General features: G+C 43.4%; 2 protein-coding genes across 3 annotated transcripts in view; both read right to left on the bottom strand.

Annotated features, from left to right (window-relative positions):
* Positions 1 to 11,602: 11,602 nt before the first annotated feature.
* On the bottom strand, positions 11,603 to 89,833 carry LOC120940816 (beta-Ala-His dipeptidase-like). Of its 2 annotated transcripts, XM_040353886.1 has the most exons (13): positions 89,713 to 89,833; positions 86,791 to 86,916; positions 65,574 to 65,681; positions 59,840 to 59,983; positions 51,547 to 51,709; positions 50,291 to 50,379; positions 46,504 to 46,698; positions 39,285 to 39,369; positions 36,441 to 36,601; positions 32,905 to 33,069; positions 23,692 to 23,833; positions 18,187 to 18,334; positions 11,603 to 11,920 (listed from the first exon to the last, which is right to left on the bottom strand). In XM_040353886.1, exons 2-13 carry the CDS (start codon positions 86,821 to 86,823, stop codon positions 11,794 to 11,796), a joined length of 1,560 nt encoding a protein of 519 aa, XP_040209820.1. In that variant the 5' UTR covers positions 86,824 to 86,916; positions 89,713 to 89,833; the 3' UTR covers positions 11,603 to 11,793. The 2 variants fall into 2 exon arrangements, with proteins under 2 accessions (XP_040209820.1, XP_040209821.1); XM_040353887.1 differs by lacking the exons at positions 86,791 to 86,916; positions 89,713 to 89,833 and adding an exon at positions 74,709 to 74,731.
* Positions 89,834 to 141,178: 51,345 nt separating this feature from the next.
* The window catches only part of LOC120940817 (cytosolic non-specific dipeptidase-like), a 32,140-nt gene continuing 29,139 nt past the window's right edge, over positions 141,179 to 144,179 (bottom strand). The window contains exons 10-11 of the mRNA XM_040353888.1: positions 144,136 to 144,179; positions 141,179 to 141,366 (exon numbers count right to left, since the gene is read on the bottom strand). The exon at positions 144,136 to 144,179 is cut by the window's right edge and continues 104 nt beyond it. Coding sequence (XP_040209822.1) covers positions 141,300 to 141,366; positions 144,136 to 144,179 — 111 coding nt within the window. The 3' untranslated portion in view covers positions 141,179 to 141,299. The remainder of the gene's footprint in view (positions 141,367 to 144,135) is intronic.

Raw genomic sequence — 144,179 nt, forward strand, 5'->3', positions numbered from 1 at the left:
AGACACTTGTTGCGGACATTCCTTTACTATTGCTTTGTGCACCATTCACCTCTAGGATATAGGAAGAGTCACGAGGTAAATGTGCCACCCAAAACAACCAGCAGCTCTTCCGGGGGTAGTGTTACACCACCTATCAGTGCCCAATGCCCATAAGTGCTGCCTATCAGTGCCCAATGCCCCTAAGTTCCTATCAGTGCCAGCCACCTGTCAGTGCCACCTATCAATGCTATCTATCAGGGCCAGCCACCTGTCAGTGCCAGCCATCAGTATCATCTGTCAGTGCCAGCCATCAGTGCCATCTGTCAGTGCCACCTGTCAATACTATCAGTGCCAGCCACTTGTCAGTGCCAGCCATCAGTGTCATCTGTCAGTGCCATCTGTTAGTGCCCACCATCTGTCAGTGCCTGCCATCTGCCAGTGCATGCCATCTATCAGTGCCAGCCTTCTATCAGTGCCCGCCATCAGTCAGTGCTCATCAGTGCTGCATATCAGTGCCACCTAATCTCTATTGTGCTTTGGAAACTGTCACATGACATTACAATTTTTTTTTTATCAGTAATCGGTATCAGCAAGTATCGGTACTTGTACTTGGTCTTAAAAAAAAGCGGTATCAGGACAACTATATTATAAAGCATGTTAAAAGTCAAGCAGTATTCTGTGAATACACTAGTTTAGATGTTTCAATTAATTGTATTGAAAAATAAGATCAGCCAGAGTGTGAACTCTTCACTCAAAAATAAGTGGCTAAACAGATTATCTTCATAAATAATACATTTATTGGGCAGGGAAAAGCTGCTTAAGAGATCAGATGTAAATTCCTGTTCTCTCTCGCTGGTAATATCCACTAAGGAATGTGTGATATTGTAGCCCTGCAGTGTCAGAATATTTGAAACAGCAACTTTCACAATGATGCCGCAAATGCATACGTGTTTAGTTGAAGTCATGAGTATCCAAATAATATGTTGACGCTATGCTGCACTTGAATAGATTACTAATAATAGATTATCTTTTATGTCTGAATGGAGTACCCAAGGTGATATCAATTATTTGAGTGTAAAGAACAATTAGTTGCGTGTAAAAGAAACTGTAGGCAAATATTTGATCTTGATTCGTATAGTACCTACAGATAAAAGTGATATACTTACAGATAAAGGTGATATACTATCGCAAATGATGATTAACGTTTACATTGTGTATTAATTTTCATGATCTAAATTGATAACATGCAGATTTGTCATATAGAAAAAGTAATACATCCTGACATTTACCACCACTTCAAATCTATTAGGTAGATTCAGTAAGAGTTAGGCCGGCTTATCAGTAGATAAGCCGACCTAACACAGAATCTACGCCGACTTATGTTTAAGCGTATGCTCAAACAGAGATACGCTTAAACATATCTAAGATACGACGGCTTGCGCCGTCCTATCTTAGATTGCAATATTTTGGATGGTCGCTAGGTGGCATTTCCATTGCGGTCGGCGTAGAATATGTAAGTGAGGAGATACGCCGATTCACGAACGTACGCCCGGCCGACGCAGTACTTTTACGCCATTTACGTAAGAGATAGGCCGCGTAAAGTTAGAGCTAGTCCCTATTGGAATAGTAATGTCAAGTATGGCCGCCATTCCCGCCGTTTGCGTAAGTCATCCATGAATCGGGATTTACGTAGTTTACGTCCACGTCAAAATCAATAGGCCCGTGCGGCGTACTTAGCCGCAATGCACACTGGGAAATGTAGGCGCCCGGCGCATGCGCAGTTCGCAAAAAACGTAAGGTCAAGCACCATTAACATAAAACACGCCCCCCTCAAACACATTTGAATTAGGCGCCCTTACGCCCACCGATTTAGGCTACGCTGCCGTAACTTAACAGGTAAGTACATTGTGAATCATGTACTTGCCTAGCTAACTTACGGAGGCGTAGCTTAAATGCCTTAAGCTACGCCGCCGCAAAGTTGCGGCCATGTACTTGAATCTAGCTATATGAAATTAGAATCCAGTGTTCGAGATTAGGTGGCAATGTTTAGAGCATCCTTATGTAGTACAGGCAGTCCCAGAGTACAACGCGCACTTACAAACAGAGGCAGCATGACGTCACTTCCGGCCACTTGTGCTCCACACTGGTTACGAAAATCGCAACGCGGCCATCTTGCCAGCTACTGGATCCCACGCTGCTGGACGGCTCTGAGGATCAGGGACCCACACCAAGCGGGCATATGCTGCTGATGAGCCTTATATCAGACTCTTGACTCTTTAATACCAGTCTCATCCTCTCCAACAAATCCATTACCAATTCTTTACCTAGATTGTTTAATGTTGTACTGTGCAGAATTTGAAAATGTTTAAGCATTTACATGCACAGTTAAAAAGAAATAATATTTTTAAGTGGTTGTAAACTCTAATTCAATACTTTTATAGTAACTCACATGTCTTTCATATTGCTCCAACGTGCACCCTTTCGAAAAAATTTACGATGTTTACTTCAATGACGTCACCGGCGCATTTTTGCCTTCATTTATGGCATGATTCATGGGCTGGCAGTCTATTCCTCTTGTGCCATGCCCGCATCAGCAGTAGGTATTTTCGCAAGATTACAGACCCATTGAGATTCTCCTGCTACACACCATGTGACTTGCACGTCACAGGGGGTGGAACATCGGCACTCAGCGTCAACGGAGTGAGCGGGCCCACTGCACATGCGCAAGACACAGAGGAAGGGCAGGAAGACAGGAGCTAAAATGGCACAGCCTACAGCTGGGAAACATAGAAACAAAACTACTCTGGTAAAGAAGCAATAAGCATGGTAGGTGGATAAATCGGATTACAATGTGTTTTAAAAAGTATAAATGGATGGCCTTATAGTTGCAAATGATCTGTGCACTGGAGTGTACTTCCTCTTTAAAAGAAACATATGTCCAATGTGCATTTAAATAAAAACTCCATGCAAATTTTATTTTTAAAAATTTTGGCTAGTAAGTGAGGTGAAATCTTCTGAACAGGGGCACAGACAGCAAAACAAACATTACAGGTGTGTTAACTTTTCCCTATGCTATCCAAAAGTTAAAAAATATTTTTGACTGGAGTTATGCCGCGTACACAAGACTGTTATTCATGTCATGGAAAAAAACGAAGTGACAACACGTACAACGGCACTATAAAGGGGAAGTTCCATTAGAATGGCGCCACCCTTTGGGCTGATTTTGCTGATTTCGTGTTACAGCATGTTAGTAAAAGTTTGATGAGAGACGATTCACGCTTTTCAGTCTTTGAGCTTTTAAGTCTGTTACAGCGTGACGAATGTGCTATCTCCATTACAAACGCTATTTTTACCAGAACGAGCGCTCCCATCTCATAACTTGCTTCTGAGCATGCACGTTTTTTTCCCCTTCGTTAAAGCGTACACACGATCGTTTTTCACGACGTGAAAAGTGCCGAGAAAAAATAGAGCAGGTTCTTTTAACGGCCATTTTTCTTGTCAAGAAAAATGCTCTGGAGCATACACACGGCCGTTTTTCATGACCAATTTAATTTTTTTTATTTTTCTCGTCATGAAAAACGGTCATGTGTAAGCGGCATAACACTTAAAAAATGTATCTGTTCCAACTTACATACAAATTCAACTGAAGAACAACCCTACAGAACTCCAGGACTTCTCCTAAGCCTCTCCATCCTTTGGAATTCCCTACCCCACTTTGTCCGACTATCTCCAACTCTATCCACTTTTAGGCGATCCCTGAAAATTTCCATTTTCTTCATAAGCTATTATCTTTTGTATGACTTGACCCTCCCTTTTAGATTGTAAGCTCTTTCTTTCTTTTCTTTCAAAAAACTTAAGAATTTTCATTCGAATTTTGCACCATTAGTGGGCTACAGCAACAGCCGTTTTTCGTGCAGCCATCAAATTTGAGTAATCTGACATTCTGGAAATTTTTTTGAAAGACAAATGATTTTCTAATCAATGATGAGAGAATCTTATGAGAAATGTAATCAAAAAATAAATGCGCATTTGCCAGCCACGAAAATTATTTTCTGTAGCAACAGGAAGTGAAAATGAAGGCTTGAGGGAATTTTGAAATCATTGGTGGCACTATCGCAGCCCTCAAAATTTCCACTCGCCTACTAGCATTTGGCGAGTGGATTTAAGCTTTGGGCGAGTGATAACAGTTCTGCATGACCAACAGTTCAATCTGTGCCTACACTTAGAGCCACACTGCGATTGGCGGCCGAAGAGGAAAGGTGCGTGCCCAGGAAAAGTAGTCGGGTGAGCCGCACACATGCAGAGCAGTACACAGGTGCTCTCCTTACAATTCTCGTTAAGCCATGGGACCTAACAGTATGACCTCTCTGAGCCTGGCTTCCCAACCTGACCAATGTAGCTGGAGAGCAGAGAGCAGGAAGGAACAAGTGAGCTGGAGGACTGCGATTATCACCACTCTGGGTGTCCCAGGTAGGCAGTGCAGCACAGCGCTCACCAAGAGTTGCCCTGACAAGAGAGCGGCAGTATGATGTGCGGTGTCAGTGTGCGCTGTGTTGTGGTGTCATTGGCAATGCAGGTGTGTGAATTTTGGTGCTGGATTGTACTCCCTCCCACTGTGCTGCAGCTCCTCTCCTCACTGCCCGACTGAATGAAAGGGAGAACAGGGGCTCCTGATTATGAGAGTGGGTAGAATAGGAGAGGGAGAGAGAGAGAGAGAGGAGGATGGATGGGGGTTGCAGAGGAGACAGCAAGAGAATGGGGGAAAATACCTGGTTCTAGAGAGAGAAGGCAGAGGAGGAGGAGGGAGTCTTGTACATAAGAAGAGGGAGAGCAATATTTGCAGAAGTAAAAAAGTCCATATCCCTCTGGTTTGCCCCAGTGCCATGTCCCTCTGGTTTGCCCCAGTGCCATATCCCTCTGGTTTGCCCCAGTGCCATATCCCTCTGGTTTGCCCCAGTGCCATATCCCTCTGGTTTGCCCCAGTGCCATATCCCTCTGGTTTGCCCCAGTGCCATATCCCTCTGGTTTGCCCCAGTGCCATATCCCTCTGGTTTGCCCCAGTGCCATGTCCCTATGGTTTGCCCAAGTGCCATGTCCCTCTGGTTTTCCCCCCCAGTGCCATATGCCTCTGGTTTGCCCCAGTGCCATATGCCTCTGGTTTGCCCCAGTGCCATGTCCCTATGGTTTGCCCAAGTGCCATGTCCCTCTGGTCTTCCCCCCCAGTGCCATATGCCTCTGGTTTGCCCCAGTGCCATAGGCAACAGGTGGCGAGTAACACTTGAGGCCTGGCTAGAAGCTCAGGGCTTGAAATTTTGAGCCCTGCACTATCGGATCACAAAACACACAAAATCTCAGATTTTCAAAAGAAAATTATTTAGAGATTCGACCATGTATGGCCAGCCTAACGTGCAGGGCCCTCTTATTCTTCCTTTATTGAATTGTATTGTAACTGTACTGTTTGCCCTAATGTTGTAAAGCGCTGCACAAACTAATGGCGCCATTTAAATTCTGTAAAATAATAATAATCTTGTTCATAACTCAAGGACTGCCTTTAAAACGGGTGTAACATGTAATCTTTTTTTCCACTCAGATATCTAGGGTCTCATGTACTATTTGCTGTTGATGTGTATGTTGGGTGTCATAATGCTTAAAGGGGTTGTAAAGGTAAATGTTTTTTCACCTTAATGCATCCTATGCATTAAGGTGAAAAAACATCCGACGGTACCGCCCCCCCCCCCCCCCCCCCCCGAACCTCCGTTTTACTTACCTCACCCCTTGAAAGTCCAGCGCGCGTCCTCGTGATCCTCTTCGGTTCCCAGCCTGGCCGTTGATTGGCTAGGCTGGACGGATTGATAGCATCGCAGCCATTGGCTGACGTTGCTGTCAATCACATCCGATGATGCGGCGCGCCCGGAGGCGAGTGATACAGTTGGTGCTACAGTCCGCCGCTGTATCACGGGAGCGCGCCCGCAAAAGCTTTCCACCATGCGAGCTTGCTCGCATGAAGGTGGAAAGCGTTTGCGAGAAGGTGCCGAGACAGCCGCCTTTAAAAGAACAATAGAGTAAAACTACAATTAGCCACTGAACATACTGGCAAAGAGCAGACCTTCTGGAACAATGTGCTGAGGATTGGTCAATGAAAGATAGAGTTGTTTGGTAACAGTAGACAATTCAGGGGAAGAACCTAATAACTGTGGAGTATTGTAGAGGAAAGTTTATAGTTCAGGATTGCTTTGCTGCTTCAGGATCTGGGTGGCTTGCAGTCATTGAGTAAACTATACATTCTGCATCATGCACATAGGTGTATGAAAAAGGCTCCTCCAATGGAAAAACCCCAGAATTGCTGGTAGGAAAACAAGGCATAAAAACCTGTTCAAAGCTGCATATCGAACACAAGCATTTAAGCACACCAATTTTTCATACACTCTCTGCTCATTTTTGCATTCCCAAATGGCCACAATGCATCACTTGTTGTAAAAGCATGTAAAATGTATTAATTTTCTTCAGAAGCCATAGGGGTTGTAATTGTGACAATGATACATTCTGCATAAAAAAGGTCTTTCAACACGATGATGGTCCAAAGCACACTAGCGAATCCACCAAAAATTGCTTAAAATTAAAAAATAAAATAAAATAGAGGCTAATGGGCTGCCATATTCTAAGTCCTGATTTGTTTCCCTTGGAATTTTGTAGGGATGTTGAACTGAGCAGTTTATGCAAGGAAACCCACAAACATTTTGTAAATTAAGGAACTTTACATGGAGGAGGGTTAACAATAAGTGAATGTCAGAGAGTGGTGAGCAGTTATACAAAATGCCTACAAGAAGTAATATCTACTGCAGGGGACAATACCTTCTTCTCATGCCAAGGGTGACGTCATTCCCAAATGGGAGCAGCAAATCACAAGGCATCACTGGATTTGCTTGGTGTGAGTATTTTTACTGAGCATAACCCAGCAAACTAAAAAGTGCCTTTAGGTGTTTAACCACTTCATCCTGGACCATTTAGCTGGCCAAAGACCAGAGCATTTTCTGCGATTTGGCACTGCGTTGCTTTAACGGACAATTGCACGGTCGTGCAACGTGGCTCCGAAACAAAATGTATGTTCTTTTTTCCCCACAAATAGAACTTTCTTTTGGTGGTATTTGATCACCTCTGCGGTTTTTATTTTTTGCGCTATAAAAAAAATAGGAGCGACAATTTAAAAAAAAAAAGCAATATTTTTACTTTTTGCTATAATAAATAACCCCCAAAAATATATATAAAAAAAGTTTTTGCTCAGTTTAGGCCGATACGTATCTTCTACATATTTTTGGTAAAAACAATTGCAATAAGCGTTTATTGATTGGTTTGCGGAAAAAATAGGGGATAGTTTTATGGAATTTTTTTTTACTAGTAATGACGGTGATCAGCGATTTTTATCGTGACTGCGACATTATGGTGGGCACATCGGAAACTTTTGACAAATTTTTGGGACCATTGTCCTTTTAACAGCGATCAGTGCTATTAATATGCACTGATTACTGTGAAAATGACACTGGCAGAGAAGGGATTAACCACTAGGTGGCACTGAAGGGGTTAAGTGTGCCATAGGGAGTGATTCTTTCTGTTAGGGGGCATGGCTACATGCGACACGTCACCGATCACAGGGAACAGACATTCAGTGACAGCCTCACTAGGCAGAACGGGGAGATGCATGTTTACACTTGCCTCTCCCCGTTCTGCAGCTCTGTGACCCGATCACGGGACACCGGTGAACATCGAGTACGCGGGTCCCGCGGACACGGTCACACGGTGCGCACCCGCACGCCGGGAATTTCAAACTGACATATATATACACACGCCACTTTGCCCAGCTGTGCCATTCTGCCGACGTAAATCTACAGGAGTCGGTCGGGGACCACTTAAAATCAGAAGATTGAGGTGTAGTGTGTTCACTTATTAAACAGCTAACATAGGGGGTGATTTACAAAGGCAAATCCACTTTGCACTACAAGTGCAAATTGCACTTGAAATTGCACTGAAAGTGAACTTGGAAGTGCAGGCGCTGTAGATCTGAAGGGGACATGCAAGGAAAATAAAAAACAGCATTTTAGCTGGCACATGATTGGATAATAAAATCAGCAGAGCTTCCCCTCATTTCAGATCTACCCCTTAGATTTACAGCGACTGCACTACCAAGTGCACTTTTAGTGCAATTTCAAGCTCAATTTTTACTTGTAGTTTGCATTTTTAGTGTAAAGTGGATTTGCCTTTTGTAAATAACCCCCATATTGTCCATTTGTGAAGCTGCTTCAGCATTAGTTAGCATTTATTATTTTGTTCTTGAATCAAAATGTTTTCTTCACCCAAACATACATTTCACATCAGTGTACAATGAAATCTTATTATAATTAAAATGAACATCTAATCATGGAAAGCCTTTATTTCCAATGAATCAGTATTTTATTTAGAATCGTTATGTTATCACCCCTTGGAATGGGTCCTTCTTCTCTCCCTAGTGGATACCATATAGAAACATATACAGCCAGAGTCTGAAAATATATTTTAGGTTCAGAAACCTCTGTGAAATCAGTAGATTTTTACATTCACAATGCAGAAAAAAATGATAATATAATAATACACTTGTGGTAATAATAAAACCTTTAGTAAATCTTAAAAAAAATAAAATTAGCAAAAAACACAGCGTGAAGGTGGCCATACACTGACAGTTAATTTACATTTGCGGCAGCTCTCTCAAGAGTGGTCCATGGTCGACTGCCTTTCAGAGGGCATTTTATAGATGATTAAGAGGTGTTAATTTGCCATTTCACTGACTATTTCAACCCCTAAAAGCCCACAGCAATAGGCCACAACTGTATGCATTGCATGTGGTTGCGATGCAGCCCCGTGCACATGAATGTAAGGACCGCAGTACCGAACGAAACAGGGGGAGGAAATTTTATCTGCAGCACAATGTAAAGAATCATGGCTATGGCTATGGCCTCTTAAAGGGGTAGTAAAGACAAAAATATTTTCCTCTTAAATTAAAGTCTGACAGTAGCTGATAAAGTAAAAAGTAATGTTTTGCATTATAACTAGTTTGATACCTATTGAAATCGAGCTGTTTTATTCACCTCCTGAATCGTTATTCTCACTGACTTCCTGGTTTGCGGTGCGCATTCATTCTTGCTACATCACGGCCTAATGGGAACTACAGTTCCCATTAGGCTTAGCCTCCATGCCTGTGAGGGATAAGAGAGCATATTCACCAAGGGCTGTAGTCATTGGGAGGGGGTGAGCAAATTCTGCTTTCCACCAAAACGGCTCAGATGCTGGTGGAAAGCAAGAAGAGGAGTGACAGGAAATGGCATTTTCAAACCTCAATTACGGTATTTTGGAGGTCAAAAGGAAAAACGAGGTAAGTGATAATTAAATGCTCTAGCTTACAGCAATCAATTGATCTAATACAAAACGAACCTTTAGTGTTCCTTTAACTACAAGTAAAAACTAGGCTCAATAGTTTATATTTTTTCATTCAGCCTGTGGGCAGAACTAAAAAACGAAAAGATTTATCCATCTATGCTACACAGCGCAGAAAAACAACCATTTTCCAGCAGGGTACTTTGACAAAAGTTGGTTGAATTATCAACTTTTGTTGAATGGAGCGGCCAACAGGGTCACCCACTATGAAAATTTTGTACAGTGTATGCCCAGAACAATGGGTGTCCCTGAAGGCCAGCCGCCTCTTGTGCGATGTCCCTCGATTGAAAAATCAAGCTGGTCAGAAAATTTTCAGACAAAAATCAGGTGCTGACAGTCAAAATACAATAGCTATAGCGGGAGATTTGTCCACTGTATATGGTGCATGGAGGAATCTGTTTTATTCTCATTCATGGCCCGCAGACAGAAAATAAAAAAATTCTATTTATGGCCTGCTTTAGGGCTTTTGTGTTTTGTATGCTACTTCATAGGGCTCAGCTTTTAATGATAGGGCTCGTAGAGCCGGTGTGGTATTTTCTTTGCAACCAAAGCAGAATGCAATTCTTTAAATTTGAATTTGAAATAATCAGGGCACCCCAAGAATTATGCAAATTCATCCAGGGTTCTAAACTAAATCATTTTTTAAGTAAATCGATTTTCATTAACCTGGTAAATTTAAATTGGGCATATAGTGAAGAAAATGCATCATCAAAAAAAATAAGTAAACCACCAAAGTTTGGCTGCACTTACAGTATAAAATAAATGAATTCCATAAATGAAAAATAATGCATTGTTTGTTTTCATACAAATAAACACAGAATGCATACATACAACTGCTTTGTCACAAATTCTAAGACAAATGTAAGAAAAAAGGCAGTTACAAGGTACGAATGTATGAAAGTAAATATTTAATTTTCAGTAAAAACAAATGTTAAAGCATATTTGGATATACAGAGTAAAAAATAGGCAGAGATTATTTTAAAACAGCAAAGAGCGATGTTAAAGTACAGGAATCCCTGCAATCAGCAATCTTTTCTCTTTTTTTGTGATATATCAAAAATGATAAAAGGCAAATTCTGACTTGTCAATCCTCTTTGTGCTGTCTTATTAAACAAGCTCAGTCAATAACAATAAATTAAATGAGACCAGTGATTTGAAGGCACTACACTCAAGCCTCGTACACACGACCGGATTACTCGGCAAAAACCAGCAAGAAAACTGCGTCTTGCTGAGAAAACAGTTCATGTGTACGAGGCTTTCAGGTTTCTCGTCAGGAAATCTGTCCAGAATCTCGATGAGATCTCTCTTTTTTCTCGTTGAGATTCTCTTCTGCCCATTTCCAGATGAGAAACCCGAGAGTGTGTATACTTACCTGTCGCCGTGAAAACCCGCGCATGCTCGAAATGACTTCGACACATGCGCAGTAGCTTCCTAGGCATAGGTAGGGTGAAGCAAGATGGCGACGGCATCGAATGTGACGAGCGCATGCTTGTTGTACGTGATGACGTCACCGCGTTCTTGCATTTTAAGAGAACCGCAGTTCTTTTGAAAGGTCAGTGTGTACACTCGGGCAGCAAGAAATTCTTGCCAAGAATCTCGTCAGGGAAAACAACGTTTTTTTCCTGACGAGGTTTTTGCCCGTGTGTACGAGGCTTTACTCTGTAACTTCTATAAAGCTAAGTTAACACTTGGTAAATCTCTGAAAAGCAATGCACAGTAGATTGCTTTTTAAAGAGGCTGTTAAGCAGCTACTATTATGCCCCAAACACACGATCGTAATTTCCATTGGGATAAACTCAGACGGATTTTTCTGTATCGACTTGATTCTGAGCATGCGTGTTTTTCTCTCCATCGGAGTTCCATACAGACGAACGGAATTTCCGTTCAATGGAACTAATGTGCCACAACTACGAGTCAATGGGGACATGGAGTTTTTACCTTGTTAAAGAGGTCTAATGGTTAACAATTTACACAAATCTTCAAGTTGGACTGCCAACTCTGCATATGTGATACAACTTAACTGAAAGCTCTATCTTGTGCTACATGTATAGTAGGTAAAAGCTGTCTATTAAAGCCACTATACATGCGCCATCAAGCATGTACACTTGTCTCAATGTGGCTGCACATACTTAGATTGTGCCTAGAACTGAAGGACCAACAGAAAAAAAAAAAGATACTTATTTGACCTAAGGCTGTCAATATGTAATATACAGTATACTTAAATTACATAAATCAAGGTTTGCAAAACCCAGAGACAATGTAAACAAAAGAACTAAAACAATAAAGTAAAGTAATGTTATAAGGAGCTAGCAGGGTTTATTAAATTCCTGAAAAATCTTAGTATTGCCGTTTTCAGGTTTCAATAAGCTGAGATATTTTTAATTTCTTTTGGTCTGATTTGGCCAGTGAATCTTCATGTAACTTTGACAATTCCAAGAAAAATACTGCAAAAACTTTGGTCCCTTGAATGTAATTAGATCTGAAAATAAATACACAAAACACATATTGTTAAGTAACTTTTCAAAGAAAGGGTCGTTGAACTATAAATTGTTGCTTGTAAATGCTGCAATTATACTAACACTGGCATGTCTAGAAAATTGCCCTGGTCATTATCTAGGTGCAAAGGATTGTGGAAAGTTTTATGATGCATGAATGCCACAAACTTTAAAGTCTCTACATCTTTTGTACACTATTCCCAACAAAGTTTTACTAAGGAATGCTTGAAGAAAACTTTTATTTTTATTTTTGCATAATGTATGGAGTAGGACACTGTTAGTCCTAGTGACCATTTTCCCCAGGACCGAACGTGTTAGGCTATTCAAAATTTGACAGTTGCCACTGGAACAGAAGGCCTGGACAGTTGTCTAAAGCCAATGGGCCACCTGTTCTAGTGATAACTATTCATGAGGGCATTTCATCTTAGCGAACGCCTCCTGTAGATTTTCTGCTACAGGGCGGCCCTTGTGCGCAGAATCACGTGTATATATATATATATACATCCCATCCCCAGCCACGGCTACAGGAGCAAAGAAAGGTCACAGTGCTGCACACACAAACATCCACACACCACACATACAGCAAAAAATATAACTATATACAGTAACAAGTTCAAAGCCTAAGTGGCAACAATTCCCCTGCCCAGCTCCGAAAAAGAGGAGAGGGCCTATACCCGAAACTGGTACCACGTAGTGGGCACATGACCTGCAATAGGAGGCAAAAAAAGAAAAGAAAAATCCACAAGAAACAAGAAAAACAGTCAGTGTTCAAAAAAAAAAGTGTTCCATAAGAGACAAAACATGTGGACCAGGGAACCACTCCAAGGCAGCTAGACTTCAGTCAGAGACTGAGGACAGGTACTCTCCCCCCAGGAGAGCAAGTAGATCACCCACCGTCAGTAGTATCAGAGCAACAAAATAATGAGTCCATAGCAAAAAAATCACGGAAAAAATAAGAGAAGGTGAAGTGAAAAGGGAGAAACGGTTCCAGCCATAGGCAATTGTAAAAAAAACTGTGAGGGACAGCATCAGACAGGAGGCTTAGGAGGACAAGGCAGTGACTCCCACCAGGCCAGGGCATCTTGCAGGGACTGAAAAAAATGAACCTTTCCCTGGTAAGCGAGCCGGAGAGTGGCAGGGAACAGCATGGGGTATTGGACATCTTGTTCCCGGAGCTTCTGCTTAACGCGTTGATAGCTGGCTCTGCGGTTGTGGACCGACACCGAGTAGTCAGGAAACAGGGACACAGCGGCATTATTGATTCGGAGACTACCCTTCTGTCTGGCGGCCCCTAGGATAGAGTCACAATCTCTATAGTTCAAGAGCCGGATCACCATGGTGCGAGGAGGGTGGCCTTCAGGGAGAGGGTGCCCAGGAACCTGGTGGGCCCTTTCAATCACAAAGCAAGGGGAGAGTTGTTCACGGCCAAATTCCTGTTCAAGCCAGCTTTCCAGAAAAGCAACAGGATCAGAGCCCTCCACCCTCTCAGGTAACTCAACCAGGCGCAGGTTATTGCGACGCAAACGGTTCTCGAGGTCATCGACCTTATCCTTCAACGTGGCAATCTTCCCCCCATAGGGGTTAAGCTTAGGAAGGATGGGGGTAACCGTGTCCTCCAGATCACTGATGCGCTGTTCAGCCTCAGTGACCCGGCCCTGCAGCTTGTGCATGTCTTGCCGCATGATGTTTAAGTCCACCTTTAGCCCATCCACCTTCCCCACCAGGTCGACATGGTTTACCTTAATGGTGGCCAGGACCTCCGCCAGGGTGGGCTCTTTCACGTCCGCTACGATCACCGAATTAGGTGCCGCTTGAGGGGGTACGGCAGCGGGGTCCTGGTAGTCCGGAGAGGGTGGAGGGGACCCGTCTTGACTATCTCCGAAGAGATCCGGAGTGGAGGCCGGGGATGCACTAGGCCCGAGAACGGTGCTGCGGCAGCCATCTTGGCAGGAGTGCGTGGTGATGCTCATCTTTGGCGGAGGTTGCTTCTTCCCATCCACCAAAACACCCTCCGGAGATGCAGGAGACACACCCGGAGGTAACAGGGTAAAAAAGAAGCGTTCGCCGGCGATGGGTGATCAGGATGGAGCAGGATAGTATGGGGAGAGAACGGAGCTGCTCAGGAACACGTCTGTTCACATCCCGCGCTAGGCCACGTCCCCATCTTAAAACAAGTCTAATTTGTTCTACATCAAAATATTATATTTTTTCCTTTTTGGGCCAGTAGACACTAAAATCATAATTGTATCTATGACCTGGAATATAATATATAATTTGAGTGACTTATAATCAAATCATAGGTATTTTAAAATATCACTGAGTAGACAGATTTCAAATGTCTTCCTAAAGTGTTTGAAATTAACTTTGGACAGACTCAATAAATATTTAGATAGAGTTTAGCTGTATAAACAATTCCTAGAGTCTAAACAATGGGTTCCGTTAGATATGGATGATTTCTCTGTGAGATCAATCCAGTTAAGTATCTGTGTAACCTTTTATGGCAGTGTTGGGTCTCTCCTTATCTACCTAACAAAGACAGGTAAATATATTTTGGTTTCTGCTTTGCACTTAGTTTGGTTGTATAATTTTAGGATAGTTGATCCATTGAAAGTTGGAAAATATATGAAGTCATGGTAACTTTTAGTTCACCTGTCTTGAGGGCCAACTGAAGTTTATGAAATGTATTATTTCTTCATCATAATTATAACAGTGCTTTCCTACACAATTTAAACCACTAAATTCCAGAAATAAATAGAGAAGGTTAGTTAATGAGATAAGGAGGACAGCTATGGAATGGTACACTCACAGAGGTGAGAATGTCAGAAAACAGTTTGATATTGATTTAAAAAACTGAGATCCACATTCAGCCCATTAGCTTGTCAAATGAAATTATCAATTGTAGTTTAAAGAGTTTCCTTCCTGAGTATTTTTAAACTCCTGCTTAAGAACCAATACATTCATGTTTTCCATAGAATGTTATGGTTTTGAGAAATAATATCCTACAAGTGTCCTTTTATGGTGTGTCGATGAAGATTCATATTTTTTTTGTAATTTCTGCTGCATTGAATTAGGTACACCACATTACTAGAGGTGCATCTGTATTATTCTGTAATACGAAAGGTTCCTTTTGTGTATGTAATATTCTTTAATCAATTGATGTGGCTGCACAATTTGTAGAATTTTGTGTTACAAGGTTCCGTTGCCTAGTTTGTATCCCTTTAAATTTCCCATTAATTAAAATAAATATTTGCATATTTTGTCATTTCAGGACTGATTGGACTTTAGAAGAAGGAGGTACAGTATACCCCAAAAGCTTATCCTGAACATTTATCTGTTAGTTCAAGTAATAATAAAAAAAAGGATCATAGACAGTACTCCGCTGTGTTATTGCAAGTGCGCTAATTTGGCTATTCAAGACATGACCCATGTTATTTTAATTCTTACATATGCCCTGTAAAAGGTATTATCTTAGTTATTTTTATTTTTATTGTCCTGTTTTACGGCAAAAATTAATCCCTGATTAGAAATGGATGTTTGATCCGCTCTCTGGCTGGCTCTCATTAGGTGATCTAAAGAAGGGGTTAATTCCCGAAACGTGTAATCTGCCTTCAGAGAGCTCCGGCGATTTGCTCAATTCATCCGCATCCACACATCGAAGCCCAGCCCTGCTGCTACTGGTGTCGGCCTTTGCCCTGTCTGATGTCTCCACACTAGCTTCAGAGTGTGGCTCCCAGCGCTCTGCATGCCCCTCGCACTGGCGATTCCTTCCCACGGTAGGGATTAGCCCAGCAGAGCCCCCACTCCATCTGGGGATGAAGCGCACAACCTTGGGGCCACCCGCCCTTTCCCAGGAAATCCAGCACATGGAGGCAGCCATCCATCTACCCAGGCTCAGCCGCAGTAATCAGTATTCAGAGTAGTAAGTTGCTGTGTATTTATTCCTTCAGTTTGCTGGACTATGGTGTTTGTTTGATGGGCCTATTAAAGTTCCCTACCATATTGTTTTAACGTTATGGCATGTTGGATTTTTATACCGGATCAGCGCTTCCTCCTTTGTTTTATTTAATTGTTTTGCTCATCTGGTTATATGAGCTTTGGAGCAGCGGCTGGTCAATAACCCTCCACAACCCTTTATATCCACCTCACTGGACACTTTTGCTGGTCATTAGTACATTGACAGTGCATATTAATAGCACTGATCACTGTAATAATGGAATTGGTGATGTCAGTGGCAGTTAGTTAGTTCCCCCCAGCGTGAGTTAGAGTTAGATTGCCCACCGCACTATTGCAGTCCTGTTATAAATAACTGACCGCTGCCATAACTAGTATAAAAGAAATAAAAATTCCAGTATATATTCCATAGTTTGTATAAACTATATCCCATAATACACACCATGTTTGGAGGTCAAGTAGCACTGCACATCACCCCAAAAACACCAACAGTGAAGTTTAGAGGTGGGAACATCATTGTGAGGGGCTGTTTTTCAGCATATCGTACTGCCAAACTTCACGTCATTGAAGGAAGGATGAATGAAAAAATGTACCAAGACATTCTTGATAAAAATCTGCAGCCATCTACCAGGATGATGAAGATGAAATGCGGGTGGACATTTCAGCAAGACAATGATCCTAAACACCAAAGCCAAGGAAACTCTCAATTGGTTTCAAAGAAAGAAAATAAAGCTGCTAGAATGGCCCAGCCAATCGCCTGACTTGAATCCAATAGAAACTCTATGGAAAGAACTAAAGATCAGAGTTCATAGAAGAGATTCACGAAACCTTCAAGATTTGAAGACTGTGGAAGAATGGGCCAAAATCAAACCTGAGCAATGCATGTGGCTAGTTTCTCCATACAGGAGGCGTCTTGTAACTGTCATTAACAACAAAGAATTTTATACAAAGTCGTTTTTCATACTTCATCCCTGTGTCATTCCATGTTATTACGCATTACTTAATCTCTGAATGTATTTGTTTTGGTTTCTTTGTATGTATGAATTGAATGGGTTGTTACCGATATGTGGTGAATATTTCATATCAACAGCACCTTTAAAAATATATTTACCTAGACAAATGGTGACGTGTTCAATACTTATTTTACCCTGTGTGTGTGTGTATATATATAACACACACATATACATACATACGCACATACGTACACATTAACCACTTCCCGACCCCCGCATGTACATATACGTCCACAATATGGCACGTACAGGCACATGGGCGTACACGTACGTCCTCGCCTATTAGCGGGTGGGGGGTCCGATCGGGACCCCCCCCGCTACATGCGGAGGTCGGGTCCGCTCGGGGAGCGATCCGGGACCACGGCGCGGCTATTTGTTTATAGCCGCTCCGTCGCGATCGCTCCCCGGAGCTGAAGAACGAGGAGAGCCGTGTGTAAACACGGCTTCCCCGTCCTTCACTATGGCGGCGCATCGATCGCGTCATTCCCTTTATAGGGAAGACACGATCGATGACGTCATTCCTACAGCCACACCCCCAAACAGTTGTAAACACATACTAGGTGCACCCTAACTCCTACAGCGCCACCTGTGGTTAACTCCCAAACTGCAACTGTCATTTTCACAATAAAGAATGCAATTTAAATGCATTTTTTGCTGTGAAAATGACAATGGTCCCAAAAATGTGTCAAAATTGTCCGAAGTATCCGCCATAATGTCGCAGTCACGAAAAAAATTGCTGATCGCCGCCATTAGTAGTAAAAAAAAAATAAAAAATAAAAATGCAATAAAACTATCCCCTATTTTGTAAACACTATAAATTTTGCGCAAACCAATCGATAAACGCTTATTGCGATTTTTTTTACTAAAAATAGGTAGAAGAATACGTATCGGCCTAAACTGAGGAAAAAAAATGTTTTTATATATGTTTTTGGGGGATATTTATTACAGCAAAAAGTAAAAAATATTGCTTTTTTTTCAAAATTGTCGCTCTATTTTTGTTTATAGCGCAAAAACTAAAAACCGCAGATGTGATCAAATACCACCAAAAGAAAGCTCTATTTGTGGGGAAAAAAGGACGCCAATTTTGTTTGGGAGCCACGTCGCACGACCGCGCAATTGTCTGTTAAAGCGACGCAGTCCCGAACTGTAAAAACACCTTGGGTCTTTAGGCTGCATATTGGTCCGGGGCTTAAGTGGTTAATATACTTTAAATCTTTTGACAAAATGGCTTTAATTGTCTTGGGTATGCCCAACACAACTACATTTTTATATAAAGTATGTCTCACCTGCTTATTTTCTCATTTTGTGAATGTTCCCCATCATCTGCTCCGCCAATTGGAAGCATCATTACTTTCTTTTTGGTTAGATCTTGGAAAATTCTGGCTAATGGTATAGTTGAACCATCCCTGATCATATCTGGTGTAACACCAAACACTGCAAAAGGCAAGCAGAACAATACATATACTGTAAATGTAATACATAATATTAACACAATACTCCTATGGTAACATTTTTGCACCTTAATATTTTGTTAATTATAATATTAAATATAAATGTCTCAGATTTATTTTGGATACATACTTATACATTTTATGTTAGCTAAGGCAACTAATGCACACAGATTCAGTTTCCTCCCAAAGCATCTCAAAAGCTTTGATAGGGACACACACTATTTTGCAAGTCTTGACTAGACATCACGACATTAAACTGTGGCATGCCCCCACCCATTTATTGTTTTTAGCTGCTTAATATGATGAATAACTAATAAAGATGTGCAGGAAACTTTATAGGAGCGTAGCCATCCGACCTTAGAACACCTTTAGTTTTGCAGTTTCCAAAGGGAACTAGAAGAAAACTGAAGCTGCATACTAACATATCAGCACCTGGGGCCAGTAACGCCTTAGTAAAAATAAATCTATAAAATAAACCTTTGAAATATTATTAATAATGCAAATTAAATCCGTCTAAAGCATGGTACACACTATAAGATTTATTTTGTTCAACTCGGTTGGGCAGAACAAAAAAAAAAAAACCTGCCAGATCACTGGACTAATACAAGCGTTGTTAGTACAGCGATCTCCCCCATTTTGCTATTGTGTTCTGCCAGAACACACTGGTCAATGGCTGCCAGCACTGATCGCATGCCAGTCTGATGCTGGTTTTCCACCATGCTCGTTCAAAAGAAGCTGGTCGTGATATCGCCTTCTGTTGGACAGGCAGCTGCACACACAGGCCAAAAGTTGGCCGGTCTGACTTTGGCTGATATTCCACCTGTGGGGTGCCCAGCATCACAGCTAAAAGCTGCCCATCTTCTTGCATCACACCTAGTAATGATGTCCTTAGTAAACTTTGATGTGACAGGTGACTAGTACATGACCCAGAATTCAGGAAGGTCAAGCTCTTGGTAACAAAATGAAACCACAATTAGAAGGGCACAAAGAGAAGGGTTTTCTTTCAAATAACCTAGTGTGCTCTTTGACAGTTATTTTTTTTTTAAATAAACAATAAAATGCCTAACAGATTTCCTTTAGACTTTCTTCCTTGTAAGTAGGGGTGCAATTATTTCATTAAAAGGTCTTCAAAGTGCGCTTGTGTCCAAATTATAGACATCAACGTATTTAACATATTTTCAAAAATGAGTAAAAGAGTTTTAATGAAAGCCATCCCTGACTTCTCTAACCAACAATTAAGTGGTTGTAAACCCCTAAAATGAAAAATTAACAAAGCATTTAGTTCTATAGGGCCAGATTCAGGTACAATTGTGGCGGCGCAACGTAACCCGTTTACGTTACACCGCCGCAAGTTTTCAGTGTAAGTGCCTGATTCTCAAAGCACTTACCTGTAAACTTGCGGCGGTGTAACGTAAACCCGTCTGGCGCAAGCCTGCCCAATTCAAATGGGGCGTGTACCATTTAAATTAGGCGCACTCCCGCGCCGGATGTTCTGCGCATGCTCCGTTCGCAATTTTCCCGACGAGCTTTGCGCGAAATTACGGCGGCCCGACGTGTTTGTGAATCGCGACGTGCATAACGTATTTACGCGGGAAAAAAAAATTCAAAATCGACGCAGGAACGACGGCCATACTTTAACATGGTGGAGTTATTTTACACCATGTTAATAGCACACTTAACTTTGCGACGGGAAAAAAAGACTTGCGCCGACGTAACGAACGCGAAAACCTTCGTGGATCGCCGTAACTGCTAATTTGCATACCCGACGCTGGAAAACGACGCGAACTCCACCCAGTGGCGGCCAAGGTACTGCATCGTAAGATCCGACGGTGTAAGTCAATTACACCTGTCGGATCTTAGGGCTATCTATGTGGAACTGATTCTATGAATCAGCCGCATAGATACGACAAGAGATACGACGGCGTATCAGGAGATACGCCGTCGTATCTCTTCTGTAAATCTGGCCCATAGTGTATACTTGCCTTGTTCCAAAGCACTGTAACAAATTAAATTTCTATCTGCTGTTCCATTCACTGCTGACAGGTAATCCCAACTCTAAGCATTAATGTGTGATTGACAGCCTTAGTTGTAAATGTTTTCCTATAAGACTGTAGGGGGTGTGTCCATTCCCTACACTCATGTCTCAGATTACAATCAGTTCTCCTTTTTTGAGAGTAGTGTGTTGCATCAGATCTCTGCCCCCTGCCTTCTGGAGCTCAAAAATGCTGTGTAAAATGTGTGCTTTAGGAGGTTGTAGAGTAGAGAGTGCCATAGATAGACAGGTACAACTTAAGTAGAAGGATTTGTTTAATTTCTTTCTGAGGCCAGTCACGTCAGTAGTTATAATGTAAGGGTTTACAGCAACTTTAATTCCCCGTTCACACCAGTGCGATTTGTCATGTGATTTGACAGGTCCAAATGACATGACAAGTCGCACCCTATTGTCAGCAATGGAACTGTTCAAATCGGTAAGACTCCGAATTTGTGGTGCCACACACAATTTCAAAGTCGGATTCAGCGTGAACAGGGGCTAAAGTTGTGTTTCAGTCGATTTCTACCAAGAAAGGGAAAGAGTTGTGATCCAAGTTCCTTTGTTGTAAACTTTGAAGACAAATTTCTCCATGGTGCCTATAGCTTCAGGGCTTGCTGTAAAGGATAAGTTCACATTTGGGAACATGTTTCACACAATTTTAGGGTGGCACATGTAATACGTTCCCAATGCTGCAGCCGCTGCCTGCTGCCCCCCCTCCTTGTGGCAGAAGTTCCTCATACTGATTTTTTTTAAATCAGCGGGGCCACGCGGTGCTCCGCCCACACACCTGTGTCATTCATTTACACAGCTGTGTGTGTGAATGAACGCCAAGCCCCAACATCCTTTGTTACTGTCGGCTTGTAGCTGTGGAGTGCCATGGTAGTTCATTGATTCTTCCTGTCAGTGTATCTCCTTGCCCGTACAGGATGTATGGGCACACAGATACACTGAGAGGTCTGCAGGAGACCTATATGGATCTAGGGATCTGCTGATCACCAGTGCAATGCTTTACAGGCTACGTCAATATTTTAGTGTGCAGTGTCTCGATCTTTTACATAGTCCTGTATAATTGTCAGGTCTAATAAAGGGAATTTTCTTTTTTGGGTTTACTAGTGTTTTACCTAGATATAATTTCCAGCATTATAATCAAATAAATGGAGTTAGAGATGCATAAGCAGCCAAGTAACTGCAACTTGGCAAGAAGGCAAGCCAGAAATTAAATTCATGTCCCTACTTGTAATTAATCAGGGAAGGTTACAAAATACTTGTGTTTAAGAAAGTCAAATTATTTTGTATTGTATTGGAATGTCCACAGTTTATTAAAGTGGATCTATAATGAAATGCTAATACAAAGCCACATTAACACAAGTCCTGCTGGGATGGAAAATGCTGCCACAGCTTCCCTGCAGTGCTAGCCACATGTCTGAAGGCCTACTTGGAGAGGATCAGAGTTCACAATGGCTGACCTTCTCCTCGTGTGATCAAATGCTTGGGCCTTCAGACATGTGACCAGCACTGGAGGGAGCCTGGAGCAGTATTGTCCCTAAGAAAAGTATTTCAACCCCCCTATCAAAGATTGTCAATCTATTACAGCAAGAAGCTATATTTTAACATCTGAGCATAGGTCAAAGTAACACACACACACACAACTGCAATAACTGTGGCTGCTGTATGGGAGATCTGGTGTTAGCTGGGTTCAATTTATAGGGAATCATGTGTCCGGTTCACCCGGAAACTGTTATACAGTACATTTGCCTGACTTCTAAAGTTATTTTGGTGTCATTATTCATGGACACATTTACCCAAGAAGGATTCAGAAGCTTCTGAATTTGCTGACTTTTTGTCCAAAATGGCGTTCCGTTACATTTTCTGTAGTTAAAAATCTGTGAATGTTACATGTGAAGCAAAGATTTACCCCATTCTCCAATCTGGTGCTATAAACATTCCTTATGTTAACTCATGCTTAAAGCGGTAGTTCACCCTCACTCACATGATTTTACCATCGAGACAGGCATTGTAGCGCGAGCTACAGTATGCCTGTCCCGATTTTTTTAACCCCGGACTCACCTTGTAATCGTACATAGAAGATTTCGGCTCCCGCGGGGAATGGGCGTGCCTATGGAGAGGGAGGATGATTGACGGCCGGCCCTGGCACGTCACTCTCCCCGAAGACAGCCGGAGTAGGTCTCGGCTCTTCACGGCGCCTGCGCACAGGCTATGCGCAGGCGCCGTGAAGAGCCAAGCCTATTTCGGCTATTTCCGGAGAAGCGTGACGCGCCAGAGCCGGCCGTCAATCATCCTCCGTCTCCATAGGCACGCCCATTCACCGAGGGGAGTCGGTATCTTCGATGTAGGAGTAAACGGTGAGTACGGGAAAAAAAAAATCGGGACAGGCATACTGTAGCTCGCGCTACAATGCCTGATTTTATGGTAGAACAAAACATTTTTTTTTTTTTTAGGTTTATAGGGTGAACCCCCGCTTTAAAGCGGAGTTCCGGCCACAATTTCACTTTTTAAATATAAATACCCCTGTAAATAAAGCGCTGCGCAAACTGTTGGCGCTATATAAATCCTGTATAATAATAATAATAATAATACACAAGCTTAATGTATTCTAGTAAAGTTAGTCTGTAAACTAAGGTCCGTTTTGTTAGGTTGTTACAGCATTTAGACACTTTATAAAATAGAAATTGACTGGGGCCATCTTAAGTGTGGGCATCATGAAGCCAGACTGTATGACTTCCTGGATTTCAGCCTTGCAGATCTCGCACATGCTCAGTGCTGCACAAGCAGTGTAATAGGTTTCAGATCAGGTTTCAGCACCTGTACTGTCCAAGTCACATGATTCTTCGAGACTGGGGAGTGCACAGACTCCTGGAAAGTTACACCCACTACATTCCCAGGAGTCTGTGCGGTGTAGGTTAGGAAGCTTAAGCACCTAGGTGCAGGAAGTGGGAAGATTAACTATTCTGCCTAGCAACAACACTTTGACGGCATCTAAAAAAAAATGTTTTTTTCTTAAAGGACTAATGACATTTTTTTTAAAACTACTGATGTAATGTTATATTTATGGGTGGAACTCCACTTTAACTATCAAGAGTATATATTGAAAAATGTTTATCGTTACTTTTTTTATCCAACCTGTGTATCACATTTAAAATAGAAAGCTAGAAAGTGCAGAACATTCCATATGACAGTATAGAGTTGAATGAAAGAAAAGCTGGACTCCCAACCCTATATGTATGAATACATTCATTGGATGTATAGATTTGACAGTATATGACAAAGTAATGTACATGAAAACTGACCTTTTCGTATTGCCACTTTAGCAGCTTCATACTGAGGATCATCAACATTAGCGACCCAAGGCATTGCTCCAATTTCCAGCGTAACACTCAGTTTATTTGGACTGTTTAATTTGGCAAATACTTCTTCAAGATACTTTTTAACCTAGAAAATAATGAATATACACATTGGCATTATGCTGTTTTTTCCACCCATCAGGTCACAGTCCCACTTACAGGGGCATGCCAGGGAGTCTCTGCAAGGCAACCCCTGTAGCCATTGATCTAAACACCGCCAAAGTCAGTGACACATCAATCTGCCATAAAGTGATGATCCTAAATTTACTCAGAAGGTAAATCCATGCTGAGTAATATGGGGTTTTGTGCCACTGTGTTTGAGCTTTTTAGCTGCATACAGGCATACCCCGATTTACGTACCCTCACTTTACATACACTCGCAAGTACGGACACATTGGCGTCTATGGGAAATCATTGTCAGCCTGACATGGCACTGCTCCCAAACCATAAGTAACAGGGTCGGCCAACTTGCCTAGGTAATCAGTTATGCCTGTAAGTGACTATTGCAATGCAGTATGTGCATTGTGAAGTGAAAAAAAGTATTGCTTCACTTTAAGTACATCTTCGTTTTACATACATGCTCTGGTCCCATTGTGTACTTAACCACATCCCGCCCGGCCAATAGCAAATTGACATCCGGGAAGTGGTTGCGTTATCCTGACTGGACGTCATATGATGTCTAGCAGGATAATACCCGCCTGTGGGGGAGCGCATCGCAGCGATCGGTGGTGCCGATATCGGTAAAGAGCCTTCCGCGGAGGCTCTTTACCACATAATCAGCTGTGTCCAATCACAGCTGATCACAATCTAAACAGGAAGAGCCGCTGATCGGCTTTTTCTCACTCGCGTCTGTCAGATGCGAGTAGAGGAAAGCCGATCGGCTGCTCTCCTGACAGGGGAGGGGGGTCTCTGCTGATAGTTTAACAGCGCAACCCCCCCTCGGATCCCCGCCCAGGACCACCAGTATGCCGCCCAGGACCACCAGGGATGAGCATCCACACTGGACCACCAGGTATGCCCCCTAGACCACCAGGGAAATTTGTACCAAGGCAGCTGCCAATCAATTCCCAGGCAGCTGCCAACCAGTGCCCACCCAAAATCCCTGCCAGTGCCACCAGGGATAAGCATCAGTGCCACATATCAGTGCCGCATGTCAGTGCCCAGTGCCATGTATCAATGTCCAGCAGTGCTGCCTATCAGTGCCCATCAGTGCTGCCTATCAGTGCCACCCATAAGTACCCATCATTGCAGGCTTTCAGTGCCCATCAGTTTCGCAAATCAGTGTCAATCAGTGCCCACCAGTGCCACCCATGAGTGCCCATCAGTGCCGCCTATCAATTCCCATCAGTGCTGCATATTAGTGCCACCTACCAGTGGCCATCGGTGCCGCGTATCAGTGCCCATCGTCAGTGCCATCTCATTGACACCGCCTCATCGGTGCCGCCTTATTAGTGCCTGTCAGTGCTGCCTTATCAGTGACCATCGGTGAAGGAGAAAACATATTTATTTACAACATTTTATAACAGAAAAACTTATTTTTCTCAAAATGTTTTTTATTTGTATAGCAAAAAATAAAAACCCCAGAGGTGATCAAATACCACCAAAAGAAAGCTCTGTTTGTGGGAACAAAATTATAAAAATTTGGTTTGGGTACACGGTAGCATGACCGCGCAATTGTCATTTAAACAGCGACAGAGCAGAAAGTTGAAAATTGGCTTGGGCAGAAAGGGGGTGTGAGTGCATGGTATTGAAGTGGTTAAAAGTGGGGTATGCCTGTAGTTGAATATAGGTACATAGTTCAATACAAGGGACAGTCAAATTAGTCTATATTTTTATTTTTTTGTCCAAAAAAAAGATTTCTGTCTTAATGCACATTTAAAATTTTACAGCTGGGAATAAGTATAAATAAATAAGTAAAAGAACAACTGATTTTGCAGCCACACAGCATTTTTATTTTGTTAAAAAAAATACCCAGGGCAAATAACCCCTGACTACCGCTAGACCTCTTCAGCAAGGTATTGCCATTTATGCTCCCCCACTGTCTCTTTGCTGCAGGATTCAACCCTGAGTCAACCTCAGTGTCATATGGTTTTAGAATTTACTGGGGGTAATGACCCCTCCAACTGACTACTGGCTGCTCAGGCCTGAATACTGTCTTGTAAGTAGAGATGGGCCGAATACCCCCCGATTCGATTTGCGTTGAAATTCTTGAACATCGCAAAGGTTCGGAATCGAACCGCGAACCCCATCGAAGTCTATGGGACCCAAACTTGAAAAACAAAAAGTCAAATTTTAATGGCTTATATGCAAGTTATTGGCCATAAAAAAGGTATGGAGGCCCAGGTACTGGCCTGGGGGACTTGTACCAATGCATAAAAAAGCCTTTTAAAGGGGCTGCTTCTCCTTTTAATGTGCATTAACAGACAGAGGTGGGTTCAGGTGGAAAGTCGATTGGGTTATGCTATTTATCAGACTGAGGACATCTAGTGTAAAAAAAAAAAGGACTTTGGTGGAAATCTTTAATTGTAAGGTTGATATTGCAGCAAAAGCTGGTTTTGTGTTATACTTTAACAGGTATGTATTTTATTCTGTTGTTTTTGGCTAGGGTTCTGTTTTAAGGGTAGTAGATAGAAGGCCTTTAAAAATGATATTAGAGAATTAGGGCATACATTTATGTTCAAAACCTCCTAGGTTTTAGTAGTTCAAAAATACTATTAGTGCTATAAACTAAACCCCAGAGACGGAGGGAGCTTAAAGGAATTTAACAACCATCTGAAAAGTAGGTTTAGAGATTTCTTTTTCCAGAAGGATTGTGAGATCTTGCTGTTTACGAGCGGTGTTTAACTTTCCCTAGTCTATTGTGCTACTTGTGGATTTATTTGCTGGAATGCTGCACGTAAATGTGTACGATCATGAGAATGACCTGCACTGTTTCTTCACTTGATTGCCCTGGCAATGCAGCTGCAGTGTCATTTTGGCACAAGGCTTGGTAAAAATAAGTTGTATAGCCCTTTTTATGTCAAAAATGTTATCATTAACACAACACCTTGGAGTCTATTAATAAATGTTTTTACACAATATTTTCAATAATTCAATGTTGGCATAATCTGAGCACCTTAAAACGCACCTTGCAGATTCTGAGGCCACATGGAAAAAGATGTTATGGTCAGATAAGACTAAATATGAATTATTTGGCTTCAACACCAAACTATATGTCTGGCGGAAATCTAATACAGCTCACCATCCAAATAACACCATTCCTACAGTAAAGCAAAGAGGTGGTGATATCCTGTTATGGGGGTGTTTCTCTGCAGCAGGGACTGGAGCACTTGTCAGGATAGAAGGAAAAATGGATGGGGCAAAATGCCATCAAATTCTTGAGAAAAATCTGCTGCCCTCTGCCAGAAAGTTGTCAATGGGAAGAAGGTTTACCTTCCAATACAGCATAAATGACTACACGATGGTTGAAGGAGAAAAAGGTAAATATCCTTGCATGGCCTAGTCACAGACCTAAACCCCATTGAAAATCTGTGGAATGACTTGAAGACTGCACTCCACAAAGGTCACCATGAAATGTAACTGAACTTGAGCAGTTCTGCAAAGAAGAGTTTGCAAATATTGCAAGGTCTAGATATGCAAAGTTAGTAGAGACATCTAGCAACAGACTAAAGGCTGTAATTAAAGCAAAAGATGGTCCAACAAACTACTGACATAAGGTTTTTTTTTTCAACTCATTGATTCCGATTTAAAAAAAATATTTGACATGTTTGTGTTATATATTTCACTTGGATGTTATAAGTTGTACTAGTAAATACAGCTGGATAAAACAAAAACTGTCTTCATTTCATGCTGCAGGGGGTGATTCTTTTCTATACCCACTGTGTGTGTGTATATATATATATACACACACATACCGTATACACACATACACAGTATTTTAAGGGGAAGTTCCATTAGGAGATTATGGTATGTTATGTTGCTGTTATACCAGATCTCACCAGAAGATGGAGCTTTGGAACAACTCAGTCTACAATAAGTGATTCCCTTTGAATTTACCCGAGGAGAGGTTACACACAGATCAGAGAGCTGTTCAGCAGATCATCTCTGTTTTAGCTGCGAATTTGGAGACCTGGGAGAGGGGAGGGGGAGGGGAGGTATAGTGAGGAGAAGGAGAGAAATCCTGATGAGAACTGAACACATTTGCGAATCAGATGCGTGCCCATAGAAGATAATGGGCCTGTAGTCGCACCTGAGCGGCACCGCAATGCCTAGAAAGTGCACACGTTTTTTGGGCAATGCGTAGTGCGAATGCATCGCACATATGTGAACCAGCCTCATTAAAATCAATGTATTTTATAATGTTATGCGAATTGGATGCGGGTTAAGCCGCAACCAATTTGCATAGGTGTGAACGGGGCCTAAAAGAGTAAGTAAACCCTGATGGGTTTTACTTTCTCTTTATTTCCCTGCAAAGGTAAAGCATAATAGCCCATTGTGTGTCGCTTACCTGAAAACGAAGCCTGCAATGTCACCGATGTACCCGCTGGCTGTAAGCGTCCATCTTCACCCATCTTCCTTCCTTCCTGGCTGGAGTCGTGCGACGTCACTCCCGCGCATGTGCAGTCACGGCATGATCGCGCACGCGTACATTGTAAATATCTCCTAAACCGTGCAGGTGCAGAGATTTCTAGCACCTACAGGTAAGCCTTAATATAGGCTTATCTGTAGGTAAAAGTGGTTGTACAGAGTTTATAACTACTTTAAGTAATCTAGCTATTAAAAAAGCTGTTTCAGTTGGACTCCAGAATTTACAAGCTTTTTCAAAAAAATAACTGAAGCCGATTTACTTTACTAATGGCGTGAAAACATTAGCAATTTCTTTCCCTCTTTTACTGTGCTCCCTCTGGTGGCCACTAGATTGCAGATCCAATTGAAGACATTTCTAGTTTTCGAACTTAGAACAGTGTTCCCTAAAACTATAGATCAGGGACATGTTTTTGATGGATTATCACTTAACTATAGATAGCCCTGTTTACCCAAGCAAAAAATCAGTGGCGAGCACACTGACTTTGAGTGACAGCACAGACACATATGGGGAACTAGAACGTGTACTAGGCAGGGAACAGAGGGAATTACACAGGCAAAATCTAAGTTCTGACACCAGGTCAAATTCAGACACTGAGGCGGCGTGTACACGGTCGGACAAAACCGATGAGAATGGACCGAGGTTCAGTTTCATCGGTCCAAACCGACGGTGTGTATAGCCCATCGGTCTGTTGTCCTTCGGTAGAAATTTTTTAAAACATGCTTCAAAATCAAACCGATGGCCCGCTGCCCGATCGTTCCAAACCGATGGTTAGTACAGAAAGCATCGGTTCAAAACCCGCGCATGCTCAGAATCAAGTCGACGCATGCTTGGAAGCATTGAACTTCGTTTTATTCAGCACGTTGTGTGTTTGACGTCACTGCATTCTGACCCGATCGGTTTTTGGAACGATGGTGTGTACGCACATCAGACCATCAGGCCGCTTCAGCGGTGAACCGATGGAAATGGCCCGTCGGACCATTCTCATTGGTTTGGAACGATCGTGTGTACGTCGCCTTACACTACAAATACTCACCCCTGCTCCAGTGATGCAATGTTCACAAGCTCCCCTGGTGACACCGACATCTTCTCCCTGGCTTCCTGTGAGTGTGGGGTCTTCAACCTTTTTGACTGACAATTGTGGGACGACAAAATACTTATGTATGCACAAAAGAGTTCATCCATCTTGGAACTGTGGTTTGTTGAGAATGTACAATGAGCTTTGCATATACAGCTCAGTGTACATGCTAAAAAAGGCTGTGAACAGGCAGGTATGTTCATTCTATTGCCTCACCTGTGCCCCCTCCCCTCAAGCCAAGGTGTAATCTTGGACTCCAATCTCTTCTTTCAGACTATTTCCAATCACTGTCCAAATCTTGCTGCTTTCCCCTCCATAACATTTCCAATATTTGTAACCATTGACACCAAAAAGCTACTAACTTACACCCTTGTTATCTCTCCTATTGCAACAACGTCCTTGTTATCCTACCTTTACCCAGGCTATCCCCCTTCTATCTATTATAAATGTTGCTACCAGACTCGTCCACCTTACCAACCGCTCAATGTATACTCTCAATGTACACCATCCCATCACTGTTGCCAACCTACCAAGCTGAAATTTACTGGCGCAACACCCAAAATTAACAGACACAGCCACGTTTTTACTGGCATTTCAAAAAGTTCCAAAATTGCAGTTTTAAGTACAAATTTCGGTATTTAATCTATAAACAACTACAATATATAGTTAGTAATGTGATTTCAAGTAGATCTGAAACAAAAAAACTTTTTTTATTCAGCAAGGCAGTCAGTTTTTTGTCACCTATGTCCCCAGAGTGAGTGAGAGGGACCATTTTTGGAGAGGGAGGAGAGGGAGAGAGGGAGACTGATTTTGCCCCCCCTACAGAGACGCAGCCTCTGCCCCCCCACAGATAGACGCAGCCTTTGCCCCTGACAGCAAAAGAGCCTCAGGCTGCAGTGCCCAGCAAACAGACTGCTACCCCCTTCCGGCTCAGGGAAGACAAGATATGGGCACATATGAAAATGACTGACTCTGACAGCACTTCAGCAGTGCAACACAGATGACCTCAATTAAAGTTACAATCTCCAGGCAGGCCTGGTCCCCAGCAGCCCACTCTTCCTGGCTCAGGAACAAGAGGGAAAGAGTGAGCACACAATAAAACTGAATTTGACTTGCAGCAGGCAGCACATATGATAAATAGCTCACCTCCTACAGTGACAGTCTCTCTCCACTTCAGCCCAGGGCTTTGTTTTGTGCTGTGTCTTCACCTGAGAGCTGTGAGTCTGCAGATGTGGTCCGACAGTCTCACTCCGTCCCGCTCCTGCAGACAGCATAATAGTCTGCCAGCCACTTACTGTCTCCACCATGAAGTCCCCTCCGCTCTACCCAGTGCACTTGGCTGATGGTGCAGGTAGGGGCACAGTGCTGTGGGGGTGAGAATCCCTGACTCCTCACAGGCTTCATCAGCCATAGTGTGGCGGGTCGGGTATACTGCCGAGACGCGCCGCTGTCCATTCAAAAATGGTGGCAGGCGGCGACATTACATTACTGCGCATGCACCGCCCAGCATGTACGATCTTTCCCGAGTCCTGCAGGCTTTGAAACGGCGCATGCGCAGTTGCATGGCCGGCCCGCAGCCATATTTCTTACTGGCACCAGCTGCCCATAACGGACATTCACGGACACCCCGAAAATGGGGTGAAATCCACGGACTGTCCGTAAATTAAAGGACGGTTGCCAACACTGCACCCCATTCTGCCATTTCTTCTTCATTTGCCCAGCAAATTAAATTAAAGAACACACAAAACCATTCTAGTCCCAAGCCAACCTTGTCTCAAAATATCACCAAACCATCCTCTTTACTCCTCCGAAGACCTCCTGATCTTCAGTTCCCTTGTCATCTCTTCCCATGCTCACCTCCCTGACTTTTTTTTCAGAGCTTCTCCATTCTTTTGGAACTTTCTACCTCAATCTGTTCGACTATCTCCTACTCTGTCCACCTTTAGGTAATCCCTGAAAACTTATCTCTTCAGGGAAGCCTATCCCACCTCATCCCTAACAATTATTACTTTGTGTAGCACTTACACCTCTTTTATAGAATTGAAGCTCTCATAATCATGGCACTCTTAATCTTCTTTTCTTAAAGTGGTAGTAAACTCTGATACTATAAAAAAAAAACTGCTGCAAAGGCTTCCATCTTCACCCAGACTTCCATCCGCATTCGTGGGCTGCAGCCACTTGAATGGCCGAGCCGCGGGGACGTCACTCCCGCGCATGTGCGTGAGTTATGGCCATGGCCCAGAGCTCTGAAGGAACGGCACGGCACTGGTAACATCACCTACATGCGTAGGTGATGTTACCAGCTGTTGCTCACTGGAATATCTACTAAACAGTGAACGTTTAGGGGATATTCATTTTACCTACAGGTAAGCTTTATACGCTAGGTAAGCTTACTTATAGCTCAAAATGTTTACTACCACTTTAAATTGTATTGTAACTGTACTGTCTCCCTTTATATTGTAAAGCACTTTGCAAATGGTTGGTGCTCTATAAAGTCTGTCTAATAATTGCAGCAGGGACGTGTTTCTTTTGCAATAAAGAGCCTGCCTGCTTGGGTTTTGTTTTACTTTTTACTAGTAGTTCTGATTTAATGATACACTGATGAATACAGGGCTACATTCCGTTGTGTCTTTATTTATCTGCCTGCAGTTCAGCTTTAAAAAGGTTTCGTATATGAATGAGAATTTGCATTGGAGAGAACCTATTCTCAGTTGTGAATTAGATTCATGTTTTTTTTTACTATTATATTGACTTTTTAATTTTCTGCATTACTAATGGGAAAACATTGAGAAGTTTACTTAAAGCGGGGGTTCACCCTATGAACGGAATTTTTTTTTATTTTTTTTCTACTACCATAAAATCAGGCATTGTAGCGCGAGCTACAGTATGCCTGTCCCGATTTTTTTACCCCCGTACTCACCCTGTAATCGTTCATCGAAGATACCGGGGAATGGGCGTGCCTATGGAGACGGAGGATGATTGACGGCCGGCTCTGGCGCGTCACGCTTCTCCGGAAATAGCCGAAATAGGCTTGGCTCTTCACGGCGCCTGCGCATAGCCTGTGCGCAGGCGCCGTGAAGAGCCGAGACCTACTCCGGCTGTCTTCGGGGATAGTGACGTGCCAGGGCCGGCCGTCAATCATCCTCCCTCTCCATAGGCACGCCCATTCCCCGCGGGAGCCGAAATCTACGATGTCCGATTACAAGGCGAGTCCGGGGTTAAAAAAATCGGGACAGGCATACTGTAGCTCGCGCTACAATGCCTGTCTCGATGGTAAAATCATGTGGGTGAGGGTGAACTACCGTTAAATAGAGTTTATATGGTTTGTTTTCATACTATACAGTCATTCAGTTTTTTTAAGGCTTTGCTGACATTTTGGTAATATTTTTTTTCTTGGGTCCTAGTACAGTTATAGTTGTCTTAGTTGTGTAGTTTGATTAAAAAAAAAGTTTTTTTAGAGCCCCTATTCCATGTGAAAGTTTTCATTCATTCTTACCTGCTTTTCCACTACAGGGATTTGCATATTTGGAGCTTGCCGAATTGAGAATTTTCCTATCACTTTTGAAGGAATGACAGTTTTGGTCCCTGTTGCAGCAAATGCCCCCTCTATACCATGGATGGAAAGGCTGGGGTAACGCCACATGTGCTGAAGAATTTCTTCCTGCAAGAACAGTAACAATGTGTAAAAATAAATTCATTTTTAAGACATATTAGGCTCAGTTCACTAAGATGAATAACTTACTGTATTTTAACTACGTTTGTTATTTGCTTTCAAGAGGAATCAGTATTTTTTTCTATATTCTAGCACTTGATTGCTTTATTTATTTCATGAAGTGTTACTTTTTTTTTTTACCATCCATCAACTATTCCTTTTAGGAAGAATAGCTAATGGCCTACCAGCATTTGCCTTCTGAATCATTATCAAGTCCATTCTTACTTTAAGATAATAAGTAGAAACCACAGGACTAGAGAATAAAATCCTATGTATTTGTACATGTCTGTAACAATCTATCAAGAACAAGTTGGGGGGGGGGGGGGTGCTACCCCCAGGGGGATTAAGGCTGGATTCACACCTATGCATTTTTTGTGCTTTTTGCATTTTTCAGATTTGCAGTACAGTCCATTTAACATGGTTTCCTATGGAACACGTTCTGTACTGCAAAAAGCACAAAAAATGCATAGATGTGAATCCAGCCTTAGCCAACATCACCAGATATTCACAAATTATGATGGAGAATTCCTGTGATAGTGTTTCTTTCACGAACAAGTATAGTATCAACTGCCTGGATCCACTGTGTGCTCATTGGAGAGTGTGCAGAGAGCCAAAACCTTGCTATCATTTTTTTTGCCAAGTACAGTAGTCCAATTAGAGCCATTTAAATATGAGGGGAATATAACTCCTGATTAAAGCTTCCCAACAAACACGTCAGTGGATCCACATTTCCATAGCATGTGGATGAAGTCTCCAGGATAAACCTGACATTTAAGGCAAATGAGGGACTCTTCTACCCCACTAATGAAGCTGTACTGGAGTTCTAGATGTTCAATGTAAAATGAACAGATGGGACCATTTTTGAGCTGCTGACATCAACACCAGAAGGCCAGCCTCAAGTATCTGCTCCCATGTTTCTCCATCAATAGGTCCAACGTGTCTCTCCCATTTTCCTCGACAGGGCAAAAGATCAGAGGCCTGTATGCAATTCAGTAAATGTGCATAAATCTTAAATATATTACCCCTGAAATGGGGATTCAGTTAAACGCATGGAGGAATATCTGCCTTGGCAACTGACAGCTTAATGCAGCTGTAAATACTGAGAGTATTAGTTTTGTAGCAAAGGAAATTCTGCCAACAACTAAACATATGATTTTAGGCTGGAATCATCAAATAGTTGGGATATGTATTTAACTCTGGCATTCATCCACACAGAGTGATCACTAAGTTCAAAAATGGGGGAGGTTGGGACTTTATATGAGATGCGATTTTAGCAATATACCAAATAAATCTGTCTAACTGATGTAAGTAAAAACAGAGGTTTAGTTGCAAGCATTTGCATCCGCTAGACAGATTTATTTGGTTTAGTGCTTTTTGGTTGACAACTTTGAGCCTGGCCACATGGTAACATTATTTTTCCATGTTTATATTTAATTGCATATTGCTAAAATCGCATCTCATATAAAGTCCCAACCTCCCCCATTTTTGATCTATTACAGGGATGGAGGCCTATGGTAGTATCTCTATATGCCTCATTTAAAGTCCCACCCCTATTCCCCCTCTTTTTGAGTGATCACTAAGTTTAGCCAACCCTGTGTAGAATCCAACCAAATAGGCATACTGGGAAGAAAACCTGTTAAACCCAGTCTCTGCTTAGTAATTCTCCATAATTTCATCAATAATTGAACTGTGGGACAGTAGGAAAACCCATTTCCATATGAGACAGAGCCGAGTAGTCTGTGTATGGGCTATTCGGCAAGCCCCTGAAAGATTCTATAGAGGGTAAATCCGAACCTGTAAAATACTGCAATTGTGCAGCAAAAAAATATGTGTGTGAATGGGGAACAGCCAGACCACCTTAAAAATCCCTTAGGATTTTGCAGAGTGTTAAGTTTTATACAAGCAGTTAAATTTTTCCAAATAAGAGCCTGAAATTGTGAGTCTTTTCGATGGAACCATTACTTGGGTATCCATATATAGGAGTTTTGTAGTATATATAATTACTGTGGGGCCCAAATTATTTTAGTAAGATTCGCACACCATGTCACAGTCAATGGTAATTTACGCCAACTGACACACTTATGTTCGAATTTCTGTAAGATAGGTTTAACCGCTTGCCGACCAGCTGCCGCAGTTTTACGGCGGCAGGTCGGCTCTTCTCGGGGCGAGATCACGTAGCTATACGTCATCTTGCCACGCAGCCACGCTCGCCCCTGACGCCTACGTGCGTGACTGGCGGGTGCGATCACCGCCGAGCACCTGCGATCGCTCGTTACAGAGCGAGAACCGGGAGCTGTGTGTGTAAACACACAGCTCCCGGTCCTGTCAGGGGGAGAAATGCCTGATTGTCAGTTCATACAATGTATGAACAGCAATCAGTAATTTCCCCAAGTCAGTCCACCCCCCCTTCAGTTAGAACACACATAGGGAACATACTTAACAGCTTCCTCGCCCCCTAGTGTTAACCCCTTCCCTGCCAGTGGCATTTTTATAGTAATCAATGCATTTTTATAGCACTGATCGCTATAAAAATGCCAATGGTCCCAAAAATGTGTCAAAAGTGTCTGAAGTGTCCGCCATAATGTCACAGTACCAATAAAAATCGATGATCGCCGCCATTACTAGTAAAAAAAAAAATATTAATAAAAATGCCATAAAACTATCCCCTATTTTGTAAACGCTATAACTTTTGCGCAAACCAATCAATAAAACGCTTATTGCGATTTTTTACGAAAAATATGTAGAAGAATACGTATCGGCCTAAACGGAGAATTTTTTTTTTATATATATATATTTTTGGGGGATATTTATTACAGCAAAAAGTAAAAAATATTCATTTTTTTCAAAATTGTTGCTTTATTTTTGTTTATAGTGCAAAAACTAAAAACTGCGGAGGTGAACAAATACCACCAAAAGAAAGCTCTATTTGTGGGGAAAAAAGGACGCCAAACGGGGGGGTGAACAGCTCATCCCTACCAACTAACAGCAGGCTTTGAAAATGGGTCAGAGGAGTGCAGAACGTACTGCATTTCTGAGATCCACAGGAAAAGAACAGACAAAAAAGCTTTGGCTATACTCCTTTAAGAGCCGTCTAAAGATCAAACCTATAACCCTGACCTGGAAGTACATTGTCCCTAGTTACAGGTAGGATCATGTTAAATCTAATCTCTAGCTCAGTAATACTCTTAACACGATAGAGCACTTTCCTTTCACACTACAGAACCTAATGTCTACAGAACATGTGAGAAGATGAAGTTTAGAAGAGGTAATTGGTATGGTATTACAATAATAACATTTATGAAGTAATAAAAGGTTTTTACCTTACTGCTGTACAAAAATGTGTTCACCTCTGTGTTGTTTTTGTGTTCTTCTATATCAAAATCTATATTTTCATACAACTTTTTTTCTTCTTCTGTTATTGGAGCAACATCGTCATAAATTCCAGGGATAAGGATATGACCAGTAGAGTCCACAAGGCTTGCTATGTAAAAAGGGATGCAAGGTTAAAGCCATTACCAAACCTGAGGCCTTGTCTCTTTCTGTTAAAAAAAACCTGAGGCCTCATACACACGACCATTTTCCTCGACAGAATCCATCAAGAAACTTGGTGGCAGAGCTTTTTTGCAGAGGAAAACGGTCGTGTGTATGTTTTTCGTTGAGAAAACTGTTGTGGAACTCGATGAGAAAAAAAAGAGAACAAGTTCTTTTTCCTCATCAGGAGTCTCAATTTCCTTGTCGTGTTTCTCGTCGGGCTGGTTTACGACGAGAAACACGTTCGTGTGTATGCTTAGAAACCCGCGCATGCTCAAAATAAAGTATGAGATGGGAGCGTGCCTTCGGTAAAAGTAGGGTTTGTAATGGAGATAGCACATTCATCACGCTGTAACAGACTGAAAAGCGTGAATCGTCTCTCACCAAACTTTTACTTAGCACGCAGTAACATGAGATTAGCAAAAGCAGCCCCAAGGGTGGCGCCAGTGGAATCAAACTTCCCCTTTATAGTGCTGTCGTACGTCACCGCGCTTGAGATTTTGTCTTGACAGTGTGTACGCAAAGAAAGCTTGTCAAGATTCTCGACAAGCCTAACAAGGAACTCGTCGAGGAAACTGAGGTTTCATTTACGACGAGTTCCTCGGTCGTGTGTACGAGGCCTATGACTCCTTTTTCTTTGGCTGAATACATGTTTTAGGTCAACAATTCGAAAGTATTTAATCTAGAGGATCTGCATCACAGTCTAACAACTTTCAGAAGTATCATATCAACAATGGGAGCCTCTCTATTTCTGTCATGACAAAGTTAATTTGGAAAGAACTCTAAAAATAGGGAAACCAACAGGTAAGCTTGAAACTGGGACACTTTTAGTGGTCATAAAAGGCCCGATCCCACCTCTGATACAGAGACTTGGTGGTTGCGGTGGATAATACCAGGTAATTTAGAGCAACCCAAAGGAGGCAATACAAAGCACTTCAGATGGGTGGAAGCTGTCATTATCTCTTATAGAGAATTATTTGTGACCAGATGATTCCTTCCCTCTTTTCATTGACTATACTGTAGTGTACATGTATCATTTCTGTCTGAAGAGCCAGTCACAAAACACAATATTGGGTGCATGATATTTTCTCCCCACAATTCTCACGTAAAAAATATATGCCCACCCTTATCTTTAATATCACAAACACATAAATGCAACTATAGACCGGGACAGTCACCTTTCAAGGTAGGCCTCGTACACACGGGCAAGAATCTTGTCAGGAAAAAAACTTTTAGCTAGATTCAGTAAGAGTTAGGCCGGCGTATCAGTAGATACGCCGACCTAACTCAGAATTTGCGCTGTCCTAAGTTTAAGTGTATTCTCAAACAGAGATACACTTAAACCTATCTAAGATACGACGGCTTGCGCCGTCCTATCTTAGGGTGCAATATTTAGGCTGACCGCTAGGTGGCGCTTCCATTGCGGTCGGCATAGAATATGTAAATCACTAGATACGCCTATTCACGAACGTACGTCCGCCCGTCGCAGTAAAGATACGCCATTTCCGTAAGAGATAGGCCGCCTAAAGATAAACATGCCCCCTAGGTGGCGTAGCCAGTGTTAAGTATAGCCGTCATTCCCGCGTCGAAATTTGAAAATGTTACGTTGTTTGCGTATGTCATCCGTGAATAGGGATTTACGTCATTTACGTCCACGTCGAAACCAATAGGCCCGTGAGGCGTACTTTGCCGCAATGCACACTGGGATATGTAGGTGGACGGCGCATGCGCCATTCCAAAAAAACGTCAATCACGTCAGGTCAACACAAATTAACATTGAACACGCCCACTCAGCCTATTTTGAATTAGGCGCCCTTACGCCCGCTCGCTTTAGGCTACGCCGCCGTAACTTAGCAGGCAAGTACTTTGTGAATCATGTACTTGCCTCGCTAACTTACGGCGGCGTAGTGTAAACACGATACACTACGCCGCCGCAAAGTTAGGGCGGGCTATGTGAATCTAGCCCTTTGTTTTTCCTGACGAGATTCTTGGCAATAATCTCTTGCGGCCAGAGTGTACACACTGACCTTTTCAAAAGAACCACGGTTCTCTTGAAAGGAAAGAACGCAGTGACGTCATCGCGTACGACGAGAATGCGCTCGTCACATTCGATGCCGTCGCCGCCATCTTGCTTCACCCTACCTATTCCGTGGAAGCTACCGTGCATGCGTCAAAGTCATTTCGAGCATGCGCAGGTTTCCACGGCGACAGGTAAGTATACACACTCTCTGGTTTCTCGTCAGGAAACAGGCCGACAAGAATCTCGATGAGAAAAAAGAGCGCAGGTTCTCTTTTTTTCTCGTCGAGATTCTGGCCAGATTTCCTGACGAGAAACCTGAAAGCCTCGTACACACGAATGATTTTATCGGGAAAGAAAGCTCTGCCAGCAGGTTTCTTGCTGGTTTTTGCTGAGAAAACCGGTCGTGTGTATGAGGCCTGAACCTTTATTTTGCAAAGTGAACAGTTTTTACTCCTTTAGTAAATCAACCCCAGTATGTTACTGTTCAGTGCTTCAAAACCAGTGCTGGGCATTTCGGAACAAAGATTAAATGTGAATTTCACTGTAAACACTCATGCATTCCCAGTTGTCATATATTTCTAACGCATTTGTACTAATGACCTGTTCACATTACCTAAGAGATATACTAGGTCCCTCATTGATTCATGGATGATGCCGCCAAAAGTTCCTGAGTGCAAGTCTTTTTTACCACTCTCCACCTAATGAAGAATACCAGAGGTAAGAATTATTCAAACTGCAATCACCATTCAGAGTTATATTTTTAAGTGAATATATAATTTTAATCTTTTTTGTGTAAAGATCTTTCCAAAGATGCTATACAACCAAGGGAAAGAAAAAGCTTAGTTTAGTTTGACAGTGCTCGCAGTAGTAATTTTATATTAAAATGGAAGGGCTACTATAAAATATGATTGCACAAGTCAATATTCTGACTGGTAAAGCCTTGCTTTATTTTCAGCTTTAACGTAACAATTTATTAATATATATTATATACATATACTGTGTATATATATATATATATATATATATATATATATATATATATATATATATATATTGTAAGGGGTTAGCTCGGTAGCGGGGGTGTGTGACCTCCTGAGTGGGTTCACTACACACTGAATTATACAGAGAGGCAGCCGTGGGTGGTTGAAAAAACAAGGGTTATGGTTTATTCTTCCATATTGCTGGAAACAAGTGCAAGCATCCAAACAGCATAAACAAAACAAAACATAAAATAAACCCTGGCCACTTGGGCCGTCTACCTTCACAACACAGGAACCTACCTATAGAGTCTGGCACAGCCTACTGCTGGGCAGACACTGCTGGTCTTCCAGCAGAAAACAATAGTCTTTTTGATTTTCTTATCACAGCAAAAATATCAACAAGCACTTCACCTTCAGAAGTCTTCCTCAGCTCACTGCTCTCCTTAACTCAACAAGCCTCAGGATGCAGCATTCAGTAGTAATCCTCTGGACAACTTATAGAGGCCTTAATTTTCTCATTCGGAACAGCTGAAGCTATCCAACGTCCTTAAACCTTTCTGGCTACCTTTGCAGCCGACACCTTATAGTAATCGGTGAATTTTCTAAACAAGGCAGAAATGTATCTCCTGTCTGTGACAACACCCCCGGATTTACCTGACTTCCTGTCACAATATATATATATATACACACACACAAATACAAACACGCAGTATGTATGTATGTATTTGGACATTTTCTAGTAACTCCTTTTGTCCGTTTTATAAATTGATACCTGTTTGGTCAGTCCTTGTTCTGCTCATTCTCTGTATTTTATAAAAGTAATCTCAATTTCCCAGAAGCTTGTAAAGCAATAACAAGTCATTATGACAAATTATTCTCCCCCTGGCAGCGTGAAACAGAACCAACTATGCAATCTGTATGGTGCACTGCTGGTTTATAACTTATGGTGGAAAATCAGATGATATCTTCCTTTCTAGAACTTGTGAACACTGCAGGATTGGACAAACTTTGACAGAGACTCACTCAGCCTCCTCATTACTTATGTTGTGCATAGTGCCGTGACCCTAAACATCAGAGCACAGGCTGCTATTCACTTACACACAAATCTTTGGGCATGGTCCTGAAACTGACCTTCTTGACAGGGCCTACCCTGGTCATATGTCATTCACTGTAGCACAGCAGGTAAAATTAGTACAAGAGCTCTGCACCCAAGATATTGTAATTTAAGTAAATGAGTATTTATGTATTTTTTTGTATAGAATTTTGTGTTGTTTGTAAATAAAAAAGTTAATAAAACTGAATTATAAAAAATAAAAATAAAAAAGTATTTATGGTACATATGTAGTTGCAGAGCAAATATGGGTCACGCAGTCCTTGGTTTTCTCAATAACATACAACAGTTCTGCACAATCAGTAAGGTATATTTAAAACCAATATATATTTTTTTTATTTTCAATAAAGTACTGAATTAAAAAGCCTACCAGGTTTCATTTGCCATTAATATCCCACTGAAGAATTTCACTTCACTTACTGTCCTCTAGACACAACAGGAGGTGCGAAAAAATCTCTCCAAAGTGAAAGACATTCCCTCTTAGTTGACAGTGGAATTTGTAATCACATTGGAACATTCCTTTCTGTTCCTGCCTTGGTTACAGCTTAAAAGCTCAGATTTTCTTTCAATTTTAATGCCAGTGACAGGGGTAAGGAAAAATGTGGCTCTTAACGGCACAGCAATAAAAGCTTGACAAAGGTTTTACCACTTTTCCCCATCAATCCAAAAAAAAAAAAAAACCTTTGGCTTCAACCACTTGCCTACCGCCGTATAGTAAAATGATGGCGGCAGGCACCCTCCCTCCGGGTGGACGTTATATGACGTCCTTGATTTCCCGGCATTCTGGTGAGCATGAGCACGCCTGTGTACTCGATGTGCGTGCCCGGCGGCCATGATGCCCGCCGGGCACCCGCGATTGCTCATCACAGAGCAGGGACATGGATCTGTGTGTGCAAACACGCAGATCCACGTCCTGTCAGGGGAAAGGAAAACTGATTGTATGTTCCTTGTTTTTTTTTTGTTTAATATGTTTTTATTGAAAGAGAAAGAAAGGTACATTCAAATACCACAGCAAAGTAAAATACAAGAGAAATAAAGCATACAAAAAGTATACTGATAAATACAATCAACATAATATTACAAAGAACCAAAGCGGCTCATGTCTATATAAATTTTTTTATCAGGAAAATAAAAAATAAAAAATAAATAAAATAAAATTCAGAGTAAGAGAGAGAAAAAGGAGGGAGATAAATGAGAGAGGTATCAGGGGGAGTGGGAGGGGGGGGGGTGAAGCCGGCACACATAGCAATAGTAATGGACAACTGGCAAAATCATTATATTCAGTAAAACCTCAATGAGAGGATAGGGCCACTACATTTAGTACAAGCAGGGACCCCAAGTCAGTGATATGAGGTTTTATGAAGTTTGAGAATCATGAGTGGTAGGGAAATTATATCTTTATAGCGTTGAGTAGAAATAAATAAGGACCAGGGGGTCCAGGTTTTGGAGTATTGCTCACTAGTGTCTCTGGCAATATGGGTGAGTTCTTCCATGAGACTAATCTCGGAGATTCTTTGTAACCATGATTTGATGGTGGGGATTGTGGGTTGGCCCCAGAGACGGGGGATGACAGCTTTAGCTGCATTAAGGAGGTGTGGTACAAGTGAACGTTTATATTTACCTATGGGTCTTGAAGTGGCATGAAAAAGTATGTTCTTTGTATATAGGAATAAAGGGCCATATCCACAAAAGAGATACTCCGGCGTAAGCCGTCGTATCTCTGGTTCTAACTTTGGAACTGATCCTCAGAAGCAGTTTTCCTAAGTTAGGCAGAAGATCCGACATCTGTAAGGGACTTACACTGCCGGATCTTAGGATGCAGTACCGCATCCGCCACTGGGGGCATTTCGAGTCGAAATGCCTCTTCTAGTATGCAAATTAGCACTTAGGGCGATCCTCAAAGCTTTTGTGCCTAGTTTTTTCGCCGTAAGTGTTAGTTTGCCTGGTGTAAAACTAGGGCTGCTTTTACAAAGTGTAAAGTTAGTCACACCTTGTAAAGGCCCATTCAAGCGACGGCATTTGGTATGCATTCCCGAGGGAGAACTCCACGGCAATTTGTAAATTCCAAACCGGCATGGATTCCCCCCCAGGAGCATACCAGGCCCTTAGGTCTGTTATGGGTTGTAAGGAGACCCCCCCTCCGCCGAAAAATCGACGTAGGGGGTCCCCCTACAATCCATACCTGACCCGTATCCAAAGCACGCTACCCGGCCGGTCAGGAATGGGAGTGGGGACGAGCGAGCGTCCCCCCCCCCTCCTGAGCCGTGCCAGGCCGCATGCCCTCAACATGGGGGGGTTGGGTGCTCTGGGGCAGGGGGGCGCACTGCGGGCCCCCCCCACCCCAGAGCACCCTGTCCCCATGTTGATGAGGACAGGACCTCTTCGCGACAACCCTTGCCGTTGGTTGTCGGGGTATGCGGGCGGGGGCTTATCGGAATCTGGGAGTCCCCTTTAATAAGGGGGCCCCCAGATACCGGCCCCCCACCCTAAGTGAATGGATATGGGGTACATCGTACCCCTATCCATTCACCTGTAGTCAAAAAGTAAAAGTTAATAAACACACAACACAAGGGTTTTTAAAATAATTTATTATTCTGCTCCGGATGCCCCCCCTGTCTTCGTTATTAGCTCAATTACCAGGGGGGGCTTCTTCTTCCACTCTCCGGGGGTCTTCTCCGCTCTCCGGGGGGCTTCTTCCATCTTCTCCCCTCTTCCGCTGTTGACTCGGCGAACCCCGGTTCTTCTGCAGCTCTCCGGTGCCTTCTTCTTCAGCGCTGGCTGCCTGCTATGTTTGTGTGTTAGCTCGATTTCAAACAGGCAGCCGGCGCGGTCTTCTGTGACGTCATCTTCTCTTCTGTTCTTCTCCCCTCTTCCGATGTTGACTCGTCGCCTGTTGTCGCTGTAATGATGGAAGCGCGCCTTGCATCACATTTATATAGGCATCACCGTCCCATCATGCTCCGGCAGGTACCCACGTGGTGGGTGCCTACCCACGTGCACCCACCACGTGGGTACCTACCGGAGCATGATGGGACGGTGATGCCTATATAAATGTGATGCAAGGCGCGCTTCCATCATTACAGCGGCAACAGGCGACGAGTCAACATCGGAAGAGGGGAGAAGAACAGAAGAGAAGATGACGTCACAGAAGACCGCGCCGGCTGCCTGTTTGAAATCGAGCTAACACACAAACATAGCAGGCAGCCAGCGCTGAAGAAGAAGGCACCGGAGAGCTGCAGAAGAACCGGGGTTCGCCGAGTCAACAGCGGAAGAGGGGAGAAGATGGAAGAAGCCCCCCGGAGTCCGGAGAAGCCCCCCCCCGGAGAGCGGAAGAAGAATCCCCCCCGGAGAGCGGAGAAGACCCCCGGAGAGTGGAAGAAGAAGCCCCCCCTGGTAATTGAGCTAATAACGAAGACAGGGGGGGCATCCGGAGCAGAATAATAAATTATTTTAAAAACCCTTGTGTTGTGTGTTTATTAACTTTTACTTTTTGCCTACAGGTGAATGGATAGGGGTACGATGTACCCCATATCCATTCACTTAGGGTGGGGGGCCGGTATCTGGGGGCCCCCTTATTAAAGGGGACTCCCAGATTCCGATAAGCCCCCGCCCGCATACCCCGACAACCAACGGCAAGGGTTGTCGGGAAGAGGTCCTGTCCTCATCAACATGGGGACAGGGTGCTCTGGGGTGGGGGGGGCCCGCAGTGCGCCCCCCTGCCCCAGAGCACCCAACCCCCCCATGTTGAGGGCATGCGGCCTGGCACGGCTCAGGAGGGGGGGGACGCTCGCTCGTCCCCACTCCCATTCCTGACCGGCCGGGTAGCGTGCTTTGGATACGGGTCTGGTATGGATTGTAGGGGGACCCCCTACGTCGATTTTTCGGCGGAGGGGGGTCTCCTTACAACCCATAACAGACCTAAGGGCCTGGTATGCTCCTGGGGGGGGGAACCCATGCCGGTTTTTTCGTTGAAAATTGGCATGGAGTTCTCCCTCTCAGGAATGCATGCTGAGCGACGCTGTCATTTTTTTTTTTAATTATTTGTTTTCCCGGCGCGTCTTTTTTTCACCCGTCGCAACTTTAGTGTCCCGTCGCAATCCACAAAGCCGCCCGGCGTCAATTACGTTCGCGCGATGCACGTCGGGAAAATGACGTCACACGCATGCGCAGTACGGCCGGCGCGGGAGCGCGCCTCATTTAAATTGTAAACGCCCCCCGGAGAGGAGGAAAGCCTTACGACGGCGGCACTTAACTTACACGGCTTGAAATTTTTACGTAAGTGCTTTGTGGATCAGGCACTTAGGTAAAAACTTTAAGTCAGTGTAACTTAACTGCTGAAAGTTAAGTTACGCCGCCTGGCTGAGGATTTGGCCCAAAGATCAGTTTCTTCCTCTCATCAGTCCCCTCCCCCTACAGATAGAATCACTCCCTAGGACACACAATTAACCCCTTGATTGCCCCCTAGTGTTACCCCTTCCCTGCCAGTCACATTTATACAGTAATCAATGCATTTGTATAGCACTGATCGCTGTATAATTGTGAATGGTCCGAAAATAGTGTCAAACGTGTCAGATATGTCCGCCGCAAGGTCACAGTCATGATAAAAATCGCAGATCGCCGCCATTAGTAGTTAAAAATAATAATAATAATAATAAAGATGACATAAATCCATCCCCTATTTTGTAGATGCTATAACTTTTGTGCAAACCAAACAATATACGCTTATTGCATTTTTATTTTTTTACCAAAAATATGTAGAAGAATACATATCGACACAAACTGAGGAAAAAAAATTCAAAAAAAATAATTGGGATATTTATTATAGCAAAAAGTAAAAAACACAGGGGTGATCAAATACCACCAAAAGAAAGCACTATTTGTGGTAAAAAAAAAAAATTTAATTTGGGTACAACGTCGCACGACCGTACAATTGTCATTCAAAGTGTGACAGCGTTGAAAGCTGAAAACTGGCCTGGGCAGGAAGGGGGTGAATGTGCCCTGTATTGAAGTGGTTAAAGCGGGGTTCCAGGCATAATTTTTTTTTTTTAAACCTAAAATACATCACATTAAATAGTCCCTAAAACATATTAATAATTCCCCAATCGTTCCAGAAATCATTGCAAACACTTGCCTTATATCCTCCAGCTCATGTTGTGGCCGTATCCATCATATGTGTGGGCATGTGAAGCCCAGTTCCTTTTTCTTCCTGGTTTTCAGGGAGAGGTGCATGCTGGGTGATTTTTAGGCACAGTAATGCCCAGAGACTCCTGGGAAATGAGTGTCATCATTTCCCAGGAGGCATTGGGGTCTTAGGACAGGAAGTTGAACCACCTAGAACCAGGAACTAGGCAGATTACTAAATCTACCTAGTAACAGCCAGATAGAAGTGAGTAAAACATCTTTTTTTTTTACATTAAAGGCAAGCTGTTAATAGAAAGTTAATTTTTAGGGTGGAACTCTGCTTTAAATACACTTTAAGAATTTCAATATACAGAACATACTATATGTGTCCACCCCCACACAACTATTAAATCCCATGAAACAATATTGAATATTACTGTTATGCTATGTTTACCCGGGAAACGTATGTAAACACCTCTGCTTTGCATTACTGTCCTCTCAGTGCTTTTACTTATAAAAAAAAAACAAAAAAAACAATGACTTGAATAGATTTAGAAGTAATTTAGACGGGTGAGGTTTTAGCTTATAGCCAATTTATAAAGTACAAAACAGATCCTTACCTCTACAAAGAAATAGGCATTGCCTCTTGTCCCATATGTCAAGGCAGGCTTCTTGCTGAGCCGCACGTTATCAGAAATAACAACATAATCCACATCAGAGAAGAACTCCTTGTGTTCTGTAATTAATTCTTCTAAACCAGGGGAGCCGGTTTCCTCCACCCCTTCTATAATGAACTTCAAGTTCACAGGGATGTCCTAATATCACAAAAGAAAAACATACATTAGACCAGTGGTCGCCAACCCTGCAGACCTTACGGACTACTAAACTCACAATCTTGAATCCCTACTACTACTACTAATATGAATTTTACATACCTTATACATACAATGCTCTGATTCTCTGCCCCCCCCCCCCACTCTGCATGACACTGCTGCCTTACACAGACTCATCATTGGATCTCATCTTCTTATCATGTGCTTGAGCTCCATGCTCCATCCCACAGTCTGTGATTAGCGCTGCAATTGGAAGTCCCCTCTTTCTTCACCTCCAGCTCTCTGCACTACTACCGACGCCTCCCTCTGAGTTCACAAGAGTCTGACTTATAGAGGGGGCACCAAGTGTCAATGTGCACTGAAAGTATTGACCGTCAGCACACATTTACAACAACACTGGAAACATTGGGCGGTATACATCCAATGTTACAATGTTGATTTTCAGCAGAACCCCTGGGGACCAGCAACATTTTCTCATGGACCATCAGTAGTCCACAGACCACTGGTTGGCAACCACTGTATTAGACATTACAAATGAACATCCACATAGTATATGCCTTCAGGATTCAACAACAAAAATCTGATAATGTTGAATTGCCAACCACGGGACTCATTCTAGGAAAATAACACAATTTAATAATTTTTCTTTATTTAAAAGTGGAGCTCCACCCAAAAGTGGAAGCTCCACTTCTTTTCTCCTCCCTCCACTGCCACATTTGGCACCTCTCAGGGGAAGTGGGTACCTGCTTTTGACAGGTACCGGCTCACACTTCCGGATGACTTTGCCATAGTGAAGTCATCCAGAAAGTTCGGCCCCTTCTTCCTTTGCCCCCCCCCGCCCGGGCCATTCACTTAGCGCACCACGCTACGCACATGCGCAGTAGAGAGACGCAAGATTTCACTGACGGTTTCTGACAGATTCGTAGACAGGCAAGTGTCCTAATATTATTAAAAAGCAGCTAAAATATTAAAAAAATAAAAATTTGAAGGAGCCCAGAGCTCTGCTTTAAGGCTGGGTTCATACTATTGCGAATTGGATTCAATAGTCGGAGAATGTGACCGGCTCTCTATGGAGCCAGTTCACATCTCTGATGCGGCTCCGGTGTGAATTTACACAGGAGCAATGCGTCTTTTCGTCAGTTTCAGGTCTGAATTCAGCCCAATATTTGGGCTGAAATCGGACCTGAAACAGTGAACCAGGACACACAGGATCCCTCCTGGGAGCCGCATCGGCATCTAGTGACATTAGAGAAGAGAGTAATACAAAACTAACTTATCAATGTGCTGCTGCTGAAGTCATCATCCTGGCTGTACGGTCTGGCTGAGATGCCTGGATCTCAAAACAGAACAGAACTGGAAATACTTTAGTAGGCAAAACAATTCTCATATACAAATTTCAACAATTGGCCTGGAGTCCTGCAAATAAAAATAATGCAGCATGTAGACACAAGAAGTGATTCTAAAGTCATGACCCGCGAAACCTTCTTCAAACTGTCCACTATGCTAATTGGAAACTAAGCACCATAGTTTGTATGTTCTCATCACACTGTTGCTCTTTAGAGCTTATTATTGAAAGATGCAGGAAAGAAAGAAGAAAAAGTTGAATGGTTACCCATGGTCAACAATCAGATTCTTTGTTTCCTCCTCCCAGGTGCAAGGTGAAGAGAGATGAATGGATGCAGAAGCCTGGTGATCTGAGGTGGAGCTCTGTGCAGTGATCCACTCATGTTTCCATAGGGTTCTATCTGTGTAGTCAAACTTCTCTGCTAATGATCTCATCAGCAAAGAGGTTTGACTGCACAGAAACTCCCGTTAAAACCCCATCCGTGAGTTGAGTGGCAAAAATATCACCCAGGCCCCCCCCCCCCCCCGGTCCCTGGAAAAATTGCAGCGCAATACCGGTCCCTGGCACCCAAAAGGGGACCACTGGGATATAGGAATGATGTTTGTATTTTAGAGGCTGTTATGCCGCGTACACACGATCGGTCAATCCGATGAGAACGGTCTGATGGACCGTTTTCATCAGACCAAACCGATCGTGTGTGGGCCCCATCGGTTATTTATCCATAGGTTAAAAAATTTAAAACTTGTTTTAAAATTAACCGATGGATACCTAACCAATAGAAAAAAAATGATCGTTTGTAGGCACGTCCATCGGTTAAAAATCCTCACATGCTCAGAATCAAGTCGACGCATGCTTGGAAGCATTGAACTTCGTTTTTTTCAGCACGTCATTGTGTTTTATGTCACCGCGTTCTGACACGACCGTGTTTTTTTAACTGATGGTGTGTAGACACGACTGATCATCAGTCAGCTTCATCGGTTAACTGATGGAAAAATCCATCAGACCGTTCTCATCGGATTGACCGATCGTGTGTACAGGGCATTAGTCTAGCTTTACATCTACAAATCCCAATAAATCACAATGACAGTGAAAGGTCTTTGGGTTCCATGTAAATATATTTTTTCACTCTGACAGCTGAAAAAGGAAGTGAAATAGCTTATTCTGCTAGAGGACACACAGCCCATACAAACCATCTTGATGTGTCAAGCAAAGTGACTTAGACAGATAACTTTACATTTAATCCAGCTGTGATCAAATATGCCTCGTACACATGATCGGGTTTCCCGGCAGACTTTTTACCGCGGGAAACCCGAGGGGAAAGCCGAGAACCGGCTCGACAGGTTTTCCCCCTACACAGGGCCGGTTTTCCTGGCAAGAAAACTGCCATGAGAGCTTTGGCTGGAAAACCCCTGGCCATGTGTATGCGCCACCGCAGTTTTTCCCATAGGAAAACTGCCTGGAAAAAGACCGACGGGAATCGCGGCAGGAAAAAAGAGAACACGTTCTCATTTTTCCCGGCCAAAAGGTGTCACGGCAGTTTTCCCGACGGGAAAACTGGTCATGTGTACGAGGCATTACAGTAATATGCTGCAACAAAGTGCGATTGGTCTGGAATCTAAGCATCTCATCTTTCCTTTAATAACCTAAATGGCCTATATATTATAAATGTCACCAACAATTTGTCCTACAATAAAAAAAAAAAAAGTAAAACATTTTTACTATTCTATCCGAAAGTTAATATTTCTGAAAACAAGACACATATAATGGTCCAACATAGGGAGTGGCTGAGTCAGAAGAACACAAACATGTATTTTTGTCATTTATTATTTTGTAACAGCTAATATTTTAGATTATTATTATTTTTTTTCAATAACTAAAATTTGGAGGATGCCACTGCTGACCTTCTGAATATGCAAGTTGTTAGGGTGCTACATCAATTCAAGGGACCCCATTGTTTTCTGACTTGCTGTGCTAACCCTGAATAAACATGCAGCAAACAAAATCACAAAGAAGCCCGAGCTGTCACCCCCTTTCACACAGCACACAGTAACAGAACTAAGGCTGTGTGCTAGAAATCCCTCCTCTTGACGTCTCAGGTGATTTAAAGCAAAAGGTGTGCACAGTCTGGCTGAGATGTGCACAGTCTGAGTAGAAAAATCTGTATCCTGCCAGCATATTACAAGAAAAACGGGGATGGCTCATTGCATTTTTTTTTTAAATGGGTCTTACCTTTTTCAGTGATATATATGTTTCAATTGCATTTATCCAGGCCAACACGGGGCCTTTGTTGTCAGTTGCACCTCGCCCATATAAGTTTCCTTAAAATTATGAAAATGTTAACTTAGAAGAATTATGGCATATTAGCCAACAATAAATTGATAAAAAAATTTGTTTTCAGAAAAACACATTCTCTTTAGACTCTAAACAGCTCTGACCATTATAAATGCTATTCCACCTTCAAGCCCTTCACACTGATGTTTTAGTTCTCAAAGATGGCTAAGGAAGAGGACTAAATCTTTAGCTCTGTCTTACTGTGGGAGGTAGAATCTCGCGCCAAAAATAAAATAAATGAAATATTAAAGTGAATAACCTGAGCTGCAGTCCAAGTGATTGCAAAGAATTACAATGACGTGAATATGTGAAAAAGGAACGGATGCGCTAGGAATATTGAGCAATTGAATTAAATAAATAACCAATTAATCAAAAGATAATAATAATAATAATAGATACCCAGCAATACTATTCATAAGTGAAAAAATATAAAAGTGAATGGTGAGATAGTAGAAAAACATTTAAATAATAATTGTATAAACAGTGTTAATGTCCATCAAAGTGCAAGACTCCCTGCTAGGGGAGATAGTAGACAATAATGTGCAATAAACAGTCCAAACAACAGTGAATGAGCTTGCAAGATGTATCCACTAGTTCTGTGCAGACTTCCACCTCCACCAGAAATAAAGGAAAATAATCACCGCAAACAAAGTGCTCATGGATCGCACCTTACCAGAAGATGTTGACCTCTTTAACTAAAAAGAGGTTGAGTAAGCATGAATTAAACCGTAACATCTAGGCTCCAAATGAATCGATGGCGGCAGATCCAGCATCACATAAAGCAAACCAGAAGAGAAATCGCCATAGAGTAATAACGTTTTATTAAAACACAATAAGACAGGCAACGCCAAATTGGCCCCTTACTTGAAAAGTGCCTTAACCCGGCACTGAGGCTGGTCTGCGTTGAATGATTGTGGAGAGATAGGTCCCACGCTCCAGGAAGCCAGCAGTGGCGTGCGTTCCACCTCTCTGCAGGAGAGGACCAGCGTGACCGGAAGTCCGTCGGTATTTGCATGACAAGTGCGGTGATTATTTTCCTTTATTTCTGTCTTACTGTACTATACTTTTTTATTCAGAATGATGTATGCTGTATATACTATTTATATTAACAAAAGTACATAGACCTGAAACTAACCAATAACCAAGATACTAACCATTAACTTCAGTCAATGTATATGGATCACTTTTCCACCCATCTTCCTTTTTAGCAGGCTGGACATCCACGTGTCCATAAAAACAGACAGTGGCCTTTGTGGTGTCATTGCCCAACTCAGCCAAGATCGCAGGGGGGAATTTGATTTTTTGCCCATCATGCAGCTGCAGAGAAAAACAAAATTAGATTATTATATCAGAAGTTTAGTAATAAAATGCTATACATACAATGAGTGCCAAAGCAATCTACTTAAGAAACAGCAGATACAAAATGTCAATGGGAGAGACAGCAAATCACTCCACCCATGCCAGATTAAACTCTGGAGGCCCATAGGTAGTTGAAACCTTGGGGCCCGCCTTGCAGGTTTCTGGATTTTTCTATTACGAGTGGAATAACATTGAACCAAGTACTGTGCATGTCGGACACTAGATTGAGATAACCATCACTACTGTACATTACACATACATAGGTTGCACCAAAATTCTTTACAAACTGACAGCTGAAAGTAGAGGAGCTTTTAAGAGGCAAACTGTAATGTGATTCAGAACTGGCAGAGGGTGAGCAAAGATATCCCAAAAAAATGTCCATCCATACACTAAACAGGTTAGTGAAGATGACACGCGAGAAGGGGGTCTGGAATGGTCCTGGGAAACCTATGGGGCACTTGCAACTAGATGCTATGGGGAAGATCGACAGAGATACGCTACGCCGCCGTACCTTACCTGGCTTTAGTTTGAATCCTTAAAGATTTTGCGCCGTAAGTTATGGCGGCGTCGTTTATCTCTGGCGGCGTAACGGCGCATAATTCAAATCGGCGATTAGGGGGCGTGTTTCATTTAAATGAAGCGCGTCCCCGCGCCGAATGAACTGCGCATGCGCCGTCCCTAAATTTCCTGCCGTGCATTGTGCTAAATGACGTCGCAAGGACGTAATTTTTTTTAACATAGACGTGAATTACGTCCATCCCGATTCACAGACGACTTACGAAAAAAAAAAAAATTCAAATGAAACACGGGAACGACGGACATACTTAACATGGCATGTGTAACTATAAGCTGCAAAACAGCAGCTTTAACTATACGCCGGAAAAAGCCGACTAGAGACGACGTAAGAGAATGCGACGGCCGCGCGTACTTTCGTGGATCGTCGGAAATAGCTAATTTGCATATTCGACGCGGAAAACGACGAGAACTCCACCCAGCGGACGCCGAAGTATTGCATCTAAGATCCGAAGGCGTACGAAGCCATACGCCTGTCGGATCTAACCCAGATGCCGTTGTATCTTGGTTTGAGGATTCAAACCAAAGATACGACGCGGGAAATTTGAAAGTACGCCGGAGTATCAGTAGATACGCCGGCGTAGTCTCTTTGTGGATCTGCCCCTATGTGCCTACTTTTAGGACATAAAGACCCACTCTATATCCTGTGTCTCCAGTATTGTTACAATCTATATAGAACCAGAAAGTTAGTACATCTTATCCTGACAGTATATCAACTTGAATGACATCTACAAATTGGTCTGAAGGGCTCCTGGGAAAACTCACGGCGCACTTGCAACTGAATAATATGTGCCTACCTTGAGGACATTCAGGACCACTATATGCTCTGTGTCATCACTATTCAGTGCAAAGGCGGGAGTCTGTGGTGGACCAGCATACATTTACAGCAGTGGACGTTATATCTGAGTTCCTGTGTAATTCACCAATTTAAAGCCACTGCTGTCTGCATAAACCCAACAATGGGCAGCAACATAAAGGCCCAAAACGGAAATGGAAGGGATTCAATATCAAGATGTATGGCATAGGGATGAATGATGAAAATGGTAATGGGGTAATCCAAGTGTGATCACTGAGTATCAAAGGGCAACTCCAGGCTATTCACATAAATTTGTGACATAGCCTGTGATTACATCACTGCTAGTATCATCCCAGTCTGTGGGGAGGTCCTCACTAAAATGCACAGGGCACCGACAATACTCTTCAGTGAGGAGGTAGGACTCACATGTAGTTGTCCACCATCTTTCGTGGTGGAGGTAAGCCTTCCTCCTGCATCCACTTGTCGCTGTTACCCGCTGATGTTGGTGCTGCCAGTCACTCTGGTTGCCCTGTTGCAAGCTTAGTGTATACAGGCATACCCCACTTTTAAGTACACAAAGGGGTTTATTTACTAAATCTGGAAAGTGCAAAATCAGGCTCACTTCTGCATAAAAACCAATGAGCTTCCAGGTTTAACCAAAGTTTAATTGAACAAGCTGGGGTTAGAGAGTCCAGTCACACATTCATCATATGAAAGAGGAAGATAAACTTATTGTGCAACATTCTTTTAAAAGCACACGGGTGTTTATTAAAAGTTGTACTTACAACAAAAACAATAAAATTAGGCTCAAAATGGAAACAATCGTTTGTCCAGCACCCTCCATGAGGGTTTGGATGTCACTGCTGCTCCATGCATAGCCTGACATACATTTTGTCCAATGGGACTTCTTCTGTAAGGCAGTTCTCTGTTGTGGTTAAGGTACATCGACGATGTACTGGTAGTATGGCAGGGATCTGCCAACAGTTTAGAACTGTTCATGGCTGAATTAAATCGAAACAATAGGAATATTCGTTTAATGCTCAGTCATAATCAACACCAAATTTCTTTCTTGGGCCTCCAGATTAGAGTGGAAGATGGACGACTGGTATCAAAAACATATAAAAAAGCCAACACGCTGTTGGAGGCAACCAGCCATCATCTCTAATCAATGGGATACCAACTGGACAGTTTTTAAGGAATTGCACTTAAGAGTCGGACCATCAAACTTAAGCCATTCTATTCTACAGACGTTTTAGAGAGAGAAAATATCCGCACCAATGTCTGAAAAATTTGAAAAGAAAAGCATTGCAGAAAAAACGTGAAGAACTCCTGACATTAAAGGATAGACGAACCCCTACCTGCACATACCTGGCTCACTGAGCTGCCAACCCTTAAGGAAATGTATCCATTTATCCATGTGGAAGATGCCACATATGTAACTTTGTAGACAAGATGGATACTTTCTCTGATGCGAGCCACCAAAACATCTATTGGATCAGACACTTCATTAACTGCAAAAAATCTCGGGTCTTGTACATGATAGAATGCCCCTGACACATGCTGTATGTGGGTAAAACAAAACACCCGGTAAAGGTACGGATAGGAGAACATCTATCGAGTTTCCAAACCCTAGATGATGAGAGTTCATTGGCCAAACATTTTGCTAAATATTCTATGCGTTGACATTATCAAGCAGAAGAGGGGACTACAACACGGTTTTACTCCAAAAAGAAAAAGGAGTACATTTTTTGTTTAGGATGTCTGGCTCCGAAAGGGGTTTAACACTGAATAAATCGATAGGTTTTCCCAACCCCCTAGATCAGGGGTGTCCAACCTTTTGAAGAGCGAGGGCCACTTAAGCGACTTTGTAACTGGTCGATTATGACTGAGCATTAAACGGGCCACAATGAGCAGAAACGGTGGATTGCAGCCCACTCTACTTTTTTTTTTTTTGTGGATAGGATTGGAGGTAGGCGTTTGTAAACGGACACAAGTCCATTTATATCTGCCACTCCTTAGAGGTGAATGGAGGGTCTGATTGGGTCGGACTGACCAGATATGCCCATATATACACTGTGGGCTGGATTCAGGTACATTTTTACGGCGGCGCAGCGTATCGTATTTACGCTACACCGCCGTAAGTCAGTGAGGCAAGTGCTGTATTCACAAAGCACTTGCCTCCTAAGTTACGACGGCGTAGCGTAAATGGGGCCGGCGTAAGCGCTCGTAATTCAAATGAGCACGAGGGGGCGTGTTTTATATTAATTATTGGTGACCCGATGTGATTGACGTTTTTCCCGAACGGCGCATGTGCCGTCCGTGGAATTTCCCAGTGTGCATTGCTCCAAAATACGCCGCAAGGACGTCATTGGTTTCGACGTGAACGTAAATTGCGTCCAGCCCTATTCGCGAACGACTTACGCAAACGACGTAAAAAATTCAAAATTCGAAGCGGGAACGACGTCCATACTTAACATTGCGTACGCCTCATAAGAGCAGGAGCAACCTTACGCCGAAAAAGCCTAACATACACAACGTGAAAAAATAGCGCCGGGCGTATGTACATTTGTAAAATCGGCGTATCTAGGTCATTTGCATATTCAAAGCCGAAAAAGACGGAAGCGTCACCTAGCGGCCAGCGTAAATATGCAACTAAGATACGACGGCGTAAGAGACTTACGCCGCTCGTATCTTAGCCTAATTTAAGCGTATCTGGTTTCCAGAATACGCTTAAATTTACAACGGCGTAGATTCAGAGTTACGACGACGTATCTACTGATACGCCGGCGTAACTCTCTCTGAATCTAGCCCTGTGATTTTAGTAATAAACTTACCTTTAATAACAGTATTCTATTTTGTTTCATCCCAGAGCAGGAGATCGCGGGCCACATTAGAGGGCTCCGCGGGCAACTGGTTGGGCACCCCTGCCCTAGATGGTATGGATAGGGTAGATGTGACACACCATTTATCATTTATCATTGTCAGGTCATCGTATCCCTACGGGTAATGAACAATGATGTGTTTACCCCCCTTTTATTATTTATCATTTACTTCATCTCTTTGTAGTACTCCATACACCCCTCAAAAGTGTTCCTCTCCAGTGATCAAGCAAATGTAGCTGCTCTGTATAAACAATCTGTGCCAGATTTATATATTCAATCTGTATGTGTGTTCAATTGTAGATATTTGATGTGCAATTCACTGTGCCAAAGTGATCTTAATATTGGCCACAAGATGGCAGTATACACTATTACCAAGCCATTATTGTTGGTGCCCTGTGCATCTGAGTGAGGGCCTTCTCGCAGACTGGGGTGACACTAGCAGTGATATGATCACAAATTTATGTGAATAGCCTGGAGTTGACCTCATCATTCATCCCTATGCCCTACATCTTGATATTGAATCCCCTCCATTTCCGTTTTGAGCTCTTATGTTGCTGCCCATTGTTGGGTTTGTGTAGACAGCAGTGGCTTTGAATTGGTGAATACCACAGGAACTCAGAACTTGGATATAACGTCCACTGCTGTAAATGTATGTTGGCCCAACACAGACTCCCTCCATTGCACTGAATAGTGATGACACAGGGCATATAGTGGACCTGGATGTGCTCAAGGTAGACACCTGGCATTCAGTTACAAGTGCCCGTGGATTTCCCAGGAGCCCTTCAGACCCGTTTATAGGACTCATTCATTAAGTTGATATACTGTCAGAATATAATGTACATGATTGCTGGTTCGGATAGATTGTACCAATACTGGAGACACAGGGTATACAGTGGGCCTGGATGCCCTAAAGGTAGGCACATAGCATTTAGTTGCAAGTGCCCCGTAGGTTTCCCAGGACCCCTCCAGACCCCTTTCTCATGTGTCATCTTCACTAACCTGTTTAGTGTCTTGCATGGATGGAAGTGGCATCCCGAGTGTGTTTTTAGAAGACAACGTTGTCATTTTAAACTTTTTTTTTTTGCCATCTTTTGTAAATGTTTACCAATTGTTTATTTCAATAAAGCCTAAATTAGGAGTGCTCCGCTGTGTGTTCCCACCTTCTTGAGGGTACAGCCCCCTTTTTTGAGGATATCTTTCCTCACCCTCTGCCTGTGCTGAATCTTTCATTTGTCCTTATTGGTCGGAACTCCTACCATTGACCTGGCCAGTTGACACTTGGCAGTTGACACTCTGGCCAAAAGGTCCATGTCCTTTCCCTTACCCCTCTTTCCCTTTTTGAAACTGTAATGTGAACCTTATGTCTATGGTTTATGTAGGGTAAAGTACTTTAATACAGTATTTTCTCTAAAGAGTTTTTAATGTAAAGTTGGGTCAATTCATTTTTTTTCTACCTTTTTGTAAACAATTTAATAAAGCTTCATTGTAATCTTCTTTCAAGATCAAAGCAATATTATTTTAAATCTTTGTTGCAGGGCTCTTAAATGGCATGAGGCCCACAGGCTGATGCCTACTCTGCTTACATTTCAGAAATTAAAACTTCTTGTAAACAGAGATTTATATTAATACAGATTATAATAAACCAGAAGGGAATAGCTCAGTTGTACAGAGGACTGGAGCACTTCCTTTAAATTTACACTGCTCTGGAAAAGTTCTACATTTGGGGGCATGTTTGTAAAGTGAATATTCGCCAAGCATTTGCTGTAGGTGAATCTTTCTAGTGTTTTAAATGAGTGATTGATCCACCACCAGTGAATGTTTGGTGAACATCTTCGCTACATTTTAAATACCCTGTTTCCCCAAAATAAGACCTACCCTGAAAATAAGACCTAGTGTTATTTTCCAGGAAGGCTGCAATATAAGCCCTACCCCAAAAATAAGCCCTAGTTAAAAATGCTTGTAAAATCCTATAATCCCCTCTATTACAGTAGTTTATAATGTACAATGTGTGTGTTTCTGTAATATAATTGCGAGGAAGAGAGCTGCGGCGGGTAACGGAAGTGCAGAGCGGCGCTATAACAAATTACAGAAACGCACACATTGTACATTATATACTACTGTAATAGAGGGGATTATAGGATTTTACAAGCATTTTAACTCCGTTCAAACTGGGGATTCCTGACAGGCAGGGAGGGAGAGGGGGAGAAAAGACAGCACATTACATGGTAAGACCTACCCTGAAAATAAGCCCTACTGTGTCTTTTGTTGGCATAATTAATATAAGACCCGGGCTTATTTTCGGGGAAACACGGTATTCCATTTAATGTGTATTAGGAACCCCAAATAATGTAACAAGTTGTGGCTAACCAGTCTTTAGAGCTATAAAAAAAATGTCCAGCTCTTGCGATAACTTTTGTAAAATAAATGGTGACTTTAAATATACATGCAGCAGTGAGCTGATCACCGTCCCTGCAAAAAAAAACAAGCAGCTTACCAGAATCATGGACCCTGAAGTTTGCCCTAGATGGTTCGTATTTTTTTTGCGGTTTATCTTCTTTTTTTTTTTCTTTAGGTGGATGGAGCAATTTCCAGTGCCGGGACATTGTGTTCTGACCGCAGCTCATGCCGCTGCTGTTCGATGGACCATTTACTTGTCAAGTTTATTTATCGAATTTTTAGATGGAACATTTGATCTGTCACACTGATTAGCTCTGCCCTGCACTTTTCAGGTCAATAGGTTATCATCAGTAATGTGATTCACTAGTTTCCTTTTATTTATGTTTTCTTTCCCATTAATTCCCTCAGTGATCCTGCCAGTAACATACCTCCTGTCCCCTAGGGTGACGTTTACTCACTGAACCGTATCCATTGTCAACTTAAACTGATTAGGTCACCAAACCTCTCCCCTTCTTGCTATTCCCTTTAGAGCCGGTTTACACTTAGGCGGCACGACTTCGGGGGCGACTCCGCAAGGCGTCCTGAAGACGACTTCAGAGGCGACCTGCAAAATGACCTCTGTATAGAAGTCAATGCAGGTCGCCCCCCGAGCCGCCCCCAAAGTCGTACAAGAACCTTTTTCTAAGTCGGAGCGACTTGCGTCGCTCCTATTAGAACGGTTCTATTGCATAGAATGGGACGCGACTTGTCAGGCGGCTGAGCCGCCTGACGAGTCGCCCCAGTGTGAACCGGCTCTTACACAGAGGGTGTTGATTTGGAGTTCACAGAAGATAGCCTAGAAAGCTGATAACATTGTTTGAGATTACAAGGATACAATATTTCTAAAGGGTTCAACGGGTATCTTTCTGTAATTGCTCCCTCCATAAATATAGTGGAGGGGTGAGGGTAATCTTGCACAGTAATTGTGTTATTTGCAGGATTACCACATGAAAATAAGGTACAGAAGCCATAAAACAAATGGGCTGGGTCCACACTAGTAGTTTAGTAGCAGGGCTGAACGAAAAAAAACTGACAGCTCCGAAGGAGCCGCTGTAGTAACTATCCGACATTAGTGCAGCGATCTCCCCTGCAGTACTATTGTGTTCTGACACGGGGGACAGCCCCCCCACCAGAAGACTCCAGTACGCTGATCAAGAACTGATCAGCAGACATTTTTCAGTCATGCCCCTTCAACAGAAGCCAGCCGAATGCAGTACACGCGGGCCGAATGTCAGCCAGTTCAATAGAAATGGGCCCGTGTGTACTAGGCTTAAGGCAGCCACCACTTCTAAGGACTGGTAAGATGCAACATATCACATGTGTTCCAGGATTATATATACTTTATTATGTAAGAAAAGAATAGGGTGCCCTTTTGTAAATGTGTTCTTAATTCATACAAACCGTTTCAAATCCCGTGTCTACTTGTTGTACTGTGGCTCCCAAAGTTTGAATCCTCCGAGCAGTTATCTCTACCATTTGTATTAATTCTTCACGCAGGTGAGGGTCACTGGAATCACTTGGAACAGCTATCCATTCTTTAAGCTCCTGCATGGAATAATATATAAGCATTTCACTGTAAAATACAAGCTTTTTTCTCCCATAGGCAATGTATAGCAAACATGTAAAACATTGCTATGTAAAGTCCTGGCAGTAAAGTCATATTACATCCTTACTGAAGTCTATTAAGAGAGGTTCCAAAACAACTGTATGCATGTTATTTTTTTTACTGACTACAATAAACATATACAGTATGCAATGGACAGTGACTATACACAGAGATATACGGTATTCATTATCCAACTCCATTTTCATAAACTGATAAAAAAAAAAAAATTCAACTACTAAATCTTCCTCACCCAATGTTACGGCGACGAAAGCAAATTATAAAGTCCTAACCCGCTGGTATCTTGTACCTGCCAGCGTGGCTAAATACACTCCCAATCATTCAGCCCTCTGTTTCAGGGGCTGTACAGATACAGGTACACACATGCATATATGGTGGACATGTCCAATAGCACAATCCTTTTGGGGGAAAATCTTTGAACTAGCCTCCAAAATGTTCCAAAAGCCGCTAGCACCAGACCCTGCTATAGCATTACTTAATCTGAAACCAGATCATCTAACATTCTCCCAATTTAAGCTTTTTGTTCAACTTTCAATCCCTGCTAAGCAAACAATGGCGAAAGCATGGAAATCACCAATACTGGCATTGGCTGAAACTAAGAACAGAATGAATTCCAAACTTTTTTATATATATATATATATATATATATATATATATATATATATATATATATATATATATATATATATATATATATATATATATTATATCTGGGGATGGATTTTCCAACATACATTTGTGACTCTATATAATTCCCATGATTGTCCATATAATATTGGGTATAGTGCGTGATAGATTATCCTGTTTATTAGTATTGGCAATTTAGTTTTTAACCACTAGATGGTGCTGTGCCATGTTCCCTAATATTAAGCGATATGCTATGCAAATTTGTATGCAAATTTTTTGCCATATCACTTTTAGTTTTCTGTCTTAGGGAGTTTAATCTTTTAGAAATTTTAGATTTTTTATACTTTATATAATACAGATTTTTATTTCCTTTTTTCTGCTTGTCCGCATGGTAAACATGACAATCGGCTTTTGGTCCTATGAATATGGACCCTCCCGCTGCCTATGATTCACACCGAGGCGAAGCCTTTTGTTATAAATTACGCGATGAGTCAGTGCGTTGCGCGTTCCCCAGACGACGCTATGTTATAGCAAAACGTACGTCGGGAGGTAGACGTGCTGACGTCATCGCTCTGAACGGGAGATCGCATGCCGGCCGGCTCTCCATTGTCCTATACGGATGTTTGTTACTCTTTTAAACTGTAAGTTGCCATTGTGGTTATTAAATCACCATACGATACACACTATGTGAGTCTATCTTCATTTTGGGTATCCACGCTGAGCTTTGCGGCCTTTGTGCCCATTGAGTTTGTTCTATCTGATCGCTCGCTTTCCCTGCCATTGGAGACCGCTATCTACTGGGAACAAGTCCAATACTTTTGGCCCGTTACAGCTTACCTCTGGTAAGCATACAACTTTATAGGTGGTGGTGCACAGGTGTGATTGGTGACACATTGTGGTTCTGCTGTTTCCTTGCACAGGATTTCTATTTGCTCACTGGTTGCTGCACTGTGTATCTTACTATAGGACTATCATATTGATTCATCAGTGATTGGATATTCCTTTTTTGTTGGTTCACATATGGACTATATATGCACTTTGATTTATATATATGATATGTTTTTTTTTTTTATGTTTCACATCACATCGGTTATTGATTTGTCAGCTTTGGCACTTATGGTAATTCACGTTATCATTTTTTGTATTGCGCAGCTCCACTTTTTCTTTTTTGTATTTGTTTTAATGTATGGTCCTACATTATGAGCATTTAAATTTTGATGTGTTTAGTAGCGCAGTATATCCCATTTTCTCTAACAATATTACGAAATTCAAGAAAATGTGGAACCCATGGATAAAGACTCATTTACCCCCAAATTTGAATGATTCAGTCCTTCAGCCATGGTAACTGATTATTTAACAAAACCGTGTAACCACACTTCTATATATACATGGAATAACTAAACTGAACCATGCCCTGGTACCTGGACCGACCTTTGTGAACTTACTCTCACACTATTCTCCCCCCCCCCTTTTTCTCGTAACTTTCTTTTTTCTTTTCCTTTTTAAGTTAACGTATAACATTTGCTTATCTATATCAGCTCTATATCAATACATGATAGATTTACATACCTATATACAAAGTCTTTTAGGATAACCTTTGTTAGGTATTAATAGTTACAATATTCATACTAACATGATAAAGTAACATACGTAGAACAATTAATTGTGTGCGATGATGTTTAAACACAAATAAAACGTACAATGTTACCTATATATATATTATTTGTATTTTTTTATTGTTTAACAAAAGAGCTTATTTATATATATCCTTGTATATGTAACAATGTACTTTCATTTTATTGTGCAATCAATAAACCTTTTTTGACAAGGAAAAAAAAAAATCATAGTTATTTTAGAACAGTTTAGTTGAAATGATAACACTTTGTATAAGCATTATTTAGTGATAACCAGTGGCGGCCCATCCATGAGGTGCGCAGGGGCTCCGCCCCCTAATCAATGTGTACAACCCCTAATCTACATGCAGGATGCCAGATGCAAGGATTACAATGTATTTTTTTTTTTTTAAGAAGCACTCGATTAGAGCCAGAGGCTTTAATTGGCTTAAAAAAAGGGTGGGCTCGGGGCGCAGATCACTGTGCCCTGAGACTGCCCAGTTGTGTGACAACAATAGCGAATCAATATTTGCCATTGTCTTCCGGATTCTCCTTCCGGCCAATTAGGAAGCGGGTCCCAGAGGAGAAGTGATTGCATTGGCTGCTGAGCAGGAGGAGAGGACGCAGGGTAAGCTGCCATGAAGCCAAGGAGGAGGAGGAGACACAGGGTGAAGCCGACGAGGAGGAAGCACTGCCCGAGACCTAGATGGGGTAAGTGCGGGGCTTGTGGGCTGACAATCAAGCAAACTGGGGGTGCGACCGACCGACTTTTTGGGGCAGTTTTTGTCACCCCTCCAAACCTAAAACATGGAGAACCAGCTGCCAATGGTCATAACTATAGTGATACTAGCAATAACTGCAATGTGCATGGGGCCTCTAAGACTGGATTTAGCCCAGGGGTCCGAGCTGTAGTCTGCACTAATAAAAGTTGTTCATGACATGGTGAGGCTTTATTTAACTATTACTGTTCCAGTTAGTGCTTTTTGGGCTGCAACAGCCATAGCAAGGCAGACTTTCACAGTTCCAACAAATATATCATTACTGTCTAAATTGATAATGCCATTGGTCCATTACAGAAATGCCAATGCACCACATGTAGGATTTATAGCATATTTGTGAATTCTGGGCCATTCCTACACCTCCAAGATATTCTTATGCTAGTGAAATACTGGATGTGATGTAACTACACAATGTAACAGCAATAGAAGGGCTTATATTTGTTTCATTTGAGAAGATTGAGGCAAATTGTACACATCTATTAATTCAAGTTTGTGCTATTTGATGCATGTTCATAACAGGTTGCTGTAAAGACCAAATTTTGGTATAGGCCCACTATTAAAGCTGTTAAAGTGGGGGTTCAATCGAAAAACTAATTTTTAACATTAGATTGAGGCTAATTGTGGGAAGCACAATCGGGTGTTTTTTTTTAAATCAATGCAGTACTTACCGTTTTAGAGACGTTCGGCTTCTTTCGGCAACTCGTGACGCGCTGTATGCGATGGTCGGAAGGCTGTCAAATAGGAACGCCCAGTCCCGAAGACCATACCCGAGAGCGGCGGAGAACATCTATCTCTAAAACGGTAAGTACTGCATTGATTTTAAAAAAAACACCCGATTGTGCTTCCCACAATTAGCCTCAATCTAATGTTAAAAAAAAAAATTCGGGTGAACCCCCGCTTTAAAGTAGAACTAAAAGCAAAATTTTTTTCATTTTGGACAGAGCAAAGGACCCCTGCAGGTTTTTTTGCCATCTGTGTCCCATTGGGGAGATATACCTTCACTTCCTGTCCCATAGCCAAACAGGAAGGGAGAGAAAATCCCTGCAAATTAAGGGATACCTTTGGGTCCCCCAGGTCACCAAAACTAGTGTCCCCATTGGAAGATTTCCCTTCTATTTATTTTCTGGGGACAACACAAAATTTCTTTTGATGATAATGGTAAACAGGACAAATAGAGAGGATGAATCTCCCAAACTGTGGGAAAGACCACAACAGAAACATAATATGTGTTCTAATCCCTCTCCACTCTATCCAAAACTAAAAAAAAAGTTTTGCCTTTAATTGTACTTTAAGTTAGCACATTCAGCATTTACAAAAAGTTAAGCTTTCATTTTATGCTGGAATCACAGATGAATTACCACTGCATCCCATCAAATACAACTACAAACTGGTGCACCTAAAAATTCATACTGATCAATCTCTACGTACCCTTAGGCCCCTTACACACGACCAAGTTTCTCGGCAGAATTCAGCCAGAAACTCGATCGGAGCTGAATTCTGCCGAGAAACACGGGCGGGTGTACACTTTTGGCCGAGGAAGCCGACGAGGATCTCGGCGAGGAAATAGAGAACATGTTCTCTATTTCCTCATTGTTCAATGGGAAATTTCGGCTCGCCGAGGTCCTCGGCGGCTTCACAAGGAACTCGACGAGCAAAACGATGTGTTTTGCTCGTTGAGTTCCTCGGACGTGTGTACGAGGCCTCACTCCTACATCCTGACCCAGCAAGGCATTCTCATGTAGTTAGATATGAATCCAGTGTTTCATTATATTCTCTTTATAAAAATATTTTTATAATCCAGCTATTTTCTGAAGACTAGCGTATAAGCCCCCTTTCACACCTGTGTGTTTTGTATCTTGACGTTCAAAGCTATAAAAATGCTCAACAAGCAAAATTCAATGCTTTTAAATTGTTCCTGTTCACTTTAAAGTTTTCAGGCACCTGTAGCTCAACCCCCAAAGCATTGAGCTACTTTTAAAGTAGCATTTGGGTATTGGCCCCACTAACTTCAATGAGAGCGTGTTTTACGGGGCCACAAATGCATGATATTGCCGCAAAAAAAGCTCATGTATGGCTCTTTGCTCCTAAAAACGTTCAAAAAACATTGCAAAAAAAAAAACCCACCCACAACAAAAAACACCTGAAAATCTCCTACATATGCTACACGCTCAAGGTTGAAAGGTGGCTATAGCAAGGAAGAGAGACACTGTTCTGGGCACCTAGAAAATGTCATTGGCCACCCAGACTATCCTTATGGTCTGCGACACACCTGTAACTAATAATATGAACCGCACTTTCTGCATACAATTCTATGCATTTCACGCTCATAAATTGACTGTATCCTATGCTTTCTATGACATAATATTAACTGGTTAATATTTCCCAAGGTAACATCCAGCTGCAGTAAACAGATAACTGTAGCTGCTATGCCTGGCATTCAGGGATTGAATAGCGGCCTGCCTATTGAATGTATAACATTGGTTCTTTTTTACCTGAACAAAGTCATCTTGATGAGCATCAATGTACTGAAAGAGATCTTCTACCAGTCTCTCAGATGCATCAGTTGTAAACGGCAGCATGATGAGCTGAACAATGAAGACCTACGAGGAAAAACACGAGTCAGTAAAATGACTGCTGAAATAAATATGACTAGAACTGAACCTGTATTTCTGCTTGATAATTAGTATTGCTCAGTCATGGGATCAGAACTTTGCTTTGTGTGCAGTGATTATCAGCTCAAAACAAGCTTTTGTTCCACCAGGAGATGATTGCATAATGTCAATGTCCCCTTGAGGCTTACCACAGACATAGGAAACTCCAGCTGCACTGATATTGTGCAACTCATTATCATCTGAATACGGTTGTTCCATCTAACCTCTCAGACTGTACGTGTTACTTCTGTTGTGTTTCCTACTGTGTAAGACACATGCTAATGTTTGTATTAATGCAAGATTCATGAATGATGGATTAGAAAATATTAACTCCATATGTCCTCATAAAATATTTGACCCCTTACCAAAGTAGATGTTTTGTTCTGTTCTTAAAGCTTTACAAATGTATTTGGCATCTCAAATATGTGGATATGGGCATTATATTTATTATGCTAATTTAAACAAAATCGGATAGAATTTTTAATCTGCAAAATCCTCACAATTCTGCATGTCAAATTCAGTATTAAAGCTCACCCCAGACTTGAAAAGGCAGTCACACGTTAGGTATACACAGAAAGATCTTTTGTTCTCTCCTAACATACAGTATATTATTATTATATAAGGTACTTATAGTGGGGCAAAAAATTATTTAGTCAGCCACCAATTGTGCAAGTTTTCCCACTTAAAAAGATGAGAGGCCCATAGGTGTGCGCACAGAGTGTGCCAGGTGTGCCCAGGCACACCCTAATCACCCTGTGCAGCACAAATTCCCCCTACTGCCCTATCTCCTCCCCTTCCCCCGCCACAGTGCTTCCAGCTTCCCTCCTCTCCCGCCGCCTGTTTCTGTGGGGATGTTTTAAAATGAGTGGGGGGAAGGGGCCGGTAAATATGTAATTTACTGTCCCCTTCCCTTTCTGAATGAAGATCGTGAGTGATTGGTAGTGTGTGTGTGAGCTTTGGGGTGCACACCCAAATGCAATAGGCTGCGCACACTTATGAAGAGGCCTGTGATTGTCATCATAGGTATACCACAACTATGAGAGGAAAAATGTGGAAACAAATCCAGACAATGACATTGGAAAGAATTTATTTGCAAATTATGGTGGAAAATAAGTATTTGGTCACCTACAAACAAGCAAGATTTCTGTCTCTCACGGACCTGTATCTTCTTCTTTAAGAGGCTCCTCTGTCCTCCACTCATTACCTGTATTAATGGCACCTGTTTGAACTTGTTATCAGTATAAAAGACACCTGTCCACAACCTCAAACAGTCACACTCCAAACTCCACTATGGTGAAGACCAAAGAGCTGTCGAAGGACACCAGAAACAAAAATTGTAGACCTGCACCAGGCTGGGAAGACTGAATCTGCAAGCGGCTTGGTGTGAAGAAATCAAATGTGGGAGCAAAAATTTGAAAATGGAAGACATACAAGACCACTGATAATCTCCCTCGATCTGGGGCTCCATGCAAGATCTCACCCCGTGGGGTCAAAATGATCACAAGAACGGTGAGCAAAAATCCCAGAATCACACGGGGGGACCTAGTGAATGACCTGCAGAGAGCTGGGACCAACGTAACAAATCTACCATCAGAAACACACAGGGACTCGGATCCTGTAGCGCCAGACGTGTCCCCCTGCTTAAGCCAGTAAATGTCCGGGCCCGTCTGAGATTTGCTAGAGAGCAGTTGGATGATCCAGAAGAGGATTGGAAGAATGTCATACGGTCAGATGAAATCAAAGTAGAACTGTTTAGTAGAAACACAACTCGTCGTGTTTGGAGGAGAGAGAATGCTGAGTTGTAACCAAAGAACACCATACCTACTGTGAAGCATGGGGGTGGTAACATCATGCTTTGGGGCTGTTTCTCTCCAAAGGGTACAGGACGACTGATCCGTGTACATGAAAGAATGAATGGGGCCATGTATCATGAGATTTTGAGTGCAAACCTCCTCCCATCAGCAAGGGCATTGAAGATGAAACGTGGCTGGGTCTTTCAGCATGACAAGGATCCCAAACACACCGCCCGGGCAACAAAGGAGTGGCTTCGTAAAAAGCATTTCAAGGTCCTAGAGTGGCCTAGCCAGTCTCCAGATCTCAACCTCATAGAAAACCTTTGGAGGGAGTTGAAAGTCTGTGTTGCCCAGCGACAGCCCCAAAACATCACTGCTCTAGAGGAGATCTGCATGGAGGAATGGGCTAACATTCCAGTAACAGTGTGTGACAACCTTGTGAAGACTTACAGAAAACGTTTGACCTCTGTCATTGCCAACACAGGATATACATCAAAGTATTGAGATGAACTTTTGATATTGACCAAATTCTTATTTTCCACCATAATTTGCAAATAAATTCTTGTCTGGATTTGTTTCCACATTTTGTCTCTCATAATTGAGGTATACCTATGATGACAATTACAGGCCTCTCTCATCTTTTTAAGTGGGAGAACTTGCACAATTGGTGGCTGACTAAATACTTTTTTGCCCCACTGTATATAGCGCTGTCAATTTATGCAGCGCTTTACATATACATTGTACATTCATATCAGTCCCTACCCTCAAGGAGCTTACAATCTGATGTCTCTAACTCACATTCATATACTAGGGCCAATTTAGACAGAGGCCAATTAACCTACCAGCATGTCTTTGGAGTGTGGGAGGAAAACGGAGTACCAGGCAGGTAGTGTTGTGGTTGGGATTCAAACCAGAGACCCTTTTTACTGCTAGGCGAGAGTGCTACCCACTACACCACTGTGCCGCCCTATATAAAAGTGTACATGTTCATATGTACCATAATTCAATGTTAACTGCACAAACCCCTCTTGGTGGTACAATCAGCTTTGAAACTGGGTATATATGTATTCAATCAGCTACAGCCACCACTGATCAACTTATTCCGACAAGGGGAGTCCCCACTGTCAGAATACATTAGCGTGGCAGGAGAGATCAAAGCGATGCGCGTGCAGGAATCTGTTAATGTATTTATTTTTTGTTCAACCAGGTGGTGGAACAAGAACAAAATAAGATACACACAGTCATGTGCAAACATTCATTGTGCGGATGTGCCACAGACACTGTAGACTGGTGAATATACTTTCCTGGTCTAAAGAGACTATCACTCTTCCCTCCTCTCATGTTAGCATGCTCACTATGAGTACATGTGTATTGTAGCAGGATCTTATTGGCTCTGAATACTAACTCTCTCTCCCATTTGATTGTTTCTGTGCAGGGGGTTACCGGAAGTTGATATAAGGAGACATTTTAGGTGCCAATAGTAAAATAAATAAATTTTATATTTTTTAAATGAATTAATTGGTATTATTTAATATCTGTGTAGAGTTTAGTATGGGCTGGGCATACATTTTTTTATTTGAGTCTACTGCATTGCCATTGTATGCTCAGTTGCCATTACCATTACAATCTTATGCAGTGACAAATATTCTACCAAATATCAATCAATTTAATTTCCACATGTGGGAAAAATATTCTCTGCAGATAATTATTTGTGAGAGATTTTAATATTGTGAAGGATAATTTCCTGATTTTGGGCAGGTCTTGAAATTTGCAGAGCTGAGCTTTGAAATTGTAAAATGTGTAAGTTTGTCACCTTAAAAAACACAGTATGCATTATTTGTTGCACCCCAACATAATGGCCCAACTGTAAATAGACAACAATTAAACCAACATTCTTTATGCTAACATATTATCAGTGATTGTCTTGCATTCCCTGTTGTTACTCAGGAAAAGGAAGTAAGGGGAAAGCTCCCAAAAGGGACAAAGACAGAAAGAAAAAAAAACATTTAAACCATTCCCTTATTTATCTAAAACTAATAAAAAAGGCTTTTGATTCGGTTACATTTAAGTGTTAACTATGACTATTGCTTTTCTGACCGAGAAATTGATTAGTTTGGTGTGATAAATGCTGTTTTTGTCTTAATTTTGGTGATAAAATGCCTGGTACTGAAAGTTGCATACAAAATATCAAACATGATTATTTACAGTAGCTAAAATTAATGTGGCATGTTTTTGGAAAAAAGCTAACTTGCCTATTATAAATATCACTTATAGAACTAGAAGACACTAGTTTAGGTGCAAACTGAAACCCTTTATTGATAACTCACCCATCATTTTTACCACACAAAACCAGATAAGAGATTGATCACATTATTCTAAACAATGCACTAGAAACAGTAATATCAATACATCTAATAAACAGCTAACATAAACATAAACAGTAAGCTAATCAACAGCTAGCAACTAATAGCTAACAGTAATCAAGTTAAACAGTAAGCTAATTAGGCCTAGGTACCGTATTTATCGCGGTATAACGCGCTCTGGCGTATACCGCGCACCCCCAAAGTGGCCCCCAATCCTGTGGGAAAAAAAGATTTTTTGTTTTTTTGTACTTACAGTTTTGATGTCTTGCGCGGCGTCCATCTGCGGCCTCGTCGGGTCCGGCGTCCTTCTGCGGCTTCGGGTGTCCTCTTCGGCGGGTCCGGCGTCCGTCTTCGGCGGGTCGGGCGTCCATCTTCGGCGGGTCGGGCGTCCATCTTCGGCGGGTCCGGCGTCCATCTTCGGCGGGTCCGGCGTCCATCTTCGGCGGGTCCGGCGTCCATCTTCGGCGGGTCCGGCGTCCATCTTCGGCGGGTCCGGCGTCCATCTTCGGCGGCGTCCTCCCGCTCGTTTCCCGCCACGACTTTGAATACTGCGCCCGCATATAGCGAGCGCAGTACACTCGTGAATCTTCGGGCAGGCTCGGGCGCCTCTCGCACTGACGTCCTGTACGCTCAGGACGTCAGTACGAGAGGCGCCGAGACTGGCCGAAGATTCACGAGTGTACTGCGCTCACTATATGCGGGCGCAGTATTCAAACTCATGGCGGGAAAGTGGGTATCGGCGTATATCGCGCACCCACGATTTTGCCCTGATTTTCAGGGCAAAATAGTGCGCGGTATACGCCGATAAATACACAGGGCTGTCCAAATGTCATTACCTAGCTTCAGTGGCAGCTGGCGTTTTTTTTTTGTTGGGGGGCGACAAACAACAACCCCCTGGCAGGTCAGTGGCATTAAAACCCTCCTGCTCGGTCAGGTCATCCGCATCCCAACCCCCTGGGGGTCTCGCAGTCAGTCGCTTTCATCCAACCCTGCACTTATTTAGGTTCCGGACAGGCGTCTCCTCCTCCTCTGCATCACAACGGTTTTGAGGTGCGTCCTCCTCTTAGGCCTCCAATAGGATCGCCTGTCCTTTCAGCCAACCAGGTGACGGGTCTCAGGACCTGCTTCCTGATTGGCCAGGAGGAGGATCAGTGTGAGAATAGCAAATATTCATTCGTTGTTGTCGCACAACTGGGTGGGGGTGGAGCGCAGTGCTCTGCTCCCCAAGCCCACCCTTTTTTGAAGTCTATTAGAGCCTCCCATCCATTGGAATCTATGCGTCCGGTGACCTGCATGTGGATTAGGGGACAGGACGCATGGATAAGAGGGGCACAGCGCCCCTGCACCCCCAATGGATGGGCTGCCACTGCCCAGCTTTCTTTTCACATCCATCTTCTCACTGAGTTTCAAGTTGGCAGAGACCATCGTGGCTTCCTTGACTGATATATGTGGTAATGTCATCTTGCATTAGGACATTTTTGCTTGTAGCTCCCTCAAATGCCAGGGCCCATAGTCAGTAGGCAAGAGGCTACCCTGCAGTCTCCTCCAAAAGTCATAGAAAGCATCTACTTGTAAAAGGGCTAATAATGCAAGCCCATGAAAAATCATGAATACTTTATATAGCCAAAACTCGCAACTGTCCACTATTTGGATGAAATATCCATATTTTGGACTCAAATCCTTAATTGGCCCCTTGTTCTGATTGGATGTAAAGACTTCTTAAAAATGCACTTTTTAAAGTGGGCCCTTATGCCGCGTACACACGATCATTTTTCGTCATGTAAAAAACAACGTTTTTCAGCCTCTAGAAAAAAATTTTTTTTTCCAACTTCATCATTAAAACGACGTTGCCCACACACGATCGTTAAAAAAAAATGCTCTAACAAAGCGCGGTGACGTACAACACGTACAACGGCACTATGGGGAAGAAAGGGGAAGATCCATTGGGATGGCGCCACCCTTTGGGCTGCTTTAGCCGATTTTGTGTTAGTAAAAGACGATTCGCGCTTTTCTGTCTGTTACAGCGTGATGAATGTGCTTACTCCATTACGAACGGTAGTTTTATCAGAACGAGCGCTCACGTCTCATAACTTGCTTCTGAGCATTAGCAGGTTTTTCACGTCGTTTAAGCCCACACATAATCATTTTTTACAACCCGAAAAACAACATTGTTTAAAACGTCGTTAAAAAATGCAGCATGTTTGAATTTTTTTATCGTATTTCAGAACCCGAAAAATGATGTGAAGCCCACACACGATCATTTTAAATTAAATTTTTTAAAAACATTGTTTTTTACATGCCGAAAAATGATCGTGTGTACGCGGCATTACTCTTCCCATTCACTTTACACCTTTGAAATCCTCCTGCCTTCTGCTGCCACAATAATACCTTTGTTTTTGGGGGACATCTCTGGGTGCCATGGCAAACATGATGTCCTCCCCACCTGCAGGCTTCTGGGATAACCATGTCATGGATCCCAGTAGGCATCGGGTTACCATACTATGCATGCAAAATGGGCATTATCAGCGGAAGAGATGGCAACTCCCTGATGACATAGCTAAAGAAGTCGGTGGCACAAAACCCACCTTGCTGCAGACAATCTGTGGATTGCAACAAAACATTGATGAATTCACTGGACCTGTGACTATGTATTCTGACGTTAACACACCAAAACAGCTAAGGGGGATAAAAAAAAACTGCACTGCAGTGGTGAAGTTCCTCTTTAACTACAGAAATTGTTAATCTACAAAGAACCTTTCACACAGATACGTTTATTGTTGCCTGGTTATTTTGAAAAGCTGGTATAAAAGGAAAATTATTAACAAAAATGTTTGAGTTTAGCCAATCATTTTTTGGTCATTGATCCTTCACGAACCGTGTACCTGGGGTCATAACAGGGTTGAGTCCTTTGACTACACACTTTCTGCTAAAAGGCCTTGTTCACATAGGTGTATTATAGTGTATGCCCATGCGAGGGCCGTGTTTGTCTTCATGGGTATACACGGGTATTCCATGCATCCCTATGCAGGCAGTGCCATTCATTTTAATTGGGACACATTAAACCAACATTCTTTATGCTAACATATTATCAGTGATTGTCTTGCATTCCCTGTTGTTACTCAGGAAAAGGAAGTAAGGGGAAAGCTCCCAAAAGGGACAAAGACAGAAAGAAAAAAAAACATTTAAACCATTCCCTTATTTATCTAAAACTAATAAAAAAGGGTTTTGATTCGGTTACATTTAAGTGTTAACTATGACTATTGCTTTTCTGACCGAGAAATTGATTAGTTTGGTGTGATACAGACACTGCAACTGCTCCAAATGTCACAGCGATTCAGTTGTGGGTATATGGCCCAGAGCACAGACAGTGTGCATCCTGGGTTGGTGTTTCTACAGAGTTTTGGCCACACACAAACTGGTCCCAGCACAGACTGTTGCTGCATTCAGAGGCGGCATTTAGCCACCTCTGAACACAGCAAACTTAGTGACAAGGATAGAGAGTTGCAACACTACACATTTTATTTGTTACAAGACCCTGTGTAACAATTAGAGCCCAATTACAGAGGGACGACTTTGGATCCGACTTCAAGTCGCCCCTAGTCGCCTCAAGTCACGCTGCATAAGAAAATCAATGTAAGTGAATGGGAGTCGTCTTAATGCACACTACTGCAGTCGCTCCGACTTCAGAAAAGGTTCCTGTACTACTTCAATCGGACTTTTAGGCGACTTGTTGGCAACTTGTACCCATTGATTTCAATGGAAGTCGCCTCAGAAGTCGGATCACTGTCTTAACAGAAGCAACAATACAGGAAGAGAACATACATTTCTCAGGCAAACCCCTCCCCCTTCCCTCCCACAGAGCTGATTGTTGTTTGATTGGCCACTGGAAAGCCTCCTGTCCTGGAGGCAACTTGAAGTTGCCTTGTAAGTTGCCACAGGTCGCGCTGTGATTCATACTCAAGTCGTGTCCAAGTTGCCTCCCAAAGTCGTGCTGGAAGTTGTGTTGCCCCGGTGTGAATGGAGTCTTAGGGGCATTTACTAAAACTGGAGCAGGTAGAATCTGGATCAGCTGTGCAAAGTAACCAATAGCTGGTGTTTCAGTTAGTTAGGCTTTGCAACTAAAAGATAAAAGCTGATTGGTTGCCATGCACAGCTGCTTCAGATTCTACCTACTCCAGTCTTAGTAAATTTGCCCCATTGAGTTCCATTGATTAACAAGCCTGCAGTATTCACAACAGTTTCAACTGTCAGGCCCTGTACACACGGTCGGTTTGGTCCGATGAGAATGAACCGAAGTTCATTTTCATCGGACCAAACCGACCGTGTGTATAGGCTATCGGTCTGTTTTCCTTCGGTCCAAAATTTTAAAACATGCTTCAAAACCTAACCGAAGGACCGCTGCCCCATCGGACCAAACCGATGGTTAGTACAGAAAAGCATCGGTTCAAAACCCGCGCATGCTCAGAATCAAGTCGACGCATGCTTGAAAGCATTGAACTTCATTTTATTCAGCACGTCGTGTGTTTGACGTCACCGCATTCTGACCCGATCGGATTTTGGACTGACTGTGTATACGCACATCAGACCGTACGGCCACTTCAGAGGTGAACCGATGAAAACGGTCCGTCGGACCATTCTCATCGGTTTTGTCCGACCGTGTGTACGGGGCCTTAGTCATTCAATAGGGCAATCAGGGACCCGCCTGTGTAACTCAATGTTATATTGCCACCAATAAGTCCTATGATCAATTATTAAAAAAAATCATGTGTACAGCTTTATGTGGAATACAGGAACAGATGCTTGTTACAAAGAAATCTTACCAGCTTCCAATGGTTGCTTCTTGTATCGTCAAAGAGCAGCAACTATCTGCTACTGAAGTTTAACCTGATTGAAAGCTATGTATCATTAATTTATTCAAAAGCTAAAAATTAACTTGACCTAAAGTACCCAACAATCTTCAGTATTGGAAATTTCTCAAGTCTAAAACTAAAGGAAACTATAGAAATTACTTTTTCGCAATCAGCAATAATACAAAAATTCACCATATACAAAGAAAAAGTATCTTTTATAGTAGTATTAGCATGGGAAAATGTTAGAACTCTGTCATCTCACAATGGGAAGCATCTCATACCCCAAACCTATTTTTTTTTCCCCCTCTACTAAAAGTATAAATACATGAGAATCGTAAAGTGTTTACATGTGTTTACACCCCTGGGGAGAGTGCTGGAGCTGATTCCGGATACTGGATGGAGCTTGCTCCATGATCTTTTACGTTTAGTTAAAGCTCACCTGATCAGTCTTTGTGTGTGTGTTTGACCATTTGGTTGAAAATGAACTACAGGCAAAGCCTGGACTTACTACAGTGCTTCACTTTGCTGCACAGATTTAACAGTATGCATATAGTTGTTCTGTAACCGCATTGTATATACAGCGCTGTGAAAAGTTTTAGGCAAGTGTGAAAAAAAATCCTGTCAATTAAGAAAGCTTTCAGAAATAGAAGTGAAATCGTTTTTTTTTTTTTTTTTTATCAATTAACAAATTGAATAAAAACAGAAAAAGTAAATGAACACAAAAGAAATCCAAATTAATATTTGGTGTGACCACCCTTTGCCTTCAAAACAGCATCAATTCTTCTCGGCAGGTAGCTTGTTCCAAACATCTTGGAGAACTTACCACAGAGGACTTACCACACACTTCTGAGCATGTAGGCTGCCTAAAATCCTTCTGTCTCTTCATGTAATTCCAGACAGACTTATAATTGAGATTAGGGCTATGTGGGGCCAAGCCAGGACTTCTTGTTCTTCTTTACAATGAAGATAGTTCATGTTGTATGTTTGGGGTTGGCTGTATGTTTGGGGTTGTTGTTCTGCTGCAGAATACATTTGGGGCCAAACACACACCTCCCTGATTGTATGACATGATAGATAAGTATCTGCCTATATTTCACTGCTTCACTGTTGCTTGCAGACACTTGCTAATGTACCGCTTTCCTGACCTTCAGTGAATAAATTGCCTCCTGCTACAGTCAAACATTTCAAATTTTGACTCATCAGTCCAGGGCACCAGCTGCCCTTTTTGCTGCACCCCAGTTCCTATGTTCTCATGCATAGTTGAGTGGCTTAGCCTTGTTTTCATGTCAGAGGTATTGCTTTTTGGCCACAATTCTTCCATAAAGACCACTTCTGGCCAGACTTCCCTGGACAGAAGATGGGTGTATCTTGGTCCCACTGGTTTATTTTTTATTTTTTTATAAACAGGAACGAGGCCACGCGGGCTGACATGGTACAATAGTACATACAATACATGTGATAGGTTAAAGCGGGAGTTCACCCTAAAAAAAAATTTTAACCTTAGATTGATGCTCATTTTGTCTAGGGGAATCGGCTAGTTTTTTTAAAATCGAAGCTGTACTTACCGTTTTAGAGAGCGATCTTCTCCGCCGCTTCCGGGTATGGTCTTCGGGACTGGGCATTCCTATTTTGATTGACAGTCTTCAGAAAGGCTTCCGACGGTCGCATCCATCGCGTCACGAGTAGCCGAAAGAAGCCGAACGTCGGTGCGTCTCTATACGGCACCTGCGCACCGACGTTCGGCTACTTTCGGAAAATCGTCACGCGATGGATGCGACAGTCGGAAGCCTGTCGGAAGACTGTCAATCAAATAGGAACGCCCAGTCCCGCAGCCCATACCCGGAAGCGGTGGAGAAGATCGCTCTCTAAAACGGTAAGTACAGCTTCGATTAAAAAAAAACTAGCCGATTCCCCTAGACAAAATGAGCATCAATCTAATGTTAAAAATTGTCATTTCCGGGTGAACCTCCACTTTAATTAAGTAACAACAATACACGAAATCAATAGAACATTACACACTACATGAAGCATCATGGTAGGCGCCAACTATGTGGTGCAAACGCAAAGTGACATGTGTGCCCCAGGAGAGCGCCTGGGGTCCGTCACCCGATGAAACTAGTGGTGACTCCCAAAGAGGGAGACGTAGCGGTCCCACTGGTTTTTGCCAGTTCTGTGCTGATGGCACTGCTGGACATCTTCTGATGTTGAATGCAAATAAGCATGATGTGTCTTTCATCTTCTGCATTAAATTTCCTTGGCTGACCGCTGCGTCTAGGGTCCTCAACATTGCCCATTTCTTTACGCTTCTTTAAAAGAGCTTGAGCAGCACATCTTGAAGCCCCATTCTGCTTCGAAATATTTGCCTTGGAGAGACCTTGCTGATGCAGTATAACTAACTTCTTAGTTCAATCTTGCTGTGATGTATGACCTATGACATGAAACAGTCTTCTGCCGTGTACACACGATTAGACATTCCGACAACAAAACCGTGGATACCTTTCCGACGGATGTTGGCTCAAACTTGAATGTAATATGTGAATTGCGCTACCCTTTTTTTTCCTACAAAGGCTCACAAAAAAGAGAAGTGCCCCTCATGGTGTAGTACGTAAAAAATGCATTTGTTTCTTAAATAAAAGTAGGTATTAAATAAAAACAGATAAATGATAAAAGCCATTCCTCTCGTGTTCCCCCTACGCCTATCTCACGATCAGCGCGTGGGTCCGTAGATGTCAGCAGGCTGCTGACATCTACGGAACCACACGCTGATCGTGAGATAGGCGTAGGGGGGACACGAGAGGAGCGGCTTTTATCCTTTACCTGTTTTTGCATACAAGGCTGGAGAAGCTTGGTGCCGGCATACGGGCACAACCAATTGTGAGTGCAATACCTACTTTTATTTAAGAAACCAATACATTTTTTACGTACTACACCATTAGGGGCACTCCTCTTTTTTGTCAGCCTTTGTAGGAAAAAAGAGACCCCACTAGTACATCCAAGGCACCTGGCAGTTGGTGGAAATACGTATAAAATAAGTGGTTATCCTGGGAATGAACCAAAGGCATTTATTAAATGAGATCTGGTGAGTGGCCATTCTTAACGGTGATGGGAATATCACTGAAGTGGTGAAATTACGTTGTGTTTTAACCTCTCACGGGAGAAGCATTGATCGTTTTATAAGCACTTGGCTAGCATATTGGGACTTTAATGAGAAGAGGACCAATCTAGAAATCCTCTATCTAATTGTCACATGTGTATATTTTTCTTGAAATATATATATATATATATATATATATATATATATATATATATATATTTCAAATTTATTTGTGGTTATCACAATGTTTGTTTGTTTCTGTGGTAGTGATTCTTTGAATCTGATATAGGGGAATGTATGCTTCATAAGAGCACTATTTAATATGTGTATAGCACATATATATATGTGCAAGGTAAAGACAAAGGGGTTGATTTACTAAATGCAAATAGACTGGGCACTTTGCAAAGTGCAGTTGCTTCAGACTTTAGTAAATGAGAGAAAGATTCACTTTACAGAGAATACCCAACCATGTGCAAGGCAAATAAAAAAAAACGTTTGCTTGCACATGATTGGATGATGGAAGTCAGAAGAGCTTCCGCTCATTTACTAAGCTCTGGAGCAACTGCAGTTTCAGTGCCCAGTCTATTTGCCTTTAGTAAATCAACCCCTTATAGTGTGCTAGTATGCATTTGTAAAACTTGCCTTAAAACTAAGCTGTTCCAGCGCCACAATGTCAATGATGCAGCCGCATCCATCTTCACCCTTCTTGCTTCTGAGTTCGCAGGCTCTGGCTCTGTGACAGGCCAGAGCCCCGATGACGTCACTCCCGCGCTTGCCGCCATTCACGCCACAGGATTTAGAAGGAATGGCACGGGGGTCACTGGCTGCATGTAATGTAAATATTTCCAAAACGATGTACATTTAGGAGATATTTACACTACCCCTATAGGTAAGCCTTATTATAGGCTGACCCATAGGTAATAGGCAGTTTACTTACTCTTTCAGGTATTCTGTCAGATGGCAGTGACAGCTGTCAAAGAACAATTGATGCAGCAAGAGATTCGTCCTTCCGTGTGGTTTACCACAGATGAAGACATTTTTTAGATTTCTTTCATTTAGGGCCGTACACACGGGCCGAATATCGGGTGCCATCGGCCGTTGCAATAGAAACCGGCCAACATTAAGCCCGTGTGTACAGCAGTCTGTCTGACAGAAGCTGGTTTGAATGTCTGACTTCTGTCAAAGGGGCATGTCCAAAAAGGATCTGCCAATCGGCATCTGAACAGCGCTCTAAGCCAATGGCTGAGAGGGCTGACTGGTGTGTTCCGGCGGGGGGGGGGGGGGTGCCCCCTGTCAGAATGCAATAGCTCAGCGGGGTGATCGCTATACTAACATTGGATTGTTCACACAAGATCACCTCCAGACTGCTTCCGTTTTTTTCATTCGGCCCGCTGGGTACAGCAGCCGGTCTGAGAGAAGCTGGTTTGAATGTGAATGCCTGGCTTCTGTCAAAGGGGCATGTCCGAAAAGGGCATCTGAACAGTGCTCTAAGCTAATGGCTGAGAGAGCTGACTTGTGTGTTCCGGCAGGGGGGGTGACGTTTTTTTCATTCGGCCCACTGGGTTGAACAAAAAAAAACTACTAGTGTGTACCAGACTTTAGCCTGCAGACCAAATTAAAGAAATGTATGCATGTTCAAACAGCTTAACAGAAGCACCAAATTAGATGTTACTCCTGCCTTTTGTAACTGAATAACTCCCTGCCCTCGTTAGGAGTAAGGGTCCTTTCACACGGGGCAGATCAGTAATGATCCGCCTCCGTGTGTCCGTAAGCTCAGCGGGGATCGCTCCGTATATCCCCGCTGAGCCGGCGGCTGACAGGGCGCACACTGTGCAAGGCCCGCCGTGTCTTTTCTCCGCTCTCACCTATGGGGGGATCGGATGAACACGGACCGCGTGTCCGTGTTCATGCGATCCGATCCGCAGACGGAAGAAAAAAATAGGGTTTTCTTCCGTCCGCAAAATCGGATCTTTGCGGAGGCGGGTGATTACGGGTGTCAGCGGAAGTTAATCCGCTGACACCCGCAATCACATAGGGACCAATGTATGTCCCTTTTTAATCCGCATGTCTGAAAGGGGCCTAAGATTACAGGTTAAACCCGTTCAGTTTTCAATCAGACTAAAAGCTGCCCATACACTCATTGAATTTCAGCAAATTCAGCATGACCAGAGTTTCCCTGTTGAAAACATCCAGATTGACAAAAGTAGATATTTTTTGCAGTTATTCATTGGGAATTCTGATGATTGATTTAGCTAACTGTTGGAATACAATAGCCATAGCTGGCGAATTGCTAGAATCTGTTAGATTTATTTTATTAAACGCAAAGGCTAAATGACAGAAAGCTAGGAGTATGACCAACTTAAGTGTAAGGCCTCGTACACACGACCGAGTAACTCGTCGGGCGAAACACATCATTTTCCTCATCGAGTTCCTTGTTAGGCTTGTCGAGGAACTCGACAAGCTTGCTTTGCGTACACACAATCAAGACAAAATCTCCTCATTCTCAAACACGGTGACTACAACACATAGGACGGCAGGGGAAGTTCGATTCCACTTGCACAACTCTTGGGGCTGCTTTTGCTAATCTCATGTGTTTGCGTGTTACGTAAAAGTTTGGTAAGAGACGATTTGCACTTTTCAGTCCGTTACAGCTTTAAAAATGTGTTCTCTCCATTACAAATGCTACTTTTACTCCCGTCTCATACTTTATTATGAGCAATCGCGGGTTCCTTAGCATACACACGCTCGAGTTTCGGAAACCAGCCCGACGAGGAACTCGACGAGCCAATTTGACTCCCGTCGAGGAAAAAGAGAACTTGCTCCCTTTTTGGCTCGACGAGTTCCTCGACAGTTTCCTCGATGAAAAATGTACACACGACCAGTTTCCTCGGCAAAAAAAACTCTCCCACCAAGTTTCTTGATGGATTCTGCCGAGGAAACTGGTCGTGTGTACGAGGCCAAAATCATCATTTGTAGGGTCAGATTGGGTTAGGGCAGTGTTTCTCAATTCCAGTCCTCAGGCCCCCCCAACAGGTCAGGTTTTCCCTCAGATGAAAAGGATGTGGTGATTACTAAGGCAGTGAAACTGATCAAATCACCTGTGCAAAATAATGGAAATCCTGAAAACCTGACCTGTTGGGGGGGCCTGAGGACTGGAATTGAGAAACACTGGGTTAGGGGGAAAAGTATAGCCTATTTTTAGAAACTGCATATTACACATAAGTCTGAATTCCAGATATAAAAGACACAAATGAATGCAGCTCTGTGTTTTTTTTTTACTTACAAGCAGTGCCTAAATCTGACCTGGTATCAGCCTCTTGCAGCCCTTGTACAGCCCAGTAGTAATAATCAATATATAGTCGACAGCCCATTAGATTGATATGCCACCCAGGGGGAAGCAGATTTCAATTGATAGTTTATATCCATTGCATCTCTGGTTCCAACATGTAACCTTAAAATTTGATTGATCAATATATGATTGCATTCATGAACAAAGTATCTCAGTGCTGCCAATCTATAATTTTCCACCCTGGCTGAATCTAAATTGAGTCTAAATCAATTGGAGGGGATGTTATGGCTATTTAATTGTTTGCAGATTCAATCGACTTGATCGAATCCCATATCAGTCGGATAAAAAAATAATATTTAGAGCATGTAAGGCTAACCATTAGAGACCACTTAATGCTTGGAATAAACTTCCAGCAGAGGTAGTGAGCCAATCAACAATAAATGGCTTTAAACACGCTTGGGACAAACAGATCTATACAAAAAAGTTAACGAAAAAAAAAGATGATATAAAACATGTATTAAAAAAAAAAAGCAGGTAGACTCGATGGACTACTCTAGTCTTTTTTCTGCCGTCACTTTTCTATGTTTCTATTTTACTCACTTACCTCCTATGTTTTTTCTTCACCACTGGCTAAAGTAGAAAAATGTTGAGTTGTCACTTCTTTTTCAATAACAAGCGAGATTCTGATTTCTGAATGCCTGGAATGCCATCTTAAAGTAAATGTGCAATCTCTTCAATGTTTTTTAGATACATGTGTACACTGGCTCTGCTTCTTGCTTTCCAGTCTATCAATAAGCCAACCAATTGCACTCGCTGTCTTTCTTATATCTTATCAGCAGTTGTTAGGCAAGGTAATTATAGAGTGTCTGTTTCCTCGCTAATCTACATTTTTCTATATTTAATACAAATTATGAAAGAGAAATCACATACACATGCAGCGATTCCAAAAAATACTTTAAAGGAACCCTGTTATCAACCTGATAAAAAACTGCAGGTAAAAGGCACAGAAAAAATCAACAATTCTAAATGCTTACTTGTAGTGCTTTCCCTTTACATAAATGATTCTTAATTCACTTACAATGCACCTTCAAAACTTGCTATAAAATGTGACTGCTCCAGAAAAAACAGGAAAATTGTATACTCACCTTTCCGTAATTTTTCTTTCCTGTTGCATCTTCATGGCAGCATACACCTTTGGGTTGTGGCTCCGCCTCCACAACCTGATAGGACCGCATAGCTAATAAACCCAGAGAGGGCCCCCACTCAGGTATTCTCAGTATATATATACCTCACCTCAGATGGGTGGGCATCTGTATGCTGCCATGAAGATGCAACAGGGAAGGAAAATTACGGAAAGGTGAGTATACAATTTTCCATTTTCCTGTCGCATCATGGCAGCATACACCTTTGGGGAATAACTCGCAAACTGAGTGGGTCTGAGCATAAAGTCAAGTTTATTTACATGGAATAGAGGTGTTGTACTCTCTTGGCCGATGTTATCGCTATTAAGAAGGTGACCTTGAGCGTTAGGTCCCACAAGGAGATGTTTTCCTATGGATGGTTCATGGGATAGAACTTCTAGTACAACCGAAAGATCCCAGGTCGGGAAGGAAGGCTTTTTGGGGGCCTTATCTTTAGGCAGGCCCTCTGGAACTGAATGACGAGAGGCTCTTGCGCCCATTTGACTCCTGTCATGGCAGATAAGGCCGATACGTGGACTTTCAGGGTACTTGACCCAAGGCTTATATCTAAGCCTAACTGGAGAAACTCAAGGATTTGAGCAACTGTTGGAGATGAAGGGTTCCAGGCTTGTTGCTGTGCGACTGAGAAATTTCTCCCAGATTCTCTTGTAGGTACTGTTGGTGGTGTACCTTCTGGCTTGAAGAAGAGTCTCTACCACTTTTTGAGAGCAACCTTGGTCTAGGAACCTAGCCCTTTCAATCTCCAGGCTGTCAGGTGCATTCTTTCCGGGGATGGGTGAAGAAGTTGCCCCTGAGAGAGTAGATACGCTGCTGGTGGAAGCGGTAATGGCATTGCTGTATTCCACTGAAGGAGAGTTGTGAACCATAGCTGCCTCGGCCAAAAAGGAAGGACTGCTATAATTGTAGATGCTGACCTCTTGAGCCTGAGAAGAAATCTTGGTATGAGAGGTGTCTGGGGAAAGATGTAACCCAGACGAAGGTTCCAGTCGTGCTGTAGGCAGTCCATCCCCTCCACTAATGGGCAAGGGTTTTTTGTCAAATACCTCTGGCACTTCGCGTTGTCTGGTGTTGCTGCTAAATCTATATCCGGCATGCCCCAAGTTTGGTTATGAGGGAGAATGCTTGGTGGCTCAGAGTCCATTCGTTGTTGGAAACAAAGCTTCTGCTTAGCATGTCGGCCAGCTGGTTCTGGGCTCCTTTGACATACATCGCTCTTAGCCACGAGATGTTCAACTGCGCCCACTTGAAGACTGGGCGAACTTCCTGCATCATGGAGCGACTTCTGGTGCCACCTTGCCTGATGATATAGGCGACTGCCACCCTGTTGTCCATCTTCAACAGGACTTTTTTCCCCTTCAGAAGAAGACTGAAAGCCAGGAGGACTTGAAATGCTACTTTAATTTCTAGGATGTTCGAAACCACCTCCTGTGTCACGAATGGCCAACGGCTTTGGACTGCAAAGTGCTGGTAGTGTGCTCCCCAGCCCTCCCTGCTGGCGTCCAAAGGGATCACCTCCTGGGGAGGGGAGGGGATAGGGAGGGACTCAAAGTTCTCCTGTTCATTACTAATCTTTTCCCCAGTCCGTAGGATTTAGCATCCGTGTATCCACTTGGGGGTCGCCACCTGTATGCTGGAATTTTTTTTTCCAGATGATATTCGCCCTGACCTGCTAATGGTCACCCTTGAGATGGCTGTATCCTGTCTACTTCCAAATAGATTGGATCAGTGTTCTGGTGTCTTGCACCATTTTTTTTTTTTAACAGATCCACCAACCATGGCTTCAGCCATAATGCACTCCTTGCCATGACCGCGGGGAACACCGCTCTTGAAAATACATCGATTGACGCCTGACACGTCCACCACAAAGTATGCCGCCAACTTCAGCTCTTACAAAGCTGTTACCACCTTGTCTCTTCACTTCTTCCAGATGGGCTTATTAAAAGGATTACTCCACTTTTGCAGAGCTGCAATTTCCTGTAAAAAGCAATGAAACATAATTTCCTGCTTGTATGACTGCCCCAATGATTTTCCCAGAAGTCTGCACCAAGATAAAAACCAGATTTTGTCATATAATACGATAATTTTTATTTTTGATAAGATACTCCCAAAAGGGAATCATGTCTAAAGGGATGCAGACCCTGCCACTTTTTAGAGTCCTGCAGGTGCAGCGGCTGGTTACTGCTGATGTGACGGTGACTTGTCTTTGAGGTTCCCCTAACGAGAAAGTTCCTTAAAGGACTACGCAGGCGCAATCCTTGCCGACGGAAATATCCGAACCTCACCCAGCATCCAGGCTCATTCTTTAACATCCCCGTGGATTGGAGGATGTTAAAAAAAGAGCCAGGAGGCCGAGCGAGCGGAGCGAGCCGTCCGAGCGAAGCGAGGACGTGAGGCCGACTTGCCACTTTCCTCAAAATCCACGTCGCCCTGGATGCCGGCCGAGGTTCGGAGATTTCCGTCGGCAAGTTTGCGCCTGCGCAGTCCTTAAAGGAACTTTCTCGTTAGCCGGAACCATATCGGCAGATCAGATTGCGCCTGCGCAGGAACTTTCATGTTAGCCGGAACCATATCGTCAGATCACCGGCACCTGCAGATGCTACAGTATGTAGAAGCACTTCAGATCCAGATCAAATCTTTGGACTAGAGCCTCCTTGAATGTGACAGTAAAGTAGCATGTCTTGCCAGCTACATTAATAATGCATCCACCATTGGAGGAGACTGCAGCAGGTTGACCTTTAGCTTTTTCAGGGTATACAGTTTTGACACAGACTGTTTATAAGGGCATTTTTCTTTGACCCCTTCAAGTCTTCCTGGATTAATTCCTCCAGTTGTTCAGTGAAGGAAATTAGTGTTCTAACCTTGTGGAAAGTTTACTCCACTTCACCCCAGGTAATTGCGTCCTTAACTGCCCTTGCAGAAAAAGGGTCTCTATTGGGCAAGCTTCAAAGCTTGTGGCCCCTTTAATGCTTTCTTCCCATGGACAACTTTCCAATTTGGACACCATCTACTGGCTCTGGTTGGAAGTGCTAGGCAATTCATGCACTTTAGCTTGTCAAGCAATAACTTTCCACTACGAATGCAGCAAACAATTGTATGCAACTTGGAGCAATGCATGTGTATTCTTGGGGTCTATGGACACAGATATGAACGTTACCTAGGGGCAAGATCAGACTTGGACACCTTCCCCACCGAAAATGTCCCTGGTTCCAAACGAATGAACATGGGAGAAGAAAGGAGAAGTTCAGGAGCTCACGGAGGACAATACAAGGAGGCAGAAAAACACAGTTAGCCCTGGTTCACACTGCCGCGACTTGAGAGTTCAAAGTCGCATGACAAGTTGCGCCCTATTAACTGCAATGGAACCGTTCTAATTGGTCCGACCAAAAGGTTCCTTCACTACTTTTGGTGCAACTTCAATACGACTTGCATTGACTTCTGTTAAAGAAGTCTTCTGCAAGCCGCAATGAAGTCGCGCAGGGATGACGGATTTGAAGTCGCGACAGTGTGAACCCAGGCTAAGAAACAAATTCATGAGAAATAGATTACAGGGACAGGGCAGCCATCACAGGACACACAGCTTTAGGCAGGGCCCCCCTGGAGCAGAGAACCGGGGGGGGGGGGGGGCTGACGGAAAAAAAAAACAATAGGGGAGACCACCGGGCCCCTTACAGGTGTAATGCAGAATAATAATAAAAAAATGGGAGGGGGGCCGGCCGGGCCTGTAAGGGGCCCTGGGGACCATCGGGCCCCTGACAGGTGTAATGCAACAAAGAAAATGGGAGGGGCACCAGTCAGGCACCTGGGGACCATCGGGCCCCTTACAGGTGTAATTCCGGTAACCCCCTGATGGTGGCCCTGTACAGGAATAATAAATAATGGATGTATTTTAATGATTTTTTAGCAAATATGGATATTATTTAGAGTCATGTTAGTAAAGCTAGTATAAAGTATAGTTATATGTCTATATACATAGAGTTATATACAGTGATCTGCTTATACTCATAGTGCCTCTAAGCAAAAAAGAAAGATATATATTATCCTGCTGATGCTCAGGAATGGGTGCCGGTGTTCTATCGAAAAATGCCTCTGATGGGTCTGCATGAAATATTGCCATCCAGTATTGCGTAATATGCTTAGAAAAATCGCTGCTCTCCCAGTCCAATCTATGTTGTTAACATGTGCAAGATGGCCTCTCACACATGTTAGCAAAATAGACTAAACATATTGTTGTATACACATACATAAACATACATACATACATACAAGCATACATATATACACATACAGTATAAAATAGAAGTGAACTAATAATACTAATAAAAACTATATAAAGCAATTCTATTTTTCTCCAGGTGAGGTCACTGCAGCAGCAATAAAGGTAATACACAAAATCATTCCATTAAGTTATCAGACATTGGAACATACAATCTACATGTGTATGAATTAAGAAAGAGTGCAGATCCTTACCATAGAGCAATGCCGTACAGAGAGTTGCATCATTTTCCTGTCCTGTCTATGTCGTTCTTGAAAAGCAGTAGTGTCGAGTTTCTCCAGTACCTTCTTCAGCTATGCGTATAGTGTCAAACCACTCCACTAGGACAGAAAGAATAAAAATAGATTGATCCGCATGGAGATACAGAAGAATATATATGCAGGAATCGGTCAAATAAATTTAGTGGCAAAAAAAAAATCTGAAAGTGACATTTCTTGGTTTAAATATTTTATTGTGTTTTCTTAAGGTATAACGAAAGGCATTAAAATAATACCACACATATTAGTACAATGTAATGAAAAAAATTAAATAAGAATAAAATTATAGTAATGCTTCTCACATGAAGAGTATAAAACAAAAAGTAAGGAGCATTCCACTGTGTAATATTTTAATTAACATAGTAATCTAATGCTCTAATGTTAGTTATCAGTAATATAAAACATAGATAATAGTGATTGGAGGATATGGAAGTGTAAAATAGAGTTATGGCGGGATTAGAAGGAGATAGGGTTTGTTTGATATAGTGTGTCAAACTAATAAGGGATAGTTAGGTAAGTGACATTTCTATCTTATGAACTGTCTATTGAAAGAAAATATCTTTTTAGTGAGTATGCACAGAACCAATAGCAGGGGCGGACTGACCATTTGGGCACTCGGGCACCGCCCGAGGGTCCTATGCCACTAGGGGACCCCATCAGGGTTGCCAGCCTCAGTAAAACCAGGGACCGTATGAATGTAAAAATCAGTGTTTATTAAAAGAAAATCTTAAATTTATAGCTGCCCTACCTCTCCAGTACCTTTTCAGTTTGTGTATGTATATATGTATACTGTGTGTGTATATTGTGTGTCTGTACTGTGTATGTATACTGTATGTGTGTGTGTATATACTGTGTGGCCTCATAATCTATTGCCCGGGGGCCCCATAATCTCCTATTGCCCAGGGGGCCCCATAATCTCCTATTGCCCAGGGGCCCCATGAGTTGTCAGTCCACCCCTGCCAATAGTGATCATACACATACAGATTTGCAAATACGAGCAAGTGATTCATCACACGAAAATATTAAACAATGTAACACATGGTACTGTTCAGCACTCTGTTAACAGAAAATATTGATCAAAAATACAATCTGTCATAAATCTAAATATGTATTATAAATGATCATTTATTGGATCTGTATTAGGATCAGTTCTCCCAATACATACACAAATATTTTGATTGGCCATGGAAGAAATTTGCGATTGCTCAATCAACTTGACAGCGTCAGTCAATGAAGTATCGGTTACGAGTGCACTAATTTGATTGAATAAAGGGTCCTAGGTTTGAGATTTTTATTCTTTTTTTTTATTATTAATATTATTTTATTATTATTTTATTATTATTATTATTCATGTTTATTTGAATTTTGTTTTCATTACAATAACATATACAATCCATAACATATATATTCAATTTATGAGAGGTGCCCCCCCCCCCTTAATGTCCCCTATGTTACCCCCCTTCTTAATAGAACAAAAATTTGTGAAAGAGAAAAAAAAATGTATTCAATCTGACCAATTTAGTTGGGTTGCATGTTTAATCCAATGAGCATATGAATAGGTATGGGACCACAAAGAACCATTTCACTAGGGGGTAGGAGCTGTGGTCACCAAGCCTTTCCAGGACCAGCTGTCCCCTTCCTGATTTTGCCAGCCGCTCCCTAATGACACAACACCAGATCTTGCGCATGTGCATACCTAGATCTTTGGCTGCAATAGTTTTGCCCAGTCTCTTTTTCACAGCTGTGACCAGCTGTAACATTGGACTATATTTTTTCATTTTAGTCCTGCAGAGATAATGTAAAAGCAGTCATGTACTGTACACAGGGGTGAGATATTATATTTAAATTCTTGTGGAAATACAGATGTCAATATGCCAGGAGACTAAGGACAGACAATTTACACATCATACCAGCTGGGTCAGAAAAGTCAGAAGTGACGGCAAGCTTGGTATTCTTACCCCTTGACATCACTAGGGTTGGTGTCACCTGGTGCAGATAAACATGGTGTCACCACCACCCCCATCGAGACCCAGTGGTGGATCCATGCACCCGGCCCCTGATCTACATGCAGGTCGCTGGACGCATGGATTCCAACAAGGTTTTTTTTTTAAGCACATGATTAGAGCCCCGAGGCTCTAATTGGTTTTAAAAAAGGGTGGGCTCGGGGCGCAGAGGACTGCGCCCTGAGCCCACCCAGTTGTGTGACAATAGTGAATTAATATTCGCTATCGTCTTTCGGATTCTCCTCCCGGCCAATCAGGAAGCGCGTTCCGAGACCCAGTTGGCCAGGGAGTCTTAGGACTCCCGGCCAATCGGGTCTCAGGACCCACTTCCTGTGGGAGTAGATGCAATGGCCCTGGAGTGAGGAGTGCTCGTCCTGTCCATCTCCTGTGGGGGGTTGTTTTATCGCCACTATCTCCTGCTGTGGGGGCGATCGCTGCTATTCCATCCGTCTCCCACAGGGGGTGGAGTTGGTTTGTCCCCCCAAATATTGAGCACCAGCTGCCACTGTCGGGATCTCTGATGTGATCCCCACCATCATCCTGGGCTCCCTGGTGTCAGCACCCAGCCACCTCCCCACTCATTGGGCTCTCTGTTGTCACCCACACCACCACTAACTCCCCCCAGGGCTCTCTGGTGTCACCCCACCACCCACGGATGGGAGTGACACCATCGTGGTCAGATATCAGTTGCTACTTAATGGTGTCATCCCTCTGGCGAGTGTCACCTCGGTGCGGTCCACACACCCCTAGTGACGAAACTGTCCTTACCCATTCTAAATGTAGACCTGTATGATGTAATCCTATGATGCATGCACAGTTCATGTATGGGCTATAAGGGGAAGACCATCATAGATACCTGTGTCCTGTAGATCAGGCAGCTTGTAGATCAGAGATGTGGATAGTCTGAAAATCTTTTCATTTGGTCAGAGCTGACTATATTAGTTTCTTCAGCTGAGTCTGGCACGTCAAGCTGGCTTTTGTAACCTCCCCCTGTCCTTTCCTAATTTCTCTTGCTAAATTCCCAAGGCCCCCACCTCGCGTCCTCCCCCCTCCCCCCCACTTTCCCCTGTTCTTCTTAGACCCCTGTAGAGTTAAGGAGATCATTTTGTGCAAGTGTTGTTACACTGGTGGTGCAAAGTTCACATTTAGGTTATCCAAAGTAAATAGATTTTTGGGGCTGAGAGCTATTCAAATATAGAATCAACATTCAGAGTGTGTGTGCACAGTGCGAAGTTAAATACCTAATTGGCATTATCTTCTAAGATGTGGATGTTTCAGAGGCTTGGCAAATACAATTGCTGAACTTGGCCTTGGTAGATTAAAAAACAACAACATTCTGTCATGCTCAACACTTTGTATATCAAGACCAGGAACATACAAACTGTGTAAGAGTACAAATATTTAAAGTAGAATGCTATCTGAATGATATTTAAGTAGGCTAAAGCCCTATGTATCATAAGCAATTGCCACATTTTTTTAACCCCTTCCCACACATGTCTAGGGGCCCTTTAACACATGAGGACAGGACAGCCTTCCTGATCACCATGATTGGCTCTCAAATACATACAGAGACTGGGGACTGTTGCATAGTTCCCAACTGTCCCTGATTTCAAGGGACTGTCCCTGATTTGATGCAAAGTCCCTCTTTCCTCCTCATTTGTCTCTCATTTTGGACTATTCTATATAGATGTATATAAAATGCACTTTTTATCTTTCAAAAAGTGTTTCCCAGTACTAAACCTTTCATCCAAATTCTAAATTGCTGCATTTGTAAATTTTAAAAGCCAATATAGTAGTGGTAAAAAAAAATGCCCTTGTGGATTTAACCACTTCCTGCCCGCCGTATGCAGAATGGCGGCCGGGAAGTGGTTCTGGTATCCTGACTTGGCGTCATATGACGTCCAGCAGGATAACATGCCGGCGCGCACCGATTGCAGTGTGTCAGTCTGACACGCCGCATCTCCGATCGTGATAAGAAGCCTGACAGAACCTTCTTACCACGTCATCAGCTGTGACCAATCACAGCTGATCATCGTGTGAACCAGGAAGTGCCGGTAAACAGCATTCTTCGGTTTGCGCTGACAGGGAGAGCCGATCGGCGGCTCTCCCTGTCAGAGGGGGGGTTTGTGCTGATAATCAGCACATTGATTATCAACACAGCCCCCATCAAATGTACTAATAAGCTGCCAATCGGTGCCCAGTCAGTGCAACCATCATAACCCCCTGCCAGAGCCCAATAAAGTGCCAATCAGTGCCCACCACAGTGCCAAACAGGGCCCATTACAGTGCCAATCAGTGGCCAGCAGTAACACCTGTCAGTAACTAACCAGTACCTCATTATCAGTGCTGCCCATCAGTGCCACCTGTCAGTGCCAATCAGTACCACCTATCAGTGCCAATCACAGCCACCTGTCAGTGCCCACCAGTACCGCCTGTCAGTACCCATCATTGCCGCCTGTCAGTGCCCATCAGTGCTGCATTACAGTGCCGCCTATTGGTGCTGCATATCAGTGCCCATCAATTCTACATATCAGTGCCCATCAGTGCCAACTTATCAGTGCCAACTCATCAGTGCCGTCAGTGAAGGGGAAAACTACATTTTATGACAGAAACCAAGAAAAAAAATGTTTGTGCCACTGCACATTTGCGTTACATAATCGGCAAGATGTTGAATAAAATACAGTGGAACCTCTGATTGCGAGTAATGCGGTTAACGAGAGTTTCGCAATACGAGCACTGTATTTTTTAAATTCCTAACTCGGTTTGCAAGCCATGACTAAGCACTAACTGTAAGTGCGAAACGCGTCGGCCATACTGTGTTTTGTGGGTTGCAGTGACTGTATGTACAGTTGAAAAATAAAAGACCACTTGTTTTAAGTGATTTTGGAGTGCGGCTGTCCAGTTTTATCCTTTCATTTGCCCCTCGGTTTGCAAGTGTTGTCTCGCAAAACAAGCAGAATATAAGCCAAAGCGGTGTGCAGTACCGTGTTTGGCCTGAGGTGGGGGGCGCGGGAGCCAAGCGGAGCCGTTCGGAGCAGTTCGGAAAGATTTGGAAATACGCTGTTCCCGAGCCTTTCCAAGGTTTGCGGAGGTCAGCCGAGCTGTCCTCGGGACTTTTCATGTATTCCCGAGGCTCTCCGGCGCCCCCCACCTCTGGTCGCATGCGGTATTGCATGCCATTGAAGTCAATGCGGAACAAATTATTTTTTTGTTTCCATTAACTTCAATGGAGAAGCTCGCTTTTTGATACGCGAGTACTTTGGATTACGAGCATTCTCCTGGAACGGATTACACTCGTAATCCGAGGTTCCACTGTACTGTTGTCATCCTTTGTTCCATCTCAGTGCTGCTGATCTCCTACATCTTCTTAGCAGGCACATGTACTTCAGCGATGGCTGCATGTAATATCTCCTGATGGTGACAACAATGGGCTATGTCTGAATAATGAATGACCATGCAGATGAGAGATTTGAGAGAGAACAGAGTGTTCTCACCCTGTAACAGAACATGCCTGAACAAGGACCTTCATAGTAGGATCACCATGTAATATTTAATTGAAATATGCAGTTTAAAAAAAAAAATTTTTTTATTACATTAACCACTTGCTGCTCGCCTGCCTGCCCGCAATGCACTGAGGGTGAGCAGCTGCTGTAAGAAAAGCGATGCACCTGTTGCTACCTACTTCCAGGTTTAGGGCGCCCACATGCGTGCCCCTTGCCCAGCACCCACTTGGATTGTACACAGCGGGAGCCTGAAGAAAGTCCCGGCCAATGATTCATGCCTGGGACCTGCTGGTCGGCTGTGTGCAATCACAGAACAGAGCTCTTCTGTTGGTAAACAATACAAAGATCTGTAGGAATGGAGGATCTGGGAGTTTCTCATCCCTGCAAAGGGATGAGAAACTAAGAGATCTAGTAGTAAAAGAAGCACACTTTACATACATTACATATAGTAGTACATATATTTAACCCGTTGATCGTCCAAGATGTTAACCCCTTCCCAGCCAGTGTCATTAGTAAAGTGACATCGTATAGTATTATCACTGATCACTGTATTAATATCACTGATGATGTCAGTGATACAAAAAAAGCGCCACTGCCCCCATCTATATCCGGTCATCGCAGTAAGCAGCATTGGATGGCGAAATAATGTAAAAACAAGGCCAAGGATAAATCAAAGTGAAAAAGACCAAGCTTACTTACCGACCAGCTCGCAGACAACCAAATCAACCTGTCTAACAGTATGCGCTAAAAAACAGGGGTTTAGTCTGCATACATTTGCAAATGCATGCGTAAGCTACAGAGCCTCGCAGTGGCAGTTAGTCAGTTCCCCCCCAGCACAAGTAAGTGTCAGATTACCCGCCACACTATTGCAGTCCCATTATAAGTCGCTGATCACCACCATTAAAATAAATTCCAGTATATATACACAATAGTTTGTAGGTGCTATAACTTTCACGCAAACCAATTAATATCCACTTATTGGGAATTTTTTAACTCAGACATGTAGCGGAATACATTTTAGACAACATTTATGAAGTAATTGAGTTTTTCTTGTTTTATTACAGAATGTAAAAAACATTGGGGTTTTGGGTCTTTTTTTTTTGTTTATAATCGCCAAAAATAAAAAGACCCAGTGGTGAAAAAAATTATATAAATTTGATTTGTGTAAAGTGTTGCATGACCGCGCAGTGACAGCTTTCGGCTTCACGGCCGGGCACCCACTGCGCATGCGCGAGCGGCACTGCGCATTCGCGCGCGGCCCGGCGATGCGCCGTCTGATTGGACAGGAGATCGCCGAGGACCTGTGACGTGTCCTGGGCGATCGCCTACAGCAGCCCCTTCCTGTAGGTGATTAAGCTTAATCGCCTAGGCGATTAGGCTTAATCGTCTACCCGGAAGGAGGAAGTGGGACAGGAAGTCCCACTCCTCCTGAAGCCCCCACCCCCCCCCCAAAAAAAATGACATGCCAAATGTGGCATGTAAGGGGGTGAGGAGTGGGATAAGCGGAAGTTCCAATTTTGGGTGGAACTCCGCTTTAACAATAAAAATTGTTAAAGCTTGTATGAAATGTTAGCAATTTGATTTACCTATACTGCAAATATAGAGACCGCCTCACTCCGATTTAGTCTCATGTGTGGTCGCAGGCATGGCCCACTGTTGTCACCATCGGGAATTCAATCATGAGAGATTACATGCAGCCATGGCTAGTAAATTAGTATTCAGTGAAGTGAGATCCGAGCAGAACGTGATGCCCTTCTTTCAGAAAACATAATAGTAATGCGAGGCTTTCTCCCTGGTGTGGAGTGTCATGCTTGCCCCCTCCCTTGGACTACAGGAGAGTCAGGACGCTCTCTACGTTGCAGATAGAGAAAGGAGCTGTGTGTTAGTGGGCATCCCGACTCTCTTGTCGTCCAAGGAAGGGGGCGAGCACGACACTCCACACCAGGGAGAAAGTGTCGCATTACTGTGTGGAGTTACATACAGAAGAACAGGAAGTGAGGATTTCTCAGAAGAAATAAGGACATTTAAAAGCAAAATGGAAGGATGAGGTACATGAAGGAGGACTGCACTAAGGTATAGGAAGCTAATTAGGGGAACAAAATTGTACCTTTACAACCCCTTTAAAGTGAAGCAATACCTTTTTTTAATTTCTCAATGCATGTACTGCATTGCAATAATCATTTGCGCTTAGATCTTTTATTATTTTTTCAAGTCTTGGTATAATCTAATTTGATTTTTGAATCTTTGTTATGACGCGTTATGCACTCTTTTGGATTTGGATATAGGCAGCCAGCCTTTTTTCTTTTGATTGTTCATTTATCTACATACAAGTTTGGATATAAGAAAATACTGCCTGGTTTCCTTGTTTCCTTCTCCTCATAGAGTGCAGCCTTGGTGTCAGAACAAAGCTCTTCATCCAAGTTTGCAGCAGGTGTAGCGATACTGTTTTTGGATTAAACTTTACAGAACTTTTATATGTCCGCTTCCACTGCACATTTGCCTCTCTGGCTTAGGCAAGACTCTAAGGCCGCGTACACACGACCGGTCCAAACCGATGAAAACGGACCGAAGTCCAGTTTCATCGTTCCAAACCGACCGTGTGTACGGCCCATCGGACTTTTGTCCTTCAGACCAAAGTTTTAGAACTTGCTTTAAAATCGAACCGATGGACGGCTGACCATCGGTCAAAACCGATGGTTAGTACACAAAAGCATCGGTTCAAAACGCACGCATGCTCAGAATCAAGTCGACGCATGCTTGGAAGCATTGAACTTCGTTTTTTTAGCACGTTGTGTGTTTTACGTCACTGCGTTCTGACCCGATCGGGTTTTGAACTGATGGTGTGTACGCACATCAGAACATCGGTCTGCTTCAGCGGCGAACCGATGAAAGCGGTCCGTCGGACCATTCTCATCGGATGGATTGACCGTGTGTACACGGCCTAAGCGGTAAAACTGTTTGCGAGACATCCCCCGGCTCCAAACATGTCAAGATAGAATCATGTAAATTTAAATTTTGCCTATTTAGCAATACCTAAGAATACTTAACCAATTGTTTATTATATTAAAAATCATATCTAACTAATTTGTAAACTATATAAGCACCTGAAATAACAAAGTACCTCCTTCCCCTGTAGTCGTGACACTATTTGCCTTATTCACACTTCACAGGACTCATTATCCTGCGACTATATTTGAAAACACAAGGGGCCGGATTCAGGAAGCCCAGCGTAATGATGTGCGGGCGTAACGTATCTCCGATACGTTACGCCGCCGTAAATTAGGGCACAAGTCCCGTATTCAGAACGAACTTGCGCCCTAAGTTACGGCGGCGTAACGTATGTGCTCCGGCGTAAGCCCGCCTAATTCAAATTTGGATGATGTGGGCGTGTTTTATTTAAATTTAGTGTGACTCCACGTATTTGACGTTTTAAAAGAATCCCAGTGCGCATGCTCGAAATTCCGCCGCAAATCGTCAATGCTTTAGACGTGAACGTAACTTACGTACAGCCCTATTCGCGAACGACTTACACTTACGCCAGTCGGATCTTAGGCAAATCTATGCGTAACTGATTCTATGAATCAGGCGCATAGATACGACCCCGCACACTCAGAGATACGACGGCGTATCTGGAGATACGCCGTCGTATCTCCTACCTGAATCCGGCACAAGTTGTTTAGTCCTGCAGCAGGAGGAGGGAGACCTAGTATCACAATAAGTGAAGGGAGACTCTGAGATATACTCTACGGGTCACTTTAGATTCCTGGTAACATTACATGTCTGCTACTCCTGTTTGCAGCAGGGGGAGTGAGACTCCTTGAGGGCAGACTTTTGCAGTACATTTTTCCGGGTGCTTTATAAGCCGGAATGAGTCATATTTAGCTTTCTCCAATCATAGTAGCATCCCTCACATTGTAACTGATTGATTTAGCTTACAACTTCAACCGTTCAGTCACTATGGATACAGAAGCACTTCCTTTCTCTGTAGGTCTTTTCATTGTAACCTCCATTAAAATATCAACCAATAGAGTGCAATTGGGCGTAAAAGGGTTCTGCTCTTACAGTACGCCTATATGCCATATATGTTCTTTGTTTTTCCCTATATTTTACACAGGATTAGCATAGGCCTTCATTGGTTATCCTTATGAAATATCATGAGGACATACAGATGATTTTCTAGCAGATTATAGAATATTGATGTTTTATGGCATGGCGTCACGTTGGTACTATAACTATCTTTATCAATATGATATTTTAACATAAAATTATAGTTTTATTATTTGTGTTTTGTATCTATGTATTCCGTCCTTTTCTTTTGATCTTTTACTTCTTGGTGCTGCACACAAACACACTTTTTATGATGTACATGTCATTGCTTGTTGAGAAAATTATGAAAGAGAAACTAAATTGAGCTTCGGTTAATCCTGAGACTTGCTGCCACATCCCAAACTAATTTGAGAAAACAGAAAGAACCCCAAGGGATAGTGCGGGCAGGAAGCCAAAACAGGATACCGTGAAAGAGTACAAAAAGTATGTAAAAGTATACATTTTCTTTGATTATAAAACAGATAAATATTTAAAAGCAATTGTGGAACAGCATAATTCAAAATATAGGTACAGCTACTCAATTGCCGCAATTCACGATTGTACTGATAGACACAAGTCAAAAAACAGATCGTGATTGCAGTACCAACTCTACATGTTTCGGATCAGCATAAAAGGCATACAATTCCTGTTATGATGGGTACAATTCCTTCTTCAGGAGTTGAGCGTGAGCTGACTGTTATATTTCTATAGAAAAAATATATGTAAATGAGTAAATATAACAATAAACAACAATTTTAATTTATTTTTTATTTTTTTGATCTTTGGCCCTTAACCAATTAGGTTTTTAGTAAGAAAATGCAGAGAAAAAAAGAAAAAAGAGATCTTTTGTATTTTCTATACCTTCTTATATCCTCGATACAATCTATCTTTTATAAATTATCGAAGATGTACAGGTTCCCGAGAACTGTTTTTTGGCTACCATTGATGTGGAGCCTCTTTATAGCTATATACCGCACTACAAAAGGTCTGGCCTGCATCTGCAGAGTACTGTCACGAATTAGCCACCATGAAAACTCTTTTAATTAATTTATACTCATGAGTTTGGAATTTATACTAAATCGCAACATCTTTGGTTTCGATGGCCGACTATTCCTCTAGGTACAGGGCGTGGCCATGGGCACCTGTTGTGCCCCTGTATGCAAACCTGTACCTGGCTGGGGGAATGGGAGGATGCGATTTTCAACGACGAGGACCTCTCTATGTACCTGTGCCACGTGTTAATGTTAACATAGATGATATCTTCGTCGTTTGGGACAGTCCCCAATCCCTTCTGGACGAATGCCTAACTGCATTAAATATAAATGAATTCAATCTTAAGTTTACGATGAGTTCCGACTCCTCCAAAATTACTTTTTTGGATGTTAAAATTTTTCAAAAATGCTGACAATCTACTTTCATGTAGACTATTTAGAAAACAAACTGCCGGCAACACGGTTCTGCATTCGTCCTGTTCCCACCCAAGATCCCTCATCAATTCCATACCCTACGGACAATATTTACGCATCAAACGTAATTGTTCTAATCAGTCTGATTTCAAGCATGAGGCTAACAACCTCAAAAAACGTCTTCTTGAACGTGGCTACAGCCACAAATGCCTGAAAAAAGCATTCCAACGTGCAATGACCATAATCAAGTGTCACAGATTTGCAAAAAATATTGGCACCTCCTGACGTCAGACCCTGCAATAGAACCTTTTGTGCCCCCTGTTCCAATGATTACCTACAGACGGGCTACCTCTGTGGGCGATGTATTGGTTCAAAGTGAATATAGAGGCTTAAATAGAGGTGATCCTTGCAAAACAGTGGGAACCTTCCCTTGTGGATCGTGTTCTTACTGTAAGTACATGGACACTAGAAAAGAGATCTACTTACCAAATGGAAGACATTTCCTCTCTAGACATTATTCCAATTGCCAAACGACCAATGTGGTTTATTTACTCCTTTATAGTTGCAATTGTTTTTACGTGGGGAAAACGGTACAAAAATGGCAGAGACTATATCGCCACATTAGAGCAATGCAAATGGCAGATCCAGATCTGCTATTGGGAAGGCATGTTTTCCAGACCCATGCTGGCATCTGTCCCAAGATATCTGTTTTGGTACTGGACCGGGTCCATCTGAGCTCCCGGGGAGGCGATTTCAATATCAAATCTTAATGCAACTTCACCACCTGGCCTCAATGAGGCATTTAATCCTAGACCATTTTTACCGGGGTTTTCAACTGGAGGTTTTGATAAGGATCAATAAGATATCAATTATATTTTGGGTTGCGTCTCTACTAATCTTTACCGTAATTCTATCTTGTCTCTCCCTTTTGGTCTTGAGATATGTGTATGTATATATATGTGTATAAATATGTATACTGAATTAGTCTAACTTTCATATTTATTTTTACTGTTATTTACATTATGACGTTTTCACTATGTTTGAGGATTTCCATGGGTGTTCATATCCACACCCAGGGGTTTCAATATTTATGATTTTTCGCAAATTTTTCTCATCTTTATCTTTATTCGTATAGCCCTTCTATTATTCCATGATATACTTTGTCGTTATATATAAACTGTATTCCCTATATGCCGTGAATGGTGTACGCATTCCTACATTTTAAATATGTTATATTACTGTGATGCATCTGGATACTCCATATCTAATTTATTCTAATTTACATTTGAGATTTAGAGGCTTTTTGGTTTCCTTTTTTATATACATTTTAAAGAAATAGATCTGCAGTTATCTATTTCCTGACCGTTGGTTGTTGTGGCTTGTCGGATCTCCCCGACACAGGGGGGTCTCCATGCGATTTCCACAATGGGTGGAGGCTTCCCCTTTATGGAATGCGGTATATTTACGCATATGCCGGACTGTTCATGTTCTGCAACTGCGCACTCAGATTGGTCTATTGTGCGATTTGAGTACCGCCTCCTGTTCTTCTGTGTCGGCGGCCTCTGTCGACGTCTGACATCACCACGCATTACGACGTGGTGGTGCCGGACGCCGCACTTGGCCGGGGAGCTCCAGTATAGGGGCGGAACCTTTTTAGCCAGATGTACTCAAAAAACGTCAGATCCAAAAGAAAAAACCTATCCTAGGTGAACAACATGATGCAAGACCAGACCACAGCATACCAGTGCGAATCTACTATTGGCCCCCGTTTACATTGACTGTGGCTTTAAAGTTGTGCGACCTAACCTAAAATGGCACAATTTTAGAGTGCATCTCAGTGCGACTCTGGGTTGCAACTTTGAAGACACTTGTGTGGTCTCATGCACGGGTGTCTATTGAAGTTGCATCCTAAATCGCAAGAGTGGTGTATGTACTACTTTTTCAAATTGATGCAGCAACTCAAAGTTGGCGTCGTATTGATTTGAACACTACCTTGCAGGCAATAGGATGTGACTTGTCAAATTGCATAACAAATTGCTTCAATGTGAAACCTTTCTCAGGTGAATGACATGATGCAAGACCAGACCACAGCATACCAGTGTGAATCTACTATTAGCCCCCGTTCACATTGACTGCGGCTTTGAAGTTGTGCGATCCAACCTGAAATGGCACAATTTTAGAGTCGCATCTTAGTGCGATTTTGGGTTGCGACTTTGAAGACATCTGTGTGGCCTCAAGCACGGGTGTCTATTGAATTCGCATCCTAAATCGCAAAGGTATTGCATGTGCTACTTTTTCAAATTGATACAGCAACTCAAAGTCGGTGTCACATTGATTTGAACACTGCCTTGCTGGCAATAGGATGTCATTTATCAAAATTGCATGACAAATTGCTTCAATGTGAAACCTATCCCAGGTGAATGACCTGATGCAATCCCTTTTAACACAGACTTGCTGAAAAGGAAATACAACAAGGATTGGTCAACAGTGGTATGACACTCCCACCCTGTCAGGTATTTAATTCAGGCAGGTGCAGCATACTATTGCTGCATAGCCAGAATGGTCTTTTGGATCACATCTCTGTGAGGCCGGGTACACACGGACAAACATGTATGGTGAAAGCGGTCCGTCGGACCGTTTTCACCATACATGTCTGCCAGAGGGCTTCTGTACGATGGTTGTACACACCATCGTACAGAAGTCCGCGCGTAAACAATACGCGGGGCGTGTCCGCGGTGTCGCCGCGTCGATGACGCGGTGTCGCCGCGACAATGACGCGGCGACGTGCGCGGCCCGCCTTTAAAATGCTTCCACGCATGCGTCGAAGTCATTCGACGCATGCGAGGGACGGCGGGCGCCTGGACATGTACGGTAGGTCTGTACTGACGACCGTACATGTCCGAGCGGGCTGAATTCCAGCGGGCTGTTTTAAAACAAGTCCAGGAATATTTGTCTGCTGGGAAAAGGCCCGGCGGGCAAATGTTTGCTGGAATTCGGCCCGCTCGCGCCCACACACGACCAAACATGTCTGCTGAAACTGGCCTGCGGGCCAGTTTCAGCAGACATGTTTGCTCGTGAGTATGGGGCCTTAGAGTCATCTTATCTGGGTAAGAAACATATACCTTAGTTTCCTGCCTGTGAACTCTATGGCTAGTTCAATGCTGACCCTCTCTTTTTTTGTCAGAGATATCTCAGTATACTGTACATATACACACACACACACACACACACACACACACACATACATACATACATACATATATATATATATATATATATATATATATATATATATATATATATATATATATATTGTGGGAGATTAGCTTGTGGGGATCACCTTTTCTAAATGATAGTCCGCAAGCAGGCACTTTCTTTTTAAGTCTGGCGGATGCCAGGTTTTATTTAAAAGGTTTGCAGGTTAAAAATAAAGAAAACAATAAATTAAATCCTTGCCGTCCGGCGCGAACTAAACAAATAGCCTCCTCTCTATACAGTGCAGGGCTGGTCCCCGTCACCCACAAAACATGCAGTAAAGCAAACCTCTTTAGTCCAACATTCAGTGCTCCCTTCACTCAGGTCCCTTCCTGAGTCTCAAAGCCAGAGCCCTGTTGTGCTCTCTTCCTGATCTTTTAAAGTCCAGCTGATTGTGGACTCCAGTGGACCCAAACATCCGGACCGGAACCCTAGCCAGGCCCAGAGGCTGTAAAACCCAGGCCGGATTCTGGTTCAGTCTCTCATAATAGACCGTATGCGAGGTGAAATGTACCTATGATCATGTGTTGCACCTCGCATACCGTCACATATCCTCCCCCTCTGCTCAAGCCCCTGCGGCTGAGCACTTGACCCTACCATACAGTGCACACGGGAGAGGGCATCTGCATTATTTTGGAGCTTTCCTGGCCTGTGCTCCACCGTAAACTTAAAAGGCTGTAAAGCCAGGAACCACCTTGTCACACGAGCATTTTTCTCCCTGTTATCACACATCCACTTCAGGGGAGCATGGTCTGTGACCAGCTTAAATGACCTCCCCAGTAGGTAATACCTCAGGGAGTCTAAGGCCCACTTAATGGCGAGACACTCCTTTTCTACGATGGCATAATTTTTCTCGTACTTGTTCAGCTTCCTGCTCAGGTATACCACTGGGTGCTCCTCACCATCCCTGTTCTGTGACAGTACGGCCCCTAGGCCCACCTCTGAGGCGTCCGTCTGTACAACAAACTCCTGGCTAAAATCCAGGGTTACTAGTACGGGTACCATACAAAGAGCCTGTTTTAACTTCTGAAATGCCTCCTCAGCTTCGGGGTTCCACTTGACCATGACCGACCCCCTACCCTTCGTCAGATCGGTCAAGGGGGCGGCAACAGTGGCAATATTGGGTATGAATCGCCTGTAATACCCCGTAATGCCCAGGAAGGCCCTCACTTGTTTTTTATTGACCGGTTGGGGCCATTTTTGAATTGCCTCAATCTTATTGGTCTGCGGCTTGACCACTCCCCGGCCAATAATGTACCCAAGGTATTTGGCCTCCTCCAGGCCTATGGCACATTTTTTTGGATTGGCCGCGAGACGTGCTTCCCTAAGGGAATCTACCACCGCTTGTACACGGAGCAGGTGCGATTCCCAATGTGGGCTGTGGATAACCACATCGTCCAAGTACGCCGCTGCATACGAGCGATGTGGTCTCAAAATTTTGTCCATCATTCGCTGGAATGATGCTGGGTCTCTGTGCAGACCAAACGGCATCCGCTTATACTGAAACGAGCCCTCAGGAGTGGAAAAGGCAGTCTTCTCCTTGGCCGATTCAGTAAGCGGTATCTGCCAATAACCTTTCGTTTTATTCTAGGGTCGTTATGTAGCGAGACTGTCCCAACCTGTACACAAGTTCGTCGACCCGGGGCATCGGGTAGGCGTCAAACTTGGACACACTGTTAAGTTTTCTAAAGTCATTACAAAACCTGATACTGCCATCAGGTTTTGGGACCAACACTATGGGACTTGACAACTCACTGTGGGACTCTTCGATCACATCCAACTCTACCAAGTCAGAGATACACCATCGTATCTCTGACTTACACTGGTCCTATCTATGCGCCTGATTCATAGAATCAAATACCCATAGATAGGGCTAAGATCTGACAGTGTTACACTGTGTTACACTGTCGGATCTTTTTTTCATTTTAAAAATGGCGCCGGGGCGTTCCCGCTGATTTACGATAAATGATATGTAAATCAGCGAGATACGCAAATTCACGAACGTACGCAGACCCGACGCAGTCTTCTTATGACGTTTCCGTAGCGGCTTTCCCGTCGTATACTTACCCCTGCTTTTATCAGGAGCAGCCAATGTTAAGTATAGCCGGCGTTCCCACGTCGAATTTGAATTTTCTAACGTCGTTTGCGTATGCCGATTCACAAACACGCGCGTCGCAAGTCACGCTCACATCGGATCAATGCACGCCGGGAAATTCCCAGGACGGCGCATGCGCATTTAAATCGGCGCGGGACGCGCCTGATTTAAATAGTACACTCCCCCTAGCCGCGGAATTTGAATTCCGCCGAGGGATTTAGGATCCGCCGCCGCAAGTTTGGAGGTAAGTGGTTTGTGAATTAGCCACTTGCCTCTCAACTTGCGGGAGCGGATCTTAAATCACGTAGATCGAGCGGATCTATAGATCCGCTGATCTACGTGAATCTGGCCCAAAGTCTCTATTTTTCTGCACGAATGCCCGAACGTCACTTTGTTGTGCTACGGACAGGGAATCTGTGATGGGAACGTCAGGTATCACGGGTATCCGGTCTGTTGGAGGTGGGGACGTGGCCAGTAAAGTCTCTCGGTCCTTCCAGGGCTTTAAGAGATTTACATGGTAAATTTGGTGGGGTTTCCTTTTGCCTGGCTGGTAGACTTTGTAGTTTACCTCCCCCACCCTTTCGCCAACCTCGAAGGGACCCTGCCACTTGGCTAAAAACGTACTTTCTACCGTGGGAACCAGTACCAAGACTCAGTCCCCCGGGCTGAAAGTACGGACCTTGGCACCCCGGTTATAGACCCTCCTTTGGGCCTCCTGGGCTCGCTCCATATGTTCCCGTACTAGGGGCAGGACGGCTGCGATTCGGTCCTGCATCAAGGAGACATGCTCTATGACGCTCCTATATGGGCTGACCTCTCCTTCCCACGTTTCTTTAGCAATATCTAGCAAGCCCCTGGGATGCCTACCATACAAGAGCTCAAAGGGGGAATAGCCTTTGGAGGCCTGTGGAACCTCTCATATGGCAAACATGAGATATGGTAGCAAAAAATCCCAGTTTCTCCCATCCTTGTCGACCACCTTTTTCAACATACTCTTCAATGTTTTATTAAACCTTTCGACCAGACCATCTGTCTGGGGGTGGTAGACAGAAGTACGGAGATGGGAGATTTTGTACAATCTACACAATTCCTTGGTAACCCTGGACATAAAAGGGGTGCCTTGATCGGTCAAGATCTCTTTTGGGATCCCCACTCGACTAAACACCTGGACTAATTCCTTGGCAATAACCTTAGCGGAGGTGTTACGCAAGGGTATGGCCTCAGGATAGCGAGTTGCATAGTCCAGGATCACCGGAATATGCTGGTGACCTCGGGCAGATTTCACCACCGGCCCCACCAGGTCCATGCCAATCCTCTCAAAGGGGACCTCAATTATTGGTAGAGGGACAAGGGGGCTGCGAAAATGGGGCGATGGTGCTGACATTTGGCACTCGGGGCACGATTCGCAGTACTCCTTGACCTCTGCATGCAAACCGGGCCAGAAGAATCTTTGGGTGATTCTCTCCCGGGTTTTTTCGATCCCGAGATGTCCCCCCATTACATGACCATGAGCCAGGTCTAGCACCACCCTGCGAAAGGGTTTGGGAACCAGTAGCTGTTCTACGTCTTCCCCTCCAGGTTTTATCACTCGATATAACAAATTGTTTTTAATTGCCATGTAGGGAAAGGACACCACCCAATTAGGATCCACCAGTTCCCCATCCAACATCTTAACATTTTCCCTGGCATTCATGAGGGTGGGCTCTCGGAGCTGCTCGGTACAGAAATCCTCCCTCCTGACCTCCAAGTCGGGTACCACGTTTTGGCTACTCTCCATGTCAGGGTCAGGCGAGGTTTCCTGTTCGTTACCCTCAGGCTGGGTGCTAGCTTCTAAGTCCTCCGGTTCCCCAGCCATGGCAGGGAATGGTAGAGGATCTCCGGCCTCCTTGATCCCACTAACAGCATGCCCTTCCCTTTGGCAAAACGGGTCTGGTGAGAGTTCCCGTGTTTCCCCAGTAGGGGGAGCGCTATATACGAGCCTCCCTTCGCTCTCCCATAACTTCCAGAAATAAGGAAAGTCTCTCCCCACTAAAGCTTCATGGAGCAGTGAGGGTACCACCCCCACTGAATGTGTTACACTGCCCCAGGGGGTATCAACCTCAACCACCGCTGTCTGGTAGTCCCGAGTGTCCCCATGGATGCATATAACCCCAATACTACTGGGGTGTAGTTTTGCGGGGTCTACACACGCACTCCTGACTAAGGTCACCACACTACCAGAGTCTAGCAGGGCTGTAAGAGGCTTGCCATCTACTGAAATAACGCACATCTGTTTTTCAAGGCGACTCTGACCTGTCGCAACACATGCGACCTGTGCAAACAGAGAAATGCGTTTTACCCTATCAACATAATCACATTGCATAGGTTCATCATTTAGAGGGCAGTCTGCAGCAATATGGCCTAATGCATGGCAACGAAAACACCGTATTTGCCCTACCCCCAGTCCTTTTAACGGTCCCAAAGACCTTCCTGGCTTCTTTGGCCAATCTCCAGGTCTAGGACCTACAGTCTCATCTGCTGTAACAACAGTCTTATCCACTCTCCCCAAACTCTTGAACCCTGGAACAGTCTTACCCGAACCGCTGGGAGATCTTGCACCCCTATACACACCGAAGTAGGGCGTAGGTGGGTTTATCAAGTCCTCGGTAGCACTGTACCTCTCCACTAAGTCCACCATTTGGGCTGCAGTGTTGGGGTCCCCCTGTCCGACCCACTTCCTCAGGGCAGCGGGGAGCGCCCTCAGGTACCGATCCATTACCACACGCTCCACAATCTGAGGGCTGGTCAGGGTCTCTGGTTGCAACCATTTCCTGGTGAGGTGGATAAGGTCAAACATTTGTGACCGGGGTGGCCTGCCGCTGGAGTAGGACCACCGATGCACGCGCTGGGCCCGGACTGCCATGGTGACACCCAAGCGTGCAAGTATCTCGGTCTTTAGAGTCTCATAGTCCTGGGCCTTATCTGTCAAAGTCAAAATAGGCCTTTTGGGGTTCTCATGTTAGGAATGGGGCCAATAGTCCCGCCCACTGCTCTTTTGGCCATCCTTCGCGGACAGCGACTCTCTCGAACGTCGTCATGTACGCCTCAACATCATCCGCTGGTGTCATCTTTTGCAGGTGGTAGGAGGCCCGTAGTATTTTTGGTTCTGCTGACACAGGAGGTGCGGACCCCTTTTTCAGTTCCACCAGAGCTTCGGTGAACTGTTGCTTCACGTTCTCTGGCAGGAAACTTGGAACACAGATCTATAAAATCCTAATATAAAGCCAGTAATTGCGTCTTAAAGAGCCCAGAAATTATGTCTGGGGAATAAACCACCAGGTATTCTTACCCCGTTTTGAGGCTCAATGAAAAAACTATTAAAAGCCACTATTTTTCTGGCTCCTCATTTTTTGATATGTGATCACATCCATTTGCAGTAATGCGGTGTACCCTATATGCCGTTGGAATATACAATTTGTAAGTACCCATTCTTTATGACATATTTGTCTGCCATTTCTCTAATTTTTTCATTTTCTCTTTTTTTTTTTTTCCTTCTCCTTTCCCCTTTCTCTTTTTTCTTTTTTTCCTCTGCATTTTCTTACTAAAAACCTAATTGGTTAAGGGCCAAAGATAAAAAAAAAAAAATTGTTGTTTATTGTTATATTTACTCATTTACATATATTTTTTTCTATAGAAATATAACACTCAGCTCACGCTCAACTCCTGAAGAAGGATTTGTACCCATCATAACAGGAATTGTATGCCTTTTATGCTGATCCGAAACATGTAGAGTTGGTACTGCAATCACGATCAGTTTTTTGACTTGTGTCTATCAGTACAATTGTGAATTGCGGCAATTGAGTAGATGTACCTATATTTTGAATTATGCTGTTCCACAATTGCTTTTAAATATCTATCTGTTTTATAATCAAAAAAAATACTTTTAATACTTTTACATACTTTTTGTACTCTTTCACGGTATCCTGTTTTGGCTTCCTGTCCGCACTATCCCTTGGGGTTATTTCTGTTTCCTACATGTCATTGCTTGTTGGTCATTTAGGGCTGCCCTTATATTACATAGATTTGGCAAGTCTAATGCCGCGTACACACGATCAGTCCATCCGATGAGAACGGACCGATGGACCGTTTTCATCGGATAACCGATGAAGCTGACTGATGGTCCCGTCGCGCCTACACACCATCGGTTAAAAAAAACGGTCGTGTCAGAACGCGCTGAAAAAAACGAAGTTCAATGCTTCCAAGCATGCGTCGACTTGATTCTGAGCATGCGTGAATTTAAGCAAGTTGGCTTTTTTTTAACTGATGGTTAAATAACTTTTGGGGCCCACACACGATCGGTTTTGACCGATTGAAAACGGTCCATCAGACCGTTGTCCTCTGTTTAACCTATCGTGTGTACGGGGCCTTACAATGATTGTACAATACGACTGTATAGAATACGGCCAGGTTAAAGCCCAGCCACAAAAAAAAAAAAAAAAAGTTCTGGGGTTCTGGAATATATTCCTACATAAGCAGTCACTTCATGACTAACTGTGTAGGTGATTGGGCACATAGGGTTATTGTATAGTAAGTTCCTCTGTGGTTCTGACTAAGTGCAGTCAAAGTTCTTTTGTAAAGCATTGTAGTAAAAATACTGATATTTAGGTCAAAATAACCTTGATCCTAATGAGGCACTTTATGCTGAACAATGTAAATAAGTCTACATACAAGACAAAATTCAATTGAACTTGTTTTCATGACATGAAAATAACAAAGTGATCAGAACAGAATGTACTATTGCATAACTGCACAAACATACTGCTACGTTTATATGCTTGCCTTGAAACTTTAGTGTGTCGGTGAATGACTCTGGCAGGGACATCAGACTAGAAGTTGCTTTGGTGGCAAGGCAAGATGTGACTGCCTGTCTCTGTAAAGCATTACTTAATGTTTGGCCCTATAAGACAAAAAATGTAATTATTGACCAGTAAATCAATTTTATTTTTTTATGGAGTACAGTGCAATATTCATTAACGAAAAATGGGATATACTGCGCTACTAAAACACATCAAAATTTAAATGCTGCAGCTCATAATGTAAGACCATACATTAAAACAAATACAAAAAAGAAAAAGTAGAGCTGCGCAACACAAAAAATGATAAAGTGATTTACTATTCAGTAATATTCACTATACTAGTGCCAAAGCTGACAAATCAATAACCAATGTGATGTGAAACATAAAGAAAAAAACATATAATATATATATAAATCAAAGTGCATATGTGAACCAACAAAAAAGGGAAAAAGGAATATGCAATCACTGATGAATCGATATGATAGTCCTATAGTAAGATACACAGTGCAGCAACCAGTGAGTAAATAGAAATCCTGTGCGAGGAAACAGCAGAACCACAATGTGTCACCAATCACACCTGTGCACCACCACCTATAAAGTTCATTTTGGGTATCCACGCTGAGCTTCGTGGCCTTTGTGCCCATTGAGTTTGTTCCATCTGATCACTCGCTTTCCCTGCCATCAGGGGTGGACTGGGACAAAAATTTGGCCCTGGACTTCATCCAGACTGGCCCACATAATTTTTCCAAAAAAAACACAGTAAACTATACGCAATTGTCGGCGGTAAAAATAGCGGCGTTTTACCGCCGACACTATGGGCGGCTCAGTGTGAAAGGGGTCAAATACATCAGTTACTATGACCAGTGGCAGTGCATTTACCCCCGTCCCCCCACCATGCTGCATATTAAAAAAATCAGACACATACACTGACCCCCCCCTGACACAAACACTGACCCCCCTTCTCACACATATACTGACCCCCCCCTCCTTACACATATACTGACCCCCCCCCCCTCCTTACACATACACTGACACCCACTTCCTTTCACAGTCCCCTCCTTTCTGGTATCCTTTACAACCATCTTCTTTCTTTGCAACAAACACAGTTCCCTTTATGTCAGTGCCCCCTCCCTTACCTTACACAGCAGGGAGAAGACAGAGGCGGCAGACGAGTCCAAGCAGAAGGCGGGAGCTGTTTAACTTTCCATGTAACAGACAGACGATTGGTTACTAGGGCCGCCCCTAGCAACAAATCACAGGCTTTTTAACTTGAAAAGTTGGACAGCTCCGCCTTCTGCTCGGACAGTCTGCTTATTGTATGGATGAAAGCGGCTGGGGGGAGGAGGAGGAGTTACACGGGAGAGAAGAGGTCTGAGAGGACACACAGGCAGGATGTTCAACAGGTTCACTGTTGTCACCCTGCACATGCACTCCACGCACCATGCACCCCCTCCAGCAGCGATACTCTGCAGCCTGCACTGGAACCGTGCACTTGCAGTAGTGGCAACGGGTGCGGCCACCACCTTCCTCCCCAGCCAGCAGTCAGACTCTGCAGCCGCAGGACCCGATACCGATGTGCGGTGCCCCTTCGTCCAGTACATAGCAAACACTGCCTGTATACATTCTGACCAGGGGAGGGCTGGCAGCCTTCGGCCTGGGGGGCAAGTCCAGTCAAGTGGCCCATTGGTGGTTCAAGTGGCCCATTGAACCACCGAATCAGCTCACCATTCATTTATCCATGTGATCCGCTGTGTCCAATCATGGATCACAAGTGTCGTTTATCGCCTCTCCTTGCCTCACACTGACAGAGTGTGAGGAGAGGAGAACCGATCAGTGGCACCTCTTCGCAGGGGAGACCCGTACAGGTGAAAAAGGGCACTGATCATCAGTGCAGCCCCAACAGTGCCCAGCAAGTGATGCCATTCTGTGCCCATCGGAGACACCAATCAGTGCTGCCTTTCAGTGCTTGCCCACCATCAGTGCCACCTATCTGTGCGGCATATTAGTGCCTCCACATCAGTGCCAACTAATCAGTGCCGCCTCATCAGTGAAGGAGAAAAATTACTTATTTACAAAAAAAATAAAAAATACATTTTTTGGTATTTTTTCATTTTTTAAAGCAAAAAAAAAAAAAGACGATCAAATGATGGATTGCATGAGGGAATATGTACCAAATGTTTTTTTTTTTACATTGGAGGATGAGCAGGTGTATGAAGGGTTTGACTGTTGTATATTTAGGGGAGGGGTAGGTTGCAACCAGGCTGTAAAGGGTGGTGACAATAAAAGAGGGGAGTACACAGTGTATAATGCAGTGTGTGATGGGTGTATACAAGGTAGGACAGGGTGTGATGGAGGGTCATAGCTGTAAGAAGGTGTGAAGTGTGATGGGTAGTGAGAGGTGCAAGAGTTCTTATGTGAATGGTGTATGCAGAGTATAGTAGGGTGGGATCTGTGGTGAGAGGTGTTGGTAGTGTGGGGTGTGATTGGTGTATGCAGAGTATAATAGGGTATAATGGGGAGTGTTGGGTGTAGGGTTGCCACCTTATGCCTTTAAACCCAAACACACATGAATTACACAGGTTCTGTGGCTGATTAAGGTGGTAATTAAACTCACTTGGTGCCTTATCTGCATCAAATTAGACTCGGAACCTGTGTAATTAACATGTGTTCGGGTTTAAGGGGATGAGGTGGCAACCCTAGATGGGTGGTGTCAGGGCTCTGCAGGGAGTGGATAACTGTGCATTAGTCGTCTGTAGTTGAGCAGGTGTAATGGATATGTGCAGGGTATGAGGAGTACACACAGGGTATGGTGACTAGGGATGAACTCCGGTGTGTTCACACACTCCACGTGCAGAGCCCACCAGGAAGTCGGCACCGCGCTGCGCTAATCACAGGCAGGGAGACATTTCCCGATCTCTGCAGCCGAGCATCGGGATAATGTCTCCCTGCCTGTGATTAGCGCAGCGCGGTGCCAACTTCCTGGCGGACTCTGCACGTGGGCTGTGCGAACACACTGGAGCTCATCCTTAATGGTGACATATAATGCAGTGTACATTGGCCTGAAGGGTAATAGAGAGAGGTGTGATGATGGTGACCAATGCAGGGTGTATGTGGGTGAATGCAGGATGGGTGAATGCAGGGTGGGTGTATGTGGGTGAATGCAGGGTGGGTGTACAGTATGTGGGTGAATGCAGGATGGGTGTATGTGGGTGTATGCAGGATGGGTGTATGTGGGTGAATGCAGGGTGGGTGTATGTGGGTGAATGCAGGATGGGTGAATGCAGGGTGGGTGAATGCGGGATGGGTAAATGTGGGTGAATGCGGGATGGGTAAATGTGGGTGAATGCAGGGTGGGTGAATGTGGGTGATTGCAGGATGGGTGTATGTGGGTGAATGCAGGATGGGTGAATGCAGGGTGGGTGAATGTGGGTGAACACAGGATGGGTGAACACAGGATGGGTGAATGTGGGTGAACGCAGGATGGGTGAATGCAGGGTGGGTGTACGCAGGGTGAATGCAGGATGGGTGAATGTGGGTGAATGCAGGATGGGTGAATGAAGGGTGGGTGTATGCAGGGTGGGTGAGTGCAGGGTGGGTGAATGTGGGTGTATGCAGGGTGGGTGTATGTGGATTAATGCAGGATGGGTGAATGTGGGTGAATGCAGGATGGGTGAATGTGGGTGTACGCAGGGTGGGTGTACGTGGGTGAATGTGGTTGAATGCAGGATGGGTGAATGAAGGGTGGGTGTATGAAGGGTGGGTGTATGAAGGGTGGGTGTATGTGGATGAATGCAGGATGGGTGAATGTGGGTGAATGCAGGGTGGCCGAATGTGGGTGTACGGAGGGTGGGTGTATGTGGGTGAATGGGGGATGGGTGAGTGCATGTGGCTGAAAGCAGGGTGGGTGAATGCAGGATGGGTGTATGTGGATGAATGTGGGTGTACGCAGGGTGGGTGAATGTGCGTGAATGCAGGGTGGGTGTACGCAGGGTGGGTGAATGTGGGTGTATGCAGGGTGGGTGTATGTGGATGAATGCAGGATGAGTGAATGTGGGTGTACGCAGGGTGGGTGAATGAAGGGTGGGTGTATGAGGGTGAATGCAGGATGGGTGAGTGCATGTGGCTAAAAGCAGGGTGGGTGAATGCAGGGTGGGTGAATGCAGGGTGGGTGTACGCAGGGTGGGTGAATGCAGGGTGGGTAAACGCAGGGTGGGTGTATGTGGGTGAATGCAGGGTGGGTGAATGCAGGGTGGGCGAATGCAGGGTGGACGAGTGCAGGGTGGGTGAATGGAGGATGGGTGAGTGCATGTGGCTGAAAGCAGGGTGGGTGAATGTGGGTGTATACAGGGTGGGTGAATGTGGGTGAATGCAGGGTGGGTGAATGTGGGTGTATGTGGATGAATGCAGGATGGGTGAATGTGAGTGTACGCAGGGTGGGTAAATGAAGGGTGGGTGTATGTGGGTGAATGCAGGATGGGTGAGTGCATGTGGCTAAAAGCAGGGTGGGTGAATGTGGGTGAATGCAGGGTGGGTGAATGCAGGGTGGGTGTATGTGGGTGAATGCAGGGTGGGTGTATGTGGGTGAATGCAGGGTGGGTGTATGTGGGTGAATGCAGGGTGGGTGAATGTGGGTGAATGCAGGGTGAATGCAGGATGGGTGAGTGAATGCAGGGTGGGTAAATGCAGGATGGGTGGATGAATGCAGGGTGGATGAATGCAGGGTGGGTGAATGCAGGGTGGGTGGGTGAATGCAGGGTGGGTAAATGCAGGATGGGTGGATGAATGCAGGGTGGATGAATGCAGAGTGGGTGAATGCAGGGTGGGTGGGTGAATGCAGGGTGGGTGAATGCAGGGTGGGTGGGTGAATGCAGGGTGGGTGAATGCAGGGTGGGTGAATGGAGGGTGGGTGGGTGGGTGAATGCAGGGTGGGTGAATGCAGGGTGGGTGAATGCAGGTTGTGGTAGTAGTTAGGTTACACTTACCAGCTCCTCTGGGCTTGTTCTCTCTCTCGACAGCAGCAGCACAGCACGTGTCTCTCCCGCAGGTTGCCATCTTCCAGCCCCGTCAGACAGCAGCCTGTCACATGAGTCAAGCAGCCTGAGCCTTCTCCCCAACAGCCCCGTCCCTTTGTACCATCCGAAGCCCCGCCCACCACGGGTCACATGACACTGACAGCCAATAACGGTGTGATCTCCAGCCATTGAGCGGCGTGCGCGGGACTCGGGAGCAAATCTGTACTGCACTGCAGGGTCCGCGGCCGACGGCCTATTCTAATCTATTGCAGGCACAGCCGGACATGCGCAGTTCAGAGCTGGCAGTACAGCGGCCTTTTTTACAGGGAATCAGAGCGGCCCGGGAGGAAAGTGCCACTTTGCATCCCGGCCCAGCCCGCCCCTGATTCTGACTGTCAGGCCCCGTACACACGACAGAGTTTCTCGGCAGAATTCACCGAGAAACTCGGTCAAAACCCGGATTCTGCCGAGAAACTCTGTCGTCTGTACAGTTTTGGCTCGATGGAGCCGCCGAGGAGCTCGACGAGAAAATAGAGAACATGTTCTCTATTTTCTCGTTGTTCTATGGGAGAAGGCGGCCCGCCGAGCTCCTCGGCGGCTTCATCCCAGAACTCGACGAGGAACTCGACGTGCTTGGCACGTCGAGTTCCTCGGCCGTGTGTACGGGGCCTCAGAGTGTATACAGGCAGTGTTTGCAAATGTACTGGACGAAGGGCCACCGCACTTTGGTATCGGGGGCTTGCGGCCGCAGTGAGAGTGGAGCTGTCACATCTAAGCACTGATGTCGGGGATGGGGGTGCCCCCGCATATTGGCCCCGCCCATCCCCGACATCAGTTTTGACAGCTTCACTCTCACTGCGGCCGCGCACCCCCGCTTGCCCACCAATCACTGGATGTTTACACTCAGGCCGAGACTCCGGGCTTTTTGGGAACCCATTTAGGGCTCTAGCCATCCCCTCCCGACGCCCCTGAGTGACAACTGGCCCACTGAGCCATCGGCCCACCGGGAAACTCCCGGTAGTCCCGATGGCCAGTCCAACCCTGCCTGCCATTGGAGAACGCTATCTATTGGGAACACGTCCAATACTTCTGGCCCATTACAGCTTACCTCTGGTAAGCATACAACTTTATAGGTGGTGGTGCACAGGTGTGATTGGTGACACATTGTGGTTCTGCTGTTTCCTCGCACAGGATTTCTATTTACTCACTGTTTGCTGCACTGTGTATCTTTCTATAGGACTATCATATCGATTCATCAGTGATTTGATATTCCTTTTTTGTTGGTTTACATATGGATAATATATGCACTTTGATTTATATATATTACATGTTTTTTTTTCATTATGTTTCACATCACATTGGTTATTGATTTGTCAGCTTTGGCACTCGTAGTAATTCACTTTATAATTTTTTGTGTTGCACAGCTCTACTTTTTCTTTTCAATATTCATTAACCCTGGGTATATGTGTGTGGGTTTATTTCAGGTGATTGGACACTAGCTGCCTTGACATCCCCCATATAACCCTTCCCACTCTCAGCTATCCAGTGCCTGAAACGCTATTACAGCTCTGCTCTCATTTACATCTAGGTGGGGACCCTATACAGTCTAAGGCTTAGTCGAGAAGTGAACTAATCCAGAAGCCTATAGCACAGCTATAAGAATCTTTGAAAGACAAAACTTCCATAGAAAAAAGATAAGCTTCTCTCATTAAAGCTAAGAAGGTCCACCACCTAAGGACACTGGCAAAAAAAGGCTAGCTGGGAGTGGCAGAGCTTTTATGGGGAATGTCCCTGCAGCTTCTGTTTTGCCAACATCCAATCACCTAAAGGTGGAAGCATCTAAACCAGAGTTAATGAATACTCTGTCCTGCACATATACGAAAAAAAAAAAAGTTATGGCACGTATACACGACCGTTTTTCATGTCATGGAAAAAAACAAAGTTTTTCTCGACGTGATTCTTGTCAAGCCTGCCTTGCATACACACGATCGTAAAAAAAAAAAAAATGTTTGAGCAAAGCGCGGTGACGTATTCCATTCGAATAGCGTCACCCTTTGGGCTGATTATGCAATTTTCCATTCTCATGACTTGCTTCTGAGCATGCGCATTTTTCCCCTGTCATTAAAGCCTACCATTTTTCTCGTTGAGATAAATGCTCTGGACCCTACACACAATCGTTTTTAATGACCAATTTAAAAAATTTAATTTTTTTCGTCATGAAAAACGGTCGTGTGTACGCGGCATAAGACTTACTGGTAACTCTATTTCCAGTAGTCTTCCAGGAGAGCTCCTGAAATATGTCTCGTCATCCTACCATGGGCAGGAAACGCATTGTCTCAAATTTTAAAAGAGAGTCCCTTAGATCCCATCCAGTAAACATGAGTACCAACAGCCTAATGTAAAAAAACATTACATGACCACAAAAAATTGTGAAAAAAACATTTTAAGGGTGAGAAGTTGGCTAATCTGGAAGACTACTGGAAATAGAGTTACCGGTAAGTCTAAAGCCTCGTACACACGATCGGTTATTCTGAGAACAATTGTGTGATGCCCGTGTTTTGTCGGATAACCGTATGTATGCTCCATCGCACAATTGTTGTCGGAATTTTCGACAAATGTTGGATAGTCATGCTCTCAAATTGTCCGACAACAAATGTGTTCCATCGCATTATCCGCACAAGTCCATCGGACTAAAATCCAAAGTACAAACACACATGCTCCGAACCAATGCTAACCATAAGACAACATTAGCAGAAGTTGCCCAAAGGGTGGCGCTAATGAGCAGAAAAAACACGTAGTTTTGTGAATGTTGGCTGAAAAAGTTCTGCCGTCTGTATGCAGAACAAGTTCACGGACAACGTGCTTCAGACAAAAATCCACAGATTTGTCCAATGGAAGTCCGATCGTGTGTATGAGGCTAAACTCTGGTTTTCCTTGCAGCCATCTTGCAGAACAGCTACTAAGGTGATAAACAAGAAACTTAGTTGCTTAGGGAGGAAACACTGGTTGAAGGACTTTATGCTCAGACTAATTAGACTAAATCGATAATGATGGACAAACATCGAAGAAGACAAGGTTGCAGATTTACAGATCTGCTCTGGGGTAGCGCCAGCTCTTTATGTCCGTGACGCGGACAATGTGCGTTAAACACTGAAGGGGAACTTCCTTCATACACATACAGTATATGCTTCCGAAATAGCATGTGTTATCCATCTTGCTTGGGTAGTTTTTGAGGCTTGTTGACTCGTTTTTCCTCCCTGCATATAGGACAAAGAGCCTGAGAGGAATGAAACTCTTTAATTGCTTCCCGGCAAGACAAAATGCATCTTCTTATGTCCAGGACACTAAATTCTTTCTCTTTATCATTTGAGGGGTTCTGAAAAAACGTAAAGCGAGTAAGACTATGTGTTGACTATGTCCTGAAATGATGAAGACACACTTGGCAGAAAACCTGAATCAGTTCTCAGTGCTATGGTGTCCTCTAGAACTGTTATGCCGCCTACACACAGGGATGGACTGGCCATTGGGACTACAGGGAGTTTCCCGGTGGGCCGATGGCTCAGTGGGCTGGCTTCAGTGACAGCCGACCGCCGCCCCCCTCAGCTCCTTTGTCTCTCACTTCCTGCAGCGCTCACCTCCTCTCCCTGCCCACAGCGCTCACCTGGGGGGAACAAAAAAGCAGGGGGAGGAACAGAGGAGCAGGGGGGACGACAGAGGAGCATGGGGGGAGGAGATTGACGGCTCACTCAACAGCTATGGCCTGGGAGTTTCTAATTTCTGCCTAATCTTGTCCCATAAGAGGGGCACCAAACTGATTCTTTGCCCCAGGTGAAATAATGTCTAGCTTCCCCACTAGTACTGCCTGTAAGAGTACCAGTCGTTCTACCCTAATAAAGTAGAACGGCTAGTGGCTAGTAAAGGGGAAGTGGGGGCTTGAGTGGCCAAGGGGGTGCGGGAGTTGTCCGGCCGCCATGGGAGAGACCTGTCAAAGTGGGCCAGTCTGGATGAAGTCCAGGGCCAAATTTTTGTCCCAGTCCAGCCCTGCCTACACACCATTGTTTTTTCTGACGTTCAAAAACCTGTAGTTTTTCACGTGATTCCTCTCCAGCCTGACTTGCATACAGACATTCATGCAAAAAAACATCTGACCAAAGCGCGGTGACGTACAACACGTACGACGGGACTATAAAGGGGAAGTTCCTTTCAAATGGCGCCACCCTTTGGGCTGCTTTTGCTGATCCGAGTGTTAGTAAAAGTTTGGTGAGAGGCGATTCACGCTTTTCAGCCTCGTGCTTTTCAGTCCGTTACAGGGTGAAGAATGTGCTATCTCCATTACGAAAGCTAGTTTTACCAGAACGAGCACTCCTGTCTCATACTTGATTCTGAGCATGCACGTTTTTTTCCCCCTCGGAAAAGCATACACACAATCATTTTTCACGACGAGAAAAAAGAGAGCTGGTTTAAATTTTTTTGCAGGGCAGTTTTTTCGTTGAGAGAACTGCTAGGGAGCATACACACGACCGGTTTTCTCGACCAGTATAAAAAATGGCAGTTTTCTCATCGTGAAAACCGGTCGTGTGTACAAGGCATTAGAGTTCTCTGACTGATAAGGCTTGAAGCTCGCTGATCCTGCAAGCAGTGGTGATCACCACCAAAAATACAATTTTCATGGTTAGATACCCAATACTGGATTTCGAAATAGGTTCAAAGGCAACAGTATGGATTTCCCAAAAGGCTTTATACAACTTTTACTACTTTAAGTAGTTATTTAGGATACTGAAGAAAATGCCTCTGTACTTAATTCTTGTCAACCCAAGTCTTTCAATGGGTGCAATGTTTGCAATGAGTCAAATAGATGCATTCAGCTTCAGTTAGCAGATTGTTGTTTTTAATATCTTGCTGTAGAAACATAATCGCTAAAGTTAAGCAGCTTCTGGGAACCATGGTCCACGAGAAGCTCACATCCATACTTACTGACATCCATGACAAATTTCGGAAGATTTGGGATCCCTGGATAGCCTATAAGGACCACTTAAATTTAGACCGTTTTTTACTATTTAATGGTTTCGATGGACATCTTTTACATTTTGTAGCCGTCGGGCCTGCACAGGATTATCCTCCCCTTCCTTTCCCTGGCAAATTTACCCCCCCCCCATTCTCTTTTTCTCCCCTTTGCCACTCAAGATCAAAGTTGAGCGGCTTCTCTTCACTCTTCTCTCCCAACTTTCACCCATGTCTTGGGTTCTAGAATGCCTTATTCCCTCTAATGCCCTCATCAGGATGTACCTCTCATATGGTAATTCTACCCATGGAGCTTATGCCAGTCTCCATTTTTGTTGAATATGTACATTTTTTGCCTTATGGTTTGTGATGTCACTTGCAGTGCCACCTATGCTTCAATTGGTAAACCTATTTATGTTGTTTTTATTTGCCTCTCTACCCTTACCATTGTTATATTCTTTTCTTTCTGTGAATGCCTTTCATACTTTGTACCAATACTTAACCCAATAAAATGTTTGTAAAATAAAAACAACACCAATTAGCACAGTGATTTGTATTCAACCCCCTTGGATTTCCCCACATTTTGTAGGGGTACAGTTAGGAATTAGGCAGATATAACTGTGATTTTGTGCCACTAATCTACTATGGTTTAGTACATAATTTTGAAATAAAAACTGAAGTCCTGCTTGCTTGACCCCTTCCCACCCTCAGTCTCTACATGAAAGTACTAATAAAAACAGTTTTTTACATATAATAAAAAAAAAATTATGTTGTTACCTGCTCTGGGGCAAGGAGATTGCACAGTGCGGCCTCTTACCTTCTCTTCTAGGGTCCTCAGTCAGCAATCTTCTCCTCTTTGAGTGTGCCCTCATAGCAAGCTATGTACTATGGCGGCACACGTGTGCGCATTCAATAGACACACTAGATGTGCTTGGCCTCGCATACCACTCTCTTCAATGGATTTGACTGACAGCAGCAGGAGCCAAGAGCTCCCGTTGCTGTCAGAGCCCCCAGTGAATACAAGAAGAGCTGCAGCACTGGATCAAGAATAGACTCATGTAAGGGGGGGGGGGGTGTTACTGAAAGTTTTTTTTTATTTTTTTACTGTAATGCAGAGAATGCTTCAAGTAAAAAAAAGTTTGACTAAAACCACTTTAATGTTCCACTGCATGATGTCCCATGCCAGGGTTATATTTTCATGCCTTCTATGTGTTCAGCTGCAGCACCCCTTGAAGATTTGCTGTGATTGTAGTGTGGGCTGGAGCTGAACCAAAAGTCACTGTAGGCAGGCAGTAGGAATGGATCAAAGATGGAATTTCCATGTGGCTGTTTACAACAGTATCAGCAGTAGGGAGAAGCTTCCTCCCAGGAAGCATCTCGCTAATTCATGCAACACTCCCTTCTAGTGAATGATGTCAGCGCTTAGTCCCACAGTTTTGTGGTACGCAATATTAGCCATGTTTTTTACATTGACATTGATACTAATATGTTAAGATTTCAAACTTTGCATCACGTTTTAATCCACCAAGTTATGATGTGCTTCCTTTGTTCCCACTGAGGCTGTGTTGGCTGGTGACGTGCACCATGGACCACTGGCTGGCGCTGCACATGTGGGGTTTCTACCATTGTCTGGGACTCACCGCAGGTGGTATTTGAGGATTATTCTTCTTTATCCCTCCAAACAATGGCCTTCTACTGTTTGGCCACTTGAGGGAGCTCTCACCTGCCGTCGGCATCCCGTGATCCTTCCGAGTGGCAATGATCTGCTGCGCATGCGCACCAGCGGCATGCGCGGCACACCGTGACGTCACGCTGTTTTGGTGGCGGAAGTGAAGACAGTGTCGGGGGTTTATCCTTCCGGAACGCCGGACATGGACAGCCTATTGGCGGCCTCCTGATCCCCTGCGTCTGCAGTTTGAGGGGAGGGGGGGAGCTTATGTGTGAATGGTATATGGAGCCATTTGACTCGAACACATCAGGCACGCCCATCTAAATCGATATACATATACATGGGGATCCAATTCAGAGCCCTTGTAGCCACCAGAATAGACAGACCTTAAATGGTATACGGTTGAAAGTAAGTAATGCCCTATATTGTATATGGCCTTTCACCGGAGCTGTTGCTTCAGTACACTCTAACTGTATTTACTTTTTGATTTTCCCTAGATACCGGGTCCTAGGTATCTCTGATTATATGTCTATTGGAACAATTTCACCCATACAATGTATTATCTTTTAGAGCATCTCCTTTTCACCCCCTGAAGATGACTGCCATTGATAAGGTCGAAACGTGTCGGGGTTCCTAATCTGATCATACTATAAGATGGTCATGCTATGCTACTGTATATTTTCCCTTATGGCTGCATTACAATGTATATGTTTTTACTGTATCATGTGGCATCCATGTTTTAAATTTAACAGACATGCTCCTTGTGACAAATCTATCCAAATAAAAAATGTGTTTTATACAATCCAAAATCATTACTTCTTGCTGCAACACAAAGCCCTCTGGGGTGTCTTTCCTTTCCAGTCCCACAGTGTTAACCTATTCTGCCGCAAGGGAATAAAAATGCCCAGCAACCAGTAAAAATAAAGCTGCTCTTCTTTCTGTTAAAAAATAAATAAAGCTGCTCCGGATGCGCTGCCTTTCTGGCCTACTAAATGAGGGCCGGATTCAAGTAGATTTGCGCATTTATTACGGAGGCGCAGGGCAACGATTTTGCCCTGCGCCCCCGCAATTTTTTTGCGCTGCCCTCGATTCATGGAGCAGAAGCTCCTTAAATTGCGCGGGCGCGCCGGCAAAATGCCCGGCGCAAGAGCACGCAATTTAAATGATCCCGTAGGGGGCGAGAATCATTTAAATTAGGCGCGTTCCCGCGCCGATCGTAGAGCGCATGCTCCGTCGGGAAACTTTCCCGACGTGCATTGCGGCAAATGACGTCGCAAGGACGTCATTTGCTTCAAAGTGAACGGCCTCCAGCGCCATTCACGATTCACTTACGCAAACTACGTAAAATTCAAATTTCGCGACGCGGGAACGACGGGTATACGTAACATGGGCTGCCCCTGCTAATAGCAAGGGTAGCCTTGCGCGAAAACCGCCATACATAAACGATGTAAATTGCGTACGCAGGGCTCGCGCAACGTGAATCAGTGTTAGTATGCAATTTGCATACTATACGCTGAGCACAACGGGAACGCCACCTAGCGGCCATCGCAAGAATGCAGCCTAAGATATGCGGGCATAAGAGCCTTATGTCACGAAGATCTTAGGCTGCAGTCGGCGTAACGAGGTTCCTAAATCAGGAGCACTCATTACGCCGGGGCAAGTAAGCAATTGCGCTGTGTAACCTATGGTTACACAGGCGCAATTGCTTCTTGAATCCACCCCTGAGTGTTTAGAGACAGGGCAAGTGCATACAATACATATGTATATACATACACACACACACTGTGGAGAGGCGACCCCAGTTCACGGTGTGTATTGGCACCTTCAGCCTGGTTTTTGAAGACAGACATGATTGCACACCTAGGGTTGCCACCTCATCCCTTTAAAAAGGAACACATCTGAATTACACAGATTCTGAGGCTAATTTAATGCAGATAAGGCACCAAGTGAGTTTAATTACCACCTTAATCAGCCACAGAACCTGTGTAATTCAGATGTGTTCCTTTTTAAAGGGATGAGGTGGCAACCCTATGCACACCTGTGGGCTGGGTTTATATTCCCCTCAGGAAGAGAGCTCAGGGCTCACACTTGGGAACAGCTCCACCCTACCAGCAAGTGGCCTGGTGTAGGAGTCGGTAGGGCTTTCAGGTGGAGACAGCCCGACCAGAGAGAGAGACACAGGCGGTCTCTAGGAGTCCAAGGTTGCAGGTGTCAGTCCGAGCGTGTATGTCTGCAGAAGGCAGATGGGGCCCGCGACCAAGCAGCACGAAGATGAGCAAGTAAGCTCCAGGAGGGAGTTCGATTAAGTAAGAGTAAGTGAGCCAGGAGGCTGAAGTTTTATGTTATACAATAATGGTAGAACCCCCCTGTGAGGGAAGATTTTCTGTGAAGTTTGTTTCATTTAAATAAAACTGGGCTGCTACGCCCTTAAACAATACAGACTGGACTGAATGGTGTTCCTTAAAATGCATACACCACTAGAGCATAATCACCCCGGATCGTTACAACACACACACATAATATAACTGCTTTACTACACAGACTTTTACACTATTAACTTAGTTTCTCAAATAGTAATTGTTCCTGCTGTCAAACGGTCATGCCCAGTCCATGATGTAATGACTGACATCGGAGGGTTGTTACAGCATAACCCTACACTGGCATGTTGGGTTTGCGGCTGCTAATGGTCATATCCCTGACTGCTGACACTTATAATTACCCTTGTTGGGTAAGTGCCAATGCTGTTCATCACCCTGAACTAGGGTGACAATGTGTCCCGGATTGCCCGGGACAGTCCCGCATTTTGCAGGTCTGTCCTGGGCACATTCATTCCAGGACAATACAGTGTCCCGGAATGAAACTGACACAGCCATCCCCCGGGACAATCTGATGCCCCCAAAAAAGGCTGACTGACAGTACTTGTCCTGGCCGGGAATGCATGGAGGAGCACAATCGCGCCCCCTGCTTCTGATTGGGGAAATTATAAATCCTGCCTTGTGTCCAATCACTGTGCTGTGATTCATTACAACACAAGCTGATTTTTGGGAAGGGAAGGTGTCCCTGAATGGCAGTTTGGAAATTTGGTCACCCTACCCTGAACATAGATCAACCCCACTATGAACCATGGTGCTGGTAGTATCATGAAGCAGACAGGCTTTTCCTTGGCAAAGGCTAGGGAACGGGTCAGAATGGAGTTCAAGATGGATGAGCTGAATAAAGTATTAACAAAATAAAAAAAAATAAAAGGACTGTCTGACAGAGACCAGTGCACATATTCTAAATACACAGCCTGTGCGTGCTACAATGAAGCGGTTTAAAACCAATAATCATGAGTTTGAAAGGCTTGGTCAAAAGCTCACACCTCAAGCCATCCAAGTACCTAACACATTTTTAACACAAATTATAAAAAATTACTGTTCAACAATTATTCCCCCATTTAACCTGAATGTTTTAATGCAAGAATTGGCTAAATTGAATTATGTAGCGGAGCCATGTGTGTTGTGTTGGGCTGCACACCATATTAGACTTGTTTAACCTCTTTTGCCAATCAGAAACATGCTGTTGCAGAAGAGTGTACAGTGGTGTCACTCCTGCATTTACAAGGTAATATCTGTGTTTGAAAAGCCATTTGGTGCACACTAAGTGGATTTATCAGAAATATATTTGAAAAATTAGTGCCTGGAGTTAAGTTGTAACATTTAAACTTAAATGGAAAGGAAAAACAAAAATCTATTGACTATACATACATTTTCACTAGTTTCCCAACCTCCTATGTGTAGTGGTTTCATAACTTTTTGTTTTTCGGTTATGTTCAGTATCAACAATGTATACCCCATTGTAAAAAAATATTACAGACTATAATGGCAGTATATAAATAAAAAGTAATAAATATAGGGTCAACCTTATTGCAGATTTTGAGTTAATTATTATTGATTACAGCACAGAGTCAGTAAATGAACTTTACACTATCCTTCACAGGATACATGTGGTTAATAGTTGACAATTCAATTTCAAAGAATTCAACATTCAGGCATTAAAAGTGTCTGCACCATCATATTAGGTAACATTTTATCAACAATTCCAACAGTGTACAAAGATAACCCCCGGATATATATTACACACACTGCTCAGCATAAATGAGTACACCCCTTTTGAAAAGTAAGATTTGAATCAATATCTCAATGAACACAACAATTTTGACAAAACAGAGTTTTATAGAACATTTGTTTAGCGCATTGCATGAAAGTAAGGTTAATAATATAAACTTGGATTGCAAAAATCTTCAGTTTTACTCAAATTGAATACACCCCACAACAACAGCTAGTAATTTGTATGACCTCCATGATTTGTAAGGATAGCCAAGTCTTCTAGGCACAGAACGAACAAGTTGGCGAAATATTGCAACATTTATCGTTTTCCATTGTTTAACCACTTGAGACCCGCGCTATTGACAAAAGACGTCAACAGCGCGGCTCTCAAGTGCCAACTGGACGTCTTTGGACGTCATTTAAAAGCATTACCCGGGCGCGCAGCTGGTAAACACTGTCCCAGCGCATCGCTCGGGAGCCGATGCGTGTACCTGGCGGCCGCGATGTCCGCCGGGTACACGCGATCGTCGGTAAGACAGCAGGGACGTGGAGCTTTGTGTGTAAACACAGAGCTCCATGTGCTGTCAGAGGAGAGACCGATCTGTGTCTCTTGTACATAGAGACACAGCATTTGTCACCTGCCCCAGTCACCCCCCTCCCCCCACACAGTTAGAACACACCCAGGCTACACATTTAACCCCTTCCTCACCCCCTAGTGTTAACCCCCTTCCCTGCCAGTCACATTTATACAGTAATTAGCGCATTTTTATAGCACTGATCGCTGTATAAATGTGAACGGCGACAAATTTGTGTCAAAAGTGTCCGCCATAACGTCGCAGTCCCAAAAAAAAAAAAAAAATTAAAAAAATAAAAAATTTATCGCAGATCGCCGACATTACTAGTAATAATAAAAAAAAAATCATAATTCTGTCCCCTATTTTGTAGGCGCTATAACTTTTGCGCGAACCAGTCGCTTATTGCGATTTTTTTTTTTTTTTTTTACAAAAATACGTCAAAAAATACGTATCGGCCTAGACTGAGAAAAAAATTTTTTTTATTTTTTTAAAAAATGGGATATTTATTATAGCAACAAGTAAAAAAAAATCTATTTTTTTAAAATTGTCGCTTTTTTTGTTTATAGCGCAAAAAAAAAAAAAAAAACGCAGAGGTGATCAAATACCACCAAAATAAAGCTCTATTGGTGGGGAAAAAAGGACGTCAATTTTGTTTGGGAGCCACGTCGCACAAATGTCAGTTAAAGCGACGCAGTGCCGTAAGCTGAAATTTCGCCTGGGAACGAAGGGGGTTTATGTGCCCAGTAAGCAAGTGGTTAAGAACAACCACTTTTAGAGCCTGGATGCTGGATGGAGAGTGATGCTCAACTTGTCTTTTCAGAAATCCCCATAGGTTTTCCCTGACTGGGTTCAGATCAGGAGACATACTTGGCCACTGAATCACTTTCACCCTGTTCTTCCTCAGAAATGCAATGGCCTTAGATGTGAGTGAACAGGAAGTGAGGATTTCTCACAAGAAATAAGGACATTTAAAAGCAAAATCGAAGAATGAGGTAAGTGAAGGAGGACTGCACTAAGGTAAAGGAAGCTATTTAGGGATTTTTTTCTTTACCTTTACAACCCCTTAAAGCTTTGCTGATCTTCTTGTAGCCTTCACCTTTGTGTGAATAAATTATTTTCTTTCTTAGGCCTTAGACATTTCTCCTCCATGTGGTGCCATTGCTGACAGCATGAAATGGGAAGAGGTTTTCTTTATTAAACAACGGCCTTTTATAATCAACTGTCTGCTGGACACCTGTTTAATCAATAATTACACTCACCTGTAGTTGAATTCGTGTTAATTAGGATTTTGTTTTAATTTTAGCTTTGCTCCCAAGACTTTCATTGGGGTGTGTTCAAACATGGTCTTAAATGCATTGGTTAGGAAATATCCTTTGTGTGTTCAAATTTTTTTTTGCTCTACATAAAGGTGGTCTAGGCCAGTGTTTCTCAACTCCAGTCCTCAAGGCGCCCCAACAGGTCATGTTTTCAGGCTTTCCATTATTTTGCACAGGTGATTTGATCAGTTTCACTGCCTTAGTAATTACCACAGCCATTTCATCTGAGGGAAATCCTGAAAACATGACCTGTTGGGGCGCCTTGAGGACTGGAGTTGAGAAACACTGGTCTAGGCTATAAGAAGATTGCCAAGACCCTGAAACTAAGCTGCAGCACAGTGCCAAGACCATACAGCGGTTTAACAGGACAGGTTCCACTTAGAACAGGCCCCGCCATGGTCGGCCAAAGGAGTGAGTGCACGTGCTCAGAGTCATATCCAGAGGTTGTCTTTGGGAAATAGACGTACGAGTGCTGCCAGCATTGCTGCAGAGGTGGGGGTGGGGGGGGGGGTCAGCCTTTCAGTGCTCAGACCATACACGCTGCACACTGCATCAAATTGGTCTGCGTGGCTGTTGTCCCAGAAGGAAGCCTCTTCTAAAGATGATGCACAAGAAAGCCCACAAAGAGTTTGCTGAAGGCAAGTAGACCAAGGACATGGATTACTGAAACCATGTCCTGTAGTCTGATAAAACCAAGATAAACTTATTTGGTTCAAGTGAGTCTTGCCTACAGTGAAGCATGGTGGTGGGAGTGTCATGGTCTGAGGCATCATCAGTTCATTGAGGGAACCATGAATGCCAACATGTACTGTGACATACTGAAGCAGAATATGATCCCCTCTTCATAGACTGGGCCACCGGGCAGTATGAAAAAGTGAATATTACCGCGCTTATCAGGGGAGAAAGAAGGGGGGGAGGGGAAGGGGGGTGAGGAGGGGTGGGGGTACAGCTGCGGCACTGAAAGGTGTATCAAACCATACGTAATTGATAATGGGGAAGGTAGTGCTGCGCTAATAGGTGGTGGATGGACAGGTGTATGGGCAAGTGAGGGAAGAAAATGGAAGATGGTATAACTGAGATTGGGAGCAGTATAACCAAAATGGCATAAACAGAAAAGCAAAAAATGATCAGTGAACAATACTGGTGCAAATCATATAACTCCACAAATTTCTCTTAATGTGGTAGAATGTACTATGAATAAAGTGATAGATGGTGCAAAAAATTATGTGTAACACAACGCCCAAATAACTGTGATGGGTAATGGTATTAAACTGGTGATAAACAGTCCATAAACAAAGCTTGAGCTATGTCAGCAAAAAATATATAAATATTTTAAAAGTCCAAAAAATAGAAGTGCTAGTGTAGGTCCGCAATGTGAACTGGAAGGGGGATGGGTATCCAGTGATCCTTTTAAGATGAATAAGGATGTCCCCTTACCTTACTGCTGTAAGGTAACAGCATATAGATCCAACCACATAAAATGGTTATCCAGATGGGCTCTGATCCAGAAACGACAGGTCCTCCTTGGAAGTCTCGTCCCAGATTGATCAGTATCTCGCCCCAAAGAAATAAAGCATCGATAGTGTGATACCGTTTTGGAAATTTTAATTCTCATAAATAATAGACAAGGGTACTCACATAGTTTAAAATACAATTAAGCATGTAAAAAGAGGGGCAGTCTGTCGCCAACGTCACCTCCGATACCTCTCAGTGGACTCATGCGCATTCGTCACTATCATGTGACTTCCTCAGGAGTAGTGAGAGGCATAGGGGAGATCCCTTATATAGGGTAACTTGTTTGGTGGGCTGTCAATGAAATCAGCTGTTTGTCATACAGGAAGTGCAGCTGCGGCCATTTTCCCGTAGCCTGCTGGTATTTAATAAAAATGGAAATAATAATATCCCACCCAGCTTGTTAAATATTTGGCTTAATGGCATTCAAAGGATGGGTGACAGGCATGTCATCTTATTTGTGTGGTTGTTCTTTAAAAACTTAGGGCAAAAAACAAAAAAACGAAGAAATAAACAAGGAAATCACATTGTGTCCCCTTAGCATTGTGTGTTGACAGTACAAAACGTTCCGCCGGAAGTCCGGCAACCGCCATTTTGTTGTAGCTTAAGAGACGTCCCCAGCGTCTCACAGGACGCTGGGCGTCCGTCTCACCCATTGAGCCATACTGTTTGTCGTCCGGTCGGGAGCCAACACGGGGCCCCCCGACCTCGGCCAGCATCACGGGCCAGGCAAATGACATGTATCGGCGGCGTCCGTCAAAACGAGCGCCGCCGGAAGTGGAGTCGCGGCCATTTTGCAGCCACCGGAAGTGGAGCCGCGGCCATCTTTCCGAGGCCAATGAATATTTAAATGATAATAAACGGCATCCTCAAAGAGGAAAATTGAGAAAGACATTTAAAAACGAGGGGAAGAAGATTTAACTACTACATAATACCTCGTAATGCACCAAAAGAGTTAAAACTCGATTGATACCACATATAAAAGATGTTGAGAGCCAGAGTAAAAATATTTGTTAAAAAATATAAAAAGTTTAAATGAATGTATGTCAACATACATATATATTAATTTTTTCATTAAATAAGTATGCCACATAAGGTTAAAAACCGTAGATGACGTGTGCGAACAGATCCACATATAAATATTAAAACAATCTACGTCATCAATATTGGATAGCAAGGAAATGAGAACGGAACAGAAGGGGTAGGTGGAGCGAGATATTAAAATGAATTAAAAGATGTAATCTTATCGGTCACTTAGAAAACAATTAAGATCAAAATCTATATTAAGACCTCGAGGAGCGAAAGTATCCAAAGTAAATATCCAGCGAGATTCTAGCTGGCTCAATGTTCTAACTTTATGGCCGCCTCGCCAGTGTCTCACATAGGGCTCTATGCCCCAAAATCTGAGATGTGTCGGATCTTTATTATGATGGGTGAGAAAATGTCTTGATACACTATGTTTAACAAAACCTTTAACGATGTTTTGAACATGTTCTTTTATACGCACTTGTAATGCTCTTTTGGTCCGGCCTATGTATTGCAGTCCGCAACTACATTCGAGTGCGTATACAACTCCCTCTGTGTTGCAGCAGATAAATTATTTTATTTCGTATACATCTCCTGTACTAGTTGCAGTAAAATCTTTCTTCTTCTGGTTCGGTTTATGTGTTCTCAAGCATGCGTAGCATCTCTTGCATGGAAAAAAACCTTTACCAGTGAAAAAGGAGAGGAAGTTATTTTTATTTTTAGGCGGATCGGGCACATTTTTGACAATTTTGTCCCTAATGGTAGGTGCCCTTTTGTATACAAACTTTGGGATCGGTGGAAGGACACTCCCCAGTTCTTTGTCAGCCAGTAATATATTCCAATGGCGTCTGATGACTTTTTCAATGCGTTTATGTTGTATACTATAATCGAAGATGATGGGCATCAGGTCTTTGTGCATTTTTTGTTTAGGCTTATCACTCATAAGGGTCCGTCTATCCATAGTTGCCACTTCTGCAATCTTCTGGTTAATAAAGGAATTGTCGTATCCTTTTTGTTTAAACCTTTCTCCCATGTCTTTTGCTTGGGTAAGGAAAATATCTTTGTCTGTACAATTTCGTCTTAGGCGCATTAATTGCCCTTTTGGAATGTTAAAAAGCCAATTTCTATGATGACAACTTTCAAGCGGCAAGTAGCTATTACGATCCACATTCTTAAAATGGGTTTTAGACCGGAGTTCATTGTTTTCTTGTTCCACCTCTAGGTCTAAAAATGTGATCTTTTTGTTGCTGATTTCCCAAGAGTTTAATATTTCTGTCATTGGTATTTAGATCTTGTAGAAAATCTGCTAGTGTTTCTTTCTCGCCCTTCCACAGTATGAAGATATCGTCAATATATCTTTTATATATGTACAGATCATCAGGAGGTTCAGAAAAGATTTTCCCTTCTTCCCATTGGGCCATGAAAAGCCCAGCTACACTAGGGGCAAATTTTGCCCCCATGGCTACGCCGGTTTTCTGGAAAAAGTAATTGCCGCCATACCAGAAATAGCTATTTTTAAGGCAAAAATCCAAACTTTTTACCAGATATTTCCGTTGAATGCAGGGCAACTGGGAGTATTTCCTGAGGCCCCATTTGACTGCTTCGCATGCTTGATGATGTAGTATGATCGTATACAACGACGATACGTCTGCCGTTGCTAGCCAAAAAGGTCCATCGTCTCTTGGTATATCATCCAGGCATTGTAACATCTGTTTTGTGTCTCTGAGATACGCTCTTGTACTTTGAACTACTGGCTGTAAGTAGAAGTCAATGTATTGCCCCATTCTTGCAGTTAAGGAATCAATTCAATTTACTATAGGTCTGGGCGGTGGATTCCAGCTGTCTTTATGTATTTTGGGGAGTGAGTATACAATAGGTGTACGACATGATGTAGGAATCAAATATTGTGCTTCTTTCTTATCCAGAATTCCTCTTTTTAGTCCTAAATGTACAATCTGTTCCAAAGCTTTTCTGCATTTAAACATGGGATTACTCAAAAGGCGGTTGTAAGTGTTGGTATCTCCTAGCATTTGTTCCATGCTCATTTTATACTGTTCCTTGGAAAGTACCACAATACCACCGCCTTTATCGGCTGGTCGGACTACTAGATCCTCTTTTCATCAGTTTGCGTATTCCACTCCTAATATGTTTAGGTTCCTCTTGTTTTTTCCCTTTCAGGTCCATTAGTTCTCCTGTGACCAATCTTTTGAAGACTTCTACACATTTATTATCTTTCACAGGCGGATTAAAGATAGATTTATTCTTCAGAGTGCTATGTCTAATTTCTTCATCTGGATTGGTAGTCCTAGTTTTATAAGGGTTACTGATCATATACTTTTGAATATTTAATTTCCTTATATATTTTTGAATTCCTATGTATGTCTGGAATTTGTCCAGATTTTTCACTGGTGCGTATTTGAGACCCTTATCTAGGACGCCAATCTCTTCATGTGTAAGTGGAAGTCCACTTAGGTTTAAGATTCCCTCTCCCTTTCTGTTCTTTTTCTTTTGATAAGATAATAAATGTGTATAAGATAAGAGTTTCTCTGCAGGCACTGGACTAATGGGAAACAGCTGACAAGGCTTAGCTGGATAATCAGTCAGTGTCAGTTCAGCGAGGGAGTAGGACGCTTCCCGACGAGTCTGCTCTCTCCAGGGACCAGACAGATAGCCAGCTAGACACCGCAGACAGGCAGGCTCCTACAATCTTTGCTGCATGAATCAACTTGCAGCCCATAGGACCGGCTCCTTCCTTCCCTTCGTGGGCCCCTCTCTTCAGGTAAGACCCTGTCTTTCAGGGCCATATTTCCACCCCCAGGAATCGCTAGTGACCGTCCTTTTCAGGACAGCCACTCCAGCGATCCAAATTGCGGCTGTTTACCTTCTCTTAGAGCCGCATGCACCCCAATCAGTCACCCAAAATCACCCCGGCCACCCGCCGCGCATAGCAGCGATTTTTTTCTGGCGATCTGCGGCTCTTTCCCGCATCCGCGCCAGACCAGGCCTTATTCGCGGCCGCCGCAATTAGGAAAGACCGCGGCCTAGCGGCGCGCCGCAAGAAGGAGCACTGACAGCCTGGAAATTTTCCTGGAATTGTCAGGGATCATACCCCCTATCCCTGGAGGATCCCATCCTCCCCTCGATTAACAACCAGCTCATACCCACCAAGCCAAACAGCCCCCAAACCTGAGGCCTGTGGCCCGATCGGCAGCCATCTTGATACTCCTCAGCTACAGTGACACACTTCTTCCCCCCCTTCCCCCCCCCATTCCAAACAGTACTTGATCCAGGGTTTCGTCCGATCGCCTTTCAGGGATCAGGAAGGAATTTTTTTTCCCTGCGGCAGCATATTGGCTTAGCACTGCCAGGTTTTTTTTGCCTTCCTCTGGACCAAGGCCATGCGAGAGGATTCAGCGAATCTTCCCTCTATTGCAATTAATCCCCCCCCCCCCCGGTAACTGGCAACAATGGTTAAACTGCGATACTCTGCAGAAACGATTTGGGGTCCGAGACAATTCGCAACAGTATTACCAGCAGTCACCAAAAAGGCCTTAAAAATAGACCAACTTTTGAGATTCGATCGACGATCGACCATCAAAAATTTCAACCATTTAACCCAGCTCAAGCACATATCATGTGCTTTGATCAACACAAGATCGGCAGTAAAACACGATCAGAAATCCACAATTTCTTACTACAAAACAATCCAGACTGCCTCTTTATTACAGAAAGCTGGCTTTCAGACGACTGCAACACCATTCTCGGAGAACTGGTGCCAGAAAATTATCGCATTATAACGCAAAACAGAATAGGGCAAAGAGGAGGAGGCCTGGCGGTGATCCATAAGTTTCATATTGCAATCACTAAGCCGGTCCTTCAAAATCCTCTTCCATTTATGGAAACCCTTACTCTTCAACTTCAAACTAACCCCCAGGAGACTGTTCACATTCTCCTCTGCTATAGGCCACCTGGGCCAAAATCGCAGCTTCTACCATCATTAACGGAGTTCATATCCACTTATACCCTTAACAGCAAACATCTTTTGCTGCTTGGGGACTTCAATCTGTGGGCCAACTCCTCACAGGATCCCATTGCGGATGCCTGCATCGATCACCTGGAAGGATTAGGACTACAGCAACTTACATGCGGACCCACGCATGCTTCAGGTCACACACTCGACCTAATTTTCAGACAAAATCTGAAAATAAACATTTTGGGAAATGAACCTTTGCCATGGACAGACCACCATGCAATTAGTTTCATAATTTCCAAAATTCCCCCAGTGATAAAAGCACCCAAGCCGGTGACAATACACTGGGCTAGATCTCAGAAGAAGCTCAATTCGGAACTCTTCAAATCTACCTTGGGAAACCGAATCGAAACTATTCATCCTCAGTTAACAGCATCAGATACACTGGATGCCATAAATGCAGCTCTGCTACAATCAGCCGACTTAGTAGCACCGAAACGCAAAGTTCGCATCCGGAAAAAAAAGTCCGGCTGGTTCAACAACCAGCTTTCCCTACTGAAGCAAGAGCGCAGAAGGGCGGAAGGGCGGAAGCCGCCTGGAAAAGAAGCCCTTCAGAAGATCACCTCATCATCTACAAGGCAACAACAACACGATATCATAAAGAAATCTTCAAAGCCAAGAAACATCATTTTTCTATGACGATTAACAGCGCCATGAACCGCCCCCGAGAACTCTTCAAGATGGTCACCCAGACCATGAATCCGGGATGTCTTGAAGTCCCCAATTCAGACACCCAAGAGTTCTGTAATGAACTATCGGATTTCTTCATCGACAAAATCGAAAGAATCCGGGTAAGTATTCTGCAAAATAATACCCCCCTCAGCCCCCTCTTCAATCAACTACAAAACACCAACAGAAACCTTCTACAATCAACTTCACTCTGGAACCCATCTCCATCGATACCACCAAAAATATCATTGGTGCGTTGCGGAACAGCACAGCACCCAATGACATCATTCCCACCAAGCTGCTCAAGGAATGCGCCGACATTCTGGCGCCTCCCATCACACAGCTTATAAATCAGTCATTTAAGGAAGGCATAGTGCCATCCCTGCTGAAAGAGGGCACAATCCAGCCCATCTTGAAAAAACCTAACTTGGATCCCAAGGACCCAACTCACCGCCGCCCCATAACAGGCCTAAATATTCTCTCCAAGATAATGGAGAAAATAGTGGTACAACAGCTGCAACAGCATCTGGACACCCACAATCCCCCCTGTCACCGGTACTGTTCAACATCTATCTTCGCCCTCTCTTTGATATTATCAGTAGCCAAGAACTACTTTATCACTCTTATGCAGACGATACGCAATTGTATTTTCGCATCTGCAACAAAAAGGATCATCATCTCAGTTTAGAGAAATGTCTCTCTTCGATAGAAAACTGGATGACTAAGAGTTATCTTAAACTCAACAGTTCCAAAACAGAACTTCTTATGTTTCACGCCAGCCGAAAGAGTCAACTGGCAACAACCTGGACACCGCCGCCCATTCTGGGCCAAAGCATCACCCCTAGCTCCAAAGTCAAAAGTCTAGGAGTCATTTTCGACACCTTCATGACAATGGACGCACAAATAGGGTCAGTAGTCAGCGGATCGCACCATTTGTTGCGCCTACTACGCAGACTTATTCCATTTATCCCCAAAGAAGACGTAGCAGTCGTGGTGGGAACAATCGTGAATTCCAGACTGGACTATGCAAATGCCCTTTACCTCGGGCTCCCAAAGTACCAAATCGCTCGTCTGCAAGTCGTACAGAATACGGCTGCCAGACTGGTGACTGGGAAAAGGACATGGGAATCAATCTCACCTTCACTGAGAACCCTTCACTGGTTGCCAGTAAAAGACAGAATTGTATTTAAAGCACTCTGCCTGACACATAAGTGCATCCATGGTTAGGCGCCGCAATATCTTTGCGACAAGATAGAACCTCACAATTCTAATCGCGTTCTGCGATCCACTGACCAAAATCTGGTCAAGGTGCCAAAAACCAAATACAAGTCCAAAGGAGAAAGAAGGTTTGCTTTTCAAGGTCCGAGACTATGGAACGCTTTACCAACCAGCGTTCGGTTGGAGGAAAACCACCTGAATTTCAGAAGACGGATTAAAACTCTGCTCTTTTGATGTCATGAGACACGAAACATCAAGCGCCCAGAGGCGATTCAGTTCGCATGTGCCGCGCTATATAAGTTTTTCATTCATTCATTCATTCAGAAAGAAGCACAATATTTGATTCCTACATCATGTCGTACACCTATTGTATACTCACTCCCCAAAATACATAAAGACAGCACGAATCCACCGCCCAGACCTATAGTAAATGGAATTGATTCCTTAACTGCAAGAATGGGGCAATACATTGACTTCTACTTACAGCCAGTAGTTCAAAGTACAAGAGCGTATCTCAGAGACACAAAACAGATGTTACAATGCCTGGATGATATACCAAGAGACGATGGACCTTTTTGGCTAGCAACGGCAGACGTATCGTCATATACGATCATACTACATCATCAAGCATGCGAAGCAGTCAAATGGGGCCTCAGGAAATACTCCCAGTTGCCCAGCATTCAACGGAAATATCTGGTAAAAAGTTTGGATTTTTGCCTTAAAAATAGCTATTTCTGGTATGGCGGCAATTACTTTTTCCAGAAAACCGGCGTAGCCATGGGGGCAAAATTTTCCCCTAGTGTAGCTGGGCTTTTCATGGCCCAATGGGAAGAAGGGAAAATCTTTTCTGAACCTCCTGATGATCTGTACATATATAAAAGATATATTGACGATATCTTCATACTGTGGAAGGGCGAGAAAGAAACACTAGCAGATTTTCTACAAGATCTAAATACCAATGACAGAAATATTAAACTCTTGGGAAATCAGCAACAAAAAGATCACATTTTTAGACCTAGAGGTGGAACAAGAAAACAATGAACTCCGGTCTAAAACCCATTTTAAGAATGTGGATCGTAATAGCTACTTGCCGCTTGAAAGTTGTCATCATAGAAATTGGCTTTTTAACATTCCAAAAGGGCAATTAATGCGCCCAAGACGAAATTGTACAGACAAAGATATTTTCCTTACCCAAGCAAAAGACATGGGAGAAAGGTTTAAACAAAAAGGATACGACAATTCCTTTATTAACCAGAAGATTGCAGAAGTGGCAACTATGGATAGACGGACCCTTATGAGTGATAAGCCTAAACAAAAAATGCACAAAGACCTGATGCCCATCATCTTCGATTATAGTATACAACATAAACGCATTGAAAAAGTCATCAGACGCCATTGGAATATATTACTGGCTGACAAAGAACTGGGGAGTGTCCTTCCACCGATCCCAAAGTTTGTATACAAAAGGGCACCTACCATTAGGGACAAAATTGTCAAAAATGTGCCCGATCCGCCTAAAAATAAAAATAACTTCCTCTCCTTTTTCACTGGTAAAGGTTTTTTTCCATGCAAGAGATGCTACGCATGCTTGAGAACACATAAACCGAACCAGAAGAAGAAAGATTTTACTGCAACTAGTACAGGAGATGTATACGAAATAAAATAATTTATCTGCTGCAACACAGAGGGAGTTGTATACGCACTCGAATGTAGTTGCGGACTGCAATACATAGGCCGGACCAAAAGAGCATTACGAGTGCGTATAAAAGAACATGTTCAAAACATCGTTAAAGGTTTTGTTAAACATAGTGTATCAAGACATTTTCTCACCCATCATAATAAAGATCCGACACATCTCAGATTTTGGGGCATAGAGCCCTATGTGAGACACTGGCGAGGCGGCCATAAAGTTAGAACATTGAGCCAGCTAGAATCTCGCTGGATATTTACTTTGGATACTTTCGCTCCTCGAGGTCTTAATATAGATTTTGATCTTAATTGTTTTCTAAGTGACCGATAAGATTACATCTTTTAATTCATTCTAATATCTCGCTCCACCTACCCCTTCTGTTCCGTTCTCATTTCCTTGCTATCCAATATTGATGACGTAGATTGTTTTAATATTTATATGTGGATCTGTTCGCACACGTCATCTACGGTTTTTAACCTTATGTGGCATACTTATTTAATGAAAAAATTAATATATATGTATGTTGACATACATTCATTTAAACTTTTTATATTTTTTAACAAATATTTTTACTCTGGCTCTCAACATCTTTTATATGTGGTATCAATCGAGTTTTAACTCTTTTGGTGCATTACGAGGTATTATGTAGTAGTTAAATCTTCTTCCCCTCGTTTTTAAATGTCTTTCTCAATTTTCCTCTTTGAGGATGCCGTTTATTATCATTTTAATATTCATTGGCCTCGGAAAGATGGCCGCGGCTCCACTTCCGGTGGCTGCAAAATGGCCGCGACTCCACTTCCGGCGGCGCTCGTTTTGATGGACGCCGCCGATACATGTCATTTGCCTGGCCCGTGATGCTGGGCGAGGTCGGGGGGCCCCGTGTTGGCTCCCGACCGGACGACAAACAGTATGGCTCAATGGGAGAGACGGACGCCCAGCGTCCTGTGAGACGCTGGGGACGTCTCTTGAGCTACAACAAAATGGCGGTTGCCGGACTTCCGGCGGAACGTTTTGTACTGTCAACACACAATGCTAAGGGGACACAATGTGATTTCCTTGTTTATTTCTTCGTTTTTTTGTTTTTTGCCCTAAGTTTTTAAAGAACAACCACACAAATAAGATGACATGCCTGTCACCCATCCTTTGAATGCCATTAAGCCAAATATTTAACAAGCTGGGTGGGATATTATTATTTCCATTTTTATTAAATACCAGCAGGCTACGGGAAAATGGCCGCAGCTGCACTTCCTGTATGACAAACAGCTGATTTCATTGACAGCCCACCAAACAAGTTACCCTATATAAGGGATCTCTCACTACTCCTGAGGAAGTCACATGATAGTGACGAATGCGCATGAGTCCACTGAGAGGTATCGGAGGTGACGTTGGCGACAGACTGCCCCTCTTTTTACATGCTTAATTGTATTTTAAACTATGTGAGTACCCTTGTCTATTATTTATGAGAATTAAAATTTCCAAAACGGTATCACACTATCGATGCTTTATTTCTTTGGGGCGAGATACTGATCAATCTGGGACGAGACTTCCAAGGAGGACCTGTCGTTTCTGGATCAGAGCCCATCTGGATAACCATTTTATGTGGTTGGATCTATATGCTGTTACCTTACAGCAGTAAGGTAAGGGGACATCCTTATTCATCTTAAAAGGATCACTGGATACCCATCCCCCTTCCAGTTCACATTGCGGACCTACACTAGCACTTCTATTTTTTGGACTTTTAAAATATTTATATATTTTTTGCTGACATAGCTCAAGCTTTGTTTATGGACTGTTTATCACCAGTTTAATACCATTATCCATCACAGTTATTTGGGCGTTGTGTTACACATAATTTTTTGCACCATCTATCACTTTATTCATAGTACATTCTACCACATTAAGAGAAATTTGTGGAGTTATATGATTTGCACCAGTATTGTTCACTGATCATTTTTTGCTTTTCTGTTTATGCCATTTTGGTTATACTGCTCCCAATCTCAGTTATACCATCTTCCATTTTCTTCCCTCACTTGCCCATACACCTGTCCATCCACCACCTATTAGCGCAGCACTACCTTCCCCATTATCACCGGGCAGTATGCCAACATAACGACCCCAAACACACCTCTAAGACGACCACTGCCTTGTTAAAGAAGCTGGGGTAAAAGTGATGGACTAGCCAAGCATGTCTCCAAACCTAAACCCTATTGAGCATCTGTGGGGCATCTTTAAAACGGAAGATGGAGGAGCACAAGGTCTCTAAAACCCACTAGATCCCTGAAGTCATCCTGGAGGAGTAGAAGAAGACCCCAGCAGCAACCTCTATGCCCAGGAGGGTTAAGGCAGTGCTGGAAAATAATGATGGCCACACAAAATAGACACTTTTGGCCCAATATGGACATTTCCACTTAGGTGTGGACTCATTTTTGTTGCCAGCGGTTTAGGCATTAATTGTCTGTGTGTTTACACTGTTACACAAGCTGTAAACTCACTACTTTACATTGTAGCAAAGTGCCATTTCTTCAGTGTTGTCACATTACAGATAAAATATTAACAAAAATGTGAGGAGTGTACTCACTTTTGTGAGAGTATATGTATACACACACACACACACACACACACACACACACACACACACACAGCAGTCAAGTCAAACCAGGACTTTTCAATTTACAGGTATGAATAGGGATGCTAGTGTGGCGGTACCGCATGCAGTAGTAGGCAAGTGTGTCCAATTATGGAGCGGCAGGATTTTTTGGATTACATGTGATGAAAATTGGGCACATCATTTCACTCCGGAATCAAAATGAGCATCAAAAGCAGTGAAAGAATGCAGACTCATCACCACCAAAAAAATTCGAACAATTGCGTCTGCAGGTAAAAACAATGGCAAGTGTTTTCTGGGACAAACGTGGCGTTATTCATGTGGATTTTCTACCCCCCTGGTGCCAAGGTATTCAATGGTGAATATTCCGATCAAGAGGCCAACTTATAACTGGCCTTCACAGCAAGGAGCACAGGGAAGGGCAACCACATGAAAGACAAAAACAGAACAGGTGGGGGCAGGGGCCAATTGTTTGTTATTGGTGTACACTTGGAACCTTTGCTGCCGCTGTTCTACGTGCTGGGTGTCCAGTGTGCTCCTGTACCTTAAAAGGGGGATTGGGCTGCCTCCAGGCCCACCTGCCCCTCATCTATCCATTGAAAGCATGTGCGCCCACTGTGGAGACACTCATATATTCAGTAGTTTAGGCCTGCAAGCATACACAGGGTGCCGTGAAGAGGCCCTGCAGCTTACGCATGAATTTGCAAATGCATGCCAACCCCCGTTTTTAATGCATAATGTTGGATAGGTTAATTTGGTTGGTCAGCAGACTGGTTGGAGAGTTGAGCTATGGAATGTTCCGTTTTCGTCTCTGAAACTTACCAGCCTGGGGCAGGGACTCCAAACTTCAGACCTATGGCTGTCAGCAATGTGAGATGCTACATACACCACTGCATGTTGTGGTTCTAATCACTGACAGCTATGAACGAGGAAACCACAGCAGGGACAAGGCACCTGACACCTCAAAATATGTCCGATACTACAGGCTTGGCAACTGTAGTTCTACAAAAGAGCGAAAAAAGAAGTTACCACTGTCCAGAATAGTATGTATTACTAAACTTATTGGGGTGCTTTTTGTTTATTTTTAATATTTTAAATTTAACAACATTGCCATGATATCATCACTACCATCAAGTACCCTGGTTTCCAGAGAAGACTCAACTGTTAAGCCCTGTACACACGAATAGATATCTGATGGAATCTAATCCGATGGATTTTTCGTTGGATATCCGATGAAGCCAACTTTCATCAGTCTTGCCTACACAGCATCGGTTAAAAATCCGATCGTGTCCAACGCGGTGACGTAAAACATTACGATGTGCTGAGAAAAATGTAGTGCAATGCTTCTGAGCATGCGTGGATTTTTGACCGATGGATTCCCCCACAGATCGGATTTTTAACCATAAGAACAATTTAAAACAGGTTCTATTTTTTTTTTCACCAATGGATAATAAACGGTCCATTTTCATCAGACGAACCGATCGTGTGTACAGGGCTTTACTCTAGCGTAGTGATGGCGAACCTTAGCACCCCAGATGTTTTGGAACTACGTTTCCTATGATGCTCAACTAAACTACAGAGTGCATTTTTTATTACAAACGCATGATGTAGCTCATTATAAATACTTTTTTTATACAAGTGATCACATCTGTGCTCAGATGCATAAAGAGTTCAGAGAGCTGAGGGAGGAGAAAACAGCATCACACTGGTCTTCCCAGTAAATTGCTATGCAGGGAGGCATGTCAAGACAAGTTTGACAATTGGGGGAGGCGAGAGAGAGAGAGAGATTATGCACTAGCATTATTTTCCTTAAAAGAGTCATTAGACCACCCATATGAATGATGATTGCTTATGTCACTGTCTATAAAGCTGTGATACCAATAAAGGTTCCGCCTCTTTTGCGGTTGGAAGCTGAAGGCAGCAGACTGAATTGATATTCTCTCCTCATCTGCATGCTTTCACCGATATAGATTTGAATCAGTGGCAGTATAGGACGTATCCTGGGCACATATCAGGAATATAAAGATGTTGGGGGACAGATTTTAGTCAGGTGAACAAACCAGTGAACAAGCATAGGTTGTGCATAGAAGGACTAACCAATAGCATTATTGAGAAGCTTTTTCAAACCTTGTACTCTATTAACCGCTTAAAGACCGCCGCACGACCATTTATGTCGGCAGAATGGCACGGCTGGGCACATGGACGTACAGAAAAAAAAAAAAAAAAAGCTGATCGCCGCCATTGGAAGTAAATTTTTTTTTTTTTTATAAAAATGCCATTAAAATTTTTTGTTTGTTTATAGCACAAAAAATAAAAAAAATCGCAGCGGTGATCAAATACCACCAAAAGAAAGCTCTATTTGTGGGGAAAAAAAAGAACGCCAATTTTGTTTGGGAGCCACATCGCACGACCGTGCAATTGTCAGTTAAAGCAACACAGTGCCGAATCGCAAAAAGGGGCCAGGTCCTTTATCTGCATATTGGTCTGGGTCTTAAGTGGTTAAAAAAAAAAAAAAAAATACTTATTTGAAATAAATCCCATTTAGTAAACCTGTTTCAAGGATAGTTTTTTACTCTTTACTTTATCTGTTAAAAAATGTTTACAATAGCTACGATAGCGGTTTGATTTCTGTGTATCAGAACTTGTTACTAGATAATCCAAACTTCTTGCTTATCGCTTCATATATGGCTGTAAAAGAATCATCTAGAATTACACAAATGGGACTCAGATGTGATTTTTCATTTTTTTTATTTTTTATTGCTTGCACTAGTTCTGATCAATATAAAAAGTAAAAGTGGACATTTTTTCTTGTGCAGTTACATGGATTATGGCTTTTGGAGTCGATTATCAGCTCATTCCAGTTTAGACACCTCGTAAAAGTAAGCGCCCAGAAGTTTGACACCCTGGATGTAATTATACCTGAAAAAGATTAGAATTGTAAACAATGTTTTTGTAAAATTGTACAAAAATGAGAACATCTGTACATGTGTATATTATAACTGTGAATCGTTAAGCCCAACTCCAGGTAACCTGAAAACCCTTGTTTGCCAGGGCACAGGGGAGAAGACACTGTGGGGACAGGTCTAGTATAAGAGGATCCTGCAGAAGCCGAGGGTCGGGTAGGTAAAAGTGCTTTAGCAAGTTCCCTTGTGAAAAAGAATGACATCTGACAAATATATTTGCTTAGTAAAACGTTAATGTGAAATAATCAGATTATCTACTAGAGAAATAAACTGGTTACATATTGCTGAAAATATACAAGATTATAAAGTTCAAAGTGTAGTAACCTATCACAACCAATCATAAATGACTTTTTACTGCCCAGACTATAGCAAAGTGAAAAACACAACAGCTAAAAGCCATTTGCCCTTTGCACTGTGAAATGCAACTGCACTGCAAATCCCAAAATATAATAAGCCTGAATCCCAGGTAAACCGTGAAATACACGAGAGCCGTTTTACCTGCTGAAGAAATTGTATTTCTGTTAATCCTGTCCGAAGACTTAAACAGCCCCATCACACAGTACAGCCAGGTAGTAGACACCACTCAAAGGTGTCTTTGCCTCAATAGAGGCAACTAAAGAACAGCAGTAGACTGATGAGGCCATCACTCTGCCTTCTCCCATCAGTAGGTTTCTTGTCAATAGGTTTGCATGCAAACCAGATTGGCTCCCAGTCCTACCCCGCCATACCCTAGTCCAGTGTTTCTCAATTCCAGTCCTCAGGTCCTCAGGCCCCCCCCCCCCAATAGGTCAGGTTTTCAGGATTTCCCTCAGATGAAAAGGCTGTGGTGATTACTAAGGCAGTGAAACTGATCAAATCACCTGTGCAAAATAATGGAAATCCTGAAAACCTGACCTGTTGGGGGGGCCTGAGGACTGGAATTGAGAAACACTGCCCTAGTCTGAGTAATTCCATGAATGGGGCTGAGCAAATACCCGTTGAAGGGCTAATTTGACTAAAACATTTGGCAGTTTTAGATATGCGATAACAGAATAAACGGAATAATCTAAGCATTCTCCACTAAACACTTACTTGAGTCCTCGCTCGATCCTTTGCTGCGCAACTCTGCAGCAGAGCTGCACTCTCTCCATCATCTCACAGGACACATAGGCAGCAGCAGGAACCATTGGCTTCTGTGGCCACCAATTAAATCATGTGAGGAGGGAGCAGGGGGAGGGCATGGTTAAGCCATGCAGTGTGTGTATTTGGACGTACACAGGCCAGCTCGGGAGCATGCCTGAGGGGCACAAAGCAAAGAGCTTGCTAAGGGAGCACTTGGATAAGAGAAGGAGCACAGATCACTGGCTGGGGACACAAGAAGAGGAGGTGTACAGAGTAGAACATGTTTTTTTTATTTTAGGCGAAGACCCTTCTGAACGACTTTAAACACCAGATGAGTGGTGACGGATATCGGTTTGTGGCAATACACAGGTCAGAATTGTTAAACTATTTTCCAGATGCGTATGCATATCAGAACCATAAACATTTACACCAGGGCTCGACAAAATCCGGGCGCCCGGTCACAATCGCGACTAAAATTAGCGACCTTGTGTCCGGGGAAGCTTAGGCCTGCAGATTACTGGCCGGCACAGCACCGACGCGGTTGTGTGGCGGGGGCGCACGGAGACACAGGATACCCCATCCTGTGTCTCCGTGCACCCCCCACCTCCCCCGCTGCGCGACCGCGCCGGCCGGTAATTGAGGCCGCGGCCTTCTGCAGGCTTCAGCTTCCTTCTGTGATCTGGCACCATCTTGTGGTGGCCGTTGGCATGACAAGTAAAACAGCAATCCAGCAATTCTAATGGAGCTTCCCCAGTGTTTTCACTGGCACCTCCTTCCCTCTAATTGGAGCCCCCAAACATTATATAAATATTTTTTTATTCTAACACCCTAGAGAATAAAATGGCGGTTGTTGCAATATTTTGTCACACCGTATTTGCGCAGCGGTCTTACAAGCGCACTTTTTTGGGCAAAAAACACACTTTTTTTTAATAAAATAAAAAAACAGTAAAGTTAGCCCAATTTTTTTTTTTTATATTGTGAAAGATAATGTTACGCCGAGTAAATTGATACCCAACATGTCACGCTTCAAAACTGCGTACGCTCGTGGAATGGCGACAAACTTTTACCCTTTAAAATCTCCATAGGCGACGTTTAAAAAAAAATTCTAAAGGTTGCATGTTTTGAGATACAGAGGAGGTCAAGGCCTGGAATTATTGCTCTCGCTCTACCAATCGCAGCAATACCCCACATGTGTGGTTTGAATACCGTTGACATATGCGGGCACTACTCACGTATGCGTTCGCTTCTGCGCGCAAGCTCGGCGGAACGGGCGCGTTTTCTGGCTCCTAACTTTTTTAGCTGGCTCCTAGATTCCAAGCAAATTAGTCAAGCCCTGATTTACACGTTTCATTCACAGGAAGAGTTTTACTTGCTGTGAAAAATTCCATTGTTAGGCTACTAATTTTGGTGCAATTTGTGCCCAGTAGTGAATGAAGCAATTAATTAAAAAATTACTATTCTTAATATAGTTAACTGAAATCAGATGGGTGGTTATGATGGGTGGTTATACTTTGCTCCTCCTTTTAAGCCCATCAGCAAGCCTTAACTTTAACTACTGTATATTCCGGTTTAGAAAATAAAATCATAGCACCTCAGTTCCAATATTAAAGATATTTCCAGTTACCTGTTAAGTTTTTCATTCTGGGAGTGTGCCCCATCATCTGAAGA

Source organism: Rana temporaria, chromosome 5, assembly GCF_905171775.1.
Source record: "Rana temporaria chromosome 5, aRanTem1.1, whole genome shotgun sequence".
NCBI lineage: Eukaryota > Metazoa > Chordata > Amphibia > Anura > Ranidae > Rana > Rana temporaria.

Coding starts and splice junctions, on each gene's coding strand:
- LOC120940816 (XM_040353886.1), bottom strand. CDS start 86,823: ATGATGCAACTCTCTGTACGGCATTGCTCTATG. Junction 50,380..51,546: donor TACATTGACTGAAGTTAATG/GTTAGTATCTTG, acceptor CATAATTTTAAG/GAAACTTATATGGGCGAGGT. Junction 46,699..50,290: donor CATATATATCACTGAAAAAG/GTAAGACCCATT, acceptor TTGTGATATTAG/GACATCCCTGTGAACTTGAA.